At 51.0% G+C, this 135065-nt stretch overlaps 10 protein-coding genes across 21 annotated transcripts; 5 read left to right on the top strand and 5 right to left on the bottom strand.

The window, feature by feature from the left end:
* Positions 1-15592: 15592 nt before the first annotated feature.
* Oscar (osteoclast associated Ig-like receptor) lies at positions 15593-18490 on the bottom strand. 2 transcript variants are annotated; one of them, XM_048330210.1, is made up of 5 exons: positions 18320-18490; positions 17693-17725; positions 16823-17122; positions 16434-16715; positions 15593-16055 (listed from the first exon to the last, which is right to left on the bottom strand). In XM_048330210.1, the coding sequence occupies exons 1-5, from the start codon at positions 18354-18356 to the stop codon at positions 15823-15825; spliced, it is 885 nt and encodes a 294-aa protein (XP_048186167.1). In that variant the 5' UTR covers positions 18357-18490; the 3' UTR covers positions 15593-15822. The 2 variants fall into 2 exon arrangements, with proteins under 2 accessions (XP_048186167.1, XP_048186166.1); XM_048330209.1 differs by having other exon boundaries at positions 15593-16058.
* A 549-nt stretch (positions 18491-19039) lies between these two features.
* Ndufa3 (NADH:ubiquinone oxidoreductase subunit A3) lies at positions 19040-21363 on the top strand. The gene is made up of 4 exons (XM_048330225.1): positions 19040-19148; positions 19280-19354; positions 20654-20731; positions 21206-21363. The coding sequence occupies exons 1-4, from the start codon at positions 19046-19048 to the stop codon at positions 21295-21297; spliced, it is 348 nt and encodes a 115-aa protein (XP_048186182.1). The 5' UTR covers positions 19040-19045; the 3' UTR covers positions 21298-21363.
* A 52-nt stretch (positions 21364-21415) lies between these two features.
* On the bottom strand, positions 21416-25031 carry Tfpt (TCF3 fusion partner). Its single transcript, XM_048330217.1, has 6 exons — positions 24710-25031; positions 24119-24377; positions 22948-23018; positions 22115-22184; positions 21823-22041; positions 21416-21573 (listed from the first exon to the last, which is right to left on the bottom strand). The coding sequence occupies exons 1-6, from the start codon at positions 24730-24732 to the stop codon at positions 21454-21456; spliced, it is 762 nt and encodes a 253-aa protein (XP_048186174.1). The 5' UTR covers positions 24733-25031; the 3' UTR covers positions 21416-21453.
* A 62-nt stretch (positions 25032-25093) lies between these two features.
* On the top strand, positions 25094-34820 carry Prpf31 (pre-mRNA processing factor 31). 2 transcript variants are annotated; one of them, XM_048330193.1, is made up of 14 exons: positions 25094-25217; positions 25743-26084; positions 26197-26257; positions 27541-27624; positions 28197-28294; positions 29096-29202; positions 29395-29564; positions 30318-30475; positions 31136-31225; positions 32201-32328; positions 32413-32485; positions 33058-33186; positions 33264-33362; positions 34453-34820. In XM_048330193.1, exons 2-14 carry the CDS (start codon positions 25908-25910, stop codon positions 34576-34578), a joined length of 1500 nt encoding a protein of 499 aa, XP_048186150.1. In that variant the 5' UTR covers positions 25094-25217; positions 25743-25907; the 3' UTR covers positions 34579-34820. The 2 variants fall into 2 exon arrangements, with proteins under 2 accessions (XP_048186150.1, XP_048186151.1); XM_048330194.1 differs by having other exon boundaries at positions 25142-25217; positions 25900-26084.
* A 3866-nt stretch (positions 34821-38686) lies between these two features.
* Cnot3 (CCR4-NOT transcription complex subunit 3) lies at positions 38687-53100 on the top strand. Of its 5 annotated transcripts, none has more exons than XM_048330183.1 (18): positions 38687-39000; positions 42820-42897; positions 43010-43077; positions 43333-43407; positions 43553-43642; positions 43841-43969; positions 44059-44154; positions 45718-45940; positions 46040-46173; positions 46599-46655; positions 47424-47805; positions 47940-48063; positions 48624-48822; positions 50549-50648; positions 50748-50946; positions 51065-51197; positions 51811-51936; positions 52733-53100. In XM_048330183.1, the coding sequence occupies exons 2-18, from the start codon at positions 42873-42875 to the stop codon at positions 52829-52831; spliced, it is 2259 nt and encodes a 752-aa protein (XP_048186140.1). In that variant the 5' UTR covers positions 38687-39000; positions 42820-42872; the 3' UTR covers positions 52832-53100. The 5 variants fall into 5 exon arrangements, with proteins under 5 accessions (XP_048186140.1, XP_048186141.1, XP_048186142.1 ...); XM_048330184.1 differs by having other exon boundaries at positions 42823-42897; XM_048330185.1 differs by having other exon boundaries at positions 38732-38751; positions 42823-42897.
* Positions 53101-53114: 14 nt separating this feature from the next.
* On the bottom strand, positions 53115-57516 carry Leng1 (leukocyte receptor cluster member 1). Its single transcript, XM_048330216.1, has 4 exons — positions 57143-57516; positions 55180-55359; positions 53847-54106; positions 53115-53359 (listed from the first exon to the last, which is right to left on the bottom strand). Exons 1-4 carry the CDS (start codon positions 57272-57274, stop codon positions 53143-53145), a joined length of 789 nt encoding a protein of 262 aa, XP_048186173.1. The 5' UTR covers positions 57275-57516; the 3' UTR covers positions 53115-53142.
* Positions 57517-57602: 86 nt separating this feature from the next.
* Tmc4 (transmembrane channel like 4) lies at positions 57603-65404 on the bottom strand. 2 transcript variants are annotated; one of them, XM_048330191.1, is made up of 15 exons: positions 65125-65404; positions 64265-64475; positions 62793-62938; positions 62310-62539; positions 62040-62161; positions 61635-61782; positions 60844-61011; positions 60490-60653; positions 59855-59981; positions 59522-59619; positions 58999-59182; positions 58604-58734; positions 58335-58490; positions 58064-58142; positions 57603-57901 (listed from the first exon to the last, which is right to left on the bottom strand). In XM_048330191.1, the coding sequence occupies exons 1-15, from the start codon at positions 65201-65203 to the stop codon at positions 57833-57835; spliced, it is 2112 nt and encodes a 703-aa protein (XP_048186148.1). In that variant the 5' UTR covers positions 65204-65404; the 3' UTR covers positions 57603-57832. The 2 variants fall into 2 exon arrangements, with proteins under 2 accessions (XP_048186148.1, XP_048186149.1); XM_048330192.1 differs by lacking the exon at positions 60844-61011 and having other exon boundaries at positions 65125-65254.
* Positions 65405-65531: 127 nt separating this feature from the next.
* On the bottom strand, positions 65532-75309 carry Mboat7 (membrane bound O-acyltransferase domain containing 7). 2 transcript variants are annotated; one of them, XM_048330196.1, is made up of 8 exons: positions 75083-75309; positions 74328-74406; positions 74090-74219; positions 73253-73379; positions 70907-71066; positions 69357-69717; positions 67228-67404; positions 65540-66458 (listed from the first exon to the last, which is right to left on the bottom strand). In XM_048330196.1, exons 2-8 carry the CDS (start codon positions 74401-74403, stop codon positions 66065-66067), a joined length of 1425 nt encoding a protein of 474 aa, XP_048186153.1. In that variant the 5' UTR covers positions 74404-74406; positions 75083-75309; the 3' UTR covers positions 65540-66064. The 2 variants fall into 2 exon arrangements, with proteins under 2 accessions (XP_048186154.1, XP_048186153.1); XM_048330197.1 differs by lacking the exons at positions 73253-73379; positions 74328-74406; positions 75083-75309 and having other exon boundaries at positions 65532-66458; positions 74090-74203.
* A 220-nt stretch (positions 75310-75529) lies between these two features.
* Positions 75530-79411, top strand: Tsen34 (tRNA splicing endonuclease subunit 34). 4 transcript variants are annotated; one of them, XM_048330206.1, is made up of 6 exons: positions 75530-75548; positions 76043-76096; positions 76775-77021; positions 77170-77416; positions 77551-77808; positions 78964-79409. In XM_048330206.1, the coding sequence occupies exons 3-6, from the start codon at positions 76779-76781 to the stop codon at positions 79149-79151; spliced, it is 936 nt and encodes a 311-aa protein (XP_048186163.1). In that variant the 5' UTR covers positions 75530-75548; positions 76043-76096; positions 76775-76778; the 3' UTR covers positions 79152-79409. The 4 variants fall into 4 exon arrangements, with proteins under 4 accessions (XP_048186163.1, XP_048186164.1, XP_048186162.1 ...); XM_048330207.1 differs by lacking the exon at positions 75530-75548 and having other exon boundaries at positions 75947-76096; positions 77572-77808; positions 78964-79411; XM_048330205.1 differs by lacking the exon at positions 75530-75548 and having other exon boundaries at positions 75948-76117.
* Positions 79412-82535: 3124 nt separating this feature from the next.
* Positions 82536-84679, top strand: Rps9 (ribosomal protein S9). The gene is made up of 4 exons (XM_048330220.1): positions 82536-82690; positions 82842-82964; positions 83489-83675; positions 84441-84679. Exons 1-4 carry the CDS (start codon positions 82594-82596, stop codon positions 84616-84618), a joined length of 585 nt encoding a protein of 194 aa, XP_048186177.1. The 5' UTR covers positions 82536-82593; the 3' UTR covers positions 84619-84679.
* Positions 84680-135065: the final 50386 nt, after the last annotated feature.

The following is a 135065-nucleotide window of genomic DNA, read 5'->3' on the forward strand; positions in this document are numbered from 1 at the left end:
GGTCATAACAGGGAGGGGCTGACAGAAGGAGCCAGAAACCCTCCTTCAGACCCTCCACAACCACAGCCCCTGGTATTAGCCAGTTCTCTATCTTGGTGACAAACTGGTAATCGTCAATTATAAGCCAGGCATGGAGGGACACACCTGGAATCCCAGTGCTCAAGGAGACTGAAACAGGAGGATCGTGAGTTAGAGGCTCATAGCAAAACTGTGTCTCAATTTCTCCCCCACCCCCAGAAATGTTCCATCACCAACCAGTAACAGCAAGGGGGTAAAAACCATACCTTCAAGAGTAAGCCAGATCCACCCAGGCCTTTGGTGCTTCGTTTGTTTGGTTATTTATTTTGTGTTGGGACTGGGACTTGAACTGGGGTCTGAGCGCTGTCCTTTAGCCTTTTCTGCTCAAAGGTGCTCTGTCACTTGTTCACCTGCCTGGCAAGCTAGAGTTCACACTACCACCAAAAACAGAGCAGAAGAAAGAAAGAAAGAAAGAAAGAAAGAAAGAAAGAAAGAAAGAAAGAAAGAAAGAAAGAAAGAAAGAAAGAAGGAAAGAAAGAAAGAAAGAAAGAGAGGGCTGGGGTTATGGCCTAGTGGCAAGAGTGCTTGGCTTGTATACATGAGGCCCTGGGTTCAATTCCCCAGCACCACATATACAGAAAATGGCCAGAAGTGGCGCTGTGGCTCAAGTGGCAGAGTGCTAGCCTTGAGCAAAACTAAGCCAGGGACAGTGCTCAGGCCGAGTCCAAGTCCCAGGACTGGCCAAAAGAGAGAGAGAGAGAGAGAGAGAGAGAGAGAGAGAGAGAGAGAGAGAGAGAGAGAGAGAGAGAGAGAGAGAGAGAGAGAGAGAGAGAGACCTCCACCCCAGAACCTGGAATGAAATGGCTTCTTTCACATTGGGTCTGAACATACTACGTGGGGTAGGATGGGCATGAAGGAAAGTCTAGTAGTTTCTATACTGTCTCCCTAAGGCTAGATGTTTCTGTACAGTCTCAAAGTTGGCCTGCATTGCTGTGGACCTCGTTCACGTTCAGCCTCAAACCCCCTGCACCCCAGGAGGGTGAGGTGAGGAGGGTGCTTTTCCCTTTGGGGTCTTTTCTGGACAAGGAGGAAAACTGCTGGCTGGGTCATTCAGGGTATGGTGGATGGGTGCAGGGAGAGGAAGAGGAAGAGGAAGGAAGAAGGAGGAGCTTAGATGCCCATCAAGGCTGTGAGACTCAAGTACACAGCCATCTGGAGTTCCATGGGATCCCAGCAAATCCCGTTCTCCTCTTTCTACACTTCTGCCACTGCACAGTAACAAGGTCTGGGGGTGGGGTGGGGGTGTCAGACTGCCTACGTGCTTAGCTTGGCAGAACTTTCCAGATTGCATAAATCTGTAGAGGAGATAGACAGAGAGGGCCAAGTCTTTGATTACAGATTTATCTGTCCCATGATTTTCTCCTTCCTTCTTTCCATCCTTCCATCCTTCTTTCCTTCCATCCTTCCTTCCTTCTCTCCTTCCTTTTTTCCTTCCTTTTCTCCTTCATTCCTTTGTCTCTCCCTTCCTCCCTCACTTCCTTCTTTCCTTCAAGAGTCTCACAGGCTTTCCTGATCAGGCTGGCTTTGAACCTCGATCCTCAGATCTCAGTCTCCTGAGTAGTTGGGATTGCAGGGGTGTGCCACCAGCCCCTCCTCTGCAGTCTTATCTTTTCTTCTTTTCACTGACATACCTATGGCACCCTGCTGGGGAAATTCAGACTGGCTGGTTCTGAGGGAAAGAGAGGAAGAAGGTGTCAGAAGATTGGACGGCAGTGCAGGGGGGAGGAGAAGGTCACAACGTGGGCTAGGAGGGGGTTGAGGCCAGGTAGAGCAAACCAATCATTGCCATGCAAGTGAGGTGCCTGAAGAGCAGAGTACTTGCCAAGGACTCTGCCCCATCTACTTCTTGAAGTCTTCATGGGATGATCCTACAAAAAGATGGCGCAATGTGCACCCAGAACCCATCCTCCCTCTCCTCTCTCTCCCCCTCTCTCTCCCCTCTCCTGCATGTCTCTTCCCCTCCTCTGAGGCAGCTGGTGGTGAGGAAGACAGCCTGGCTGCTTATTTTTCATCTGGCAGGGTTTAGCAGAACGGGTTCGAGGAGCCTGAGAGCCTGGCTCTGAGTTAGGCTCTGCGACACCATGCGAGGCTGGGACTCCCGGTGCTCTGTGCTCTCTGGTATGTGTGTGTGTGGCGGGGGCGGGAGGGTCCCAGTCCATCAGGGCCATCTGAGAAGCAGAGGTCACAGGGAGGTTGCGATGATCTGGGGGGCAGGGCAGGAAGGGGTGAATCCTCTGGTCTCTTGTGACATCCGGAGACCACAGGGCTCGCCATCCTTCTTCTCCCTCCTGGAGCTTGGTACCATCATAATGCCAAGACCCACTTAGGGCCCCTGGAGCGCCTTGTCCCACTTTCCCAGTTCCACGGTCTTGTCTCCTGGATTTCCTCTTCCTCATCCAGGCCCACATCCTGGAAGCAGAAACCCAGGCCTCAGGAAGTGCCTGTACACCTGTGACCACCAGCTCTATATTCTGGCTCCGTTCTGACCATTCTGGAGAGGCCACTGTGTCCCACAGGCACAGAAACAGTGGCCGGAGTCCCCAGGCTACAGGTCCCACAGGGGAATCGGGCCTCGTCCCCCTCGGAGCACTGTTGGTGCTGGTACTCCGAGTTCTGCCATTTCCCCAGCATGAAGGTGCGATTGTGGAAAGGAGCACGGCAAAGCAGAGTCACATCGCTTTCCTGGTGGGCCACGGGGCTGGCCCAGGCGCTCAGGGAAGGTCTGGGAAGGTTCTCTGCAAGGAATTCAGAGAGTGAATGGACTGCTGCTGGTCCTGATGGCCAGGGAAGCCCCTTCTAGAGTATTCCAGGATTAAGCCAACGGTCACAGAGGGCACAGTCCAGGCGCACTCAGAGGTTCTGTGGAAAGAAACCCACCATGGAATTTCTCATCTCCGTAGCTCAGCCCTAGAAGAGAAACCTGGGTAAGAGGTGTGGGGTGAGCCGTCCCCGAGAAGAAATCGGGCAGAGGCAGCTTGAGTAGCTGGTTGAGCTACACCACTGCCAGGTTTTGCAGGTTTATCTCCATCCATTGCTCTAGTTTCTTGACAGGTACTTAGGAGGCTGGGCTGTGACACTGTCTCTCTGTGACACAGGGCTCTCAGTTTCCTCTTGCAGTCAGCATCCGTGACCACATCTTCCCCTAGCTCCTGTGTGTATGAGATCTGCCCTGTGGTCTCTGAAGGCTTGTGCAAGACTCTTTTTGGGGGGGGAGGGGCGGGGGGATGGTGGTGTTGGGGGCAAACAAGAGGCCTTGCCCATGTTAGGCAATTGCTCTACCACTGAACTACAACCACAGCCCTGTGTTTTGCTTTTTTTAAAAAATAGGATCTCCCTGGGTGGCTCTTGTCTTCCTGCCTCTACCTCCTAAGTGCTGGGCTTACAGGTATATGCTACCATAGTTAGGATGTGTGTTGGTATTGAGGCCTGAACTCAAGGCATGGACACTGTCCCTTAACTTTTTCCACTCAAGGCTGGTACTCTACTACTTGAACCACAGCTTCACTTCTGACTTTTTGCTGGCTAGTTGGAGAGAAGAATCTTATGGATTTTCCTGCCTGGGCTGTTTTCAGACCATGACCCTCCAATCTCGGCCCCCTCAGTCATGCTAGGATAACAGGCATGAGCCATGGATCCCTGCTTTACTTTCAGTATTTTAAATTACAAACTATCCTGTAAGGAACAACTTCAAATATATGTATTTTTATGCCCTCGGGGGTATCTTCAATAAGATGAAAGAGGAACAATCAAGTCATAAGGCAGATGAATATGAATATATACCTTTGTTAAATGTTGTCAAATTTCTCTTCCAAAAGGTGAGTTGGGGAATATGGCCTAGTGGCAAGAGTGCTTGCCTCGTATACATGAAGCCCTGGGTTCAGTTCCCCAGCACCACGTATATAGAAAACAGCCAGAAGTGGCGCTGTGGCTCAAGTGGCAGAGTGCTAGCCTTGAACAAAAAAGCCAGGGACAGTGCTCAGGCCCTGAGTCCAAGGCCCAGGACTGGCAAAAAAAAAAAAAAAAAAAAAAAAAAAGGAGATTTATACCTGGGCTGGGAATATGGCCTAGTGGTAGAGTGCTTGCCTCGTATACATGAAGCCCTGGGTTCAGTTCCTCAGCACCACATATATAGGAAAAGCCAGAAGTGGTGCTGTGGCTCAAGGAGTAGAGTGCTAGCCTTGAGCAAAAAGAAGCCAGGGATAGTGCTCAGGCCCAGAGTCCCAAGCCCCAGCACTGGCAACAAAACAAAACAAAACAAAAGATGAGTTGGGGGGAAAAAAGTGAGTTGGGAAGAGGGGACAGACAAAATCAGGGCACAAATTTATCACCAGAGGGGTGGTATAAGTAAAGGGAGGTGTTTGCCTCAGAACAAAGTGATTGTAAGCTAATATGTCTATGTCCAAACAGCTGAAGGCAAGAATTAGAATGGTGGATGATTTCTCCATAAAAATGGAGGAGGGCTGGGAATATAGCCTAGTGGTAGAGTACTTGCCTTGTATACATGAAGCCCTGGGTTCAATTCCTCAGCACCTCATACATAGGAAAAGCCAGAAGTAGTGCTGTGGCTCAAGAGGTAGAGTGCTAGCCTTTAGCAAAAAGAAGCCAGGGACAGTGCTCAAGCCCTGAGTTCAAGCTCTAGGACTGGAAAGAAACAAAACAAACAAAAATTTGACAAAATACAACATCCATACTTATTAAAATCTCTGGAGAAAACAGGAATAGATGGGGGGAAAAAAAGAAAAAAAAAAACAACTACGAAAAACTGGGTGAAAGAGTTTTGAGAGAACTTGTCTGGAACAATGGACCCCACAAGGAAAGATTTTTTATCTCTCTCTCTCTCTCTCTCTCTCTCTCTCTCTCTCTCTCTCTCTCTCTCTCTCTCTCTCTTGCTCATAGGTGCTTGAACTCAGGGCCTGGGCACTGTCCCTGAGCTCTTTGGTTCAAGATTAGCATTCTACCACTTTAAGCCACAGCTCTACTTCTGGTTTCCTGGTGGTTCATTGGAGGCAAGAGTCTCATGCACCTTCCTGCCTGGGCTGTCTTTGAACCATGATCCTCAGATCACCTTCTGAGTAGCTAGGATTGCAAGCATGAGCCACTGGTGCCTGGGTAGACTTCTCATTCTTATTGGAGAAGATCAGAGAGCCACCATGCTGGTGACTTGGACTTGGTAGTGTGACACTTGATGTGAGGTGTGTGCTTTGGGAGAGACCAGGTGGAGGGGTGGGGGTGAAGGGGGGGGGTGCAGGAACTTTTTTCCTACTGTTTTCACAGTTTGCAGGGAGCCTGACATCATTTTGAAATAACACGCATTGGGTGGCTTTCCAAGAAAGGGGAGCCTCCGACCGCCCCCAAAATGACTCACACAAATCCAGCTTGACAGGTAAATGAGTTTAATGGGGTTCAGTTTCAGAGTGGGGGTTGGCTTTGCTGGGGGGGGGGGGCGTTTGGCATCCCCTGAGGGCGGATTCCCTCCCCTCTGCAAGGGACCTACCAAGCTCCTGGTTTAGTAGATGGCGGCAGGCCTAGAGTGCCACCTAGTGGCAGGATACCAGAATTAACTACAAGCTCAACAAACCTTGGGGAAGTTTGGTGTTGCCGTGGGCTCCATCCTTGGGGGGGCTTTGTTGGCCAGACTATGGGAAGGGTAGTTTGGTTTGCTGCAGTCTGGTTACATGGTGGCTTGCCATAAGATGCCACGGTTCTGGTTGGGGTTCAGCTGACTAGTGTCATGATATGTTTAAAAGTTAAAATGGAAGCCAGGCACCCATGGCTCCCACCTGCAATCCCAGCTATTCAGGAGGCTGAGATCTCAGCCAACCTGGGCAAAAAAAAGTCTGTGAGACGCTTGTCTCCAATTAACCAGCAAAATGCCAGAAAGGGGGAGGTGGCTCAAGGGGTAGACTACCGGCCTTAAGTGAAAAAAGACAAATGAGAGTGCAAGGCCCGGAGTTCACATCCCGTACTGGTATACGGGCATGCACGTGCACACACACACATACACACACACATATATATACACACACGAGTGGGAGAAATGTCTTGAGGATGTACTGACACAAGATGACTGAGGATTCACAGAGGTCCTGAGATATAGGAAAGATCTGTGGGGAGAGAAGAAAGGTCCTGAATTCAGAGGAGGAATTCAAATTTCTCTTGGCCTCCAAGCAAGATCTAAGCTAGTGAGCATCACCCTGCTTTAGGACGTGTGAAAGCTGCTTTAGACAGCACTTTTTCTTTCTCCCTGTCCTGAAATGACTGGGACTTGAGCTGGTGTTTAACAAGAAAGGAAATTTTTAGCAATATAGAAGTTTTGTGTATGTGTGTCTCAGGACCTGGGCACGGTCCCTGAGCTCTTTTGCTCAAGGTTAGTGCTCTACTACTTTGAGCCACAGCACCATTTCCAGTTTCTGAGTGGTTCATTGGAGATAAGAGTCTCACTGGGACTTTACTGCTCTGGCTGGTTTCAACCTGCAACCCTCAGATCTCAGCCTCCTGAGTAGCTGGGATGATGGGTGTGAGCCAGTTGTTTGATGTATCCAGGGGCTGGGAATATGGCCTAGTGGTAAAGTGTTTGCCTCGTGTTTGATGTAGCCAAAATGAATGAGCATGGGGAGGGGGAGGAAGAGGGAAAGTGGGAGAAAAGTGAGAGGGGGTAACAAGTTTGACAAGAAATGTACTTACACCTAACGTGTGTAACTTTCACCCCTCTGTACATCACTTTGACAATAAAATTAAATTTACAAAATGGATGAGCAAAACCTCATGAAAATATCCCACCTAAGGTGCTATTTGTGCCTCAGTGGAAAAAAAAAACATGAGCAGTTTCCACACTGGAGTCCCCTGTCATCCAGTGTCAGCCACTGGGTCTCTACGGCACAGGGCTGAATTGGATTGTTGAAATTTGCTGAAACAAAATAACAATCCCCCACACACAAACAACAACAACAGTAGTTCCTAACCTGCTGCCAAAGGCTGGCTCATACCTGTCATCCTAGCTACACAGGATGCTGACATCTGAAGATGTCAGTTCAAAGCCAGCCTGGACAAAAACATCTGTGAGATTTATCTCCAATGAATCAGCCAATAAATACATTTACCTTCCATTCATAGTTAGACCTCAATGACAATGAGATCTAACTGGCAGGCCAACAGCCCTTGTAACTGTACATGGAAAAGAGAAAACAACTATGTTTACCTGGCTTCCTTTGGAGACACCCTCTGGCTATGCCAAGCATCTGCCAAGAAGACACCCAGTAGCACCATGACCATAGCAGCCATTTCTAGGCGGATGAGGAGACATTTGTGGGGGCCCCTTTTAATGGTGGATGGGGACTGGGGAGCTGAAGAGAGGAAGAGGTCGACATTGATTGTCAAGACACCTCTCTCAACCCCAGTCAATGGACTCCTTCACTTCCCTCAACCACTCAGGTCCTGGCCAGTGGCCGGCTGTGCTATCAGTAAGTTAGCTTGCTTGCTTACTTGCTTTGGTGGCCTTCTTGGGGCTTGAACTTAGGGCCTAGGTGATGTCCCTGAGCTTTTTTTTCCCACAAAGCTAGCTCTCTACCACTTGAGACATAGCTCTACTTCTGTTTGTTGTTTTTTTTCCTGAATAGTTTATTGGTGATAAGAGTCTCACAAGACTTTTATGCCTGAACTGGTTTTGAACCCAGATCCTTAGATCTCTGCTTCCTGAGTAGCTAGGATGATAGGCATGAGTCACCAGCACCTGACCAGCCCTTCATTGCTGACTACACACTGGCCAGGCTCCTTGGAAAGTCTCAGCAACCTGAAAGAGAATTTTCAAGGCAGAGAGTGTGTGTCTCATGAGGCAGCGCTATGGCAGGAAGCAAGGTCATTTTAGGAGAATTCTAGGACGGTGAGACGTGAGTAGATATGGCGACATTACACCAACACCACAGGAGCAGGAGACAGGGAAGCCCTCATTAAGTCACTGAACACAAGAAAAATGAAGACATGAAGACCTGCGAAGAGGGCCGGGCACTGGAGACTCATGTGACCTCAGTGACTCAGGAGGCTGAGATGTGAGAATCACAGTGTGAATCTGGGTTGTGTAGAAAAGAGCATGAGACTCATTTCCAATGAGCCACCAAAGGCCAGAAGTACAGCTGTGGCTCAAGTAGTAGAGCACTAGCCCTGAGCACAAAAGTTCAGGGACAGTACCCAGTCCCTGAGTTCAAGTCCCAGTATTGGCACAGACCAAAAAGAAAAAAAAAGCGGATAAAAGAGAAGAAAAAGAAAGAAAGCAGCATGATCACAGACTCATACAAGCCGTCATCACCTGTCACCAGGACCTTCTGGGGCTCGCTGAGATTCGAGGCCCAGAAGGGGGCTTGGGGGCCTGGAAGTACACACAGCGGTAGCGCTCTGCATCACCTGCATCACGGCCCATCACCCGGGGAAGGGTGAATGCCACACTGCCCTCCAGTGGCCACTGAAGCTGGGTGGGCGACGGAGCTCCCTCCTTCAGCAGGGCGAAGGTGGTAGTGTTCGGCCTGTGGTGCGGCCTCCGGCTTCAGAGGGAAGGGCTAGGTAAAGCGCCTGTGGGAGAAGGAAATGTTTTGATCCCCCTGGCACCCCCTCGCACCCCCTCCCCTGGCAGGGGCCCCTCAGCATAACTGCCATTTCCCACTGTTCCATCCATTTCTGTCCTGTCGCCCCTCTCTCTCCAGCTGCTCAGGAGCCCTGTTCTCTGACTGTCACCTGTGACCTCTGTCTGCGGGGTCACCTGTCCTTCCTCACCTGTAACCAATGGCAGAAGGGCTCCACTACAGGGTCAGGGCGCCCCCCGCTGTGGGATTCACAGGTGTAGGGGCCAGTGTGGCTCTGCTGTAGTTCCACGAGCTGGAACTCAGCTCCTCTCCAACTCAACTGCATGGAAAGCGGGGGCTGCCTGGCCTTCAGGATCGAGGCTCCTTTGCTGAGAGCAACTCTTTTTTATTTTATTTTATTTTTTTTGGCCAGTCCTGGGGCTTGGACTCTGGGCCTGAGCACTGTCCCTGGCTTCCTTTTGCTCAAGGCTAGCACTCTGCCACTTGAGCCACAGCACCACTTCTGGCCATTTTCCATATATGTGGTGCTGGGGAATCGAACCCAGGCCTCATGTACATGAGGCAGGCATTCTTGCCACTAGGCCATATCCCCAGCCCCATGAGAGCAACTCTTATGCCTGGGGTGGGGCTGGTACACTGTAGGGTTACGTTGCTTTTGGCTGGAACCACGGAGCCAGACAAGGCTCTAAGGGTGGGTTTGTGGAAGGGACCTGGAAGGCAGGAGGGAGCAGGGCCCCAAGAAGCCTGGTTAAGATGGGGGGGGTGGCATTTGAGATGACCATCAAGAACAACTGAGCTGAAGTCGTCACTCACCATCTCCACTCATGTCTGCGACACTCGGCCCTGCAAAAGTATCAGTGTGAGATTCAAATACCTGCCTGGGGCCACACTGCAGCCCTCCCTGTCCAGACTTGACCCCCCAAGGCTCCTCTCAGTTCACCCCTTTTTCCTCTTTCTCATCAGAAGCCCAAGTCTGTCTCCCTCCTCCTCCCTGCCTCTCAGGACCCATTGTGTGCTACTGTCTCTTTGTAACTCACACACATTTGGTAGCAATACTGTAACATGGCCACAAGCCTGAGGGTTTTCAACCATCCAGGTTTACTATCTTGCTGCTCTGGAAGTCAGAGAAAGCCAGCAACTTGGGCCTTACTGGCTGAAAATCAGGGCTGGATTCTTTCCTGGTAGCTCCAGACAGGGACCAATTGCTTTCCCTCCTTCTCTATACCCAATTGCTCATGCCCCAAAGCAAATTGCAGATGATATAAGCTGAGGTGTGTGTGTGTGTGTGTGTGTGTGTGTGTGTGTGTGTGTGTATACACCAGTCCTGGGGCTTGAACTCAGAGCCTGGCACTGTCCCTGAGCTTTTTTTTTTTTTTTTTTTAAGCTCAAGGATGATGCTCTATCACTTGAGCCACAGCTCCACTTCTGGATTTAAAAAAATAGTAGTTTGCTGGAGATAAGTCTCACAGACTTTCCTGCCCAGGTTGGCTTTGAACCAACATCTTCAGATCTCAGCCTCCTGAATACCTAGTATTACAGATGGTTCCTGGCATGAGCTGAGTTGTTTTTTTTAATCACTTCAGATTCCCATGTTGAGTTCCTAATCCCCAGTGCCTCAGAATGTCACTGTGTTTGCAGAGAGGGGCTTTAAAGATAGATCAATTAGAGCCATCAATCGCATTTTAAAATCTTGTGTGGGGGGGGGGCTGGGAATATGGCCTAGTGACAAGAGTGCTTGCCTTGTAAACATAAAGCCCTAGGTTCGATTCCTCAGCACCATGTATATAGAAAAGGCCAGAAGAGGCACTGTGGCTCAAGTGGTAGAGTGCTAGCCTTGAGCAAAAAGAAGCCAGGGACAGTGCTCAGGCCCTGAGTCCAAGCCCCAGGACTGGCAAAAAAAAATAAGTAAAAATAAAATCTTTTGGGGGAGCTGGGAATGTGGCTTAGTGTAGACTGCTTGCCTAGCATGCATGAAGCCCTGGGTTCGATTCCTCAGCACCACATAAGCAGGAAAAAACAGAAGTAGAGCTGTGGCTCAAGTGGTAGAGTGCTAGCCTTGAGCAAGAAGAAGCTCAGGGACAGTGCACCGGCCCTGAGTTCAAGCCCCAGGACAGGCCAAAAAAAATCTTTTGGGTACAGTGTACATGGGACATGAATCACAGTGGCCAAATGGCCCTGCTCCAGCCCCCACTACACTTACTGACACAGACCAGGAGCAGGAATCCGGTGTCATGGCGGCCCCTCTGAGGCCTTGAGGGGCTGCTGAGGCGCCTAGTCAATGTGGCCCCGACTCCCACTTTGCACTGCACTGCACTCGCGGCTCCTGAATGGTGGTGACTGTCAGGTAGCAACAGGGCTTTATCTCTACACCCCCTGGCCCTCCCCATGGGCTGGGCCCGCAGGAAGGGTCCACACGCCCACATGAGCAGGCGTGATCACGGATCCCCATCGAGGCAGCGAGGAATGTCCCACCAGACACCGGCAGGCATGTCCCCCGCCGCTGGTCGAGTCTTGGCATCCAGGGTCACAGCTAGGCTTCCTCTCCCACCCGCCCGCAGCTCTGCTGACCAGCATGGTGGAGGTGGAAGGGACAAATTTCAAATTGCCGGTCACCTGAGATGAATCTGACCACAGTGATGAAAACGTTCAGTTCTCTCTCTCTCCAGTGAAGTTAGCCCATCACAGGCAGACAAAGACTGCCCGGTACCCTCCCGTGAGCACCTAGGGGACCTCAAGTCATGCACAGAATTGCTGAATACAGACTTTTAGTTTGGGATGATGAAGAAGATTCTGTGTGTGTCTGTGTCTGTGTGTTATGTTTTGTTTTGTTTTTGTGCCAGGCCTGGGTCTTGAACTCAGGGCCTGGGTGCTATCCATGAGCTTCTTTTTGCTTAAGGCTAGCACTCTACCACTTTGAGCCACAGGGCCACTTCTGGCTGTGTGTGTGTGTGTGTGTGTGTGTGTGTGTGTGTGTGTGTGTGTGTGTGTGTGCACGCTGTTAACTGGGGATAAGAGTTTCGTGGACTTTCTTGCCTGGGTTGGCTTTGACTGTGATCCTTAGCTTTCAGCCTTCCAGAGTAGCTAGGGTAACAGACATGAGCCACCAGTGCTCGGCTGATGAAGACGTTTTCTGGGGATGGATGGGTGGTGATGGTTGAGCTATGATGCAAGTATACTTTAGTGGCCTTGAATATTACATTTAAAATTGCTGAGATGGCTGGGCACTGGTGGCTTATGCCTGTCATTCTAGCTACTCAGGAGGCTGAGATCTGAGAATGGCAGTTCGAAGCCAGCCCCGGCAGAAAAGACCCAGTGAGACTCTTATCTCCAATTAACCATCAAAAATCAGAAGTGGCTCAAGTGGTAGAGTGCTATCAAGCCCCAGGACTGACAAAAAAAACTAAAAAACAAAAACAATCCAGTCATGAGAAAATAGAGAAGCCGCATTTAGAGAGGTTGAATTTTGGAGTCTTTATTGACCAGCCAGTGACTGCCCAGTTCTGGGAGGACTGAGAGCATCTACAACCTCCACTGGGCAGGGTTTCTATAGGTCAGAACCACACACAGGTGAGGGTTTACAGAAGCTCAAAGATCATTGGGTGAGGATATTCTTCAGCTGTGGTGAGAACCAAGTGGGCAGCATTCTGTAGCTGGAGGCTAGAGATGGGACTGGAAGTGGGGCTCCGCAAAAAATGTGAAGCTGGGTTACCACCCTATGTCAGGCTGAGGAGCTTCAGGGGTGAATCTAGACTGATGTGATTGACGGCACAAAGTTATCCTGAGTGGAGACAGGTGTGAGCTGCTGGTGACCAGCTTACCTGATTTTCTTTACAATTGTTTTTATCATTATTTAAGAAATAGGGGGGCTGGGGATATGGCCTAGTGGCAAGAGCGCTTGCCTCGTATACTTGAAGCCCTGGGTTCGATTCCCCAGCACCACATATACAGAAAATGGCCAGAAGTGGCGCTGTGACTCAAGTGGCAGAGTGCTAGCCTTGAGCAAAAAGAAGCCAGGGACAGTGCTCAGGCCCTGAGTCCAAGCCCCAGGACTGGCAAAAAAAGAAAAAAAAGAAATAGGGATCAAAACCCATGAAAATGTACCCCCCCTAAAAAAGGTATGAGAAGAAAAATGAATCATCGAAAAAAGAACCTCAGTAAACTTTGCAAGCTGCTAATTTAAGATGATTCTCAATCTCTTTGTTTATTTGTTAACATAAGAAATCAAGTGAGTCACAGGATTTGATTACACTTTTCTGTCCTGAGTCATGGGTTTGGGAGGAGAGCACAGTGCCGCCTTTGTCCTGAGAGAATTTACTGGTCTAGAGAACAGGCACCCATGGCTCATGCCTGTTATCCTAGCTACTCAGGAGGCTGAGATCTGAGGATTGTGGTTCAAAGCCAGCCCAGGCAGGAAAGTTTGAGACTCTTATCTCCATTTAACCACTTAAAAGCTGGAAGTCAACCGATGGTCTAAGTGGTAGAGAACCAGCTTTTTTTTTTTTTTTTTTTTTTTGCTTGTACTGGGGCTTCCACTCTGAGCCTGAGTGCTGACTCAGCTCCTCAGCTCAAGGCTAGCGCTCTACCACTTGAGCCACAGCATCACTTCCAGTTTTCTGTGGTTAATTGGAGATGAGTCTCCCAGACTTTCCTGCTCAAGCTGGTTTTGACCATGATCTTCAAATCTCAGCCTCCTGAGTAGCTGGGATGACAGGCATGAGCCACTGGTGCCCAGTGAGCACAAGCTTTGAAGAAAAAAACTAGAGGAGCCAGGTGCTGGTGGCTCACGTCTGTCATCCTAGCTACTCGGGCTAAGATCTAAGGATCAAGGTTCAAAGCCAACCTGGCCAAGAAAGTCCATGAGGGGCTGGGAATGTGGCCTGGTGGTAGAGTGCTTGCCTATCATGCATGAAGCCCTGGGTCAGATTCTCAGCACCACATATACAACAAAAGCTGGAAGTAGCGCTGTGGCTCAAGTGGTAGAGTGTTCGGCCTTGAGCAGAAAGAAGCCAGGGACAGTGCTCAGGCTCTGAGTACAAGCCCTAGGACAAGAAAGAAAGGGGGTGGGAGGGAAGGGAAGGGAAGGGAAAGGAAAGGAAAGGAAGATCCAACAATGATATACCCATTGTCAAGATGTAAAACCAATTGTCACCATAGGTATCTTTGAAAAGTTATTTTCACAAGAGTTGGTAATCATTTTGATAACATCTGCTGACTCTTACTGTTAGCCTAAGCTCCACTTTAGGAACCACTCTGCCATCTCAGGCACTGATGTAAAGCATGACCTTCCATGAAATCTGATCATCTGGCCCTCTGGTGCAATTAGCTGACTCAGGCCTTATCTTATCAGTTGACACAGACAGCTGCAACCACAAACCTTAGCCCCTCCACAACAAAATTCCCTGCTCTCACAAACTACTCCCCACTCCTAAGGAAATCCTCCACCCCCAGCCCCCTAGCCATATAAATGCCCTTGCTGAAGAACAAGTGCTGTTCCTGCCCGAGAGGGTCAGCTTGTCGCTTGCTGACAATAAACATGGCTGTGTGTGACTTGGTGTCCATATGGTGTTCTGGGCTGAGGCTTTCACTTACAAGACCCTTTTATTCAAAGAACACTTCAGTATATGGATTTATTCCAGAGAGAGAGAATAATTTAGTTCCGGTCATGAATATTCATACAGCTTTCAATGAAAATTCATGTGGGTCTATGAATATTCATGTGGTTCTCCCCACCCTACCAAAAGACAAGATTGATGTTCTTGAGAATGTTCTCAACTCAAGTCTTATCAAACCCATTCCTTAAATTAGTTTGGTGACAAAATCTTATGAAGAATCAGGAAAAGATAGACAACTATAGTGCTTCTGAAATCTTTTATCTTTATTTTTGTCAGTGGTAGGGTTTGAAGTCAGGGTCTGGGCCCTGTCCCTGAGCTCTTTTGCTCAAGGCTCTACCACTTTGAGCCACAGTTCCACTACTGGTTTTTGAGTGGTTAATTGGAGATGAGATTTTTCTGCCTGGGCTGGCTTCAAACATACAATCCTCAGGTTTCAGCCTCCTGAATAGCTAGGATTTCAGGCATGAGCCACCGGCACTCCATCGCGAAATCTCTCTTGATAGCTACAAAGAAGACCATTTTAGCAGTGCCTGGTGGCTCATGACTGTAATCCCAGCTACTCAGGAGGCTGAGATCTGAGGATCTCAGTTCAAAGTCAGCCCAGATAGGAAAGTCTATGAGACTCTTGTCTAAAAAGCCAGAAGTGACACTACGGTTCAAGAGGTAGAGCACTAGCCTTGAGCGATCAAGCTAAGAGTCAGCACCCAGGCTATGAGTTCAAGCCCCAGGACTGACACAAAATGGGTTCCCTGTGAACTTTGCCCCACAGAGCGATGGTCCTCTAGACAGATCCCTGTGGCAGCTGTGGCAGCTGGGTGCTGAAGGGCAGAGGTGCCAGGGCCCTGTGGTTGGTCAGCTGCCATCTGAGGCACGGAGTGGAAAATCAATACAGCTCATCCAAAGCAGGAAGCCATGAGAAACGGTCTCATGACAGTGACCAGGGAAAACAGAGCCCTTGCCCATAGAGCTTGGAAACCATGTGTACGCAATCCCCAAGCGAGGCCTCTGCAGACAAGAGCCAGGTACTCAAAGATGCTACTGGAAGCCAGCCCAGGCAGCCACAGCCAAGAGACCCTCCTCTCCACCTACGCAGCAAAAAGCCATAAGTGGCACTGTGGCTCAAGTGGTAGAGCATCAGCATAGAGTGAAAAAAGCTCAGGGACAGCACCCAGTCCCTGGGTTCAAGCCCCAGCAAACACACACACATACACACACACACACACACACACACACACACACACACACTCTGCTGGAGCATGGAGAATGAAAATAAAAGTGAAAACACTCAGGTCCTGGGAGCCTGGCAGAAATCGCTGAGGCATAGTCGCTAACATTTACTGAGCATTTATTACAGCCCAGTCATCAATTGGTTCACTTCACAGAGAAGGAAATTGAGACTTGGCTATGAGCATTCAGGATGTCCCAATGAATGTTATCACTGGGATTTGAACCCAGACCTCTGGTATGGAAGCATCAACCTCTGATGGCTCCATCCACCCAATGCCGAGGTCTAGGAACAAAGGGTTAGAGGAAGGCCAACCTGGGCCGGGCCTGGGGGCTCAGAGTCTCCAAGGGGGCCAGGCACCCCAGGGACCCCAGCTCCTCACTTCTCTCTGGAATACCTGCTTAAATCCCAAATCAACACAGGCTCCCCCAGTGGGGGGGACGCCCCCCAGGGTGCTGCTCCGGCCCCGCCAGTCCAAGGCCAGCAGCACACCCAGGGCGAGGAGGACAAGGCCGGCCAGCACCAGACGGATCATGTTCTCCTGGGTGTAGTCGGAGGAGCCAGAACCTGCTGGCCACGGAGGAAAAGAGCTGTCAGACCCAGGGCCCAATGTCCAGCCCTGTCCTTCAGATCCCTAAGAGGCAGGGACTTGAGTCTCTAAGAGAAGTGGGATAAGGGGGCCTGGACCCCAGGGTTTGAGGGAAGAGGTTGGGGCCTGAAGGGTCTGAGGGAGTAGGCTGGGGTGTGGACCCCAGAGTCTGAGGGAGGAGGCTGGGCCTGGACTCTCGGTCTGAGGAAGGAGGCTAGGATCTGGACCCCCCAGGTCTGAGGGAGAAGGCTGAGGTCTGGACCCTGGGTCTGAGGGAGGGGGCTGGGGCCTGAACCCTGGGTCTGAGGGAGAAGGGGCCTGACGGTGTGGTTCCTGGGGAGGGCCTGGCCCCTTACCCTCAGAGGTAATGACCAGTGGCTCGCTGCGCTGGGACAGCACATAGGGCTTGGACGGAGTGTGGTAGTAGCAGCTGTAGGTGCCTGGGGCGTGGGCACTGGGCAGGGGGAAGTCGGCCCAGGACTGCACGGAGTCCTGGTACTGCAGCGGGGCCGCCATATCCACACGGTACAGCGCAAAGCTCATGCCAGGCATGTGGCCTGCGCACCGCAAGCTCACGTTGGCACCAGGAGCCACCACTGGCCCAGGCAGTGCCACCAGCGATGGCTGGGGCAGCTGGTCTGCAGGGACAGGCAGGGCCTGAGTCCTAGGGGTCTGTCTCCCCATGTCCCCTCTCTTTCATACCCCCTCTTTCTCCATGTCCCCTCTCCCCGCCCCTGCACCTTACCTGTCACCAACAGCTCCAGGTCCTTGCTGGGATGGGACCAGACACCTGGCCCCCAGTCTGGGTTGCGGTAGCAACATTGGTAATGGCCACTCTGGGTGGGGATCACCTCCTCCAGGAAGAACTCTGCCAGATTGCTGGACACGTCCCGGAGGAATGGGGGGGTCTTCTCTCCAAGCTTGAAGAGTTCAAACCTCCAGGCGGGTTGGGGTGCAAGGCACCTCAAGGTCACATTGACTCCAGGCGTCACAATTGCAGCTGGCTGAGCCTCTAGCCATGGCCTGGGGTGTGTGGCTGGGGGGACTTACCGAGGGAGCCCCAGAGTGTGGAGAAAGGGGAGGGTGGGGAGAGGGGAGAGTCACATTGTACAAACAAGACCATTTCTCAAACTTGGCTTTCCATTGGTAAAGGAGGGGAGGTATAGTCTGCAATCAAACCTTGTTAAAACAAGCTCTGAACCCCTGGTCACTCATGCCTGGAATCCCAGCTTCTAAGGAGGCTGAGATCTGAGGATCTTGGTTCAAAGCCAGATGGGGCAGGAAAGTCTCCAACTAACCAGCCAAAAGACAGAAGTGGAGCAATGTCTCAACTGATAGAGTGCTAGCTCTGAGTGAAAAAGTTAAGGGGGGGAGGGAGGAAAGCCCAGGCTCTGAGTTCAAGTCCCAGGACACACACACATGTGTGTGCATGCACATGCACACACACACACACACACACACACCAGTTGCAAGTCAGAGGAGGGGGACACACAACTTCTGAACTTTCTTCTACAGATTTGATGCTTTGGGGATAGGGTCTCCCTCTGTGGCCTTAAGCTGGCCCAGAATTCTTGATCCTTCGTCCTCAACCTCTCTGGAACAAGGTGTTACTTACCAGATGGAGTGAAGCTGGTGTGACTCAGAGGCCCTGCAGAAGGTTGAAGGTTTTGTTCTTTTTAAAGCCTGTTATGATGACCTTGCTGGGGTCCCGGGAATCTGATGCCTCTGGTCCCCCACTCCCCTCTGGAAAACAAGAGCCCTGGCCCTCTTTCCTCCTCTCTGCTCAGCCAGAAACCCAGACTTCCATCCTCCATCTCTTGAGCCAGATGTCTGGACCACCACCACTTAGCTGCACCTTTCCACAGGGTCAACACCTGCCCCTGTTGTTCCTCCTCAGGGTTGGAGTGTCCCTGCCTCCAGGCCCCTTCTTCCTCCTTGGGGAGCCAGGAGTCCTTTCCATGAGACTCGAGTGTCCTGGTTTTCACAGCCCGTCTATATTTGAACCTGGGAGTGAGTCCACTGTCCCAGTGCTGGAGAGTTCAGTACTCTCCGGCCTCGAGAGCCAGAGAAACCTGAGCTCATCCCCAAGTCTCTGAGCCCCAGCCCTTTTCTGAACTGAGCATCGAATTCCCACTGCCCCGCTGGTGCTGCCTGGTCACCCTGCAGAGTAGGGTGCCTGGGTCCCCAGATCCCAACTTTCTCAGCTCCCAGCCCCGCTCACGCAGAGGGGAAGGCGGCTTACAGAGGGTCAGGAGCTGGAGAAGGACCACTAGGGCCATCAGGGCAGCTCTCGGTAGAGTTGTGGACAGAACTGGTTGTGTCCTTTCCCCTCCCAGGAAGTGAGGCACTGACCTGAAGCCAGAGCCTTGTTTAGAGAAGTGAGGTGGAGATTTGGGTGACTGTGTTCCACCCCACTGTCCAAGAGAGAGATGGGGAAGGAAGCTGTGGTGTGGTCGCTGACTGTGTTCATGAATTCCACCAAAGGGTGGTGGGGGGAGGAGGGAAACACCTACTCCGTCTAGACTCTGACCAGGACTTGAGTGCTGGGAGGCCTCAGATGCCAACCTGGACCTGAGTGATGAGGAGGCCTCAAACACCGCCCAGAGCCCTAGGCACTGGGGGCACTTCTAGCACTAGGTAGAAGGGCACTACCTAGCAGCAAGCACTAGGGCAGTACCTAGTACTAGGCACTGTGAGAGACCACTGGCATGAACGCTAGTTTCCAGCTGCCACCTCAAATAATAAATAAATGATCCCCTTGCAATAAGAACGATTTTACTCCGCCTTGGGTAGACTGCTGCAGGAGAAGTTACTTTTCCAGTCTGGGACGCGAGCACTGCAAGCGAACCAAATCCTGAAATCTTTCCGTGCGCAGCCTTGAACTTGCTAGTATGCACACAAAGTCTGAGCTGGGTAGAGCCTCGCTCTGGAACCACAACTCCCAGAGTACTCCGCGTCCCGGTACCATATGGTCACTTCCTCTCCAGTGTGCGCGCTAGAGCGCCCTAGCACAGGGACTACAACTCCCAGAGTCCTCCGCGCCGCCGCCGCCGAGAGCAAGATGGCTGCACGTGAGTGTGGGCGCCCAGGGGGCTGCGGTCGTTCTGGGCATTCGTGGCGGCCCCGGGGATGGAGGTGGCATGGACGGCTGGAGGTCACTAGGGCCTGTGTAATACACACATACACCCCGCTACCTTCCCAGGAGTCACCGCCTTCCTCAAGGACGCCTGGGCCAAGGAGCCGGTGCTCGTCGTGTCCTTCGCCCTCGGGGGCCTCGGTGCGTGAGTGCCCCAGCAGTAGCGCGCACCTCCCGTCCCCTGCCCGCTCCCGTCCCCACCACCCCTTACCCAGCTCTGTGCAGTCGCGGCGCCCCTTGCCCTTGAGTCGTTTGGGGCAGCGTAGGCTGGGAGCAGGCCCAGGGTCAGTGCCTCCCGTGGAGACCCTGAGGCGCTCGCCCCCCCACCCCGTCCCCTGCGGGGCTCTGCACACCCAAGGTGCCTGGGGCCCTGGGGAGCAGTCTTTGCATGGACTCCCGGGCTCTGCGAGGGGGTGGGGGCTTACAATTCCTCATTTCTAACTGGTTCCTGGGACAGTCCAGTCTTGCCAACCTAAGGTCACACGGGACAGCTCTCAAGAGGGTGCGAGACACACCTAATTTCACAGAGCATCATGCTGTCCACTTTTTTATGTTGACATAGGGTATTACCAGGTTAAATTTAAGTCCAAATATTAATCTCATCTGTGCCTTCTCCTCTAATGTGAATACCAGAAGGTATAAAGTTACACCTGGCTGTCGCTGTAGGCCTTCCAGCAGGCAGCACATTTTTTTGTTTTGTTTCGTTTTTGCTAGTCGTGCGGCTTGATCTCAGGGCCTGAGCACTGTCCCTGGCTTCTTTTTGCTCAAGGCTAGCACTCTGCTACTTGAGCAGAGTTTTCTTGGCCGTTTTCTGTATATGTGGTGCTGGGGAATTGAACCCAGGGCCTCATGTATACGAGGCAAGCACTCTTGCCACTAGGCCATATCCCCAGCCCTGGCACATTGCTTTTACTCCTCACCTCAGGACTCCACATTCTGGCCCAGGAGGATTAGTAACCTATCAGTGACTGCTCTCTGCACTCTACTGCCACAGTCTGCAGCAGTCCTGTTTCTCTAGAATAGCCCTCAGAATGTTGCTCTGCTGTGACCATCCCTACTTCCTCCCGTCTGCTCCTTGCTAGGTGCCTGTCCTAACTTGTACCTACTTTTTTTTTTGGTTTGTTTTTGTTTTTTGCCATTCCAGGGCCTTGGACTCAGGGTCTGAGCACTGTCCCTGACTTCTTTTTGCTCAAGGCTAACACTCTACCTCTTGAGCCACTTCTGGTTTTTTCTATATATGTAGTGCTGAGGAATCGAACCCGGGGCTTCATGAATATGAGGCGAGCACTTTACCACTAGGCCATATTCCCAGCCCTTGTACCCACTTTTATACAAATGTGGACCCAGTGTGCCACAGGACCCCCAAAGCAAAGGCCTTCCTGGAGGTGTTGGTCCTTTCTGCTCCCCTTGTGCCCTGGCCTCATCTGTGTCTCTCCACAGCGATAATTATGCCTGTACTCAGCCCCTACACCAAGTACTCGAGCATGGTCAACGCGGCCACACCCTACAACTACCCAGGTGAGCCAGAGCTGGGGGGACAAAGCCTGGGTGGGTGACGGTTCTCACCCATTCCCACCCATCCCCCCACCCATTCCCACTCATCCCCTTCTTTTCTTTGAGCGTCTCCTACATTTCCGTAACTACTGCTTCCCAGGGCTGTCCCCCCATCTCTACTGGAGATCCACTATCCTACCTGTCTCACGTTTCCTACTTCTCTGCTTATTCTCTGAACCCTTGGTCTCTTTCTCTCTCCTGGGGGCTCATTTTGCTCTCTGAACATAAACTGACAAACCAGCTGACATCTGCAGAGCCCTGGAGATCTGCTGGTCTCAGCGCCCCGGTCCTGTCTCACAATGCTCCTTCTTAGTGCTCCCCCCCCAATCTCACAGTGCTCCTTCTCATTGCCTCCCCCTTGTCTCACAGTGTTCTTAGTGCTCCCCCCGACCCCAGTCTCACAGTGTTCCTTCTCATTGCCCCCCCCTTGTCTCACAGTGCCCCTTCGAGACGATGGGAATCTGCCAGATGTGCCCAGCCACCCCCAGGACCCCAAAGGTCCCAATTTGGAGTGGCTGAAGAATCTGTGAACACTTCTGCTGACAGCTGACAGGGAGGTGAACCTCTCCCCTTTGGCCTCAATAAAAATGTGAAAACAAACTGAGAATCTGAATGTGATTAGAGACAGGAGCAGCAGACAGTGGCCAAGGCAGCTGGGGGGGATGATGTCATTTATTGGAGTGGGATTAGTCAAAGGGTGGGCTGGCCAGGGTAGGGTAGGGCAGCAGTTTGTCTGGACCCCGAGAAACCCAACTTGAATCCAGGGCCTCATCTGCTTCAAAGCCAAAGTCTTCCTCAACCTTAATCTGGGGAGATAAGAAACAAGGCAGGAGTGGGCCTGGGCACCTGGAAGACCCCTCTGGGTGAGTGCAGCTCTCCAAGGCCAGACGGTGCGGTCAGGCAATGCCGGGACTCCCTCCCATCCCCTGCTTTCCCCTCCTCCACCTATAGGTTCCTCTCCTGAGGCTCTTGCCAACCTTCCCCACTCCTTCCCTGGCTTGTCCCTGGCCTCTTCCTTCCTGCTTCACCCTTCCGCTGGCCCCTGCTCCTCCCACCTGCACAGGTGCCAGATCCGGAGTCAGCGCTGCTCCTGCTCGGCCTCCTTCCCGAGGTGGCTTCCGCCTCTTCCTCCCACTAGACCCCTCACCAGGGGCTGGGCTGCTGGATTCTGGGGGTACAGGAGTCCTTCTGGGTGGGGACAGCCCCTCTCTCTCTGGAGGCTCATTCTCAGCATTGCCTGGGGTGGGGGCATCTGTGCCCTGGCTGCCCTCGTCCTGTGGGGGGAGGGGAAGGCAGGTGAAGACAGCTGTCTTGGGCTCCTCTCACCACCTAGAGATCAGCACTCACCTCTAACACGATGGTAAACTGGCTGGCCCGGTAGTCATCGCCATAGGAGTCCAGGACCCTCATGAGGAACCTGTGTGAACAGAGAGACCACTGATGGGTCAGCTTAACTTTACTAAGAAGGTCACACAGAGCTGGGCACCAGTGGCTCACATCTAATCCCACCTACTCAGGAGACACAGCTGAGGATTGTGGTGCAAAGCCACCCTAGGCAGGCAAGTTTGTAAGAGTATCTCCAGTTAAACACCCCAAAGCTGGAAGTGGAGCCATGGTTCAAGTGGAAGAACACCAGCCTTGAACAAAAAGGCTAGAGGACAATGCTTTGGTTCTGAGTTCAAGCTCTAATATCAGCACATACACACAAAAAAGGATAAAGGCCAAGGTACCTGCAACTAACAAAAAACAGAGGAGGGCTGAGCTTAGGGGAAGTGACTGCAAGGGAGTCTGGGAAAGTGAGCCAGCACAGAAACAGCCTGGTAAGCAGGACATACTCAGGATGCTCAGAGAGGACTCCAAGGAAGAGGGCAAGTCCACTGGGCCAAGCAAGCCAGAATGGGAGCTGCTGTGTGGACCAGACCTTGTTGGAGTTCTGTGTCCCAGGCTGCCCTGTCTCAATGGGACACAGCAAGTGGCAGGCAGAGCACAGCACAGCCCTCACCTCCACAGTGGGCTCCAGGCAAGCAAGTGCACGGCACTACTGTTGCCCTTGTGTGGGACAAGGTGGCTCAGCCACACAGTACATGGTGTCTGCCATCCCCAGCCTCGTCCTGTGGCTGGTGAGAGCCAGGTAGATGGGAGACAGTGGGAGGTAATGGACACGTGGGGGCACAGGCTACCTGCGCTCCTGCTGGAGCCTCCGAGTTATCCTCTGCACCTGATGGAGCCTGTTCAAGACGCGCTCGTTTACCTGAAGGGAGGCAGGAGAAACCAGGTCACATTAGACCCCAGACACTCAGTCCCTTTCCTGCCTCCCTGGGACCTGTCTCAGGCTAGCTGCTCGCCTCCAGTCCCCATCCACAAACACACTGGCCTCCTAGGGATGCTTGGCTCCCCAGAACACACTCCTGGCTTGGGGGGCTTTCCACATGCTGTACGGGCTAAAGAACACCAAAGACTGCAGGAAACCCCAAAGCTAAGAGGGAGTCTGAACCAGGACCCCAACACTCATGATATCTTGTTCTCACTTCTCAAATGTGAAATTGTCAGCAGGGAACATGTGTTGTTGAACCACCAGCTGGTGGTCTTTTTTCACAACAACCTGAGCAAACTCAATATATCCATTCCATCTTCAAGGAGCCTGGCCACCCCCCCCCCCCCGCCTTCCTTAAAGCCTTTCAACAGCTCCCTTGCTCCTCATCATTTTCTTTCTTTCTTTCTTTCTTTTTTTTTTTTTTTTTTTTTTGCCAGTCCTGGGGCTTGGACTCAGGGCCTGAGCACTGTCCCTGGCTTCTTTTTGCTCAAGGCTAGCACTCTGCCACTTGAGCCACAGCGCCACTTCTGGCCATTTTCTGTATATGTGGTGCTGGGGAATCGAACCCAGGGCCTCATGTATATGAGGCAGGCACTCTTGCCACTAGGCCATATCCTCAGCCCCTCATCATTCTCAAGAAAGAAAAATACTTCTTGCTCTGGTATCATGGCCTGTTAAAGCCATGGGCTCTACCTTCTGAGGCTCCTCTTCATCAAGGAGGTGGATTCAGTGGACTTCCCCCAACACAGGAAATTCATTTGGGACAGAAACCAAAGAAATGGAGAGGAGAATGGGTCCAAGGGACATTTCAGAGGCAGAGTGGGTGGCCGGGAGGCACCTGTCCCGGGTGTGCAGAGCTCACAGTGTGACAGCGAGGCCGCGAAGGGGCCCCTGGGAGACACCAGGAGGCTGAGCTGGTGCTGGAGAAGGTGGGCTCCAGGTACCACATAAATGAACTGAGGAGACGGGAGAGCACAGGGCAGGCTGGGTCTGGGAAGGTTCGGAGGACCACAACGTGGGAACCAGAACTCACCTACCTGCTCGATCTCCCGGCAGCGCCGGCCCAGGGCTTGGTACTTCCGGCGGTTCAGTTCCCGCTGGCGGCGCCGCCGACCCCGGGCTGCCTCCTCTTCCTCGTCCCGCTCTCGGAGCCCCGAGCCGCCCAGACCGCCCGACACGAACTCCACTTCGGTCTCCAGCTCGCTCTCCAAGATGTGGCCGCCGAAGAGCGGGGGCAGCGCCAGCTCCGAGCCCGGTGGTGCTGAGAACTCTTCGAAGCCCACGGCTGCCATGGTCCTGGGGGTCCGGGAAGGGGGGCTTCAGGGTCCCCGATCCAAGCTCCGCAGCCCCTCCCGCCTGGAGCCCCGACCCCAGTCCTCTTCCCTAGACCCAGGGGTCCAGGCCCCCAGGCCTCCTCGTTTCTCAGACTTGGGGCGGGGGGGGGGGTGTCACTAGCCTCTTGCCCCAGAATGTTCCAGCACAGACCCAGGTACCCCGAAAAGGTGTGTGAGAGAGCAATCTCCCGAACTACAACCCCCCATCAGCCCTCAGAGGACAGGGGCGGGCGGCTGCAAACTGCGGGCGCGTTTCCAGACTCGGGGTTCCTTCTCGGGAGGTCGGCCACTTACCCCTCCCTCTGCTCCAGCTCCATCTCCCCCACTCCCGGCGACCCAAATCTCAGGACTTCAGCCGCCGGCCTCCAGGTAGGGCCGTGCGCAAAACTACCCGTCCCGTCGGGCTTTTCGGCCCCGCAAGCCCGGCGCCTTCTGGGAGTTGTAGTTCTGTGTCCCCGGCTTCTTCCTCCCGTTTTCCCCCCTCCCCCCAGTCCGGTTGTCAAGTCCTTGCTTCTTTGTCTAAGGCAGCGTCGTCTGCGTCGCCACCGCCTTTACTCTCGTCGCGACACCTCACGCGCGTAGCAGCCCCCCGTCTCCCGCGGACTGGAATCCCAGCTCACGGAGCCACGGTAGCGGATGCGAATAAGGTTGTTTAAAACCCGACCGGGAAGAGCCTGGGCAGTGGCCTATCAGAGTGTGCTTCTGACCTCATCAGCTCGCTGCAATCGTATACGTCATCAGCGCGCGCCGTCCTCTCTGGGGAAGTTAATTTCGTAGAAACCGTCGTGTGCGGAGGCTAGGCGTGAGTGTGAGGGCGCCGTGGAGGGTGGGGGGCGTGGGGCCGGGCTGCGGGGTCTGGGGAGGGCCGGGCTGCGGCGTCTGAAGGACAATGTGAGTGAGGACAAAGGCGGGCTTTTGCAGGCTGATTGCCCAGAGGCTTTTTGTGTGACTTACATGTCAGGAGCAAAAATTATCTCTTGCCCTGTTATATTGGCTGGTGCCCGGGAAGCAGGCTTAACGAAGCATCGATTTAGCCGATCACAAGTGTGTGTGTGTGTGTGTGTGTGTGTGTGTGTGTGAGTGTGTGTGAGTGTGTGAGGTGCCTTTGGGCAGCACATGGTGGGGGGGTCCCAGCATCACCCAGCAGCCCACTCCTGGCTGGGTCAGATCAGTGAAGTATGAGGACCTGATGGAGTTAGGGAAGAAAGAGGGGGAGGAGCCTCTAACTTTAGGCAGTGGGAATGAATATGGGCAGATGCAGCCGTTGGGGAAGGAGTCTCCAACCGGTGGCAATTGGAAGGGGTGTGCTTGTGTCCTTCATGGGTAGGAACCGGTGACTCCCCAGTGAATAGAGCAAGCAGAGCATCAGCTGCCGGGCTTCCTGAAGAAGAACCAGAATCTTCCACAGGAGGCGCTCCTTCTGGTAATAAGAGAGATTGAGACAGGGTACAGTTTTAGGGAACTCTAATCTCGCTCCCCCATAGGCCTTGGGATGTCTCTGGCAGATGAGCTCTTGGCTGACCTTGAGGAGGCAGCAGAAGAGGAGGAAGGAGGAAGCTATGGAGAGGAAGAAGAGGAGCCAGCCATCGAGGATGTACAGGAGGAGACACAGCTGGACCTTTCCGGGGATTCGGTGAAGAGCATTGCCAAGCTATGGGACAGCAAGATGGTAAGAGGGCATGAGGTCATGAACAAAACTCGCAGGAGAGCGCTGTGATGCGGAAGCAGCTCTTCTCTCTCAAGGGTCCCAGGTTCTGACTCTGCTCTCCTTCCCTAATAAGTTTGCAGAAATCATGGTGAAGATTGAGGAGTACATCAGCAAGCAAGCCAAAGCTTCAGAAGGTACCTCCCCTACCCCCCACCCCCAATTCTCCTGCTATCTTTTTGGTTCCTCGTGGCTTAGAAATTGAATGTGTTTCTCTTAGCCAGAGCCTTTTGTCTTTTTCTCCATCCCATCTTGTCCCAGTTCACTTCCTCAGTAAAAAAAAAAATTTTGCACTAGTTGGGTATGGTGGCATACACCTGTAGTCCTAGCACATAGCAGGATGAGTTAGGGGAATTGAATGTCTGAGTCTAGTCTGGACTATAGTAAGAGTCCTCATGTGTGTGTCTATATACATACTTATATCCATATATATGGGGCTGGGAATATGGCCTAGTGGTAGAGTGCTCACCTTGTATACATGAAGCTCTGGGTTCGATTCCTCAGCACCACATGTATAGATAAAAGCCAGAAGTGGCACTGTGGCTCAAGTGGTAGAGTGCTAGCCTTGAGCACAAAGAAGCCAGGGACAGTGCTCAGGCCCTGAGTCTATGCCCCAGGACTGGCAACAAAAACAAAACAAATAAATATCCACATATATACATGCACTCCACTGCAAAGTTCTTAAGTCCTTATTCTGTCCTGAGCACTTACTAATAACTATGCTTCAGTTTATCTTAAGATTTCCCAAACTGCACTGACCGATTATATGTGCTTTTCTTTCTCTCATATCTGCAAACTCTCAGCCTGTTGCTTAATATTTTCTTAATATTTCTTAATGTTTTCTTTAAATCAGTAGGCTTTTTAAAATATTAAGTTTATGGATTAGACAAATCAAATTAAACATATCACTACCATGAATGGAAAACTGGGACATGTTAGAAGAAAAAAACAAAAAACCTGAGCCACACGTGTGAGAATCCCGAGGTGTGAAGCAGCCTCTGGTCCCGAGACGCTGTAGTCAGGCCCTGTGGGAAGGTGGAGAAGCCTTGGAGAGATCTACAGGTGTTCCCTGAGTGACTGCTGGTCACTGAGGATGCTGGACTTGCCCTTCAGGCCCTTCAGATGTATGAAAGCCGTAGCTGTCGTCTGTGGAGGTCAGGGTGATGGAGAGCTATGGGACAACTGAGCTCTGGAGTGAGATGGATCAAGTCCAGACTGGCCCACAAGACAGACTGGAGGGGTAGTAAAGGAACAACACAGGTCGAGGGGATGTTTGCAAACATGTAAACCCATTGCTGCTAGTGTACACTTCAGCTCCTCCTTCCTGTCCCCAGTCTCAACTGGTCTCCCTACAGCTGATCTGGGAGGGGGTGGGCATTTAGGCACAACCCCCCCATCCAGATGCTTCTTGTATTCACAGTGATGGGACCAGTGGAGGCAGCCCCCGAGTACCGTGTCATTGTGGACGCCAACAACCTGACAGTGGAGATTGAGAATGAGCTGAGTGAGTACTGTGAATGGCAGCTCTGGCTGGTGCCCCTTCTCCTTCCCCTTCCCCTGCTCTCCAGGGAGGATCAGGTAGGAGCCGACCCCCCCTCATCCCGCCCTCCCATCTCTCAGGTGGGTCTCCATACCTCTGTATTAGCTGGAATCCAGGTTCTGCTTCTGTCACAGTGTCTTCATAGAAAGAAATACAGTCTCTTCTCACCCAAAAGTTTGAGCAGATCTAGCCTGGTTTGATTTCCTATAAGGCATAGGCTCTTCCTGCCATCTGTTTTCAGGCTATAGTGTGACTGTTTGTTCCACTGCCTCCTCCAGCCGTCGCCACCGCATCCCCAGCAGTGAAGGGGGGCAGAGGAGGGCAGAATGCTTTTCCTTAGGACACAAGGTGGCAGTTACATCCAAGCTCCCACTCGCAGCTTGTAGAGCTGACAGATGGCGGCCATGTGGCTATTACGGGCAGCATGAATGGACATTTATGCTGGTATCCATGTGCCAAGATGATTTTTAGGGGTTGTTGAAGATGGACCCACTGCCATCTCCTCACTGGACACCTGTCCTTCCTGTCCATCTTAGATATCATCCATAAGTTCATCCGGGATAAATACTCAAAGAGATTCCCTGAACTGGAGTCCCTGGTCCCCAACGCCCTGGATTACATCCGCACAGTCAAGGTAAGAGGAGCTGGGCAGTACAGAGGCAAGACCTTGGCCCAGGAAGCCTGGAGGTCTGGAAAGGCCGGAGAGGCACAAATGGAGGCTCAGCAAAGGAGGACAGGACCTGGAAAGGATGTGTTTCCCCACTCCCTGACATGGTCTCTCCTCCCTCTGGTCTCGTGAGACCAGCCTGACCTGGGCTTCCCAGCTGGGCAGGAGCAGGTAGTATTGAGTTGAGCTCTGGAGTTGGCACAGGCAACCTTGTAAAGATGCAGTCAGTGCAGTTGTATAAGTACAAAGACCCTGAATGGGAAAAAAAAAAACAGGAAGAAGCGAGTAGGGGCAGGAGGAGTATTGAAAAGGCCAAGAGGGTCAGAGCACATGGACTTTAAGGGTTTGGGATCCTGTGAAGAGGAACAGGAACCACGAAGACAGAGAAAGCAGGACCCCCACCCCCATACCTGTGTCTACTTGGAGATTGGGATGGTGGCAGAGGAAATTGCTGTCACCAGATCTGTGGTCCTGAGCACTTGTCTAGGACATCAGGTCTGTCCTGCTTGGATTCCAGTTCTGGGTGGACAGGCAGAGCAGACAGTCCTGAGGCCTTAGGCAGGGGTGCCGGTGGGTGGGCAGGGGGAATATGGAGCAGATTTTTCCGAGGCCTCAGGCAGGGGCATTCTGGGAACTGCTAGGAGGCAGGAGAGGACCCTGGTGCAGGGGTCCCAGCTTTCCCAGTGTCCTCCAGCATGTGCTGGAGGAAGAGAACTTCTAGCAACTTCCAGGTTCTCATGACTCTCTTCCACTCCCCTCTTCCTCCAGGAGCTGGGGAACAGCCTAGACAAGTGCAAGAACAACGAGAACCTGCAGCAGATCCTGACCAACGCCACCATCATGGTGGTCAGTGTCACCGCATCCACCACCCAGGGGTATGTGTACCGAAGGCTGGCGCTGCCAGCCCAGCCCAGTGAGGGTCCAATGCTGGCTGAGAATTAGGATTCCCAGCAGCCCTTGCTCCCAGGCCTCAGGGCTGACAGGGCTGGAGGTGGCCTGAGAGCTGCCCTCACACAAAAGTGCCTGCAGCGGGGTACCCAGCAGGGCCGGGGTCTGTCCCGCTGCAGGCAGCAGCTGTCAGAGGAGGAGCTGGAGCGGCTGGAGGAGGCCTGCGACATGGCCCTGGAGCTGAATGCCTCCAAGCACCGCATCTACGAGTACGTGGAATCCCGCATGTCCTTCATCGCACCCAACCTCTCCATCATCATTGGCGCATCCACAGCTGCCAAGATTATGGGTAAGGCCTGGATGCCCCCCATGGGGTGCTGGTAGGGGTGTGACAGGGACATGGAGCCTTGCAGTCGCATTGAGCCCAACTGGATATATGCAGAACATTTTTCCCCATCTTGGAAGTCCTCAACCAAGTCTCATCTGCAGCACCTTTGGGCTATACGCAGTCCTACATTCACAGATTCTGGGGCTCAGATGTGAGCCCCTGTAGGCATTTTTTTTTTTTTACCAGTCCTGGGCCTTGGACTCAGGGCCTAAGCACTCGAGCACTGTCCCTGGCTTCTTTTTGCTCAAGGCTAGAACTCTGCTACTTGAGCCACGACGCCACTTCTGGTCATTTTCTATATATGTGGTGCTGGGGAATAGAACCCCAGGGCTTCATGTATACGAGGCAAGTACTCTTGCTACTAGGCCATGTTCCCAGCCCCCCTGTAGGCATTTTCTCTCCCTGATTCCTGTGAACCCACCAGAGCTGGGATGGAGCAGACCCTCTATCCAGTTGCCTAGAGTTGGTGTGGTGAAAATAATTCCATTCAAACAGAGGTGGCCCAGAATGCCAGCGTGGCTTAGCCGGGGCTTTGGGGGCAGCTTCCTTTTGGGCCACTGTTGTGCTGTGCCTCCTCAGGCAGGTTGCTCCCTGATCTCTGCTCAGTGAAATGAGAGGCACTGGCCCTCCCCATCAGGGTTGCCTTGGGGATCCGGCCACAAGGACAGAGCCCCCAAATCTATGCCCTGTGTTTCCTTTGACCTTGCACTGCAGGTGTGGCTGGCGGCCTGACCAACCTCTCTAAGATGCCTGCCTGCAACATCATGCTGCTTGGGGCCCAGCGCAAGACACTGTCTGGCTTCTCCTCTACCTCTGTGCTGCCCCACACCGGCTACATCTACCATAGCGACATCGTGCAGTCCCTGCCCCCGGTGAGCCCATGGCCCATAGTTCTGGAAAGAGCCATAGGTGATGCCGCACCTTAGCCTCTGAAATGGGGGGCAGCATCTGCTTCTCTGGACACACAGGAAGTGTTACAAAGCAGGCCTTGCACATAGCAAGCAATGCAAGGCCTGCTTGTGAGTTCAGGGGGACCCCTAAACCTAAGGAGATGGAGAATATTCCCACCAAGCTGGGGAGCACAGGCAGGGCTCCAGGAAGGGAGTAGCAGGACTTCCTGAGTCCTCTCCCATGGAGTCAGGGCTCACTGCTCTCCTGGGACCATGTGACCATTGAGAAACTTCTCCAAGCCTCACTGTCAGGATCTCCTGGGGCTCGTGACCCCTACGTCCCAAGGCTGGGCTTCCCTGCAGGGCCAGCCCTACAGACAGGAAGCCATCTTATAACCATCTGGCTGGCCCAAGGCCTCCAGGCCAAAGAGCACACTTCCTATGCAGGGGTCTTCATTGGCCATTGCTGCTGTTGGTTTTACTGCTTTATGACTATTAATTGAGTCCTATGGCTGTAGGTTTTACCAAAACAAAGGCGGCCTGGCTTTAGAACATGAATCCAGTTAAGCACAGATGGATCTTTTCATAGCAGTGGCTGTATGTTTTCTTCTTTTCTGATTTTTCCCACTTCCATTGCTTTAGGATCTCCGGCGGAAAGCAGCCCGGCTGGTGGCTGCCAAGTGTACGCTGGCAGCTCGCGTGGACAGTTTCCATGAGAGCACAGAAGGGAAGGTGAGGGTGGCAGGGTGCCCGTCCCCAGGGCCTGGAGGCATCAGGGAGAGGGCAGGCTGTCAGAGGGACCCACTGAGGCCAAGGACTCTCACTGTGGTGTATTAGTTTCCTCGGGATGCTGGGACAAATAGATACAAACTTGTGGCTTAAAACTCAGACTTAGAGTCCTGGAGGTGAAAACTTAGGGAGTCCCCTGGGCTGTACCTCTCTGGAGGCCCCCTGAGAGAATCTGTTCCCCCATCCATTCAGCTTCCAGGGGCCGCCTGCCACCCTGGCTAGAGGCGCCCTCCTCTGGTGGAGCCAGCCTTGCAGCGCCTTCCCTCTCCTCTGACTCCGCTTGTGTCTGCGGAACTGCAGCACAGTTCCTCTGATTGTGTAGTCAGGTCCCTGGGGTGATGCCGAGCCCACACCAAGAATGCAGAGCACTCGCATCTCCCATCCTTAGTCCAGTGGCATAGAGGTCCTACAGACCTGGAGATTCGGGTGCCAGACACCAGAGCTCATCTTGGGGAGGGAACTAGAGGGGTGGTGAATGCAAAGGCCCTGAGGCTGGCACAGAGCCCAGGAGCAAGTAATACCCACAAGCCTTGGGTACCTGGAAGAATCCTGGCTGTGACGGAGGCTCTGAAAATGGGGGCAGTTGGGGTCCTTTCTGAAGGGAGAGCCCTCAGGGGAGATTTGTGGTGAGGAGAGAGATGGTGTAGGTGCCAGGCTGTCAGCTGACCCGGAGGATGGAGCAGGAGGTGTACAGGGACTGGGCTCGACATGGTTATATTTGAAGTGCCAGGGAGGGTGAGCTCAGGGTTCAGGTATGAGGCATGAGGTCCTAAGCACGACAGAAGACCTGGAGAACCACAGGCCCCAGGGAGGGCACCGAGCTCAGTGGACGGTGCTTGGGCAGTGGCTTTGGTGAGTGCCCACAGCCCCTCACCCCCTAACTCCCCTCACAGCCCCTAACCCTAGGTCCCTTCCCAGGTGGGCTATGAGCTGAAGGATGAGATCGAGCGCAAGTTCGACAAGTGGCAGGAGCCACCCCCTGTGAAGCAGGTGAAGCCCCTGCCTGCGCCCCTAGACGGGCAGCGGAAGAAGCGGGGTGGTCGCAGGTGAGCAGCTCAGGGGTTGGGAGGGAAGGGAAAGGGCTAGTACCCTCCTTGCTGACCCCCTGCTCCCCCTACCATTTTTCCTAGGTACCGCAAGATGAAGGAGAGGCTGGGGCTCACTGAGATCCGGAAGCAGGCCAACCGCATGAGCTTCGGGGAGGTCAGAGTTCCCCCCACCACTCCTCTTCCTCACACTCTCATCCTGTGTACCTGCTCAGACCTGGCTGTGCCCCAGCCTCCCTTCCTTCACCCCTCCTCAGCCCTGTGATATCACTTAGTACCGGCTGCCTTTCTGACTTCCCTGCTTTCTGCTCCACCCCACTGCCCAGCTCCCAAGCTTCTTGTTCAGGGCTCCACTCCAGGCCCTCCAGAACCCCCTAGGCTGGTCTCTCCTTGATCCAAGGTGGCCTGGGGCTTAGCTGACTTCTTGAGGTGCCCTACTGTACCCCCACACTGTGCCCCTCCTGCTCAAGTGCCCTCAGCACAAACCCATCCCTTGTCACAGTTCTCCTCATGCTAGCTAATATGCTCATAGAGAGATGGCCTCCACGCTGCTCAGGGAGGAGTGTCAGGACCCGAAGGGTGCCCAGACAGTGCCCCACGGAGTCCCCAGGGCCACCCACTGAGGGCAGCCAGCCCAGGCCCCATAGGGTCCTCAGGGCCACCATTGCTCAGTGGGCTTGTGTCAGGTTGAGGCACCGGCTGAGCATGGGCACCTTTCCCTCCCGCCAGATCGAAGAAGATGCCTACCAGGAGGACCTGGGCTTCAGCTTAGGCCACCTGGGTAAGTCGGGTAGTGGCCGTGTGCGGCAGACACAGGTGAACGAGGCAACCAAAGCCAGGATCTCCAAGACTCTGCAGGTATGGGGAAGCCGGTGGGGCTGGGACTGGAGGGATCGTGGCGCTGAGCCCGGGTCCCAGCCTCTCCTCCCCCACAGCGGACCCTGCAGAAGCAGAGCGTGGTGTACGGTGGGAAGTCCACCATCCGAGACCGCTCCTCGGGGACTGCCTCCAGTGTGGCCTTCACCCCACTCCAGGTACACCCCATGCTGCAGGAGCTGGACCAGCTCTGAGCGCACCGCCCTCCCCGGCCCTGCCAGCGACCCCCTGGCCCAGTTTAGAGGCAGGCCCACAGGGAGTCCTGCATGATGCCGACAGGGCACAAGCCAGTCACGCAGAGGCGCTCTGGAACAGGGCAGAGCTGTGCCGAGCACAGCCAGCTTTGGAGTCATGCCTAGGGTTGTGTCCAAATGGCCAGCTACCGCCTGAGCAGAGACAGCTCTCAGAGCCTCTGGGTCCCTGCCTTCAAAATAGCCAGGGCAGTCAGGTAAGCACCTGCCCCATGAGAGTTCCCCAAGCAAGTGACTTGAGTTCAAGTCCCTTCCTGGCACCGAGGAGCAGTGTGGAGCCGGCTGTCTCTCTCCTGATGCCTCAGTTGGCTCACTGTAAGGGTCACACAGGTCAGTTCTGCCGTGTCACATGATGAGTGAGCTCGCTTGCTCGCCAGCAAGTGGCTCCTGAGAGGCAGCTGAGTTCCCAGCTCTGCCTCGGGCTCCCGGGGCAAAGCCACAGACAGCAGCCAGGCCTGGCTCTGTGAACGACATGGGTGGCAGGGGACCAGAGGTGTGTGATGCGAGAGAAGGCCGTGTGTCAGAGAGATCAGGAGTGCAGGGAAGTGGGTAGACAGGTTTCTGGGTTAGAACCACCATGGTGAAAAGAGTTACTGCCTTGAAAACATTGCCGAGTGCTGGCAACCGGCTGTCCATGGCAATGCTGGGTCTTGTGCTGCGACTCTGGGCCAGCCACGCTTTCCTCTGTGACTCAGTTTCTTCCTTCAAAAACGGAGAGACTAGCTTTTCTCAAACACTGGCATTTTCAGCATCACCTGGAAACTCGGTTAGAAATCTGGATGCCCAGTCTCCCCTCTTCCCTGCCCCCAAACCCACTGGATCCAAATCCAGCAGGACTGGGACACAGTGCTTATATCCAGCAGACCCTAAGACCCTCTGGAAGGAAGGGAAGGGCCTGGGCCTCCAGTGTTGCATGGTTCTCTTGCCGGGAGGAGGAGAAGCTGTTGTTGGGAGCCTAGCCCCCCTCACCTGTCATGTTCCCCCTCTCCCCACCTAGGGTCTGGAAATCGTGAACCCTCAAGCAGCCGAGAAGAAAGTGGCCGAGGCCAACCAGAAGTATTTCTCTAGCATGGCCGAGTTCCTCAAGGTCAAGGGAGAGAAGAGTGGTATTATGTCCACCTGAGGCGGAGCGCACCAGGGTGGGTGCCCACTGAAGCAACATGGACACCACTGGTCTGGAGGAACAGAGACAGCCCGCGCCATTCTGCCCCGAGCCCAGGCCAGGATGCTCAAGGAATGTGCAGAAGCGCCTCCTCCTGTCTCCCCATTGGAATGCAGCAGGTCTTCACTATGCCTGTCTATTTTGTTATGCTGGGAAAAGAAATCCCTTTTTTTAGGAGTACAATTAAAAACTCACTATCTGTATTTGTCCTCATGAGTGACCATTTGTGAAGCACCCAAAGGTGTCAGAGCTATGAGCCTCTTGGCCCAGCTGGTTACCCCTGCCCCCCGCCCCCGCTCAGCTCCCAGGAACTGCTGGTCTCCACTCCCTGCCTGGGTCCCAGGAACAGATCTGATCTTGCCATCTCTAAGCCCTGGAGAACATCAGTTATCTTGATGGAGGGGCAGTGTGGCCAGAGAAAGCTCCAGATCTGGTCCCTGAGGCCAGACTGGGCCTTCCTGGTCCAAGCATCCACACCCACCCTGTGAGGCACCCAGGAGGCCTGGAAAGAATGCAGGGAAAGCACCTGGCACTGGGCTCAGGCAAGCCCAAGAGCTGAGGCCTGATATTTCTAACCTGTGTTGGTTGAGAGCACCTGCCAAGCCCAACATGGGTGAGGCAGGCAGGCTCCATGCCCTGGTAGGAGCTGATAGCTAAAAGTTCCTGCATCCCACTTTGTCTTGGGAACTGGGGCTCAGACTTGGGCTGAGGAGAAAAGCACTGCTGATGAGGGGGTATAGGCCAGCCCCCAGGTATGTCAGGATGCTAGCAGCTCCATGTCTCTGCTGGATGGAGCAGACTTCATGTGGTCCTGGAAGAGAGCTCTGGTCACCTGGCCTACAAGGTCTAGGCTCCTCCAAGATCTTTGATTTATCTCTGTTTTGTCTTTGCAGTCTGACACTTTGTTCCTCACTCTGGACCATTCCCTATCACTGCTTTATGTTACGGTCCTTCATGGGTCTCTCAGAGTAGGCCTTGTGTCTATAAGTCTGTTCAGAATCCCCAGGTCCCTTCCTGGTCTCACTTTATTACATCTGTGTGTGGCAAGTGTGTGTGTGTGATGAAAATTGAATATGCTTCAGAATTAATCTGGAGGCTTGTTAAAACATGATTACTGGGGCTGGGAATATGGCCTAGCGGTAGAGTGCTTGCCTAGCATGCACAAAGCCCTGAGTTCGATTCCTCAGCACCACAAAAACAGAAAAAGCCAGAAGTGGCACTGTGACTCAAGTGGTAAAGTACTAGCCTTGAGCAAAAAGAAGCCAGGGGCAGTGCTTCAGCCCTGAGTTCAAGCTCCAGGACTGGCAAAAAAAAAAAAAAAAAAATTACTAGTAGCACTGGTGGCTCACACGTACAATCCTAGCTACTCACGAATCGGAGATCTGAGGGTCACAATTTGAAGCCAGAAGGAAGAAGGAAAGTCTGTGAGACTCTATCTCCAGTTAACCTCCAAAAAGCCAGAAGTGGAGCTGTGGCTTAAGTAGTAGAGTGCTATCCTTGAGCAAAAAGAAAGCTGGGGGACAGTGCCCAGGGCCCAAAAGCCCCAGTACCAGCACCAAAAATAAAAACATATGATTACTGAGTCCAGAGTTTTGTTTTCTTGCTAAGATGGTGCTCAGAAATGCTTGTTACAAACAAGTTCACAGATATATTTATGCCTCACATTCAACCTTTTTGAGAACCAGAGTTCCAAAAAGGCCCCGTTGTGGGCTGGGAATATGGCCTAGTGGCAAGAGTGCTTGACTCATATACATGAGGCCCTGGGTTCAATTCCTCAGCACCACATATACAGAAAATGGCCAGAAGTGGCGCTGTGGCTCAAGTGACAGAGTGCTAGCCTTGAGCAAAAAAGAAGCCAGGGACAGTGCTCAGGCCCTGAGTTCAAGGCCTAGGACTGGCCAAAAAAAAAAAAAAATATATATATATATATATATATATATACATACATACACACACACACACACACACACAAAAAGGCCACGTTGTGTGTGATGCTTGGAATCAGCTCAAGGAGAAAAAGTTACTGAGCTAGGCACTGGTGGCTCACACCTGTAATCCTAGCTACTCAGAAGGCTGAGATCTAAGGATCAGGGTTCAAAAGCCAACCTGGGCAACAAAGTCCATGAGATTCTTATCTCCAACTAACCACCAGAAAGCCAGAAGTGTTGCTGTGGCTCAAGTGGTAGAACACAAGCCTTGAACTGACGAGCCCAGGGACAGTGCCCAGGCTCAGCTTTCAAGCCCAAAGACAAAAAAAAAGTTACTGATACCTGGTTCCTACAGCTAGAGATTCAGTTGGTTTAGTGTTAAGCCTAGGTGTCTTTAAAAACAAAAACAAAAACTTCCCAGGTGATTCTAATGTGCTGTCAAGCCTGAGATCGGTGCTCCTTTCTGTGGGCTCCAAGTGTGAGGTATGGGCAATCAGCATGATATTGTTAGAAAAGGCATAATTTGGGACATCCTGAATCAGAATCTATGGTTCAGCAAATCCCTGGAGGATTCCTCAGAAGCCTAATACACATTGTTGCATCCAGGCTCCACATTTTGAATAGCAAAGTTCTAGATTACTAAAAAAAAAAAAAAAAAAAAAGAAAGAAAAGAAAGCATGGGAGCCACCAGGGAGGTTCAGAAAAATACAAACCCCAGGCCTCTCAAGTCTCTAGTTCTGGGAATATGTGTATTTATAAGCATTCCTTCCTCCTGTCTCATGATTCTGATGAGGCACTGAATGGCTCAGTTCAAGTTCAGATTCTCAGCTTCACATCAACCTTGAGTTCATCTTTCTTTCCTCCACCTAGAGGAGGAGCAGATCCTGCTCCAGGCCAATGCCTCCCAGTTTGCCCTGCAAGTTGTCAAACTTGTCAACCACAAGTCTTTTTTTTTTTTTCTTGCCAGTCCTGGGGTTCGAACTCAGGGCCTGAACACTATCCTGGCTTCTTTTTGCTCAAGGCTAGCGCTCTACCACTTGGGCCACCGCACCACTTCCGCCTTTTTCTGTTTATGTGGTGCTGAGGAATCAAACTCGGCTTCATTCATGCAAGGCACTCTACCGCTAAGCCATATTCCTAGCCCCCACAAGTCATTGTTTGTACACCATCTATTCATTAAACAAAAAGGGTACGGAATGCTTCCTGCATCCTAAAAGACCCAGAGAGATGCAAACGTTCAGTATTAAAGTGACAGCAGACATTGCAAAAGCAAATCTGAGCCAACGGGGCTTGTCTCAGCAAGGTAAGTCAGGAAAGTTTTCTCCCTCCGAAAGACAGGAGGGGGCATTACAGAAACACCTGTTGGGTGGAAAAACAGTCTGGCCTGAGCTCAGCGGGTTGCAGAGGGGCCCGACCGCGAAGAATGCGGAAGGATGCACCTTCCCGCGACGCACACCTGTGCCCCGTCCCACATTTCACGAACAGGTGCTGCTCCCTCGCCACGCCATTGGCCTGACGTGCGAGAAAGGGGTGGGGCCTTCCTGTACAGCTCCGCCCTATCATCCCGGCGCCCGTCCTGATTGGCCGACGACTTCAGTTCGAGCCCTCGCTTTGAAGGCACCTGTCTGTCTCCCATTAGGTACGCGGCTTTCAACGTCCGCTCCCCAAGCCTTTCTCCGTTTATCTCACCCTCTTTCAGTCCAATCAATGGATTCAGGGCTGAATATACCCTCATAGCCAATTAAAAACGATTCCAAACTTGACGGAGGACTTCCCGCCCCTGGTCAGCCTGGCTCCTCCCCCTAACCAATTGGTTTTAGAGAAGGGGGCGGGTACGTCCAATCAGCACGACCCAGGCCTCCTGATTGACACATGGGCCCTCGCGCTGGCGTGTTGTGCCCTGAGGCGGGAGGAGGCGGAGGAGCGAAGAAGAAAACCTAAGCCAATCCTAGAAGGCTGAGCGGGAGGCCAATCGAACGCCGCGCCTTGCCGCAGTTATCCAATCATGACGAGGGGGCCGGCCTCCTCCTTGCGAAGAACCAATAGCACACGTGCGGCTGAGAGGAGCGACGTGCGGCGGGAGCAATGACGGGCCTATATTTGGCGCTTGGGGGCGGGTCGGCGCCAGAGACGAGAAGAGAGGAGGGAGGCCTCCTCCGCCGCCGCCATCTTGGACCGGGCCCGGTCAGCTTCCGCGGAGCCATCGGTAGACCCCGCGGCCTCCCTTGAGCCCCGACCCCCGTCGTCAGAACAACCCCGGGCCTGCTCCCCCCCCACCCCACTTCCGCTTCGCGCCGCTATCGCGATAGCGCCAGGGCCCGGGGCGCGAGAAGAAGGCGGCGGGCGCTCGCCTCCCCCGCCTGTCGCGATACGCTCCTCGGCGGCGGCAGCGGCGGCGGCGGCAGCGGCGGCAACAGCGGCAGCGGCAGCGGCGGCGGCGGCGCCAGTTCCTGTGGTGAGAGCGTCAGGCTCAACCGGGCCGAACCCCTCCCTCCCCCGGCGCCGCCGGCCGCCCCCGTCCGGTCCCTGCCCAGGCCCCGCCGCCTGCCGCGACCCGGCCTCCGGCCTGGCCCGACCCGGCCCGATCAGGCCGCGCGCCCAGGCAGGGCCGCTGCCTCGGAGCCCGGCGGCGCGGGACCCCAGCGGCCGCCGCTTCCCGCGTGGCCGCGCGCGGGGCCCGGGTGCCAGGTGCCCGCCCCCTCGGCGGCAGCCGGCGGGCTGAAGGAGCGGGGGGCCGGGGGCCAGGCCCGGCCCTGCCCCAGGGTTCCAGGACCCCGCTAGGTGGCTACGGATCCCTCCGCACCCGAGGGTCGGCCCGGCGCCGAGCGGGGGCGGATGAACTCCCCGAGACCCGCAGCTCCTCTGTTGAGTTGGAGCCTGAGCTAAAGTTTGCAGCGCTTCCTGGCGTACGGCTCCCACCCCGCAGTCTGGGGCTGCCCGGGCCTTAGCTCTCGCCCCACTTTGGAGTGAGTGGGTATCGAGGGGGTCATGGTGGAAGCCAGCCCCCCGCTCCCCCGCGTACCAAGTCTGTGCTGTCAGCTCCATGAGTAATTGGTGTCTTGGAGCCATTTAACATCCCAAGGTCCTAAGGATCCAGGCTGTCTACTGTCTAGGTGGCACCATCCAGGCGTCACACTCCTCGGTGAGCTGGTCTCACCGGCAGTACAACCACCCGTTTTTCTAAGCGGTAGCTGCCTTTCCATTAAGGGACTGTCACCTCTTCCAGGTGACCCCTGCCCTTTTGGTAAGGGGTCCCTCTTTCCCCTCACTCCATGGGTTGTGGCTTGAGTCCGATCCCCTTTTTGGGGTGTTGTCTTTCCAGGGGCAGAGAATCCTCCCCATTTCCAGCTGTATTTTGTCAGGGACTTCCCTTGGGCGAGATGGGATGGTCCCATCCCTGAAGCCCAGTTGTAATACTAGCAGATGAAGGATGAGAGTTTGCACCTGTCCATCCTGCTGGCACCACATAGAGACTTAAGGCTTCCAGACCCCGGGTTCCTATCGCAAGGGATGATGTTCTCCCTGAAGTGGTGCTTTCTTCCTAGAAAGGCTTCCTTTCTTAGTGTTGCTACTCCCAGGGATAGAGTTCTAGCTTTCTCTGCAGTTGGCATGCCCCTCCTTGGTTTTCAATGTTCTCTTTATGTCCCCATTGGGATATTGTGAGCGATCCCTTGATCATTGGTGCCCCCAACCAGTGCTTCTCACCTAGTTCCTTGTGATTTCTCACTGCATTGAAGGTTCTTTGTGGTCGGGTGAGCTCCTTGGCTTCACTGAAGTCATCTTCTCTGGGACTAAGGAATCCTGAGGAAATGCGAGTTCTGAGCCCCCCTCCCCACTTTTGGTGATGAGTCTCTTCCAGGGCAGTGACCAGGATCTAACGCATCTGCCTCCCAGTGCCCAGTGGTGCCAACCCTGCTAGGCAAGCTCCTCACATAGAGTTGAAGCTCTCCTGGGAGAAAGGTGCCTTATACCATGCCCAAGACCCTTGTATGGTCACTCAGCCCCGAGATGAATAAGTCTGTGCCCCTCCTCAGGCCTCTGTATGATGTTGTCTTGTCCCCTGAGGTGAAGTGGTGGGGGCTTTTGGTTGGTTGATCCTCTGGGTCTGCTGTGCTGCTTCCACCTGAGATGCTAACTTGAAGGTGCTGGCCTACCTCAGATGGGCAGTATGCTAGTGGCCTGGAGAAGGGAGGGTCTAGATGGGGCCTCCATCTGAAGGCTCCAGTACTAGCCTCCCTACTCTCAGCCTTTGATGGGAGATCTACCGGTGCCAGCAACCCCTTGATGAGGGACTTTTCTCTGGAGAGGGAAGATAATTGCCTTCACACAGGTGTGCCCCCCCTTGGTATTTAAAGCATAGCCCATGGTACCTTCCTGTTCTTTGGCACCTTATTCTGCCTCCTCTTAGACTTCTCTTTCCTACTGCATTGTGTGGCCTCCTGGGATGTTAACTCCTCCCTACCCCTTCATTGTCCCCTTGTTTGGGGTGTGAATCTCAGCGGTAACTTCTTGCAGGCTGGAGCACCCATTTGTGCCCCCTCTGTGGGGTTCTTGTCTAACATACCAGCCCCAGTGCAAAAAAGAGGCTTTTCAGTGGTAGAGCCAAGACTCACTCTTGGTGACGATGCTTGCACAACTGATGCTGGTATCCAGGCCCTTCAGTGAGCTCCCTAGATCAAAGGTACTTGCCCCACCCATCTGAGTCTCCTCTGGGGGACTGACTCCCTCCTGGTTCCTTTTCCCAGGGTTGTCTTGCCTTCCTGGAAATGTTTGTTGATGTTGGGCTGAGGGTTCTGCCCCTTTTTCTGACAGGCCTTTTACTGAGTAGAGTTCCCATCTTACCCACCTCCAACCAGGGTGGGGAGGGGGCATGGAGTCAGTTAGCAATTCCTGTCCTCAGCCTCACATTCTAAAGCCCATGCCCCATGCTGGAGCTGCTAGCCACATAGGATGAAACAAAATTGTGCTGGGCATGGTGGTGCACACCTAAAAGCCTGGAATTCTAGCACTTAGGGACCGAGGCTAGCCTGTATGTAGGAAGACCTTGTCCCAAAGAAAAAGAGCTCTATAGTGCATCAGCAGGTGCTCAGAGGCCATCCGGGCACTGTGGGAAAGCCCACAGTGTTGTGTTGACAGGGCCGTTCTCATTGGTGAGGACCCCTCTTACCTTGAGGCTCTTACTCCTGCGGGTGGGACTGTTCCTGCCTGTACTGTTGAGGCTGCTCTGTGACACCTCTGCCCTGTGCCCAAAGAGTGGGAACATTTTGGATCTCAAAGAACCTCTGCTGGCAGCTTAGAATTGGGGTAACCCTCCCTAGACTGCGATGTGGTTTTCCTGGTGGCTCCTTTTTGCCCTGAGGCCCCACTAGGTAAAGAAGCCCCTCTTTTAAATTTTGGGTGCCTGTCTTGCTGGTTCAGGTTTCTCTGGGTCTAAATTACCAGTCCAGTTGAGATAGAATTCCTGGGTGTGCAGACTGGCTCCCTCCTCACTGCTTGTCTTCATTAAGACTTCTTTCTTTTCTCAACCCCTTCAGGGACGACTGATTGTGTCCTTTCTTGGTGTTTGGATTGTAGAAATGTCATGTCCTGGGTTGGGAATTTGGCTTAGTGGTAGAGTGCTTGGGTTGGATTCCTCAACACCACATAGATGGAAAGAAACAGCTGGAAGTAGCACTGTGGCTCAAGAGGTAGAGTGCTAGCCTTGAGCAAAAAGCCACGGGCTGTGCTCAGGCCCCGAGTTCAAGCCCCAGGACTGGCAAAAAAAAAAGAAAAGAAAAGAAAAGAAAAATGTCACGTCTTTCTGGTTCAAGAGTTCTCTGGGGAATAAGTTTCTTAGAGGTATAGGGCACCCTGCCTCTCTATAAAAGTGTGTTCAGCTCAGCGTGTGTATATAGTATCGGGCCTGGAGTGTTTGCTGGTAACCTTCCTGGACCCCTCTGGATAGGAGGGGAGATTTCTGGGCTGATGCATTGTCCCAGAAGTCACCTGTGTGCTTCATTAGTTTATCCTACACTGAAATAGCTTTAAGTGAAAAGATACTACAAGTTCTAGGAATTGTTTACTTCTGAGGCCACAGAAAGTTTGTATCTTGATGTTTCAACCACCTCTCTGAGTCCTGTTGGCTAGACTGTGTGTTGGGCAGTTAAGTAAAAGGATTGGGCCCGGGCCCGGTCAGCAGATGGTAAATGTGTTTTCCCTTCCCTCCCAGCCCTATGACTTTCCCCAATGTCTGTGTCTCTGGGTTTATTTATAATTGCCTTCTAATCTCTCCCAGCAGCGTCCGTCTCCAAGAGAGTATGAAGACAGTGCGTCTGTAGTGCAGGGAAGATGGCGGACAAGCGCAAACTCCAAGGTACTGGACTAACTGGTCTCTGCACACAGCCACAGCCTTCTCTCATGGGCACTTCTCTTGGGTTCTTGCCGCCTTGGCAGGATGCTAACAGTCTTCCTTCCTCCCTGGCCAGGTGAGATTGATCGCTGCCTCAAGAAGGTGTCCGAGGGCGTGGAGCAGTTTGAAGATATTTGGCAGAAGGTACAGGATAGGGGCTGGTATGGGCTCTGCAAACCTGGGTGTGCAGGGGAAAGAACACCAGAAGAGCTTCAGGGTCTCTGGACATTGACCAGGGAGAGGACAGGCCACTTGTCCTGATACTGAGGACCTTAGGGAGGCAGCTCTAAGACCGCTTGGGAGGAGGGGGTCCCAGACTCCTTGGCCCCAGAGAGGCAAAGACTGGACCTTGGCCATGGCAGCTATCCCTACCCTAACTGCAAAATCTCCATCCCTCAGCTCCACAATGCAGCCAACGCAAACCAGAAAGAAAAGTATGAGGCTGACCTAAAGAAGGAGATTAAGAAGCTACAAGTGAGGGGGCTGGGGCTGGACTAATAAGTCCAGTGGGCAGAGGGACGGGGAGAGTGGACTGCTGGGTCCCAGGGAGAAGAGCTTGCTGGCGGGGGGAGGGGCCACCCTCAGATCTGTGGCTTGACTTTGCTGCACACACCTGCAGCGGCTGAGGGACCAGATCAAGACATGGGTGGCATCCAATGAGATCAAGGACAAGAGGCAGCTCATCGATAACCGCAAGCTCATCGAGACGGTAGGTCCCCAGAGCCGGGGCTAAGGGGTAGAAAGGTGGCAAGATTCTTGGGACCTTAGAGGCAGGTAAAGTCCTGGGAATAGGGAAGGACAGAGCCTAAGAACTAGGGTCCGCAGGCTCCAGTGTAAATGTCCCTGGCCCTTCTCAGCTCCTCCAGCCTTTGATAACCCAACCCTCTGCCAATTTCACTCTCCCCAGCAAATGGAACGGTTCAAAGTTGTGGAACGAGAGACCAAGACCAAAGCTTATAGCAAGGAGGGCCTGGGCCTGGCGCAGAAGGTGGACCCTGCCCAGAAGGAGAAGGAAGAAGTTGGCCAGTGGCTCACGGTGAGTTATCACAGAGAAGGTGGTGAGCTTAGGGGCTCTGACCCATGTCCATGAGAATCCTGGTTAATCACTTCCTCTCTGCCCCCCAGAACACCATAGACACCCTAAACATGCAGGTGGACCAGTTTGAGAGTGAGGTGGAATCACTGTCGGTACAGACACGCAAGAAGAAGGGCGACAAGGATGTGAGTGGGGGGAGCCCGTGTCTGCGGGGCAGGGATGGGGTGTAGTGGAGGCGCTTGGTGAGCAGGAGACACTGGATGCCATGGGTATTGGGGTCCTGAGCATAAGGAGACTGGGGTAGAGTTGGAAAGGCAGGGTCTGGGACTTGGGTGATTGGCAGTGCAAAAAGGCAGTGCAAAAGGCAGTGCAAAAAGGAGGTAAGATAGGATCTTAGGGCACCTACATGACTGGGGCCACCACAAAGAAGAGCTGTGCCAGGCGCCAGTGGCTCATGCCTCCCTCCCTGGGAGGCTGAGATCTGAGGATCAAAGCCATCCCAGACAGGAAAGTCTGTGAGACTCTTTATCTCCAATTAACTACTCAGAAAAAGCAGGAAGTGGCATTGTGGCTCAAGTGGTTGAGCAAATAACCTTAAGCAAAAGTAGTTTGGGGACAGCATCCAGGCCCAAGTTCAAGCCCCAAAACCAGCAAAAAACAAACAAAAAAAACAAGGAATCATTTAGGGGAAGATAAACTTAGGGTACGCTTGGATGCAGAGTAAGTGTGGGGTGTGAAAGACAGCACAGGGAAAGCTGTGTAGCACCCCAGGAGCCTCAGGTCTTCAGAGAGGGTAATGCCTGCAAGGCAGGACACGGAACTAGTAGAAGTGGTGGCCCGAAAAGAACATTCATCTGGGCCAGAACCAGATGCTGGAGTCCTGGCTACTGGCTTCTGCAGCTCTTGGAGTGTAGGTGTGAGGCCTAAGGGATGGAGATGAACTCTGCTTGGAAGAAAGCTAGGGGTGAGGATGAAGTGGAAGGTGTGCCGGGGTTCTAGGGGTTTAGGAGCCAAGGAGAGATGACAGTTCTTAGTAATTAAGGTGTGAAATCCTAGAGAGAATTGGGGCCTCATAGGCTTCTGAATTTGAGCCAAGTGGTGACCAAGATTTTCATGATTACAATACAGAAAGTTCCCTGCCAATGGGGACTGCTATTTTTTGCTTCCCCCCCCCCCTTTTTTTTGCCTGTCCTGGGGCTTGAACTCAGGGCCTGAGCACTGTCCCTGGCTTCTTTTTGCTCAAGGCTGGCATTCTACCACTTGAGCCACAGTGCCCCTTCTGGCTCTTTTTCTGTTTATGTGGTACTGAAGAATTGAACCCAGGGCTTCATGCATATTAGGCAAGCACTCCACCACTAAGCCACATTCCCAGCCTGGGTACTGCTGTTTTTATCTTAAAGGAAGACGGTGTGGGGCATGTTGCAGAGGGAGGGTTGAGTGCGGGGTGTCTCAGTGAAGAGAGGTAGCTGGCATGTAGTGAGATGCAGATGGAGGGCGAGTCATAAGCTGGGTCTTTTCCCCATTCCCAAGCTGTCCAGAGGCAAAACCAATGTGGGGGTGGGGAGCAGCCTCATATTGGTCCCCACTGGGACAGAGGGTGGGCACACTCCACACTGCCCCGCCTCAGGAGGGGCCAGAGTGGAGCCTGTGGGTCATGTTGGGGACCGGGGACTGAGGACAGGTTCTGTGGGGGCAGGAGGGCCAGGCAGGTGCTGTGCAGCCCCTGAGCCTGGCCCTGGGCTCGCCAGCAGAAGCAGGACCGGATTGAGGGCTTAAAGCGGCACATCGAGAAGCACCGCTACCATGTGCGCATGCTGGAGACCATCCTGCGCATGCTGGACAATGACTCCATCCTTGTCGACGCCATCCGCAAGATCAAGGACGACGTCGAATACTACGTTGACTCGTCCCAGGACCCCGACTTCGAAGAGAACGAGTTCCTCTATGACGACCTGGACCTCGAGGACATTCGTGAGGCCCGGGGCGGCATCCATGCTGTGGGGGAGTGGGCGGGGCTAGCGGCTGCCCCTGCCCCTTCCCCAGCTCAGCACACCCGCCCTGCCTCCACAGCACAGGCGCTGGTCGCCACCTCTCCCCCCAGCCACAGCCACATGGAGGATGAGATCTTCAACCAGTCCAGTAGCACGCCCACCTCCACCACCTCCAGCTCCCCCATCCCGCCCAGCCCAGCCAACTGCACCACGGTGAGGGCCTCCTGCCATGTTTAGGGGTGCATAAACAGGACCTGCTGAGGCTTTCTGGGGTGTCAGGGCTGATAGGTGTCACATGTAGGCTTAGACCCCATATAGGTCTTGAATGTGGAAGGTGGGAAGTGTCTGAGGTGCCAGGAAAGCTGGGCTTTCAAGCAGGGATCTAAATGCTGGATCCCTTGGGAGGGGTCCTAGATTTTTTTAGAGGTTTAGAGAGTGCTGGTTCACAGAAGACACGGGAGCCAGAGTCAAGTGGTTGCTCAGATAAATTAAGGCTGGGTGTTTGAATAGCTTGGTTGGTTAGCTGGGTCCAGGTCCTTAAGAGGTTCAGACTAATGGGGGTTTCTGGGCCCCCCAGGAATTGGCATTTCTGGGGAAGCCTTTCAAGGCTCCATTTCTAAACCCCCCCCCCCCCCCAGGAGAACTCTGAAGACGACAAGAAGAGGGGACGGTCCACGGATAGTGAAGTCAGCCAGGTGAGTCCAAGCCTGGGATCCATGGCCTGTCACTTGTTTATTCTGTGGTCCTTAAAGGTTCTGTGCTAGGCTCAGTGCCGCCCTGAGGGCAAGCAGATGACAGTCACTCTGTGGGGTGGCCTGTGTCCTGTGCTCCAGAGGTGGTGGCAGGCCACAGGCACTGTGTGACAGGAAGCTCAGAAGTGTGACTGAGGCATGCTTGGGACTTGGGGACTTCAGGGCTTAGACTTTGTGGACCAGCTCTGAAGGGGTGTTAAGTCAGAGGGCACCTGAGCTGCACCAATGTTGCAAGGCAAGTTCCTGGGGCAACAGTCCTTGGCACTTGTCAGAATTCTTCTCCCCCCTTGTGAATGCTGCTGGCCCAGGCCAGGGGCAGAGTGGGCCTCCATGCGGCTGCTGTGGGGAAGGAGAAACTGAGGCAGGGACTCCTAGATGTGGCATGGCTCTGCCACCCCTGGTTTCTGGAGTGCTGTCACTTGTGGCCCATCTGTGACTTGGATGACATTTCATGGCCCTTTCATTAGGCTGCTCCCACCAGGCCCACATAGAAAATCTTAGGGGCCTCTCAATAATCCTTCATTGCCTGGCCTGGGTTATATGTTAGGCCCATGTTTGGGGCGGGGGTGGGGGGGTCATGAGGCAGGCACAAGAGCAGGCTGAGAAGGTGAGAGAGACCTCCAGAAGATGGGGGCCAAGGCTGATGGTGCCTGAGGCCAGGACAGGGGCTGGTGGCCTAGAGTCCTAACCTTCTGTCTCTCCGCTTCGCAGTCTCCAGCCAAAAATGGCTCCAAGTCTGTCCACAGCAACCAGCACCCCCAGTCCCCAGCTGTGCCACCTACCTACCCCTCTGGCCCCCCGCCTGCCACTGCTGCCTTGAGTACCACCCCCGGCAACAATGGGGCCTCCAGCCCTGCAGCGCCCCCCAGTGCTCTGGGCCCCAAGGCCAGTCCGGCTCCCAGCCACAGCTCGGGGACCCCTGCCCCCTATGCCCAGGCTGTGGCTCCGCCCACTGCCAGTGGCCCCAACACTGCCCAGCCCCGGCCCCCCAGCGCCCAGCCAAGTGGGGCAGGTGGTGGAGGTGGTGCCGGGAGTGGAGGCAGCAGCAACAGTGGCACAGGTGGAGGCTCTGGCAAGCAGAATGGCGCCACCAGTAAGTAGAGGTGGGGGTGGTGCAGGGGGCAGGGCAGGGCAGAAGGCCCAGGACAAGGGGACAAGGAGGGACATGGGCCAGGGGCACACAACAGGATCCACAGGCTGTCCTTCTCACGTGCTCCTTTTCCCCAGGTTACAGCTCAGTCGTGGCCGACAGCCCTGCGGAGGTAGCCCTCAGCAGCAGCGGGGGCAACAGTGCTAGCAGCCAGGCCCTGGGGCCCCCTGCAGGCCCCCACAATCCACCTCCCAGCACCTCGTGAGTGTCTCATCTTGCCAGGCAGGGCTGTTGGCGGCTGTCTTCCACCTTGGACACACCTCCATTAGCTTCCCACTCTGGCCATCTCTTCTAAGTGGACCCCAGGAGAAAGCCCACCGGCCCTCATTGTTTCTGTTCCTTGCCCAGAGGCCTCCCCACTCCCACAGAAAGGGCCATCCACTTTTTAAAGTGAAGTGACCCTAAGTCCTTCTCGTCACTTCACACTTCAAAACTCCCCTTAGCATGCCCATCCATTTCCAAAAGAAAGCTGGGTGGAGAATCTGCTGCCCTGGCCCAGCTGCCCTGAGGTGCCTACTCAAGGCTGCTTGTTTTGTGACTACACTGTTGCACCCTCCACCATCTTGCCTCACCCTCTGGCTGGCGGATTCCCACCTCCACATGCAGCGTTATTGAGGACAAAACCCCAGAGATTCGTGGTCCTTTTTCCTGGAAAAGCCACTGCCCCAGCTGTGAGCCTCAGCTTCCCCTTGGTCCTATGGTCCTGTCTTCTGTGGCATCTCCTGCCCACCCGCCCTCAGGGACCTCCATTCTTTCCCCAGCAAGGAGCCCAGTGCATCAGCCCCTACCGGGGCTGGGAGCGTGGCCCCAGGCTCAGGGAACAACTCTGGAGGACCCAGCCTCCTGGTGCCGCTGCCCGTGAATGCCCCCAGCTCGCCAACGCCCAGCTTCAGTGAGGCCAAGACAGCGGGTGCTCTGCTCAATGGTCCTCCACAGTTCAGCACCGCCCCGGAGGTCAAGGTGAGCTCTGATGCCTCAGGAGACCCCAGGCCCTGCTTTGGCTCTTCAGTCTTTGCTCAAGGCTTTGAACCCTTCCTCCCACACCTCTTATTGCCTCTACCTCCTCCTCCCCTTCCTCCCTTGAGTCAAGTTTCTCTGGCTTTCTGCCTCTTCTCTCCTTTCTCTCGCTCTTCCTCAGCCACCCATACATTCACCTTCCTCCAGAGGCTGCACTGCCTTTGCTCTCTGGTCTCTGCTGTCTGGAACCATCTTGTTTTATGACCTGGCTTGCTTATTTTCCCTGAATGTGTCTTCATCTCTTCTGAGGCACAAAGTCTCTAGCCTTACTTGGTCCTACCAGGAGATACCCATGTTTTCTCCTCTTTCCTCCTTTGCCACTGTCCTTGTCCTAAGAAGCCATTTCCATTGAGAACACGGCCCAGCTTTGCTGTGTAGCTGAGTGTTTCTGCCTTCAGAAGCTAGCTGGCTGGCCTCCAAGGGCCATTCCCTCCTGACTTGGAAGACAGGCCTTCAGGAAGGGTCTTAGGGTAATTGTTAGGGTGAAGCTGAAGTTGGGGAGGACAGGAGTTGTGGGAGGGTGCTAATCTGTATGGATAGTCAGAAGGCAGGTGGGACTCAGCAAGGAGAGAGCAGTGTCTGTTATGCAGTGCCAAGCTATTGGGTAGTGTGCTGAGTCTGCCTGGGCTGTCCATATACTTGTGCTGGTGTTTGCTGTGCCTGCCTGCCTTCATCTGGAGAGCAGGGGTCATCGTAACACCCCTGCTGTACTGGATCCTTTGCCAGACCAGCCCTCAAGTCCCCAAGCGAGTCCTCACAGAACTGGTTTTGGCCTAGACAAAGCATTCCGATTGTAGAGGCACCATGGGCTGGAAATGGAATCTATGCACCTTGCTAGAAAAGGAAATCGCAGCTGAGAGGCTCAAAAAGAATCTGTAGCTGGGCACCAGTGGCTCACACCCCTAATCCTAGCTACTCAGAAGATCTGAGGATCACGATTCAAAGCCAGCCTGGGAAAAATCTGTGAGACTTAACCACCAGAAAACTGGAGTGGCACTGTAGCTCAAGTGATAGAGCTTTAGCCTTGAGCTCAGCTCAGGCACATTGCCCAGGTCCAGTGTTCAAGCCCCACGACCAACAAACTAGAGAATATGCAGTGCTAAGAGTGGCCTGGTAGTGGTGGGAGCCTCTCCCAGATGGGAACGGGACAAGATCAGTCCTTGGAAAAGGCTGTGGCAGGTGGAGTGGGATGGGACATGACCGCTCCAGCTTATGGCCACCTCCTTAGCGAGGCTGGGCCCAGCCTGCGGGGCCCCAGGGACCCCAAGGAGTGTGTGACAATGGCTGTGCTGGGGTAGCCCAGCATTCCGTCTTCTTCCCAGCCTGGCTTTTACGGGTGTGCCAGTCCTGGAGCTTGGACTCAGAACCTGGATGCTGTCCCTGAGCTTTTGTGCTCGAGTCTAGAGCGACAGCCCACTTGGAGTGCTGGGTTTTCTTGTCCCACAGCGGTGCAGTGCCCATGCTGGCTTGTTGGGATCCTGCCGTCTCTGCCATCTTTTCCCCATGAACTCGGGCTTGCGGAGCTGCACGCGGGGTCACTGCAGTGCTTTGATGTTAGTGGACATCTTGCCTGAAACATGGCCCTCACAGCAGGGCAGACAAGTGTCCAGGGCCTGGCAGAGGAGCCTGTTGTAAGCCTGAGGCCAGGCCCGTCCTTACCTCCCCACAGGCCCCCGAACCTCTGAGTTCCCTCAAGTCCATGGCAGAAAGGGCGGCCATCAGTTCCGGTATCGAGGACCCAGTGCCCACATTACACCTGACGGAGCGAGGTAAGGGTCCAGGGTTGGTGGGGGGTGCAATCTGGACAGGCGGGGCTGGTCCCTATCCCACCCTCATCCTCGAGGGGCCCTGCCCCGCTCCCCCTGCAGACATCATCCTGAGCAGCACGTCAGCGCCGCCCACCTCAGCCCAGCCACCCCTGCAGCTGTCAGAAGTGAACATCCCACTGTCGCTGGGTGTGTGCCCGCTGGGGCCCGTGCCCCTCACCAAGGAGCAGCTATACCAGCAGGCCATGGAGGAGGCTGCCTGGCACCACATGCCCCACCCCTCTGACTCCGAGCGCATCCGGTGAGCCAGCCCAACACAGGGCTAGGGCTCCCTGCAGGGGGTGCCCTCTGGCGATCTCCCAAGCTCAGTCAGGGCAGGAACCAGGGGGCACCTGGCACCAACCCTCCACTGTTCACAGGCAGTACCTCCCCCGGAACCCCTGCCCGACGCCCCCCTACCACCACCAGATGCCACCCCCCCACTCGGACACAGTGGAGTTCTACCAGCGCCTGTCAACCGAGACGCTCTTCTTCATCTTCTACTATCTGGAGGTACAGCAGGGCCCCCGGGGCAGCCTCAGGCCCCCCGGCTCCGCCGCCACTGCTGCCGTTCCCCCTCGGGCTGAAGGGGTGAGGTGGGTGTCCCACTGCGGCCCCTGGGACTGTACCCCTCCCTCTCCCAGCCCTGGGTCCCTGCTCCATCTAGCCCAGGAGTGTTCACTGCCTAGGCTGAGGCTGGCCTCTGCCACAGGCCCCCATCCACATGGGGACTCACTGGCATAGTCCTGGGCCCCAGCTCACCCCAGGAAGGCCCTTTGGTCCAGGATGTCCCCCTGCTCTGAAGCAGGCACTCAGGCCTTTCTAAATACCTGGGGAACCCGGCCCCCTTTTATAAGTATCCTCAACCATTTCCTCTCAGCTCCCTGAACTCTCATCATGCATTAGTTTCTCTTCCTTCTCTGAAAGCAATTTGCCACCTCCTGTCTCATTTTCTTCTGGCCAACAGTGGTATGTTCCGCCCCAACACGATCTCCACGTGGATCGTCCTGCCCAACTGTGGTCTGTGGCTGGAGCCTGGGTCCAGCCCTGTTCTGCCCATCCCTGTCCCCTGGCCCCATTTCAGCTGGGCCTCCCCTCCCCCCTGACCCTGTCCTCCCTCCCACAGGGAACCAAGGCACAGTACCTGGCAGCCAAGGCCCTAAAGAAGCAGTCATGGCGGTTCCACACTAAGTACATGATGTGGTTCCAGAGGCACGAGGAGCCCAAGACCATCACTGATGAGTTTGAGCAGGTGAGAGCCCTGCCAGGTGTGGCTGGCTTCCCCCTGCCATTCACCCTTCCTCTAACTGCCTGCAGCCCTCACTCTCGTCTAGCTCCGGCTCCTGAGTCCAAACCAAGACATCACTCCCCCCCAGAGCTGCACTGGGCTCCACTGTATAACTCCTTCCTGCCTCCCAGAGCAGGGCTCACTGGTGTCCACAGGGCAGGCTGTATTTGAGTGGCCTGTGTCCCAGCAGTTAGCCTACTAGAACTGCCCTCAGCCCAAGACCACTGCCCTGGGCTCAGCCAAGCTCAGCCTGGGGGCCGAGGGTATCACTGGAGCCTCTGTGTTTTCTTGTTTGTGAAGTGGGTCATGAATTGTTCTATGGATTAAATTAGTTTATAACGTGTGAGGACCAGTGCCACGCACGATGAGCATCAGAGAAATGGTGTGCCCTCTCCTCCTGGAATGCGGGTTCCTTGGACCCTGCACCCGCCCTGGTGCAGGCTTTCTGCATGGGCCTGGGCCCCTTGTTAGTGCATCACCACACGATACCCTGTTGTCTAGAAATCCATGCTCTGTGGCTCATACTGACATAAGCGAGGCCCTACAAATGCAGCCAGCCCCGGCCAGGAAGCCCAGAGCTGCAGCCCCCACTCTACTCGCTAACATGGGCAGAAGACATGGGCAGGGCAAGTGAGGCCCACACATGGACAGTTGGCCTGGCACCGCCACCCCTACGCCTTCCAAACTGTCCTGTGTCTGCCAGTCTGGCCCAGGCCCAGCCCACCATGGCCTCCTTACCGAGCGCCTTCTCCCTGGCCAGGGCACCTACATCTACTTTGACTACGAGAAGTGGGGCCAGCGGAAGAAGGAAGGCTTCACTTTCGAGTACCGCTACCTGGAGGACAGGGACCTCCAGTGACACTGGCCCTGCCCCACCCCTCCCCGCATGCTGATCCCCTGCCCAGGTGAGGGCCCTGCCCTGAAGACTGGGGGGGGCCCAAGCCACAGGGCACCCCCTCCCCCAGGAAGCAGGGAGGAGGCCGGGAGGTTTTCTCTTCCTCTCAGCCCCACCCTGGGGGCCTGGGGGTGAGGGCCGCCCCCTCCTCTCCCCAGTGAGGGACATTTTTTGGTAAACCTATTTTCATTTTGGAAAATATTTATGAATAAATAGTTTTATATGAAGGCTGGTGGTAGCAACTTCTGTACCCCCGCCCCCCCCCCCCGCCAAAGTCAGCGAGCAAGAGGGGGGTCCTGCCGTCGGGGGCGCCTGGCCAGCTGGGGGTTGAACTGGGAGTTGTACCGCCGGCGTCGGTCATCTGTCTCTTCCTCCTCTGGCTCACCCTGGGGTGCCCGGCCTTGGAGCCGGGCCAGCAAGGCCTCTGCCCGTGCTCTTTCCGTTGCTTCCCTCCGAAGACGCTCAGCCCGAAGCTGGTCCAGGGTTGGGGGCCTGGGGGGAGGAAGGGAGCAAGGTCAGAGCCCTGCACAGCCCTGGGGCACTACCCTGTGCCTCCCTGCTCTTGTTAGCACTGACCCCTGGATCTCTTCCCCTTCCCCCCCCTCAGCTCCTTAAGCCTGCTGAAGGAAGCCATAGTACGGGACCCCCTGAGCAAGTCTCCACACCACCTTCCCACTTGGGAAAGTGCATGGCACACACAGTGAAACAAATCCTCTGTATTTGGGCCTGGCAACCTAGGAACCTAAACCTTGGTTATTATCTGAGTGGTCTTCACTCTTAAAACATGAGGGCTTCTTAGCATCGTAAATTAGAAATGAAAAGTCCTAAAGCTGCAGGCATCTGTGCCATTGCTGGGCTCCACTGAATCCCTGCAGGTTCTCTGGAAACTGGGGCCACAATGCCAAGCTTGCGATGCCCCCACTACGGCTGACCCTGGAGTCTAAGCCTGCCCTGCTCTGGACTGGGCCTCCATTCTTACTCTCTGGGGCGTTGTTTCCCAGACTCTTCCTTCTCTCTGGCAGGATGGTGTTCTTCTGTGCTGCGCTTCCTCTTCTTTCCCAGATGCTTCTCCATCTCCCGTAAGGGGTCTAGATGGCTCTTGGTCTTCTCATCTGGGGCTGGGCCAGGCGGGGGGTCCTTTTGCCTTGGGGGGAGCTGGTACCAAGGGGGTTGAGTCTGGGCCTCTGCTGCACTCTGGCCCAGGTACGTCAGGATGCCCAGTGCTTTCTCTTGCCTCTCCTGAGAGGGGTCAGAAAACAAGAGATGGGGTGATGGGACACAGCCTTCATCCCTCGTGAGCTGTGGCTGTGGCAACAGGAAAGCGCCCAGCAACCAGGTCAGTTACTCAACAGTTGAGAATCACAGGCCAGTCCTGAGCCAGCTGTTCCAAGCTGTTGGAGGTGCAGCACACCGGCTGAGCTCCGGCCCTGGGGAGAGCGGACTGGAGTAAAGGAAGGATGGGCTAGAGCCACCCTAGAGGTCAAAGGCAGGAAGCGCTGGAGAGAAATGTGAAGAAAAACAAGAAGTAAGCGAAGCAGAGGAGTGGCAGCAAAGTGATGAGGGAGGGAAGAGACTAGGAGAATGGAGAAGGTCTAAAGGCATTTTAAAAAGAAACACCAAAGCCAGGGGCCGTGGGTGGCTCACACCTGTTATCCTAACTACTCGGGAGGATGAGATCTCAGGGTCACAGTTCAAAGCCAGCCTAAGCAGGAAAGTCCATGAGACTCTTAACTCCAATAAACCAATCAGAAAAAGCCAGAAGCAGTGTGGCTCAAGTGGTAGAGCGTTAGCCTTGAGCACAAAGAGGCTCAGGGACAGCATCCAGGCTCTGAGTTCAAGCCAAAACTGGCCAAAAAAAGAAAAAAACAGCAAGAATTATGGCGGTGCACCTATACCACTTGGGAGGCTGAGGCAAGCACACTGCAAAGCTGCTGGCCAGCCTGAGCTACATCTCAATCAAATCCTCTCACATACCTGTAGGGTTCACCTCAGCGATTCCTTGGATGCTTTGCATCCTCTGTGTAGACCTGTGGGTGCCTGCAGCAATAACCCAACTTGAATGCTTCATCCAGTTGTGCATTTTCTGTGTTAGCCCATACACCCCTCACAGCAGCCTTACACTCCTCTGTCCCAGCCTAAACAAAGCATCTCCCTCCCAGCTCTGTCCAGGACTCCTGGATAAGAGGAATAGATATGTGACTAGGATTCCTGGATAGCTGGTATAGGTGTGTGACTAGGATTCTTGGCTAGGAAGAACAGGTGTGTGACTAGGATTCCTAGACAGGAGGAATAGGTGTATGAAGCTAGCTTACTTTCTCTTGTCGCTTTTCTTCCTCATACTCCTTATTGCCTCTGGTCACCCCTTTCCCTTCTTCCAGCAGCTCCCGGAACAGGTCCACAGGGCCAGAACTTCGAACTCCTGCCTCTGCAGCTTCAAGTTCAGGCAGTGTGCTGTGACTCCTGGCTTTCTTCCGTAGGAATTCAGTGCGGGCCTGGGGAGAGGAAGTTACAGGCAGGACACTTAGAACCTGGAAGTGATGTGTAGACCTGTGACTCTGCTGCTGTGCTAGGAGGCTACAAGAAAGGGACCATGGTCTGGGAATGTGGCCTAGTGGCAAGAGTACTTGCCTCGTATACATGAAGCCCTGGGTTCGATTCCTCAGCACCACATATATAGAAAATGGCCAGAAGTGGCGCTGCAGCTCAAGTGGCAGAGTGCTAGACTTGAGCAAAAAGAAGCCAGGGACACTGCTCAGGCTCTGAGTTCAAGGCCTAGTAGAGGCCAAAAAAAGAGGGTCTGGGAATGTGACCTAGTGGCAAGAGTGCTTGCCTCAAATACATGAAGCCCTGGGTTCAATTCTTCAGCACCACATACATAGAAAAGGCCAGAAGTGGTGCTGTGGCTCAAGTGGCAGACTAGCCTTGAGCAAACAGAAGCCAGGGAAGTGCTCTGGTGCCAAGTCCAAGGCGCAGGACTGGCAAAAAGAAAGGAACCATGGAGTGCAGGGACCCAGAAAAGACACCTGTCTCCACCTAGGGTGGAAATGGGGCTTTCATTATGGTCTGAACCACAACATCCCTGGGCTAGACTTGAGAGTGTGTGGCTTACTGGTAAGAGTCCCTGCTTAGCATGTGTAAGATGCAGGGTTCATTCCCCAGCAACACTTCCACCACTACCACTTCCTCCCTCTCTCCCCCCCTCCCCCGCCCTCAGTCCCCCTGAAAAGAAAAAAAAAAGGCCCCATGAGTTTCAGGACAACCACCTGAGTTCCAGGATTGGATCCAAGTCACTATCCCAAATCAATTAGGAATTCTCTCTTGTGTGTGCTGGTACCAATCAGGGCTTTGTGCTTTGACTTTTTTCACTCTACTGTGAGCCACAACTGCAGTCCAGCTGTTTTGCTGATTAATTGGAGATTAATCATTGCCTGGTTTCAAGGTGCAACTTCTACTGATGTGATTTTAAAAGCTGGTGCTCACACCTGTAATCTTAGCTACTCAGGAGGCTGAGATCTGGATGATAGAAATTCAAAGCCAGCCCAGGGGGCTGGGGATATGGCCCAGTGGCAAAGAGTGCTTGCCTCGTATACATGAAGCCCTGGGTTCAATTCCTCAGCACCAATGTACAGAAAATGGCCAGAAGTGGTGCTGTGGCTCAAGTGGCAGAGTGCTAGCCTTGAGCAAAAAGAAGCCAGGGACAGTGCTCAGGCCCGAGTCCAAAGCCCCAGGACTGGCAAAAAAAAAAAAAAAAAAAATCAAAGCCAGTCCAGGCAAGAGTCCACAAGACTCTCATCTCCAACCATCAGAAATGCCTGATTGGCATGGCTCACTGGTAGATTACCATCTGTGAGTTGCTGAGTAAGAGCGCTAAAAAGCCCAGGCTACCTTTTAGCTACTGTTGAAAATCAGATAGGTTATATGAAGAACTGAAAGTTGGGCGTAAACTTAACATATTAAGGGGCTACAAAGGCTGCCGGGTGGTAGTGGTGTGTGTCTGGGACCCTGGGGAAAGGGGTCTCCCAGTGGACAGAACTAGCTCATCCACTCTCTTCTCAACTTCCCCATGTAAGGAGATAATTCCCAACGCACGGTGCGTCCTACACAACACACGGGAGGCGCACAACAAATGGGGTCCTTGCCCCGGAAAACTAAAAACCCCAACTTCCCTGAAATAAGCCGGTTTGCGCTCCGCACACCGCGCCTGCGCAGCACCCACTTCCGGCTCCCGCAGCGCAATGGGCGGCCCGAGCTCCGCCCGCCGCCCTCCCCGCTTGCCTCTTGTTGAGCGAGTAGCACTCTCCGCTCACGCTCCTTTTCCTCCTCTCTGGCCTGGGCCTCGTCACGCCGCACGCGAGCGACATTGTCCTTATTCCGGACGTGCCAGCTCTTCTTGGGTAAGATATTCATGGCGCCGCAGCAGTCGACTGACTGTCAGACCCGCCTTCTTGCACTTCTTATTGGCAAAGACGACACCCCGCCCTCTTCCTGTGGTCCCTACACGGATTGGCTGTAGATCAATTAGCACCGCCCCTCCGACTATGTAGCCGTATATGACTGGCCCTCCATCGCAGCCAATCCCAGATGCTCGACGCGTGTTGTTGCCTAGCGACCGTTCTTGTCAGCGTTCAGAGTCAATCACGAGCAGCCCCAGACGCTGTCAAAGTGGCCGCCAATTGGCTGGCACGCTTGTCTGGAGTTCTTGGACTAGAGCCCTAGACCTAGACAGGGCTAGAACGTCAAGGTGGCATCAGGACGCGGGTTGGAAAGCACTCAGCCGTTCTGGCCGTGTTTATTAATATAATTAAGAGGTTCCAAAGAGAGCCGGGACTTGGCGGCGGAGGCTCTGGAGAATCTTCGGATTCAGGGCTCAGGAGAGCTCCATCATTTTACACTTGACGGAGCCCAGACTTATTACAAAGGTGATCTGGACCTGAAGGTGGGACGTGGTTACCACAGGCTGGCTGGTCAAAGGGCCCCATTGGCCGAGCTCAGAGCCACAGCTCGCTGTGCCAGAAAGACTTTGTTCTGTGCTTCCTAGGGTAATAAGGTATGGGGGTGAGACACACATTCTCTTCCTTGATCCCTTTGCATCTTGGAGGAGGAGGAGCCCTTCCCTTTCCTTTTTATTCCCCTTCCTTCCCCTCCCTTTTCCTCCTCTTCCCTCCCCTTCCCTTCCCTTGGACAGGCATGGCTCACTCTCTCTATCTGACGTTTAAATTCGGAGATGAGGCGCCCATAGGAGTTAGCCAGAGCCACAGTACACGTCATCAGTATGCTAGAAAAGACAGAGATGCCCAGAAGACAGGTTATCTTCAACATTAAGGCTCTCTAGAAACCAGAGGCTGAGCCTCAAAACCCCTCCAGCCCCTCTTTTCTCAGGGCCCCAGCCCCCTCCCTCACACAGGTGATTAACCCCAGATGACATACACATTGAATAGTCTGGGCTCCCCTCCCGCACTTCCCTCACCTGGAGAGTAGCAGAAAGGGCACAGCAAAAGCCTGGGAACCCAAAAAGAAAAGGAAGTTCTGGGCTGTCTGAGGGAGGTTTTCAATGGACTCGGGAATGTGGACCCAGATGGATGACTTCCCCCGGAACGGGCCACACAGTTTAGAAGGTGGGATCCTGGAGGCAGAGATCAGATGGGCTTAGGAAGGCCAGAATCAGAATCCTTAAAGCAGAGCGAAGGATGGAGAGTGTGTTGAGGGAGGAAGGGAGGTTGGGGCTCTCACACTTACAGAAAGATGCTGTAAAGCACAGTAACTGCAGAGATGGCCAGGCCCAGGAGCAGGACCAGGGGGAAAAACAGATTTGCTGTAGAGGCCCGGAAGGTGCGGGAAGCCGGGGAGCAGGTGGAGAAGAGGGTGAGCTGGGGGGTTGGAGGGAGATGACAGAAAAAGGAGATCTTTGACCCTACAGTCTTCTGCCTCACCTTTTTGCTTGTCAGGGAATCTGAATTCCCAGGAATCGGAGCCTTCATCGCTCAGACATAGAAGTGGGGGGGGGGTCCCCTCCTCCTGACCCACAACTCTGCCATGCAGTGCAGTGTTCTCCTTCCTCAGGACCTACATGAGTTGTCAAGAACCCAGCACTTACCCCAGCACCTGCGGGCCCAGACCCTGGGCCCCCTTACCTTCTTCAGACAGAAAAGCAGCAGAAACTTGGCTGTGTTGAGCAGAGGCAGTAAAGGGCAGAAGAAGCTCCCCACCCAGACCACGGTCTGTGCATATAGGAGGCCCAGCACCTCGTCAGGAACCTGGAACTCCTGAGTCCCCGCCAGTCGCCCCAGGGCCCCAGGACAGAGGCCACAGAGTATTCTGAGGGCCAAATGGGGTGGGGCAGTCTGAGAAGTGCTGGCCAGGTTTCTCCCACCAGCACAGTCCCACCCATCAACCCCAAAGGGAAGATATAAAGAGTGAAGCTTTTAATATCAGGTGGTCTGAGTGTGTCAAGGGACAGAGCCTGAGGCCTGGCCTGAGGACTGGCGGGACCCATAGGTACCAAGGAGGTAGGGGTTACAAAATGACTTGGGAGAGGGTTGGGAGCCTGGGACCTAAGGCTAAGACAGAGGCCCCTGAGTAAAAAAAAGGAAGAGCTGTGTTTCAGGGCGGAGCCTTAATAATTGGGGTGGGGTCACAGAGGGGCAGGGCTCTCACTTCCGAGGAAACTGGATGAGCAGCATGACAGCCAGGCCAGTCAACAAATCAAAGAGCAGGAGTTTGTACATCTCCTGGCCCAGCTTAGTCTCCCAGCACTGACAAAGGAAAAATTCCAGTCAACGTGACCCCTAGATCCCTGCACTCACAAGCCTAAACATCCAACGCTTCAAAGCTGAAGCCTATGAGACCCGCCCCCCTCCCATCCATGCATTCTGGCATGTCTTTTCAAGCATCCACCCTACCCCCTGGCACCCTTAAGCTTCATTTCAGGCCTCACAAAGTCCCACTGCCAAGCCCAGGAAGGCACAAGCTGGTCCCCAGCCTGCTTACTGGAAGTTCCTTGTAATTGTAGCCACAGGTCTGGCATGCCTCTGCCTCGGAGTTACCCCCACAAGTGATCTGATTCCAGAGAGAGATGAGCAGGAACAGCAGGGAGGCGAAGCGCAGAGTCACAGTCCTGCGTGGGGAAAGCAAGGAAAGGAAAGCAGTGACCCCAAGGCCCACTATAGATCAGGTCCCTCCTGTGTGGCCCATCTGTGATTTCCATAGATTGAAGAAACCGAGGCTCAGTGTCACAGTCAGGTTTGAATCTAGAACTCTCTAGATATTCCCATATTCAAGGGACTTCTGTGTGTGTGTGTGTGTGTGTGTGTGTGTGTGTGTGTGTGTGTGTGTGTGTACTGGGGCTTGAATTCAGGGTCTGGGTGTTATCCCTTAGCTTTTTTGCTCAAAGCTGATGCACTACCACTTGAGCCACAGCACCACTTCTGACTTTTTGGTAGTTAATTTCAGATAAGAATCCCAGGCTGGCTTTGAAGAGTTATCCTCAGATCCCAGTTTCTTGAGTGTCTAGGATTACAGACATGAGCTATGGGTGCTCTGTCTTATCTGGCAACAACAAAGGATCTTCTGATACACCCCATCCTCATCTCCCAGCACCCATGTCGGCCCCGCGAGGCTGTAACCTGAGCAGGATGAGTATGATCTGATGGCTCTGGGTGTAGCCCTCCAGCGGGGCCATGAGCTTGAACACGGGCGGTAGAATGAAGTTGACCCCAGAAATGAAGATGGATGGGAGGTAATCCACCACAAGCTTTAACAGTGGCGTCTGTTGAACAAGGGATGTCTCCTGGGAGAGAGAGTGGATCAAAGAAAGTACCATGCTGAAGGCTCTCCCCAAACCTCTTCCTCCCTAAGGGTCTCCCCAAACCCGAGTGATACAGCCCATCTCTCTTTGCCTCCTATGATCCGATCCCAAGAACCCTAGAGCTCACCCCCCATAGCCCTCCAGACCACTCCTCCCACCGGGCCCTGTGCACCTTCAGCTCCGCAGCGGCGCCCGTGGCCCAGTAGACGCCGTAGAAGGCCGCCCCCAGGAGCGCCAACACTAGCAGGTTGAGCAGCAACCGCACCGACCACACCTTGACCCACTGGCCCAGCGTCCGCCCCGCAGCCTGGCACCGGACCGCTGCTTCCTCCAGCTCCACCTGAGGCCGGGAGAGATGTCCCCTTGCCCTCCATTCCTCCAGCTGTGTGTGGGGGTCCTGAGCGCTCTTCACGTGGAACGGATACAGCCCTCAACCACTCTGAGGACTTCGGTAGCCCTTTCTCCAGCCCTCTTGACTGCAGGGGTGGGGGGTATTTGGTTCTCTTGGCAAAGCCCCTCTCTCTAGCCAGCCCTGCGTCCAAGCCCCGCCCCAACTAGGCTCTGCCCAGAATCCAAAGGCCTCGCCCCTCTCAGGACCCGCTCGTCCTCCTTGGTTAGACCTGAGGTCCTGCCTCCTTAGGTCTCACCTTTTCCTCATTGGCTTAGACCGGGCCTGAGTCCCCGCCCTCTTAGGGCCCTCCCCTCCGGTCTCAGGCTGGAACCGAGGCCCCACCCCTCTGAGGCCCCTCCCCATACTTCTTGCCTGCACTTCCAAAGCAGCTCTGTTCCTGCATCCTTTGTCCTCTGGCATTTCCTAGCTGTGGCCTTCTCGTGGCCCTATCATACTCCAAGAGTGGCCTCTTTTGAAGGAAGCTCCACCTGGTTTTTCCCGGGGCCCTAGGGGTGGGTGAGCCCCTGCGCCCCATCTGTAGGGTCCTGCGGTTTCCTGATCCCCAAGCACACCTGCAGTTCATAGCGGATGTTGCGCTGGCGCAGCCGCACGTTCTCGTCCCCACAGAGGCCGAAGTCCCAGGCTGAGAACACCCGGTGGCTGTAGCTGGTCAGAGCCTCAGACTCGGCCAACAACGTCTGCCTCAGCCCGGACACGGAGCTGAGAGGAGAGAGACCAGGACAGTGTTGGGGAGCGGGATTGGGGCCCATCTTAGGGGACAAAGGCAACGTGAGGCCTATTTGACGAGCTGAGAACAAGACACAGGGTCCCATGAGATCATTGACACCCAAGGCCAAGAGAAACTCAGAGGTGGGCTCAGAACCCAGACATCCAGAAGAGACACAGAGACGAGGGAGACAGGAGGCCAAGACAAAAGAGGGGGCTTCAATGATCACCATGGCATGGGAGTCACTGACCGGCGCAGGATGAGCAGCAGGCAGATGAGGCCAGAGGCAAAGACGGAGCACAGGTAGGTGAGCGCCAGGGTAGGACGAGGAGGATAGAACCCGTAAAAGAGAGGGGACCATTCCAGATAGCCCTGCGGACACAAAGGCAGCTGGCATCACTGTGGGGCCCGGAGTAGGCAGCGGTCAAGGAGCTGGGCCACCCGGTGTGCAGGCAGGGATATCGTGTGGGTCACTGAGGCCCAGCGGAGGGGCCAGTGTCTCTGAGACCCCTGGTCCTACCTCTCCAGAGAGCAAGTTGAAGATCTGGGTGGGAAAAGTGACCAGACCCTGGGTGTGGGGGCTGTAAGAGCCACAGGATGAGGCCGTATGGCCAGGGGGTCCTGGGGGAGCCCCTTCCAACCAGGTGGGCAGCAACTTCATGCAGACTTCGAACACAGATGCCACCACGTTAAGTAGCACCAGGAAACGCAGAAGGGAGAAGTAGGAGGCGGTGCCACCACCAAACTGTCCTGCAGGGGGCAGCAGAGAGGACTCAGGATCGTTTTCCGTAGACCCTGGTCCTCCTCCCTCAGACCCAGGGGTACAGAACCCCAGTCCTCCTCCCTCAGACCCAGGAGTCCAGAATCCCAGTCCTCCTCCCTCAGACCCAGGGGTCCAGAACCCCAGCCTCCTCCCTCAGACCCAGGGGTCCAGAACCCCAGCCTCCTCCCTCAGATCCAGGGGTTTGGGCCCCAGCCTCCTCCCCTTCGGACCCCACCACACCCCCAATCTTCTTCAGTGTCCATGCCCAGGGCTGCAAGTTTTGCATTCCTTCCTTCATCTTTTCCTTAGACCTGGAAAGCAGCCGGGCCCAGTGGGCAGCCCTAGACCCAGAGGTGTATGCTGCTTGGTCTTTGGCCTGGCCCTTCCTGGAAAGTAAACAAGTCAAAAAGGAAAATGAGGAGCTTCTAATGGGAACCAGCCAAAGGTAGAAACAAACAGATTCAATGAGGAATTAAACTTTGGTATACTCCACTACTCAGAAATAGAATACTCTGTAGCACAAAGGTAGAGTGCTATGTAGCAGCAAAAAGGAAACCAACCAAATTAATGCTTGAGAGGCAAAGTAGAAAAGAAAAAAAGTAGATTCCAGAGTTGGAGGAAGCAAGATCCTGTGTTCAAGGCAAGCATGGACTACATGGAGAAACCCCACTTCAAAAAAAAAAAAAAAAAAAAAGCCAGGCGCTGGTCATTCACACCTGTAATCCTAATCCTAGCTGCTCAGGAGGCTGAGATCAGAGGATCACAGTTCAAGGCCAGCCTGGACAGAAAAGTCCCTATGAAACTCTTTGGTTTTTTTTTTTGGCCAGTCCTGGGGCTTGGACTCAGGGCCTGAGCACTGTCCCTGGCTTCTTCTTGCTCAAGGCTATCACTCTGCCACTTGAGCCACAGCGCCACTTCTGGCCATTTTCTGTATATGTGGTGCTGGGGAATCAAACCCAGGGCCTCATGTATAGGAGGCAAGCACTCTTGCCACTAGGCCACATCCCCAGCCCCCTATGAAACTCTTATCTCCAATTAACTACTAGAAAATCAGAAGTGGCCCTGTGGCTCAAAGTGGTACAGCACTAGCCTTGAGCAAAAGAGCTCAGGGACAGTGCCCAGGCCCTGATTTCAAGCCCCACAACCAACAATTTTTTTATTAAAAAGAAAAAGAAAAGAAGGCTGGGAATGTGGCTTAATGGTACAGTGCTTGCTTAGCATGCATAAAGCACTGGGTTTAACTCCTCAACATCACATAAGCAGAAAAGGCCAGAAGTGGCGCTGTGGCTCAAATGGTAGAGTGCTAGCCTTGAGCAAAAAGAAGCTCAGGGACAGTGCTCAGGCCCTGAGTTCAAGCCCTGGGACTGGCAAAAAAAAAAAAAAAAAGAAATGTAGAGCCACTCATGGTGGTTCATAACTATAATTCCCAAAGACACTCTTAAAAAAAACAAAAACAAGCCTGGCACTGGTGGCTCATGTTTGTAATCTTAGCTACTTAACAGGCTGAGATCTAGAGGATTATGGCTCAAAGCTCTTATATCCAGTTAGCTACCAAAAAGCCAGAAGTAGAGCTGTGGTTTGAGTGATAGAAAGTTGGCTCCCAGGCCCTGAGTTCAAATCCCAGTACTAACACTAAAACAAAACCCCCAAACAGGTAATGTGTCAAAGCTCCCCTGGAGGGAGAAATGGTTTGGGGAGGGGTGAGCAGTCACCTGTGAGTCCTTCTTGCCTGCATGGGCCAGGGCAGTTCCCGGGAGGGGTGAGGATCCTGAGGCTGCAATGGGGTGACTTCTGGAAAGGGCTGGGGGTTCCTTCCTCCATCATTCTCCTCTTCCAGTGCTCCCCAAGGTAGCACACCGGGACCACGGTACCGGAGGGTGGCAGCACTGGGGAGCTCATTCAGCACAGAGGACAGGGCCCGGCCTGGCCGGAGAGTAAAGGGCTGGGGAGGCTCAGACATCCCTGCCCTAAACCTATTTCCTCAGACCCAGAGTCTAGGCCGCAACCTCTCCCCTCAGACCTGGGGGTCCAGGCCCCAACGTCCTCCCTCAGACCCAGAGTCCAGACTTCTGCCTCCTCCCTCAGACCCAGAGTCCAGACTCCAGCCTCCTCCCTCAGACCTGGGGGTCCAGGCCCCAACCTCCTCCCTCAGACCCAGAGTCCAGACCCCAGCCTCCTCCCTCAGACCCAGGGGTCCAGGCCCCAGCTCTCCACCATCAGACCAGCGATCCAGACTGCTAAACTCCCCCTACACAGGCAGAAGTGTTCCCCACCCTGCACTCCGTTTATGTTAAGTCTGAGGAGTCCAGTGGCCATTTCCTTCTCCCTGCTCAGGAGCCTGGGATTAAGGTCCTGCCCATGTCTGAGTCCCGGGCCTGGCTGGGCTCCTCTCCTTCGGCATAGCTGGGTCTCAATCTCCTCCTCTTTAATCCAGCCCCCCTCCCACAAGTCCCTTCTCAATAAAGGGCTTTAGTGGAGAACCTTGCTTCAGCCCTCAGGGCCCAAGGGCTCCGCCTGGCCCCCCCTTTCACTATTGAGAGGGGGCCAGGATCAGGACTCCTCTGGCTCTCACCTCCTCTGGCCCCCAGGGGGGCTGTCCACCCTGCAGGGGGGACCCAGGCTTCTGAATACCAGGCAGGGTTCTCCTCCATGGCCTTGGGCACCGTCGTTTCCGTGTAACTCTAGTGGCCCCCAAGGTGGAGCCAAGAAAGGGAGGGGCCCAGGGCAGGGCTGTACCCAGCCACCAGGTGGCCAGTAGGGAACACAATGCACTTCCTAGAAGTCAGGCCTACTGGGAAACAGGAAGTCCACCCCGTCTGTGGCACATCCCATCTGAGTTTGCTGGCCCCCATATTCCCACTGGCTGAAAGTCTCACACCCAGATGCCTGTGCAACACTTTATTGGGAAAGGTTTACAGTTCAGACCCGTGTGAAGCCCAGGACCACAGGAGGGACCTGGAGGTGACTCCTGCAAGAGCATCCCCCTGCCCTTCCCCCCCACCCACAGCGGTTTCCCCTTTAAGAAATGGAAGGTCATGTTCCCTTCCACGTCTGAAAGACTGGTTTGATGGAAGTAACATTGGAACAAGACACAAGAAGAGGTTCTCTGTCCCAGAACCTGGCCTTGGCACTCCTGTCCCTATCGGATGGGGGTGGGGGGGGCATTGAGAAGGATTTACTCAAGCCACATCTCCATGGGGCCCTTCTCGGCATTCAGGGAGGAAGTTTAACTCTCTATTCTTCCCCAACTGGAGCAGGATCAGAGCAGAGCAGGTGTGGATGACACCCTCACTTTAGCAACCTGCTGGGCACAGGGCAGGGCAGAGAACTGGGGAGCTCTGTCAAGGGGGGAACACCAGCCTTGCTTCAGGCAGAGTAGTCAGCTGAGGGAGAAGGGGCTCCTCCAGGCTCCCAGCTGTTTGGGAGCCTCTTGCCGGGAGAAGAGACAGCAGCCTGCTTTGCAGAATTTCCACACCAAAGTTTGGAGACTGACGGATGTGGGTGCCTGCAGCTCACTCTTCACGAAGCTTCTCCTGGGAGAGGCCGGAGGCCTGGGCCTGCAGGGCTGCCTTCCGCCGGCTAGGACTGCCCCCACCCAGAGCCAGCCCCAGCCCGAGACAGGCCAGGGCCAGGATGTGGATGCAGAAGTAGATAGAGGCCCAGTACCGGAGTGTATCGCCCATGGAGAGCAGCACGAAGCCCATGCACATGTAGTCGTAGGCACGCATCTTCAGGAACCAGTGCACCCAGTCCCAGACCTGCTGGCCCCTGGCACCCAGCCGTGTGCGCACGGCTGACTCCAGAGAGCCCTCGGCCGCCAGGCACAGCGGGATGGTCAGGAAGCTCAGGTAGTAGCCAGGGTGCAGGCCATGCCAGTAGGCGCTCAGGAGCATGGTCCAGGCACTCCTGGGGGAGGGGGGGCAGTCAAAACCTGGGAATCCAAGATCCAGCCCTCCACCCACAAGTCTTCCTCCCTAGCTCCCAAGGGTGGAGGAAGCTAAGGGTTCTGTCTCATGTTCAAAGCTCCTCCTCCCTCAGGACCAAAAGTCCTAACTCTTTAGCCCTGCAACTCAACATAGGTCCCAGGTGATCTGGGCTCAGTATCATCTTAGAACTTGTCAGAATTTGAAATTCTTTATCTCCAATCAACAATCAAAATGCTGGAAATGGAGGTGTAGCTCAAGTGGTAGGGTGGCAGCCTTCAGTAAGAGATGCTAATCAAGAGAGCAAGAGGCCCTGAGTTCAAGCCCTCTTACTGGCACACACGCACACACTCACTGCAAAGCCCCAAGTCTAAAACCCCAGTGCCGCCTGAAATTTAAAACCTCAACCCAGTGGAGCCAGTACTTTCTCAGCCATACATTAAATACCTCAACCATTTTATGTCACTTCATCTGCCCATCAAATAAGTTATCAGCATTGAACAGCTATGGAAGCCAAGTGGCCAGCCAACCCCCTCAAGGTTGCTCAGTGGCCCACAGGTGAGCAGTACACTGCTTGCTTCTATGGAAGGTGTCATGACCTTAGGCCCAGGGTTTACCCCAGCACAAGAAGTCAAGGAAACTACAACTCCCATGAGCCTCAAGAACAAGGGCTCAGCAGCAACTGCAGGCATGCCAAGGCAGCTGGGAAATGTAGTCCCGTGCTGTCCTGGGGGAGGGGGGGGTCCCCTCACCTCAGGACGTAAGAGCGAGCAGGTGAACTCTTGTAGATGTACTGAGCCAGCCACCACTGCACCGTCATGTTCCAGTACCGCATGCCGTCCCGCACCCGCACGCAGAAGTCAGTGCTGTAGCAGTCGATGTTGCGGATGGTCTCATAGTCATACTCCAAGGAAGCGGCTTTCTCCGGACTGGGGGTGGGGGTGAGGGTGGGGACAGACATGCAGCTCAGCCAGGCCCCACCAATCCCGCTCCTGTCCCAGCCCCGGTGCTAAGGAGGGGGTTCTGACCAGGGAACAGCACTTGCTCCGGCTGCTACACTTGCTAGGGCCACAGTGGGGGAGGTCCTATGGGGGGCATGGGGCACAGCTCACTTGGGGACTCTCCTTCCCTTGGTCATGGTCAACTGAGGTCTGCCACAGCCACAAAACACCTGGGGGGCTTCAGCTGCTAAGCTGGGAAGTCCTCTAGCGAGCAGACTGTTATTCAAAGTAGCTTCCAACACAGACACAGCAGCTGCTGAACAAGTTCCTAAGGAGGTGGTTCCTGGTTGCTAAGGAGATGGTATAGAACGTGACTCTCAGGGATTTGTTGCTAGGGAAAGGGCATTCCTTAGCAACAAGCCCCCCCCACCCTAGTGGGGGAAGCTTCCAGCACAGGCCTTTATCCTGGTCCCTATGGGTGCTCAAGAAGTGTCACCTCCATGAACCCAGGGGTTTCCTGGTCACTGCTGCAAACAGCCTCAGCACTGCGAACCTGGCTCGGCCTATGCAAATGCCCGTGACTTCTGATGACAGGATGCAGCCATCCTTTAGAAGTGAGTGGGCTTGGTGCATTTAGAGAACTTTAGCAGCTGGAGGTCTACCCATGACTACAAGGGCAGTGGTAAATTCACAGGGAGGCAGGGGGTGGCGTCACTACCCCCAAACACCATGGCAGTTTGTGACTGCTAGGGGGTGGCACACCCCTAGCAAGGACTGGTTTTTTTTTCTGGTCTGTCATGGGACTTGATCAGGGCCTGGGCACTGTCCTGAGCTCTTTTGCTCAAGGCCAGCGCTCAACTACTTTGAGCCCCAACTCCACTTCCAGTTTTTCTGGTGGTTAGTTAGTTCAAAATAGAGTCGCATGGACATTTCTGTCCAGGCCAGCTTTGAACCATGATCCTCAGATCTCAGCCTCCAGAGCAACTAGGATTATGGGCATCCACCTGCACCTGGCTAGGAGTGGCTCTTAATTCCCCAGCCCAGGAGGAAGGCAGACAGGAAGTTCCAGGAGGCTCTGCCATTGTGAGGGATGACATTTCCCTAGCAACACAGAAGCCAAATGTCCTCAACAAGACAGCTGAATACTTTGTAGCTCTGCGACTAATGACTTATGAGTGTCAGGCTGGAGCTCAGGCTCAGATTCCTTGGCCACAGGAAGATGACCTGTGGTCACTAGGAAGGGAGCTCCCTCCACTGGAGGCAAGCAGAAAGTGATACTATTCCCTTCAAAAGTACTCAGAAGGGTGAGCTCTGAGGATCACAGTTCAAAGTCAGCCTGGGCAGGAAAGTCCGTGAGACCCTTACCTCTAATGAACTAGAAAAAAAGCCAGAAGTGGAGCTGTGGCTCAAATGGTAGAGTGCCAGCCTTGAGCTTTAGAAAGACCTAAGGCACAATACTCAGGCCCTGAGTTCAAGCCCCTGTATTGGCACTAAGTATATAAATAAATAAATAAATAAATAAAATAAAATAAAATAACTTTTGGAAAGGAGTGATCCCAGTCTGTCAGGATCCCATTTGCCTATTGATCCATCACTACCAATAGACTGTATTTCTAGCCAGGGAGCGCAGTGTGATTCTGGGGGTGACACTTCCACGACACAAGGCAAAGATGTGGTTGCTAAGAGACCACGTTCCTCTCCCTAGCAACAGAGGACAACTCACCACAGAGGGGTGACAAGCGCTAGCAACAGACAAGGGGCACAGGCGCCACTTCCCCAAAGCCCAGGGGAGGTGGGCGGTGAAGGCCAGGGGATGACACACCAGCCAGCCACGGGCGGTGGCCCTGCCCCTGATCCCTGCTCTCCTCCCTGCTCAGGGGCAGGCCCAGCCCTTGGTGATGGGGCCTGCCGAGTCTTGGGGGGTGTCCCTCCCGCCTGACCTGCTGGGGGGTGGGCATTGGAGGGTGGGGCCGGCCCCGGCCCGGGCTTTGGCGGCCACGGGGTAGGCCCCGAAGCCAGCGGCAATGCAGCCACACTCGGCTGCAATCCAGGCCACGTAGAAGCGCATGCGGAAGGCGAAGAAGACGGGGATCATGTAGAAGAGGCGGGCGGGTAGTGGGCGGGCGTAGAAGGCGTCCTCGCGCACGGCCTCCAGCGGGAAGAGGTGCGAGGAGAGCAGGAAGAGCAGGCCGAAGAGCGGGGCTGGCCAGGCGCGGCGCAGCAGGGGCCGCAGGCTGGGCACCGACTCAGGGAAGGGCTGTTCCAGCCAGTCCAGGTACGTGCGGTAGCGGAAGAAGGGGCCTGCGGAGGCAGGGAGGGGCAGGTGGTCAGATGTGTTGGGACTGGGGCAGGAGATGGAGGAGAGGTGCAGAGACCCAAAAGATGAGGACAGGGGCTAGAGTCAGGGAGGATAAAGGACTCCGAAAGAGGGGCAGAAATTAGAGCTGGGTGCTGGTAGTACATGCCTGTAATCTCTACTACTGGGGAGGCTGCAACATGAGGCTCAAGGTTGAAATACAGCCTACCGCAGAAAGGTCTGGAGACACTTATCTGCAATTAACCAGTAAAAAACTGGAAGTAGAACTGTGGAAGCACCTTGAGCAAAAAGCTAAGGGATGATGCCGACTATTGTGAGTTCACACATATATACATACACACATGTAGAGAAGGATAAAGACCCTGGGAACGAAGGGGACTGGGACTTTGAGACAGATCAGACCTGGAGGTGGGGTGATTTCACTGTGAATGAGTCATGGAAGAGAAAGTAGATGGGAGATGGAAGTCAATTAGGGATGGATGGAGCTCACTTAAATGTTTCTTGTGGGGAACATGAAACTGTTATACAGAGAGATGTTTTTGTAATTTTGTAGCCATCCTAAAAGCCAGTGACTTGCTTCAGGATAAATACTTGAATAACAGCTCCCTAAGTCTGAGGTAGGAGAATCATGAGTTCAAAGCCACCCTGGACTACACAGTGCAGATTCTGTATCAAAAAACAAAGGCTTCCCCGGGTGCTGGTGGCTCACACCTGTAATCCTAGCTACTCGGGAGGCTGAGATCTGAGGATCACCAGGAAGCCAGTCTGGGCAAGAAAGTCTGTGAGACACTTACTTCAACAAACTACTCAGAAACAGCTGGAAGTGGTGCCTTGGCTCAAGTGGTAGAGTGGTAGCAGCCTTGAGCCAAAGAAGCTCAGAGACAGCACCCAGGCCCCGAGTTCAAGCCCTACCACTGACAAAACAAAAACCAAGTCTGGATGGGTATGGCTCTGATGGTAGAGGAATCGGCTCTGATGGTAGAGGAATCGGTCCTCCGGGATGACAGCAGTATCTACCAGGGCAATGGAGTTGAGCAGAAGAGCGGGACAAGGCTGGGCACAGGCAGGAGGTGCTGGGGTGAAAGCAGCCCTGAGGAAAGGCAGGGCAGAAAGAGAGAACAGGCATGGAATTCTGGTGGAGGGGGAGCGGGATGCAGGGGCAGGTCCACTTACCTGTCATGATCCCCACATAGCAGTAGCTGTAGCTGAGCGTCTCCATCAAGGAGGGGACTTCAGGCAGCAGCCCCAGAGGGGGCTCTTTGCTGAAGCCAGAGGCCATTTCCTTCCTCTGGGCCAGGTGTAGGTCCTGGACTTCACTAGCCAGGCTCACCAGCTGGGAAAAGGGGGACAGGGGCTGAGATCTTAAACTGGTGCAGAATGTCTGCAGGTGGTACCTTCCCTAAGCTCAGCCTTGGGCCGTGCATGCTGTCACCTAATTGTATATGTAGCTTTACATACCATCCACAAACACTGGCACACCATACACACACACCCCTTCCCAGGAGCACAAGAACCTATCCAGCAAATTGCCTTGCCATTTATGCCCCTCCAAATGGAACACAACATCCCTCGTTTGCTAAAGCAAGTCTTCTAGTGGCTTTCCTAAGAGAGAGTGCTACAGAGCATCCCTCACTCCCCCCCCCGCCCCCGACCCAACAAGTCTACTATTTTCCCTCCTTTCTGCTTCCACTGGAGACCTGGGGCTGTCTTCCTGCCTTTCCAGATCCACTTTCAACCCAGAGGCAACAGGGGTGTGTGTGGCTTCCTGCTGGGTTCAGTAGTCAAGATCCCAATAGATGGAGGAAGGCAGGAGGGTGAGCCGATGACCCAAGAAAGATGGTGCTACACAACACTTATTCCTATGGAACTTTACAACCTACCCCACCCCAAACTCCAGGCCCAGGATCGCTAATAGCTCCCAACTTCTGCACTTCTCCTTCTCCTCCTCTCTATCCTGGCTCTCACCAATGTGAATGAGCACCCCTGGAATGACTCCCAAAGCAGCATTTCCTGTGGGAACTCAGCCACCTTCCAATAGACAGAATACATGCAGCTGCCACCTCTGGCCACTGGCCGTTTCATAAAGGAATCCTGTCTCATCCGGTCTTGCTCTTCCCATTTTAATTCTCCTTGTGGCATTCAGGATGAATTATCATTAGTTTTCTTTTGTGCCGGTCCTGGGGCATGAGCTCAGGGCCTGGGTGCTGTCTCTGAATTGTTTTGCTCAAGGGTAGAAGCTCTACTGCTTGAGCCACGGTTCTACTTCTGGCTTTCTGGTGCTTAACTGGAGATAAGAGTCTCATAAGACTTTCTTACCTGGACTGGCTTCGAACTGTGATCCTCAGATCTCAGCCTCCTGAGTAGTTAGGTGAAGGGTGTGAGCCAGCAGCGCCCAGCTAAGGGCGAATTATGTTTAAATATGTAACACTGGGGGCTGGGGATATAGCCTAGTGGCAAGAGTGCCTGCCTCGGATACACGAGGCCCTAGGTTCGATTCCCCAGCACCACATATACAGAAAATGGCCAGAAGCGGCGCTGTGGCTCAAGTGGCAGAGTGCTAGCCTTGAGTGGGAAGAAGCCAGGGACAGTGCTTAGGCCCTGAGTCCAAGGCCCAGGACTGGCCAAAAAAAAAAAAAAAAAAAAATATGTAACACTGAATGCACTCTGTCTCTAAGAAACGAACCCGGTAAGACACTGGTGCCTCATGCCTATAATCCTAGCTACTCAGGAGACTGAGATCTGAGGATTGCGGTTTGAAGCCAGCTTGGGCAGAAAGCCCATGAGACTATCTCCAATAAACCTCTCAAACTCTGTAAGTGGCACTGTGGCTCAAGCGGTAGAGTGCTAATCTTGAGCACAAAAGCTCACGGACAGCACTTAGGCCCTGAGTTCAAGCCCCAGAAGAGCTGCCCAAACCTCACTGTGCTCTGCAAAAAGTAGATGCAGCTGGCAGTGTGTGGTATGCAGCCCACTGGTCTGCAAACATCTCGACAGGTTCTTCCCCAGCTCTTCTCTTAGCTGGCCAACCCGCCTATCCTTGAACTCCTGATAAGAACATGGAAGTCTGGAGAAACCAGTTCTCAAGCTCAAGAGTCCCTGTTCACTGATATCCATCACTGGCTCCTGACATAGTAGGAGGCCATTTCTGTGTTGGTTGAGGGCAGAGGCCATGTCTGTTTTTAACCCACCTTCTTAGGTGACTAACAGGCAGAGCTAGACTCAAGAATATGCCGGCAAAGCAAACCGGACAGGTATACTCCAAGTGCCAAATCACGCCTCCTGTTGGGAGCACTGGGGCCATTTCTTTACTCCAGAACAAGTGAAGAGGTGAAAACTTGCTTAAGAGTATGCAACAGATGAACCTTGTTCCTAGCAACTGGCAAAGGCCCATGCTTAAGGTCGTAAAAGACAAAAATCCCTCCCACCCCCTCCCCCATAGGGATGAGGAGGTGGAGGGTGGGGGTGTGGAAGAAATGGCTCCCAGGGAGGATGGAGGGAGTAGTGCACCCCAAGTCTGACCTTCAGTGTCAACAGCAGCTGGACGGCATTGGTGAAGGGCGTGGGAGTGGGCAGGCCCAGCAGGCTGAGGGCTCGGAAGAACAGGAGATAGGAGAAGGTCCAGGCCAGAGCCAGGGCATGGCAGGAGCTGGGGCAGAGGTGGGAGGTGGCTGTGCTGGACACAGGGACCTCAGTCTCTGCTTCCCCCTCCCAAGGTCTAGCCAGAAATCCCCCCCACCCATCTCTTCCCACTCAAATAGAAAACAGCAGGGCAGAGAGGGGACAGAGGATGGCAGGCAGGGGCAGAAGCGATGCAGCCACATGGAGGAAAACAATGAAGAGGGGTAAAGAACAGCTTCAGATCTGAGAATGAAGGCTCAAAGCCAGCCTGGGCAGGAGAGCTTGTGAGACTTATCTCCAATTAACCAGCAAAAAATCAGGAAGCAGAGCAGTGACTCAAGTGGCAGAGCACTGGTCTTGAGCAAAGAAAGTAGGGGAGTTGTCCAGGCCCTGAGTTCAAGCCTCAGTACCAGAATACAGAGAAAGACAAATAAAAAAGGGAAGTTTCAAGGTGAAGACCTTTTAGTCCTCCAGTTTTTTTTTTCCTTCACCACCAACATCAGGATAGGGGGTAGAGATGAGTAATGCATAAGTGAATGGTGACAGGTCCAACTTTGACATGTATATACAAGACTGAGGTGCAGGAGATAGGAGAAAACAAGACCGACTAAACACAGGACAGAGAAATAAGAGAAAAACAGGAGGGATCAAGAAAATAAAGCAGAAGCAGCAGAAGACCCACAGAGGAAATAGGCCGCTTCCTCCTCTCCCTCCTCCCCTCCTGCCCCTCCATCTCACCAGGGCTGAGCCTGAATGAGGGCCCAGGTCCCCAGAATGGTGACCAGAGAGTGCAAAGTGTGGGGGCCACAAGTGAACAAGGTGAGCCCCAGGCCCACTGCTGCTGCCCCCCATTTCTTCAGCCCAGGTCCTGCAGGAAAAAGGGGACAGCGTAAGCCTAGCATTTTCTAGTGGGGGACCCCACCTGCCTCTCTCTCTGCCCTCCCCTTTTATTTTCCACTGAGGGAACCTGACTCACCAGCTTTTTTAAAGAGGAAGCCGATGGGGATGGAGATAAGTAGAACCATTAGGTATGTCCATTCTTCGGGTGACATGGTCTGGAGAAGAAGCGAGAGGAGGGCAGGGGGCCTCACAATAAGAACCCAGGTGTGGCTTCCAGTTCCTCCAGCTTCTGGCAGTCCTTCTCCGAGGAGGAAGGGGCCTATCCAGGCTCCACCCTCTCCTTTTGAGAACCCAGGAGACCAGGCCAGGGTCCTCTTCTCCCAGGACCCAGAAGTTCCATTTCTTTCTGAGTAAAAATAAAAAGCTACTCCCCTTACCCCTAATCTAGGACATCTTTCCCATTGGGACCCCAAGACAACCCCTTTACCAGACTCTTTCGCTCTCAGAGCCCAGGAATCCAGCCTTCCCACTCCCTCTTCCTTTGAGAACTCAAGGACCCCTCGATGTGCCTCCCCAGGTCCCTCAACCTCTTCAAGAATCCAGAGCCCCTCCCACCCCGCCAACCAATCCCTTTTCCTTCCCAAACACCCTAAGGAGACTAGGCCTCCAGCCTCTATCTCTTCGGAGCTACAGGGCCTCCCCTCCCTAGACCCGACAGCCGATTTCCTCAGCCCTGATCCTCAGGTCCCCCACACGAGTAAACCTGGAGCGGAGTCTGACCCGATCGGGCAGAGCCACAGGCGGCGTTGGTCCCCGCACCCGGTCCACTGCCGATCGGCCCTGCCCGCACCCGGCCCACCTGCCGGCCCACACTCCCCGCACCCGGCCCACCTGAGCCGCCCACCGGGCGAGAGGAGGCCCGGCAGCCCGAACCTCAGCCCACCGCGGCCCGCGCCACGCCTCCCCGTCTCGGCACAACCCCGAGGCGCGGAAAGGTCCGGGGTCGAAGCCGCCGTAAGGACTCGGGAGAGGCACACCGGGAACGCGCCCGAGAGTGGACTCCGGGGTGCGTTCGAACTGCGGAGCTCCGGGCGCGGAGCCGCGAGTACGTGAGGGGGCGTGGCCTCGTGCTCGGGGCGGGGCGAGGCCGGAGCTCCGCGCCCAGAGGACGCGGGATTGGGCGAGGGAGGAGGCGTGGCCACAGCTAGGCGCCCGGGAGGGGGCGGGGCCTGCGCAGGGCTTCTTCCGGCACAGTTCGGAGATCGCACACCCAGCCCGGGGGCGGGACCATAAACTTCGGCTGTCTCCGAGGATAGATGCATACTTCAATCGCGGCGCTCGGCCGGATGTGGGCGAGGTACGGGCTTCGGCTTTCTTCGCAGATACCCACCCGAGTACTGGAGGTCGCGGATCGGGTGGGGGAGAAGCCACAGGCTCTGGTTTACTGAGCATGAGAGACCTTGGTTTAGTGAAGAGCGAAGCACGAGTCTTTTGGAGGAAAGAGGGACACTCGCTAAAGGGGCAGGACCCTGGAGGACTCCGCGGCCCGCGGGGGCGTGGCCACGAGCCATTTTTCCAACGTGCGTGGGCGGGTCAGCGTGGGCGGGACCAGGACCCTGGCGTGGGCGGGATCAGCAAGGTCCGCGGGGCGGGGCCGTGGCCCTGACGTGGGCGGGGTTTGCGTGGGCGGGGTCGACTTTGCGCTGGGCTGCGTGGTGGGGGTGACGAAAGTGACGCCGGGGGTCGGCATGATGGGTGGGGGGGAGGAATAGGAAGCGGTGCCTGGAGCGCTACGTAGGGGCTGGCTCCGCCTTGATGAGTTGTTTACAAGGTGACTTCCTCGGATGACAGGGCGGCCTTCTGAATAGGAGAAGCGAGGACGCACACTGAACGCTTCCGAGTGGGGTGAGCCTGCCAGCAGACAGCGTGTGACCTAGAGTCCGGGGTGTGGGATTCACTCGTGGGAGCACAAGTGGCTGGGAGGGGCGGGGCCACAGGCTGCGGGGCTGCTGGGAGCCGCTGAGGCCCGGACGCCAAAACCTTGCGTTTCGGGAGGGCTGCCGAGTGGGGCAAAGAGAGGAAACTCAACCTGGGAATCGCTTACATTCGGAACGGGGGCGGGGCCCGGGGTCGGCCTCCGCGGGCTGCGCTGGGAGGGGCGGGGTCTCCGGGGGTGGGGCCCCGAGCTGGAGTAGGGCTGCCGACGGCCGGACGGGGCGGGGCCTGGTGCGGAGGCGGTGGAAGAGCCGAGTCGCGGTGGCTCAGAGGGGCGAGGGCGGAGATCGAGGGTCGGGTGGAGCGCGTGCCGTTGCTAAGCTCCCAACACCTCCCGAGGGAAGACGCCCACTTGGCCAAAAGGCGTCCTCCACATGGCCATTCCGGGGTGGGGGCGTGGCCTGCGGCTGGTGGCCGCTCGGTGGTGGCCCACTGCGGGCCCGGCAAAGCGCCCCCGCGCCCTTCAGGGGCCGGGCGGAGCAAGGCCACGCCCACTGCCTCCGGGTGAGCGGGGCCGCGGGGCCCGGGGGGCGTGGGGGAGCCCTGGGCGGCCGGCCTCGCGGTGACTTCGGCGTCTCCACCCGGCAGGAGGATGTTGGTGGTAGAGGTGGCGAATGGCCGCTCGTTGGTGTGGGGGGCCGAGGCGGTGCAGGCGCTGCGGGAGCGCTTGGGTGTCGGGGGCCGCACGGTGGGCTCCCTGCCTCGCGGGCCCCGCCAAAACTCCCGCCTGGGCCTCCCGCTGCTGCTCATGCCGGAAGAGGCGCGGCTCCTGGCTGAGATCGGCGCCGTGACCCTGGTCAGCGCCCCGCGTCCCGATCCCCGCCAGCACGACCTGGTAAGAGTTAGGGCGCCCTGAGGTGGTGGGATCTGGGAGATCTCATTCTGGAAAGAATAGCTGTGAGGGCGTAGGGGGCCGGGATTCCTGACTTCCTAAGGGGCCCGCGGAGTGGGTCTCGGGGCTCCCCCTACGTTTATTTCTTAAGTCTCTGGCAGCGTTCAAGCTCCAGCAAGACCAGAGCTTCCGGGAGCAAAGCACGTTGGCTGCCGAGGCCCGAGAGACTCGGCGGCAGGAGCTGCAGGATAAGATCGCAGAAGGCCAAGCCGCCAAGAAGCAGAGGTTGGACCAGGATTCAGGGGCGGCTGGCGGCAGTCAGGAGGCCAGCGGGAGCCAAGCAGCGGAAGGGAGTGACGCCAATGATGGCCAGGCTTCTGGGGAGCCGGAGGGAACAGGTGAGAGCTGGATCTGGACGGAGGCCTGGTGGGGAAGGCGGGTTATGGAGGAATTCTGGCTCGCTTTCCCTGGGAGTGGGAAGACTTTGTCCTTGAAGTTACAAGATTTTTCTCTGCTCTCCCCCACCCCCCAGTTCTCTCCTCTTCAAAACCAGGACCTTCAAATGAGGTGGCCCCGCTGTCTAGATCGGCCCTGCTTGTCCAGCTGGCCACTGCCAGGCCTCGACCCGTTAAAGCTAGGCCTCTAGATTGGCGGGTCCAGTCCAAAGACTGGCCCCATGCTGGTCGTCCCGCCCATGAGCTTCGCTACAGCATCTACAAAGACCTGTGGGAGCACGGCTTCTTCCTCAGTGGTGCTGGCAAGTTTGGCGGTGACTTTCTGGTATATCCTGGTGAGTGTGCGTCTGGGCTCCACTGGCTGCCTTTTCTCTATTAGTGTCATTTTTTTCTTAAGTGTCTGAAACATAAGACAAGCAGCACTCTTCTGGTGCTCATCTGCAGTGCAGCTAAGTAAGTAAATACAGACTCAGGATCCATGTGCCAGAAACTTCACAGCCAAATTGGAAATTTGGAAAGGAGCCACTGTGATAGGCTAGTTGCCAAATGTGATAGTTGTCAAGGCAACAGCATTAGTTACCAAAAATCATGGAATTCCGTGTGTGCTTATAAAATGTAATCCATGGGAGAAAAGGTGGAGGAAATGTCTATGGAAAACTTATTTTCATAGATATGCAGATACCTGTTATTTAAATTACCACCGAGCCTTCAGATTTACATTATTTTAGGTCCAGCCTTTTACTAGTCATATAATTTTTTTTTTTTGCCAGTCCTGGGGCTTGAACTCAGGGCCTGAGCACCATCCCTGGCTTCTTTTTTGCTCAAGGCTAGCACTCTACCACTTGAGCCACAGCGCCACTTCGGGCTTTTGCTATATATGTGGTGCTAAGGATTCGAACCCAGGGCTTCATGTATGCAAGGCAAGCACTCTACCACTAGGCCATATTCCCAGCCCCCATATAATTTTTTGTCTTACAAGTATTGTAAGTTTTTTAACCTGTGTGATTTAATCATTTCCATGTGATTAAGTGGCTTTGTAGCTATGTGAGTGCTACTATATATATATATTTTTTCCAGTACTAGAGTTGGAACTCAGCCTCATACATGTTCCTTGGGCTCCTTTGTTTTCCTATTGGTTATTTTGAGAGTGGGTCTTGCTTTTTCCCTGGGCCCACACCTGGACTGTGATCCTCCAGTTTTACTTTTCCATCACATTTAGGGTGACAGGTATGCCACAATCCCCAACTTCTTCCACTGAGATGGGGGCTCTCAATATTTGTTTTTGTCCATAATTTTGTCTCACAATTTTCTGTCTCACTGTACCTGAGATGACAGTGCCTGCCCTTGCTACTATAGTAAGAAAAGAAACGTCCCTAGAAGTAGATTTTTTAGGTCACATTCATGGTGCTGAAATGATCCTGTATCCGTGTACCAGTATCTTCCTATTCTCTGCCTTTGGGAACCCCTACATACCTGTCTCCCTCCCGCAGGTGACCCGCTCCGTTTCCACGCCCACTACATTGCTCAGTGTTGGGCTCCTGACGACCCCATCCCACTCCAAGATCTAGTTTCTGCTGGCCGCCTTGGGACCAGCGTCAGAAAGACATTGCTGCTGTGCTCTCCTCAGCCTGATGGTAAGGTGGTCTACACCTCCCTGCAGTGGGCCAGCCTGCAGTGAGCACCAGACGCCCAGGGCACGTGGCTGAGCCTCAGTGAGAGCCTTCCTGGATGGTCCCAGGCTCATCTCTGGTGGAGGCCAGCACTCCTGCTTCCCTAGGGTTTGGAACACTACAGCTTTTCATCACTTACTGGTTGAGCTGTTTTTGTAGTTTATTTCTAAACTGTGAGCTTCTTCTTCACAGAGGGTCTAAGGTTTGACCCCTCTTTGTTTTCTACAGGGCCTAGATCTCAATAAATTTTGTTGAATAAATGTCGTTTGTGATTTCTGAGTCCCTGCCACAAGCATGCAGGGGTGGGTTCTTATATGAGAAAAATGAGGGCAGATAACTTGCCCAGAATCACTGTAAGTGGTAGCGCTGGGCTTTTACCTGGCCTTTTTTTGTGTGTGTGTGTGTGGTGGGGGGCAATCTGAGGTTTGAAACTCAGGGCTATGTGCTTTTGAAAAGGGTGCTCTGACACTTGAGCAACACTACCAACCAGTGAGTGAGATTGGGAGTTGAGCTCAGGGTTTTATGCTTGCAAGGGAGAGCTCTTACCACTTGAGACTGGTAATTAGCTTGTAATACATTCTCTATCCTCTCCGTTCTTTGATTTTTCTTTTTTGTCTTCTTGTTTTTTGATGCCAGTATTAGGGCTTCATGGTTCATTCAGGGTCTCATGGGCTTGCTCATAGTTGCAGTCTACTGCTTAAACTGAGTCCCCAGTTCTAGCTTTTTGCTGGTTAATTGGAGAGAAGAGCCTTTCATACTTGTCTGCCTAGTTTAGCTTTGATCCTCAATCTCAGATCTCAGCCTCCTGAGTAGCTAGGATGACAAGCCTGAGACACTACTGTCCAGCTTCTTTTTTGTCAATCCTGGGACTTGAACTTTGGGCCTGGTCTCTGTCCTTGAGTCTCTCTTTGCTCAAGGCTAGTGTTCTAGCACTTAAGCCACAGCACCATTTCTTGCTTTTTTCTGTTTATGTGGTACTGAGGAACTGAACCCAGGGCTTCATGCATGCTAGGCAAGCACTATACTACTAAGCCACATTCCCAGGCAGAAAAATTCTTGAGACTTATCTTCTCACTTGAGTGCCCAGCTCTGAGTTCAATCTCCAATACTGGGGGGAAAACAGTAACAACAAAAAGCCTCTACTAGGGGGCTGGGAATATGGCCTAATGGCAAGAGTGCTTGCCTCGTATACATGAAGCCCTGGGTTCGATTCCTCAGCACCCCATATATAGAAAATGGCCAGAAGTGGCACTGTGGCTCAAGTGGCAGAGTGCTAACCTTGAGCAAAAAGAAGCCAGGGACAGTGCTCAGGCCCTGAGTTCAAGCCCCAGGACTGGCAAAAAACAACAAAAAGCCTCTACTAGCAGGGTGCGGCTTGTAGCTCAAGCCTGTAATCCTAGCTACCCAGGAGGCTGAGATCTGAGGATCCCAGTTTAAAGCCAGCCCAGGAAGGAAAATCTGTGAGTCTTATCTCCAATTAACCACCAGAAAACGGGAATTCGTGTTGTGGCTCATGTGGTAGGTGCTAGCCTTCAGGTGAAGAGCTCAGGGACAGCACCCAGGCCCAGAGTTCAAGTCCCACGACCAACCAAAAAAAAGCCTTGACTTTGTTGCATACATGAACTAGTAAGGTCTCCTTTTTTGCCAGTCCTTGAACTCAGCGTCTGGGCACTGTCCCTAAGCTTCTGCTCAAAGCTAGCACACTACCACTTGAGCCACAGCACCACTTCTGGCCTTTTTTGTTTATGTGGCACTGAGGAATCAAACCCAGGGCTTCATGAATGCTAGGCAAACACTCTACACTAATCCACATTCCCAGCCCATAGTGAGGTCCATTTTGAGGCAGGGCAACTTCACCCTCAAATAACCAAAGACACTATAAACTACTTCAGGTTTTTACCAAGATGTCTTTTTCCTTGTCTACCAAAAGCAAGGCAAAATTGGAATAAAGTCAGGATGAACCAAACTTCATGTCCAGTGTATCTTCAACTGGCTTTCTACATAACTCTTACAATGCCGGTGTAGCCAGGCAAGCTTTCTGTAATGTTTCAGGTTTCAGTGACTGAACAGGAGTAGATTTCATCACTCACCAAATCACCTTGTGGACTGGAAGGAACTTTGGTTCAAGACCCTCCAATGGGGGTCCCCTTTGCAGGGGAAGGAGGTGGTGGCCCACAGAGGTCGGAGTAGTTGATGTAGGCCTTAGGCTGGCTCCGGCAATAAGACACAGCCTAGAGCAGACTTAGTGAGACCCACCACACCCAGCAATTGAGCTGTAACCAAATACTGGCCTCACATCTTGGTTAAGGCAAAGCCAAAAACCACTATCAGGTGATAAAGCAGAATTGAAAGATACTTTAGTAGTTACCTACAGCAGGTAAAAGGACCACAATGGAAGTACTTCCAAAAGAATGCTTTTCTCCAAAGAACGAAGAGTGGAAGTTTATGCGTATCCACGAAGGGGGTGAGAAGAGTTTAGGGAGTCACTTTTTGGGCACCCACCGCGTTAAGATCCTGTGCCAGAAGTAAAGATGGCCAAAGCGCCTTCGGGCATGCTCGGCGTAAGGTCTCTGCACGGTGCCACAAGTAAAGATGGCCGACGCACTTCGGGGCATGCCCAGTTCGAGGTCCCAGCACACGCATAAGAATTTAAAATGGCGGAAAGAAACGCCCCTGGGCATGCTTGGTTCCATGTGGTAATGAGGCGTATTTACTATATATAGGTTTGCCCAGAGGAATGGGCAATCGCTGCTTGGAGACGTTTCCTCAGAATCTTACCCGGAACAGAGATAATTCTGTGGTGCGTTTGTATTGGAAGGAGCCTGGGTGACGGGCAAGGTCGTATCCCGCCTGGAAGGAGCCTGGGTGACGGGGCCAGGTCGTGTCCCGCATCGTTTGGAAGCCCAGAGACTGGCTAGGACGTGGGAAGCCCGACTCGGGGCACGCTCACTCCAGGCTCCACGTGGATACACCAGGTCCTCCCAGCCCGGCGCCGCTCTAGCCCTGCTTCTCTCTACTGCCTTCCCATCTGTCAACAACGCTTCCTGCGATTGGTGCAGACGGCAGTCTTGCGCGGTGACGCCACGAGCCGGTGGCGTTGGTATAAAAGCGCGGCTCGGCGACTGCGCGCTTCTTTCTGTTACCCCCGCCGGCGTGTAGGTGAGCTTTGCTTGCTGGCCTTCTAGCCTGGGTCGGGGCCGGTGCTAGGGGCAGGGCGTGCATGGTCGCGTGGGGATTCCGAGCTTTTAGGAATAATCTTTAGAAAAGCAAGAGAGGCGAAGCGCTAATTGGAAAGACGATTCTGAAATTAGAAAAGTTTCCCGGCCGTTCTCGTGAGATTTCCTCTTGAGGTTCTGGCGCCAAGTGCGCCCTTCGGCGCAGGCGCTTTGCGGGTTCTCAAGCCCGCATCTTCCCCTTTCGCGCAGGCACTGACGGCCTAGCAGAGCCAACATGCCGGTGGCCAGGAGCTGGGTTTGTCGCAAGACCTATGTCACCCCGCGGAGACCCTTCGAGAAATCCCGTCTCGACCAGGAATTGAAGTTGATCGGTGAGTAACAGACAAAGTTTGGGTGTTCTTACGGGAAAAAGGCCGCTGGTTGAGGCCACCACATAAGGTCGGGGGACGGTTTGGGTGGGTTTATTGTCCAGTGTATACCTTACCCTGAGCCTGCCGCTGCCCCCTTACCATCCACCTGCAGGCGAGTACGGGCTTCGGAATAAACGTGAAGTCTGGAGGGTCAAGTTTACCCTGGCTAAGATCCGCAAGGCTGCTCGGGAGCTGCTGACGCTGGATGAAAAGGACCCACGACGTCTGTTCGAAGGTGGGTAATGGGGGCCCCCAGCAGAGGAATGGAATGGAGTACAGGGGTGCTGAGGTTCCAAGCTGGAACCTGACACTAAAAGATGAAGGCTGACGCTTTTGTGTGCGTTTTTTGGGGGGGCGAAGGTTAAAACTTACATTCGAGTGTTGAAAAGCTCATGATTCTAGAACACCCTCTCCCTGAACTGCATCTACCTGGGCAACAAACCTTAGGTAGGTTTGGCTTTAGGGGATGACTTTTCTAGACACAAAACTGGATAAGTATCAGCACTGGCCAAAGGGAGCCTGTGGAGCCAGTGTTATTTTTGCCTAGCAGTATAAGAAGTTAGAAGTTGGGACGGTATTTGATTGTGTTAGGGAATGTACATGACAGGTATCTCCCTGCTTAAAATACTCCGCGGAGTCTTCCATGCTAGTGTGTCTGACTTGGCTGGCCATTGGGCCTCTACCCACATCTAGAGTTGCCAGGGTGTGAGCCTGGCTGTCCTGGGGTCAGGACCCTGAATGCTCACTGCTGTTTTTCAGGCAATGCCTTACTGCGTCGGCTTGTTCGCATTGGGGTGCTGGATGAGGGCAAGATGAAGCTTGATTACATCCTGGGTTTGAAGATTGAGGATTTTTTGGAGAGGCGCCTACAGACTCAGGTCTTTAAGCTGGGATTGGCCAAGTCCATCCACCATGCCCGTGTGCTCATCCGCCAGCGCCACATCAGGTACTGCCCTTGGAGTCTTCCCCAGCCCATCCCCTCCCGTGGTCTCCTGTGTTAAGCCTGTCCCTATCTCTTGTGCAGCCCTTGGAGCTGACAGGTGTGAGCTCACCTTGAGGGTACAGATTGACACCCTTCAAAAAGGTGGAGGGTGACCTGGGGTCAGCCTCATTCCCCCATAGCCCAGCGCAAGGGTCACTGCGGCCTGAGCCGTACACCTTGCGAAGGCCTCTCCCAGGCTGTGAGCTGCTGGACAGGTAACACCTTTTAGTGCCCTTTTGGGTGGGTGAGGATGGGGCCTGTCCCGTTTGGACAGCGTTAGCTTTGTATGGGGCGCTTGTAGCAAGTCCTGTCCAACCCTGTCATCACTGCATTCTACTTCTTTGTCATCACTATTGTCATGAGTTAATTCACAGTCTTAAGTTTGATACTCACATGCAGTAATGTAGGGGGACTTGGTTGGTTGAGGTGGTCAACCAAGAGGCAAGTGGGAATTTATCTGAGTACTACTTGCCTCTTTCCTTCATTACCCCTTCTGGTCCAGAGTATCACATAGTGTTTACTGTCTGAAGTGAAGAGAGCCTCAGGATTCTGAGTTTGGGAACCCTTAGAGCTTTTATTTGGGTTACTCCATGCTCTGGATCGAGGCCTGACACGTGGTATGCTTCAGGAATGCTCATCAGCCACAGTGCCAGGCAAATGGGCTCAAAGCAAGTGAGGGCAGGGCCTCAGTGGTCCTGTCATCCCACTTACCTGCTTTCCTCCCTCCAGGGTTCGCAAACAGGTGGTGAACATCCCGTCCTTCATAGTGCGCCTGGACTCCCAGAAGCACATTGACTTCTCCCTCCGCTCTCCCTATGGGGGAGGCCGCCCAGGCCGTGTGAAGAGGAAAAATGCCAAGAAGGGCCAGGGTGGGGCTGGAGCCGGGGATGACGAGGAGGAGGACTGAGCCCACCCTGGCTGGGCTGGATGATTGTCTAGTTTTCCAGTCAATAAAACAATCAACACTTGGAAGTTGGTATTTATTGAGGTGCTGCTCCTTCCCACTGATCTCCCTCCCCCCTTTTCTGTGAGAACTTTAGGTAGGTCTGAGGCAGCTCCCTCTGGTGACCACCCTGTGTGTCCCAAGCAGGTAGACCTGTAGGGGCTAGAGCAGTAAAGGAGATAATACTCAGTAGCTGCCCTCTTGTTTGGGCTGGGTCAGGCCAAGCATTGTGTAGCATGGGAAGGGTTTATTTGGGCAGCAGATGCAAGTGACCTAGTGATGGTGAGTCATTTGCAGAAGTCTGGATCTGGTGAGCAGGGTCATGGCCTTGAGAGTGCCATTGCTTAATTTCTGTAATTCTAACTACTTAGCAAGGAAACATCTGAGAGTTCTGATCCCAAGGCAGTCGGGGAAGTCTCAAGACATCTCTGGTTCACCACCAAAGTGTGAGAAGTAGAGCTGTAATTAAAGAGCCTCCAGCACAAAAGCTCAAAGTGCCCCATCAGCAAAAAAAAAAAAAAAAATTGTATGCACACTGGGGCTTGAGCCTTACAAGTACTAAACAAGCCTCAGCACCCTGACCCCACACAGGCAGGAAAGTAATCCCCAATGTTTTGTGAATGATGGCACAGGTCAACTGCGATAAAGAATGCTGGGTAAGGGGCTGGGGATGTGGCCTAGTGGCAAGAGTGCTTGCCTCGTATACATGAGGCCCTAGGTTCGATTCCCCAGCACCACATATACAGAAAACGGCCAGAAGTGGCGCTGTGGCTCAAGTGGTAGAGTGCTAGCCTTGAGCAAGAAGAAGCCAGGGACAGTGCTCACGCCCTGAGTCCAAGCCCCAGGACTGGCCGAAAAAAAGAATGCTGGGTAAATGCTGGCTGGGATGAGGGTAATTAAGAATGAGCGGGCAAGAGCCCTGGGATGTTGGGAGGTGACATCCAGCTTTGCTTAGAAAGTAGGTATTAGAGGAAGCTTAGTGAAGTCTGTCCCATCATGACCAGAGGCATTTGGTGAGAAAATTAGGGAACTGGAAAGTTAAACTCAGGAAATTAGAATGTAGTAAAAGTCCTGCTAACATGCTACAAGGCAGCAGAATACCAGTCCTCAAACACAAGTCTCATGAGTTGAGAGGAGGCAGGCTGCAGGAGCATGGTAAAAGTCCTGCTAACATGCTACAAGGGATAGAACATTAGGCAGCAGAATACCAGTCCTCAAACACAAGTCTCATGAGTTGAGAGGAGGCACATGGTGGGTTGCCTGAGGTTTTACTGGGAAAGAAAAATGGCACAGGTTTTTCAGTCAGATTCAGAGCTTGTAATAACTGAAACCATAATGCTCATGCGGATGTGTGCCGAGGGAACCAGGTAAATTAAGGGATAACACGTGTTTTGTGTTCAGCATAGCTTTTTATTATCCTTTCTCTTTTGTTTGGTGTCATCTCCAAAACAGTGGGGTGTTCAGTACCTGGCAGAAAAATGCCAGTCTCCCGTGGGTCTTGTGAAGGTGACCTGCTGGCCAGCTGGGGGTCATGGCTAGTCACTCCTTAGCACCCTTGGGGCTCCTGGCTGCCAGTGTGGCGTACAGGCTGGGCTCTGCTGGGGAGGGAGGGGAGGCTGCTATCCCCCGAGTGAAGGTCGTAAGGCACAGTTGAGCATAGGTCACATCCTGGGGGTCCTCCGGTGCAGCCTGGAGTGGAGACGGGTGTCCTTGGTGTTAAGGGGCCTTGAGAGGACAGGACTTGCTTGGCCAACAAGTGGACAGGGTTAGCTGTGGCCGAAGAGAGCTGAGTAACAGAGAGGGCGGCCTGGGGCTAAACTGGAAGACAAGAACCTCCCTGTGGGGCAGTATCTTACCTTCCTGTCCAGCTCCACCCCGTTCTTGGGCTCTGTGTCCATGGCAGCATCTGCAGGGACAGGACAAAGTCATGTACTGTCCAGAGTCCCCTAAGCCCTGCCCTGTCCTAGATGGAAGAGGTGGGGTTCAGACACCACCCCCCACATCCCGCATCCCCGGGTGATGCAGAGCCCCCAGCCTCTCCAGGGCCTGTCCCACTTGTTCTCACACAGGATTTCTTCCTGGACAGCAGCAGCTGGGCTGGAGCTGGGGAGACAAGGGGGTGGGGGTGTGTGTCAGGAGGCAGTGAGAGGGGGCGTGCCAGCAGGAGGGAGGCTGGGCAGTAGGGCAGGAGTTACCTCCCTAGCAGGCCTCTGTCCCCAGGTGCTGACTCTGCAGTCCCTGTGGGACACCAGAGAGAAAGGGTCTCAGAGGGGTAGAGACCCCTCGCCGGGGTAGAGCAGGGGAAAACAGGTGGTTGCACACGTCTGAAGGCTTCCAGGGCCACAGAACACCTGAGGCTAGCACAGGTGCCAACCTCCAGTGTTTTTTGTTTAGGTTTTCAGATTTGAGACCCTGCAACAGCTGGTGTGGTCCACTGGTTCATCATGGCAAGGTCCCCTTTCGCTAACTCACCTGACTTCCTGCCTTTGCTCCGACTCCGGTGCCAAAGGAGGAGGAGGAGAAGGAAGAAGAGCAGAAGGAAGAAGCCCACTGAGGCCCCGGTGAGAATCTGCCAGTAGCTTTCCAGTCCTTGGGGACAAGTGACATTGTGCTGTGTGCCAGGTGCCTGCTGGGCATTTGTACTGTTCCTCCTACCTTCAGTCTTACAGTGAAATGCCAGCCCCCATGCAGCCAGTTTACAGGTGGGGAACTGAGGCTCAGAGACCCTCACCTGCCCTAAGTCACCCAGCGGGAAGCTGCAGAGCTGGGATGTGGACTTGGGGAATCTGACTTCCAGACTTGTTGTCTCACCAAAGCTGAGCCCCGGAGCTGCAGGGCAAGGCCTTGAGCACCCTTGTCACGGTCCTGCACCCCCATCCCAAATAATGTCACTGTCACTGTGCAGAGGGGACAGCCCACTGCGGACCTGTGTCCTCTGGGCATCCTCTCCCAGGAGGTCACCACTGCCAAAGGCAGCACAGAAAGGAACGTGAGACCTGGCCTTTGGACACACAGAGGCTTGGGTACCCCAGTGTGTTGTCCAAGTTGGCACCCCTAGAGGAGGCTGGACAGATCCCATAAGCTGAGCCCTGGCCTCTTGGGCACAACCTCAACCTCCCCAGGGAGCCCCCACTATCTCTCTTCAGGCCCACCTCGGGGGGGTGAGGGGCTGCTCCATAGTGCCTGGTGTCAGGGGATGGGAGGTGAGTGTCTGGCTCCCTGCTTTCCACCTCCGTTCATCTTGCACTTGTCCCTGGCTGGGGCTAGCATCTCACTCTGCCTTGGCTCCACCCTCCTGTGGTCCCCTTTCTGTTTCTGGGATTCTGGGATCTCCACTTGCATCTCTTCCTGACCTTGACCTGCCTAGACCAGGGTGGGGCCCAGACAGGAGCTGGACCTGGATGGGCAGAAATGTCTGGGCAGAGGCTTCCGGGCTCACCTGCTGTTGGCATGTTCCTCAGGGGTGGGGAGCTGGAACCCTCAGAGGATTCTGTGAGTGGGCACAGGAAGAACGTGAGTTACAAGGGTATTCCTAAGGACCCCTCTGTAGTACATCTGCCTTGTGGCCTCCAGCACCTTCCCTGCCCACCCATCCCTTATGGATGTTGGTAATGGTGGCCCCCTTTCTCCTCTGTGAAGGGTGCATCCCCTTCCTGGTGACCTTCCCTGGGACACTCCCTGAGTGTAGACTCCCTACCACCCCAGACGAGGCTGTAAGAGGGGGCCACCCCTGAGCATAGACCCTTCTCCTGAAGGCACAGCCCAGGGTCCATCGGGTCCCCTGAGTGCCCCCTCACCTGTCATTACTAGCTCCAAGGAGTCACTGGGCTTTGACCAGGTACCCTGTCCGTAGTAGACACAGTGGTAGCAGCCTGCATACTCCTCTGACATGGACAGGATGGAGAAGGAGGCCATGCTCCTCCTATGGTTGTCCAGGAGCATTTGGTTCCACCAATTTCCACGCTCTTCTTTGTGCAGACGGTACTCCTGGGCCTCCAGGATCCCCTCACACCACAAGATCAAAGCACTTCCCCGGCTGACCACAGAGCCTGGCACAGCCCGGAGGATGGGCCTAGGGAGGGTCCCTGAAAGAACATCAGAGAATGCACCCCAGAACATCCCCTTATTCCTCAGGCATCCCCAGCCTCAACCCCACTTGCTGACCTCCATCCCCACCACCCAGGGGTGGCCCTGTCCCCAGAGAGGAGGGACGCACTCACCCATCTTCCCTTGGGTCCTGGAGTGCAGACTCAGGCCTGGAAAGGAGTTAGTTTCCCATCAGAGATGTGCTCTTCCAAGAGCCACCTAAGTCTGGGGCCCTTGGTGGGGGGCTGGGGTACCCACACTTCACCCCTTCCCTATCCCCCTTCCCATCTCACTGAAGTACAGCAGGGCTTTGAGTGTGAGGGCGACGTTGTCCACACAGCCCCTGTTGTGCTGATGGCAGAGACACAAGATGTGGCTTTCGTTTCTCTGTCTCAGGGTTGCCACACCCCCAGTCGCACCAAAAGGGGAAGTGCCTGTCCCCATGAACCTGGATTTTGTTTCTGAGGCTGGGGCTCTCTTCATTGGGATCCCCCAAATCAAATCCGCATCTTCCCCATCTGACTTCATCTCTGTGAGGGCTGGAGTGTCGTGGCAGACACTCCTGGTTCCGTCCTGCACCTCTCTCGCTCCACGTGAAGCAGGGCTGGAGGCTGCTCCTCCCACCCCCCCCACCCCCCAGCGCCCTTGCAGGGTCTGTCCTCCTTCAGCCCACCCACCCTCAGCCTTCCAGGTGTTTTGGGAGAACCCAGAGCAGCAGGGGCGCGGCATCCACTCCTAGAGCTTGGTTGTGGGGACCAGCAGAGAGGAGGGACACAAGGAGACAATAAAATGTTGCCCCCTCTGTGGACTTCCCCTTTTACTCACCGCCCCCCCCCCAAACAAATCCTGTGATGGGTTACAAAATGGAAAAATTAAGTGTGACAAGCCATCCACGGAAAGGACAAATACTTCATGATTTCATTACATGAGAAACATATATAGCCAAGCTCCTAAGGAGAGGGAGAGAGAGAGAGAGGGAGGGGATTTCCGTTGTTGGGACTGTGGGTGGGTGTAAGGAAGGAGGACCTGCTGTTTCACACGTGTAATGTTTGTGCATGTAAAGTGTGTGCAGGGGAGATTTTATCTTAACGTTGTGTTAAAAAAGAAAAAGAAGGGCTAGGTATGAGGCTTAGTGGTAGAGCGCTTGCCGCGAATGCAGGAAGCCCTGGGTTTGATTCCTCAGTAACACATACACAGAAAAAATGAGAAGTGGCACTGTGGCTCAAGCAGTAGAGTGTTAGCCTTGAGCAAAAGCAGCTCAAGGACAGTGCACAGGTCCTGAGTTCAAGCCCCAAGACTGGCAAAAAAGAAAGAGAGAGAAATAGGAGAGAAAGAGAGAAAAAAGGAGAGGAAGATAGGGGAGAGATATTTGTGGGAGAATGGGGGAGAAAGGGTGAAAGGTGGAATGAAGGGAGGGCAGGGGAGAAAGAGACACAGAGAAAGTACCTTGATCCCAGTATCTGTCAAGGCCACACCCCCATGGTGAAAACTACCTCCAATTAAGCCTGGTCCATAATGACCTAACTTCCTTCAATTAAAGCCCTTGCCCAGTAAGCCAAGTTCTTTCTATTAAGCCTCACCCCCCAAGGATCTAACTTCCTTGCATTTAGCCCACCTCCAAACTGGCACAATCCTTTATCATATGGCCTTTGGGGAATTCGATATCCAAACTACAGCAACATGAATCCTAAATTTACACTTAAAAAAGAAGCACATCCTAGGACTTGAACTCAGGGCCTGGGTTCTGTCTCTGAGCTTCTTTTGCTCAAGGCTAGTGCTCCACCACTTGAGCCACTGCACTACTTCCAGTTTTTTCTGAGTAGGAAATTGGAGATAAGAGTCTCCTGGAGGGGCTAGGAATGTGGCTTAGTGGTAGGTACTTTCTCTTAGTGGTAGGTCTCTTTCTCCCCTGCCCTCCCTTCATTCCACCTTTCACCCTTTCTCCCACAAATATCTCTTCCCCCATCTTCCTCTCTCCTTTACTCTCTCTTTCTCTCCTATTTCTCTCTCTTTTCAGCCTAGGCCTGTCTCATTCTCCATATCTCTCAGGTGTTTTGTTGCCGTGACAGAAAGCTTACTGAGAGGGGCTGGGGATATGGCCTAGTGGCAAGAGTGCTTGCCTCATATACACGAGGCCCTGGGTTCAATTCCCCAGCACCACATATACAGAAAATGGCCGGAAGTGGCGCTGTGGCTCAAGTGGCAGAGTGCTAGCCTTGAGCAAAAAGAAGCCAGGGACAGTGCTCAGGCCCTGAGTCCAAGCAGGACTGGCCAAAAAAAAAAAGAAAGAAAGCTTACTGAGAAATGAGGTGATTGTTTTGATGTCCAGGCACCTTTGCAGCTGGTCTGCAGGGATTGGGAAGAGGGCAGTGAAGCCCCACCAGGGGCCTCGCGGGATGCGCTGAGCAGAGCTCAGTGCTGAGGGATGCTGGTCTCCAAGTTGATTCTCATGGAAATGCTCCCAGAAAAGAAATGGCTTGATATATGTTCATGTAAGTGTAAAATTGTTTTTTCAGAAATTATCAAAAATGTGGGTAATTACTTACACAATGTTTATTTTTGGCAGTTTAATCAGCAGGATGGAACCATGATCTACTCAGTATACCATCTCAAAGGTATTGCACATGATCTTCCAAATCAGATAAGTCCACAACTGTCAGGGGCACAGACTGGAGAATGCTGACAGTCCAGACACCAGACCCTGGCATCAACCTCGTGCCTAGCAAGCAGAGCAGATCTGGGAGATGTGGGCATCACTAAAGATGTACACCAAGGGGCTGAGAGTAGAGAAGCTGGAGGACACCAAGTAGGACAAGTTCACCAGTCAAGAGCTCCGGGTCCCCACATACATGCTGTACAGTGACAGGACACAAGCCAGGGAGTAGAAGAAGAGGAACAGGCTCACCAAGACCAGGATGCTACAAGCGGCTCACATCTCACAGGAGGCCCTGGGGCCAAGCGTGTGGCTGCGGATGAACTGCACTCGCTGCCTGTGTCTGTGCAGGACCAGGAGCATGGAGCCACTGGCCCAGGCCATGAGGCCCAGGCACATGGTGTCAGTAACAGAGTATACCATTGCTCTGATCACGAGTGCCTGTTTCATCTCAGGAGTGTAGAAACAGTACCTGTACATGGTCTCTGTGCTCAGGTTTTTGCTGCTCCTTGGCCAATTACATTCGTCAGAACAGGCAGATTGAACAGGAGATGCAGAAGCCAGCAGAGGGCACAGCAGAGAGCGACGCCCTTGGCAGACCTCAGCCTGGGCTGCACACAGCCAGACACACCGGGCTGGAGTTTCAGGGCCTGGAAGCCGCTGAGCAGGCAGGTGGTGCTGAGTGTGACCCCTCTGGACACTCCGTGCACATAGAAGACCCCTTTGCACCCAGTGTCACCCAGGAAAGGTTTCAACTCGAATGCTGCCATTGCGTGAGGAACGCCTTTGGAGAGAAGAGCCAGGGTGTTGGCGAAGACCAGCTGGTTGAGAATCAGGTCTCTGGGTCTCCATGTCCGTGCAGTGAGAAACGTACAGGTGCACAGGCAAAAGAGGCAAGAATTTCCCAGGACTCCTCTACCTGTCTGAAAGAGGAAGGTGACCCCCCAACTCAGGCTCACAGAAACCAACCCATCCATTCGCAGATGTTGGACTTTGGTATTGTTCTAATAAGTGGTGTCATCGTGAAAATAAGTGAAATGGAAACAACAACATAAAACAGTCTAGCTACTCAGGAGGCTGAGATCTGAGGATCACAGTTCAAAGCCAGCCTGGGCAGGAAAGTCCATGAGACTCTTATCTCCAATTAACCACCAGTAAACTGGAAGTCGCACTGTGGCTCAAAGTGGTAGAGCACTAACCTTGAGCTAAACAGTTCAGGGACAGCATCCAGGCCCAGAGTTCATGCCCTACAACTGACCGCCCCCCCCCCAAAAAAAAAAGTCTCATCGTAGCAGCAAGTGGAGTGGTCCGGAGCAGAGAGTGATGAAGGGAGCTGAGAAGATGCAGGCCATGGTACTCAGTGAGTGGCATTTTCCCAGGTGAGGAATTTTCCGAGATCCACTGCACTCCAGGAGGATGGCAGGTAAGGGTGTGGAGATCTGTGCCTGGTGCCTGCCGTTGTCCTCATCAGTGGTGGCTGTGTGTGGGGATGGGTGGGTGGTGATGGCTCTGGTGAGTATTTCCCAGTGTGTCCCCATCCCGCTGTGCATGGAGGACACAGGCACTGGAAATATTCCCAAAGCAGAGGAGCCTCTGGGGGCCCCTGAGCTTGGCAATGGAAGGAACTGTGGTATATTCAGAAGGCAGTATCTCCTCCGCTATTTTATTAGGTTTCCATATTAAAGATCACCTTTCTCACTGTTATGGTCTTTATAAGTGAAACATGATCATAATCCTTGAATCCAACTTTTTTTTTCTTTTTGTCAGTCATGGAGCTTGCACTCAGGTTGGAGACAGGGTCCCTGAGCTCTTTTGCTCAAGAATCACGCCATTGGGCTGGGAATATGGCCTAGTGGCAAGAGTGCTTGCCTCGTATACGGGAAGCCCTGGGTTCGATTCTTCAGCAACACATATATAGAAAATGGCCAGAAGTGGTGCTGTGGCTCAAGTGGTAGAGTGCTAACCTTGAGCAAAAAAAGAAGCCAGGGACAGTGCTCAGGCCCTGAGTTCAAGGCACAGGATTGGCAAAAAAAAAAAAAAAAAATCGTGCCCTACCACTTTGACCCACAGCTCCACTTGTCTGATGATTAACTGGGGGAAAGAGTCTTAAAGACTTTCCTGCCTGCGCTGGCTTTTAATCATGATCCTCAGATTTCCGTCTCCTGGGTAGCTAGGATTATGGGCATGAGCCACACACTGAATCTAGCATATAGGCCGGGGGCTGGGGGAGGGAGGGGAGTAATATTTTCCTAGTAAAAAAATTCAAGAAAAAAAGAATAATAAGTTTTATATTTTACCAATCCCAAAATCAACAATCTTAACCTTTGGAAATAATCCAGATATGTAATTGTTACATATTACAATTTGCTAATAGAACCAAGTGGATTTTATTAACACTTAATATTTTTATATTTATTAATACAAAATATATTTCTGAGGTAGATACACACAATCTGTTCTCTGAAACTATCAAGCCTGGTGGAAATTACGAGGAAGACAGTAAGTTGAAGATTTTTCCTGGTAGATATATTTTTCCAACTGCAAATGTGCAAATCAACTCTAACAATAAATAAACATAGAAGAAATGCTGCACTGAATGAAAGGTTGCAAAATACAACCCAAAGAAAGGCATAGAAAAAAATATTCTGTAGAGGGCACCACAACATACTAATGAATTCGTCTGACATAATATATGTGCACGAACAATGTATTTTATGAAATAGTTAGCATTCCTACATGTCCTGTACTGGGAGAGAGAATGAGAGCGAGTGAGAGAGAGAAAGAGAGACACACAGAGAGACTAAGAGGCAGAGGGATTCCTTGTTTTACACTACATATAATCAATTGGAAAAAAATAGTGCAAAATTTTAGTAGATGCCTGTCCCGACCCGCAGGACATCAACAGGGGAGACCACCTACGAGAGAGAATGAAGGGAGAGGGAGACGCAAATAGGACAGCAAGACAAATGGGAGTCTGTTCAAGCTGCCAATTTATTTTGATTTTTCACACTCTTATATACTGTTAAAGCAGGAGGGGGCAATCTTGAAGCAGGAGGGGGCAGTTCTTCAGCACCTGTAGGAAGTTGGCTTGGGGTAGCAGGACGTTGGCAGGGTGAAAAGGTTACTGGTCATGCTATAGGGGAGAGTTGCTAAGTGACCTGACCACAAAATGTTCCTATACACTGGGTCCTACCTGGGTTGCTAAGAGACTTGACTGTAGGACGTTCTGGTAGGTTTATTCTCAAGAATTATCTATTATTATTGCTCTTTGAACTGGGCCATCTAGTGCAACCAAGGTGGTGCTGACTCAATGGTTGGTTTCTTAGCATGTTTTCTATGGTGGCTTCTAGCCAGAGGCTCAAGTCAGGGTCTCGGTCCCTGACAGATGCCCTTTAGACAAATGTATTTACATAGAAGGAAATAAATACATAAATTAGTTTCTAGAAATTAAGCACATAAGAACAATAAATGTTATTTATTTATTTATTTTGCCAGTCCTGGGCCTGAGCACTGCCCCTGGCTTCTTTTTGCTCAAGGCTAGCACTCTACCACTCTAGCCACAGCACCACTTCTGGCCGTTTTCTATATATGTGGTGCTGGGGAATCAAACCCAGGGCTTCATGTATGCGAGGCAAGCACTCTTGCCACTAGGCCATATCCCCAGCCCCCAATAAATGTTATTTTTAAGATATTATGCAAGAGCTGGGATTGTGGCTCAGTAGTAGAGTGCTTGCCTAGCATGCATGAAGCCCCCGGGTTTGATTCCACAGTACCACATAAACAGAAAAAGCTGGAAGTGGCACTGTGGCTCAAGTGGTAGAACTCAGAAACACTGCACAGGTCAAGAGTTCAAGCCCCAGGTCTGGTAAAAAAAAAAAATAACCACAAGAAATTATGCAGCAAGCTGGGTGCCAGTGTCTCATGCCTGTAATCCTAGCTACTGAGGAGGCTGAGATTGGAGGATCACGGTTCAACGCCAGCCCAGGCAGGAAAGTCTGTGATACTCTTAGCTCCAATAAACCACATAAAAAGCCAGAAGTAGGGCTGGGAATATGACTTAGTGGTAGAGCACTTGGCTAGCATGCAGGAAGCCTTGGGTTTGGTTCCTCAGCACCACATATAAATAGAAAAAGCCAGAAGTGGTGTTGTGGCTCAAGAGGTAGAGTGCTATCCTTGAGTAAAAAGAAGCCAGGGACAGTGCTCAGGCCCTGAGTTCAAGCCCCAGGACTGGCAAAAAAAAATTATGCAGCAAAATTTCATTATGCAATTAAAAGCAGGGCCATGCAATTACTTAAGAACATTAGAGTATTTAAAATAACTAAAATTAGTTAAGATTTAAAAAAACAAAAGAAAACATGAAACAATATTTGCAAGTGTATCACATAGCAAAGAAAGTACTGGCACTACATGCCAGTTCTCAATTGTTAAGTTAAAGATATGTTGTCTCAAATTAAAAAAAAAATCATCTAATCAATGTTTCTCACGAGAAAATATTTGCATCAATATAACATGAGTTAGAAACAGGATTTACCCTGCAAATACAGTATACAATTTAAAAGAGATATTTTAAAGAAGCTCAGGTGATCTTGTGTCAGAAAGCCTGAGAAAGTCTCTCTGCTGTGTTCTGTGTTCAGTCTTGACCCTAGAGGGGAAAAAGAATTGGATGTCCCCAGTCTGTTTTCCAGACCACCCTTCTCTCCTCCAGGTTCCTGATGTCTGCATAGAAAGGAGGTGCACTTACCCAACGGGGCAGGTGCTGTCCTGGCCTCAGTGCAAGCAGCTGTACCAAGGCAGGAGTCTCAGGCTGAGATAAAGGTTGGGGTGCCATGAGGTCATTGCCTGTCTGGGAGATGATTATCATTTCAGCTCTAGGAGAGGTGACAGCACTTGTGTGGGGACTTGAGGTGATCTTATTATTATTATTATTTTTTTTTGCCAGTCCTGGGCCTTGGACTCAGGGCCTGAGCATCGTCCCTGGCTTCTTCCTGCTCAAGGCTAGCACTCTGCCACCTGAGCCACAGCGCCCCTTATGGCCATTTTCCATATATGTGGTGCTGGGGAATCGAACTGAGAGCTTCATGTGTAGGAGGCAAGCACTCTTGCCACTAGGCCATATTCCCAGCCCTTCAGGTGATCTTAGACAAACATCTCTGAAGTGTGAAAGTTACTGGAAGTCATTCCTAGCTATTAGACTTAGAAGAAATGAAAAATGACTTCCCAACTATTTAATTGTGTACAGGGACAGCCTTCAGTGGAAATCATAGCACGGCGATCACTAAGTGAGGCCCCTTTGGTGTAGCATTTGCTTACAATATTTTCAGCTTTTTTGGCTTTTTTTGGCTTTTTTGGGGGGAATAACTGAAGTCCTTTTCAGAAAATGCTTGCTTCTAACATAATCTTCAGGTGTTTATCACTATGTCTCCCTGTAGTAGATTTGAGGCTACTAATAAGATTTCTGATCCAAATTTTGAATTGATTTTGGTATGGGGTGAGAATTAGGGATCTAATTTCTGTTTCCTCCCTGTTTAGACTCAGTTTCCTGAAATCAAGTTGTTGATGATGGCGCCTTTTCTCCAATGTACATTTTCACTTCTTTTTTTTTTTTTTTTCAAGTAAAAAGATGGATTTATTGGGGAAGTAAAAAGTATACTGGCCAGCCAGGGCCGCAGCTCAGACTCGGGAGCTGGGACCTCCTGCTCCGGGCCATGCTTGGGGTGGGGTTATAAAGGCAAATACCACATGGTCAAGCTTGCCATACGCAGGTGGCCAATGAGGTTACAACACTTACAGAGCATGCCAGGTCACACGCAGGTGGCCAATGGGGTTCACAATCTGCCTCAGAGCAACTGTTTGAACGAACCCATTTTTACTTTGTGAAAAGTCAGATAGCTATAGATGTGTGAACCCCAAATTTCTTTTTTTTTGACAGTGTGTTTGAATATTCTCTGATGTTTCCTTGGTGGAAAAACTAACATAAATTGGTGGTCATGCTCTCTCAATGTGAGGGTCAGTGCCCTTCCTGCCTTGAGAGTTTGTGTTAGGAAATCGGTTATTCTGATGGGCTTGTGTTTATATAGGAGTTTCAAGGCATATATATCAGTCCTGGAGCTTGCATTCAAAGACAGGGCACTGTCCCTAAGCTCTTTTACTCAATGCTAGTCTACTACTTTGAGCCACATCTCTGCTTCTGGTTTTCTGGTGGTTAACTGGAGTGTGTGGGCTGGTTTTCAAACCAAATCCTCAGATATCAGGCTCCACAGTAGGTAGGATTCCAGGAGTGAGCCAGCAGTGCCCAGCCATTTTAAAAATAATGTGTCAGAGGATGTTTCTTTTCTGATCTTGCCAGTTTGGTCTTGGATTTCTAACAGTACTCTCCCTCCCTCCTGCTGAGAGCAGCTCCCATCTCACAGGAGGCCCTGGGGCTGAGCTTGTGGCTGCAGATGTACTGTACTCGCTGCCTGTGTCTGTGCAGGACCAGGAGCATACAGCCGCTGGCCCAGGCCATTAGGCCCAGACATGTGGTGTCAGTGGTGAAAAATACCACCCCTATAGTGAGGAATAACTCCTAACAGCAGGGAAGAAACAGAACCGGTACATGGTCTCCATGCTCAGGTTCTTGCTAACTTTTGGGCCAGTCACCTACATCAGAACAGGCAGATTGAACAGGAAATGCAGAAGCCAGTAGGGGGCACAGCAGAGAGAAAGTATGCAAATTACTGGACCCAAGTCTGAGCTATTAGCTGTGTTTGTAGACTTTCACAAGGAACCCACAAATGAGTTCCCAACTGTAGGGAACTCTAGAGCAGAGCTGTAAGATGTGGAAAGGCCCGCGATATTGGAAAGCTATTCAAACAGCACTCAGAAGGCTAAGAGCCGTGGCCCGGGAAGATCGCAGTCTAGGCAAAACCCAGGTTAACTTTGAGGAGCTTGGGCACTAACATTTTAAGACCTTGGAGACAAGATGGAAGTCTATGTTAATGTTGGAGTGTTTATTGCTTCCCTCCCTTTCCTAAGATAAGGGAGTCAATTACCACTTTTATATAAACTATGTCTCATGTTGTTGATTGTAACTTCAAAGATAGATCGATACCTTAGTCTCTGCAGGTACCTGAAGTCACCTCCCCTGTGATGGACTAAATAAAAAGGCTTGTTAACAGGATCTAGGGATTCAGAAGGTGGCTATGAGCTCTGGGTTCTCTGGCGTCCCCTTTACCATTTTCTCTCCTTTCTCAGTTCTTAGGCCTGGTATTGTGCTATTCCCAGTCCAGGTTAGCAACACATACTATTTAATTGTGTACAGGGAAAGCCTTCAGCGGAAACCATAGCATGAGGCCCATTCTGTGCAGTATTTGCTTACAGTATTTTCACCTTACACAGGGTTTATTGGGAATAAGGGAGGTCCTTTTCATAAAATACTTGCCTCTGCCCATAGTCTTCAGATGCTTTCATTGTGTCTTCCTGTAGTAAATTTGCAGCTTCTAATAAGGTCTTTGATCCATTTTGAATTGATTTTGGTGTGGGGTGAGAGTTAGGGCTCTCATTTCTGATTTCTCCCTGTGCAGATCCAGTTTCCCCAAATTGATTTGTTGATGTCGCTGCATTTCCGCCAATGGACATTTCCCTTCTTTATTTGTGATCTTTATTTGTGAATGGTCAGATAGCTCTAGTTGTGTGTGAACCCCTAAATTCTGAGGAGTCTTTAAAAAAAATTTTACCATTGTGTTCTCTGCTATTTCCTTGGTAGAAAAACTGATCATAATTGATGATCATCTTCTGTCAATATGAAGATCAATGGCCTTCCTGCATTGAGAGGTTGATAGGAAATTGGCTGTTATTCTGATGGGAGGGCCTTTATACCTAAATTTCAAGGCAGATATGTGTATGTGTAAGTGTGTGTCTGTGTGTATGCACATGTGTATATGTATAACACACACATATATGTATACACATATGTGAGTGTATATAAAGAAAGAGAGAAAGAGAAAGAGAGTGTTGGTTCTGGGTTTTGAACTCAGGGACTGGGCACTGTCTGAACCTCTTTTCACTCAAGTCTACTGCTGTCACTTTGAGACACATCTCTGATTCTGATTCTGGTTTTCAGGTGGTTACTTGTAGTATGTGCATGGACTTTGTTGTTGTTGTTTTTTTTATGTGCATGGACTTTGAACCCCAATACCAAGATCTCAGACTCCAGAGTAGCCAGGGTTACATGTGTGAGCCACCTGCACCTAGCTATTTTGTGGTTTTATGCTAATATGTCAGAGGATGTTTCATACCTGGTCTAGCTTGTTTGCTCTTGCATCTCTCACAACAATCTCTCTATCTCTCCCTCTCTCTCTTTTATGTCTCATTCTCTCTACTTTTTCTATCTCTCCCCACTAGGCCTGCACTCTCCCTACCTCTCAAGTGTTTGGTCACAGTAACAGAGAGCTTGCTGAGAAATGAGGTGTCTGTTATACTGTTCAGAGGACTTTGCAGCTGATCTGCAGGGATTGGAAGAGGCCTGCGAAGCCACACCAGAGGCCTCATAGGACGTGCTGAGCAGAGCACAGTGCTGAGGGATGCTGGTCTCTAAGTTGGTTCCCAGAGGGGATATTGTTTTGAATATATGGTCATCTATCACAACTATGGATTCTTACTTACACAGTATTTACTTCTGGCAGACTCATCAGCAAGCTGAAGCGTTGATCTACTCAGTACACCATCTCTATGCACATGAGCTGCCCAGCAGACAAGCCCACAAGTGTGAGGAGCAGTGTCCTGGAGGACGCTGACAGCACAGACATCAGCGCCAGCGTCACTCTCCTGTGTAGCAGGGAGAGCAGAGCTGGGAGATGCGGGCATCACTAAAGATGAACACCAAGGGGCTGAGAGTGGAGAAGCTGCAGGACACCAAGTAGGACATGCTTGATAGCCAGGCATTAGGGGTCCTCACACAGAAGATGAACATGGATATGACAAGAGACAGAGAGTAGAAGGAGAGAAACAGGCTCACCAGGACCAGGATGCTGCGAGCGGCTCGCATCTCACAGGAGGCCCTGGGGCTGAGCGTGTGGCTGCGAATGTACTGCACTCGCTGCCTGTGTCTGTGCAGGACCAGGAGCATGGAGCCGCTGGCCCAGGCCATGAGGCCCAGGAACATAGCGTCAATGAAGAAAAATGTCACCCCTGCAGTCAAAAATATCTGTCCCTTCTCTGGAGAGAAGAAACAGATCCTGTACATGGACCCCATGCTTATGTTTTTGCTGCTTTTTGGGTCAGTTACCTCCATCACAATATGCAGGTTTAACAGAAGATGCAGAAGCCAGCAGAGGGCACAGCAGAGAGCAACGCCCTTGGCAGACCTCAGCCTGGCCTGCATATAGCCAAACACAATGGGCTGGAGTTTCAGGGCCTGGAAGCCGCTGAGCAGGCAGGTGGTGCTGAGTGTGACCCCTCTGGACACTCTGTGCACACAGACGACCACCTTGCACCCATTCTCATCCAAGAAAGATTTCATCCCAAATGCTGCCATTGTGTAAGGAATGCCTTTGGAGAGAAGAGCCAGGGTGTTGGCGAAGACCAGCTGGTTGAGAATCAGGTCTATGGGTCTCCATGTCCATGCAGTGAGAAACGTACAGGTGCACAGGCAAAAGAGGCAAGAATTTCCCAGGACTCCTCCACCTGTCTGAAGGAGGAAGGTGATTCCCCAATTCATGCTCACAGAAACCAATTCATTCATTTTGAGATGTTGGGACTTGGCTTTTATTTTAATCAGCAGACTCTGGAAACTAAAAGATAAAACTGAGTATCACTGCACCCACAAAACATATATAAATGTACTATATATTGTTCCCAGTGGAATTGAGATTGAGCCTTCAAGAACTTCATCTTGATACTAATGAGCCACAAGTAGAACTAGGAATAAAGTCAAAGTGAAAATAAATGAAATGAAAACAAACAAATACAAAATATCAAAGAATTCATGCTGAGGATCTGAGAGTAAAGAAACTTTGACAGACCCTTGATATTACCTCTGAGTAAATCAGTTTAGATATATATATATATATTTTTAAATAGCAGGGCACTGTTGGCTCATGCAGGTAAACCTAGCTAATCAGGAGACTGAGATTTCAAAACCAGGGTTGGAAGCCAGCCTGCCCATGCCTTCTGTGAGATACTTTGCCCCGCTTTTTTCCCCACCCAGTCCTGTGGCTTGGACTGGGGTGTGGCTACTGTCCCTGAGCTTCTTCTGCTGAAGGTTAGCACTCTACTACTTGAGCCACAGTGCCACTTCTGATTTTTTCTGTATGTGTACTATTGAGGAATTGAATTCAGGGCTTCATGTATGCTAGGCAAGCACTCTACCACTAAAACACATTCCCAGCCCTTCTATGATACTCTTATCTCCAAGTAACCACCAAAAATGTGGCAGTGCAGATGTGACTCACAGAGCTAGTGCCCTAGACTTGAGCAAAAAGAGCTCAGGAACAGTGCTCAGGACACAAAGTCAAGCTTCTTCACCACCACCACCACCACCAACAACAAATAGACCTTATAACCTGATGTGTCTCTACAAAGAAATAAGCAAGACACATATACTTAGTCCCATGTTTCTTACTTGAGTCCATAAATCAAAATGCAGTGACTTAAATGGCAGGAACACTAATGGATCTAGACAGAATTGTGTAGAGGGGAGATGAGCCAGGCTCCAAAGGCCAAATGCAGGGCTGGGAATGTGGCTTAGCAATATGGTGCTTGCCTAGCATGTATGAAGCCTTAGATTCGGTTCCTCAGCACCACATACACAGAAAATGCTGGAAGTGGCGCTGTGGCTCAAGTGGTAGAGTGCTAGCATTGAGCAAATGAAGCCAAGGACAAGGCTCAGGCTCTGAGTTCAAGCCCCAGGACTGGCAAAAAATAAATATATTAAAAAAACAATGGCCAAATGTGGTGTTCTTTCACAAAATGATGGTGCTGGTGCTGCTAATGGTTCTGACGTTGAGGGTGGTACTGATAGTATAGTGGGGCATGCCTTGACATTTATGTAAACATAATATATCACCCAAACTTGAAATAGAAGGAATAGAAGATTTTCCAATTGTACGATGGACTATACAAGACATTGTGATAATTAAAATGAGGTAAACCAAGAGAAAATAAATTCCACATCACCTCACAGAAATGGTCTTCCACTTAAAACTGGTCATCTCTCAGCAGGGAGTGGAGTGGTCCAGAGCAGAGAGTGATGAAGGGAGCTGAGGAGATGCAGGCCAAGGTACTCAGTGAGTGGCATTTTCCCAGATGAGGAAGTTCTCGAGATCTACTGCACACCAGGAGGATGGCAGGTAAGGGTGCGGGCCTCTGTGCCTGCTGCCTGCCGTTGTCCCCGTCAATGGTGGCTGTGTATGGGGAGGGGTGGGTGGTGATGGCTCTGGTGAGTATTTCCCAGGGTGTCCCCATCCCGCTGTGCATAGAGGACACAGGCACTGGAAATATTCCCAAAGCAGAGGAGCCTCTGGGGGCCCCTGAGCTTGGCTCTGGAAGGAACCCTGGTATATGGAGAGGACATTATCTCATCGGCTATCTTACTATTTTCCCATATTGAAGACTACCTTTCTCACTATTACACTACTTACAAATGAAACATGATTACAATTCTTCAATCTAACAGTTTGAAAATTAAAGTAATATTTCCTAGTATTAAAACCTTCCAGCTGGGAATATGACCTAGTGGTAGAGTGCCTGCCTAGTATGCATGAAGCCCTCGGTTTGATTCCACAGCACCACATATATAGAAAAGGCCAGAAATGGCACTATGGCTCAAGTGGCAGAGTGCTAGCCTTGAACAAAAAGGAGCTCAGGGTCAGTGCTCAGGTCCTGAGTTCAGGCCCCAAGACTGGCAAAAAATAAAACAAAACAAAACAAAAAAAGAACAAAGGAAACAACCTTCCAGTAGGCGAAAAAAACATGTATTTTATGTTTTTCCAATGCCAAAATCATCAGTCTTAGCCTTTGGAAATAGTCCAAATAGGTACTTTTTTTGTGCCTGTCCTGGGCTTTGAGTTAGGGCCTGAGCACTGTCCCTAGCCTCTTTTTGCTCAAGGCTAGCACTCTAACACTAGAACCACTGCACCACTTCTGGCTTTATCTGTGTATGTGGTACTGAGCAAACAAGGGCTCCATGCATGCTAGTCAAGCACTCTACTGCTAAGTCATATTCACAGCCTGAGATAGGTAATTTTTAAATATTGCAACTTGCTAATTACTGAATAGATACAAATGACTTTCATAAATAATACTTATATTTATTTGGAAAGAGTGCATTTCTCAGGTAGATACACTTGATATATTACCTGAAACAGTCATGATGTGGTATAATAACAGAAGTACCTGTGTAGAAATTCCAAAGAAGATAGCAATTTGAATATTTTTCCTGGGAGATACACAATTACAACTGAAATTGTTCATGATATCTCCACCAGTAAATAGACAGAAGAAATTCTGCACTGAACTGAAGGTGGTAAATTATGACCCAAAGCAATGCAGAGACAGAAGGGCATCTCCTAAGGGCACCTCCACATCACTGGAGTGCTTAAACTAATTAAAATTAGGGCTGGGAAGATGGCCTAGTGGTAAAGTGCTCATCTCATATGCATGAAGCCCTGGGTTCGATTCCTCAGCACCACATATATAGAAAAAGCCAGGAGTGGCGCTATGGCTCAAGCGGCAGAATGCTAGCCTTGAGCAAAAAGAAGCCAAGGACAGTGCTCAGGCCCTGAGTTCAAGCCCCAGGACTGGCAAAAAAACAAAACAAAACAAAACAAAATTAATTAAAATTACTTAAGATTGAAAAGGCTATAGGGGAGGGATAGCAGGAGAAAACTAGGGAGGGGTAATACTTGACAAGAATCTTACTCATTTCCTCACTTATATAACTATACATCACCTCTGTACATCACCTTTACAATGAAAAAAGATAGAGAAAACCAAAAGTATGAAACAATGTCAGAAAGTTCTTTACCTATTAAGTTACAGTTGATTTGTGGTCTAAAAAAAATCATCTAAGCAAGTTTTCTCATGAGAAAATATTTTCATAAATAGCAGTACAAATAATTCCCCGTCAATACAACATGACATCAGAACAGGAATTACCCTGCAAATACAACATTCAATTAAAAAGGCATTGTAAGAAGCCCAGGTGATCCTGTCTCAGGAACCCCGAGAAAGTCTCTGCTGTGTTCTGTGTTCAGTCTTGACCCTAGAGGGGAAAAAGAATTTGATGTCCGCCATCTGTTTTCCAGACTGCACTTCTCCTCTAGGATCCAGTCTCTGTCTGCTTAGAAAGGAGGTGTACTTACCCAATGGGGCAGGGGCTGTCCTGGCCTCAGTGCAACCAGCTGTGCCAAGGCAGAAGTCTCAGGCTGAGATAAAGGTTGGGGCGCCATGAGGTCATCGCCTGTCTGGGAGGTGATTATCATTTCAGCTCTAGGAGAGGTGACAGCGCTTGCATGGGGACTTGAGGTGATCTTAGACAAACATCTCTGAAGTGTGCAAGTTACTGGAAGCCATTCCTAGCTAACAGCTGTGTTTGTAGACTTACAAGGAAGCAACAAATGAGTTCCCAACTGCAGGGAACTCTGGAGCAGCGCTGTGACACCTGGAAAGGCCCGAGAGACTGGAAAACCATTCAAACAGCACTCAGAAGGCTGAGAGCTGTGTCCTGGAAAGCTCACACATCTAGGCAAAAAGAGTGGTTCCCTTTTCTTCCCTAAGTATGAGCTGCTGGGCACCAAATGTTTAAGACTGAAGATGGGGTGGAAGTCTATGCTAATGTTGGAGTGTATATTGCCTCTCTCCCTTTCCTAAGATAAGGCAGTCAATTACCACTTTTATGTAAACTATGTCTCATGTTGGTGATTGTAACTTCAAAGACAGATTGATACCTTAGTCTCTGCAGGTACCTGTAGATCATCTCCCCTTTGCTGAACTAAATAAAAAGGCTTCTAACTGGGTCTGGGGATTCAGAAGGTGGCCATGAGCCACCAGGGTCCCCTGGTGCCCTTTATCCTAAATTCTGTCCTTTTTCCATTCTTTAAAGGATATCCCATTCTCATGCCCTTCTGGATTTCAGTTAGTGACACACAACTATTTAATTGTGTACAGGGATGGCCTTCAGTGGAAACCATAGCATGGTGATCAGTAAGTGAGGCCCCTTCAGTGCAGCATTTGCTTACAATATTTTGAGCTTGCACTGGGTTTATTGGTAATAACTGAGGTCCTTTTCAGAAAATATTTGCATCTGCCCATAATCTTCAGGTGTTTATCACTGTGTCTCCCTATAGTAGATTTGAGGCCACTAATAACACCTCTGACATGGAGTTTTGATTTGGAGTGAGCGTTAGGGGTCTCTTTTCTGTTTTCTTCACCTGTAGGTCCAGTTTCCTCCAAACAGTTCTTGGAAGTTGCTTTCTTTTCTCCAATGAACATCTTCTCTTCTTTATTTGTGAATAGTCAAATAGCTGTAGCTTGTGTGAACCCCTAAATTCTAAGGAGTTGTTCTTTTTCTAATCAGTGTTTCAATGTTCTCTGCGGTTTCTTTGGTGGATAAACTGATCTAAATTGATGATCATGTTCTCTCAAGGGGAGATTCAATGTCCTTCTTGCACTAAGAGTTTGTCTCATGAGTTTTCCTTTGTGTTTGAGTTTCAAGGCAATATATATTTGGTCCTGGGCCTTGAACTCCAGGACTGGGCGCTGTCCCTAAGCACTTTTACTCAAGGCTAGTTCTCTATCACGTGGAACCACATCTCTGCTTCTGGTTTTGTGGTGGTTAATTGGATGCTTGTGCTGGCTTTGAACCAGAATCCTCAGATCTCAGGCTCCTGAGTAAGTAGGATTAGAGGAGTGAGCAATTGGCGCCTGGATATTTTGTGTTTTAATGATAATATGTCAGAGGATGTTTCTTTTCTGATCTTCCCTGTTTGTTCTTGCATCTCTAACAAAAATCTGTCCCTCCCTACACAGTCCCTTCCTCCCTCTTTCCCTCCTTCTCTAACTTTCCCTCTCTTTTCTCTCCCTCTCTCTCTCTCCTTGTCTATCTCGCTCTCTCAGATGTTTCTGTCTCTCTCTGCTATACCTGCCTCTTTCCCCCATCTCTCAGGTGTTTTATTTCAGTGACAGAGAGCTTGCTGAGAAATGGGGTGTCTGTTCTGAGGTTCAGACGCCTTTCCTGCTGATCTGCAGGAAGAGGGCAAAGAAGCCCCACCAGGGGCCGTGCAGGATGGGCTGACCACAGCTCAGTTTTGAGGGATGCTGGTCTCTAAGTTGATTAACTTAGAAATTCACCTAGAAGAGAAATGTCTCGAATATATGCTCATATACCACAAATATGAGTTGTTTTGGAAGTCTAATAATCAGGATGAAGCCTTGATCTACCTCAGTACACCATCCCCAAATGACTGCACATGCCCTCCCCCATCCCCACCCCCTGCAGACAAGCCCATCAGTATGAGGTGCAGAGTCCTAGAGGACTCTTGACAGCACCAACACCAGAGATAGCGTCATCCTCCTGTGTAGCAGGCAGAGCCGAGCCGGGAGACGCGGGCATTGCTAAAGATGAACACCAAGGGGCTGAGGGGGGAGAAGCTGGAGGAGGCCAGGTAGGACATGCTCACCAGCCTGGGGCTGTGGGTCCCCACCTGGGTGATGCACAGGGATAAGAGAGAAGACAGAGAGTAGAAGGAGAGGAACAGGTTCACTAGGACCAGGATACTGAGAGCAGCTCGCATCTCACAGGAGGCCCTGTGGTTGAGCGTGTGGCTGGGGATGTACTGCACTCGCTGCCTGTGTCTGTGCAGGACCAGGAGCATGGAGCCGCTGCCCCAGGCCATGAGGCCCAGTCATGTGGTGTCAGTGATGAAAAATATCACAGCTCCTGTCAGGAATGCCTTTCCTCCTGAGGCAGGGATGGAACAGAAACTGCACATGTTCTCCATGCTCAGGTTTTTTCTATCCTTGGGGCCAACTGTCCATATTCCAAAAGCCAAAGTTAACAGGAGATGCAGAAGCCAGCAGAGGGCACAGTAGAGAGGGACGCCCTTGGCAGACCTCAGCCTGGCCTGCACACAGCCAGACACACCTGGCTGGAGTTTCAGGGCCTGGAAGCCGCTGAGCAGGCAGGTGGTGCTGAGTGCGACCCCTCTGGACACTCTGTATACACAGATGACCACCTTGCACCCAGCCTCACCAGGAAAGATTTCATCCCAAATGCTGGCAAAGACCAGCTGGTTGAGAATCAGGTCTATGGGTCTCCATGTCCATGCAGTGAGAAACATACAGGTGCACAGGCAAAAGAGGCAAGAATTTCCCAGGACTCCTCCACCTGTCTGAAGGAGGAAGGTGACCCCCCAAATAAGGCTCACAGAAACCAATTCATTCCTTTTGAGATGTTGGACCTTGATTTTATTTTGTTTTTAATTTAAAAAATGTTTTTTGCCAGTCCTGGGGCTTGGATTCAGGGCTTGAACACTGTCCCTGGCTTCTTTTTGCTCAAGGCTAACACTCTAGCTCTTAAGCCACAGTGCCACTTCTGGCTTTTTCTATGTATGTAGTGCTAGGGAATCAAACTGAGGGCTTCATGTATGTGAGGCAAGTGCTCTACCACTAGGCTATATTCCCAGCCCTTTGATTTTATTTATTTATTTATTTATTTATTTATTTTGGCCATTCCTGGGCCTTGGACTCAGGGCCTGAGCACTGTCCCTGGCTTCTTCCCGCTCAAGGCTAGCACTCTGCCACTTGAGCCACAGCGCCGCTTCTGGCCGTTTTTTTTTTCTGTATATGTGGTGCTGGGGAATCGAACCTAGGGCCTCGTGTATCCGAGGCAGGCACTCTTGCCACTAGGCTATATCCCCAGCCCTTTGATTTTATTTTAATGGACAGACTCTGGAGACTAAAAGATAAAACTAAGTATCACTACACCCGCAACATATGCATAAATATACTATCTATTGTTTTCAATGTAACTAGGATTGAGCCTTCAAGATATGCTTTTTTTTTTTTTTTTTTTTTTGGCCAGTCCTGGGGCTTTGGACTCAGGGCCTGAGCACTGTCCCTGGCTTCTTCTTGCTCAAGGCTAGCACTCTGCCCCTTGAGCCACAGCACCCCTTCTGGCCATTTTCTGTATATGTGGTGCTGGGGAATCGAACCCAGGCCTCATGTATACAAGGCAAGCACTCTTGCCACTAGGCCATATCCCCAGCCCCAAGACCTGCTTCTTGATACAAAAGAGCTTCATGTGCAACTAGAAGCCATACCAGAGTGAAAATGAATGAAATAAAAACAAACAACAATCCCAAACCAAAGAATTCAGGGTTGGGATTTGAAGGAGAGGAACCAATGCCAGACCCTTTATATTACCTCTGGGTGTTGGGGATTCATCTTGGCCTTAAGCGGGGAAGGGCGAGGAGAGCGCTCCCAAGACACTGCCCTTCCCCCAGCCCTGGGGCAGGGTGGAAGTGAGCCACACCTATCTCCTTCTGGGTCTGGAACCAGAAGGGGTAGCTTTGAGACCATCCCCCACCTTGTGCCAGAGAGCACGTGTGCTCTCCTTTCGAGGGCTTTGCCCAGAGGGCGGTACTATGGGAAGTGACGTTAGCCCATGAGGGAGGTCCTTGGGAGCTGCTGCTCTTGGATGGACAAGCTCGCCAGCCTATTGCCGGCTCATGCTCGTCATCACTACTATATTACTGTGAGCCCCTCCCGATTAAATTGGATTGCTCTCTGAAGCATCTCCGAGATCCATCTGCACCTGGCTTCCTTGGTGGGTAAGGAGGGAGGAAAAGGGGATCTCATTTGGCCACGTGCACCTTAGGCTAGCTCGTGTCCCTTTGCTCCACCTTGGCTGCCCACTGGTCGGGTGCCCAGGGGAGAGGGTGAAAAGGGGAGCACTGATAAGGGAGTAAGCTTAGCATCCCCGCACCAGGGGAGGTAAATCTACCCCGGCATTTGGGCAAATCAGTTTGGAGGTTCCTTAAAAAAAAAATAGCATGGCACTGGTGGCTCTCCCAGGTAAAACTAGGTACTCAGGAGACTGAGATCAGAGGATCATGGCTGGAAGCCAGCCCTGGCAGAACTTCCATGAGACTTTCCCCTGAGTCTTGCAGCTTAAAATCAGGGCCCAAACACTATCTATGAGCTTCTTTTGCTCAAGGTCAGCAGTCTTCAACTTTGAGTCACTGCACCACTTCTGGCTTTTCCTGTATAATTTGTACTGAGGAATCCAACTGAGGGCTTTGTGTATGCTAGGCAAGCACTCTATCACTAAGACATATTCCTAGCATCTCTGTAAAACTCATGTCCAAGTAACCACCAAAAAAGCAGAAGTGCCTCTGTGCTTTAGCCTTGAGCAAAAAGAGCTCAGAAACAGTGCTTAGGCCCCATGGTTAAACCCCATGAACACCACCACCACCAACAGATAGACTTTATAACTTGCCATATCACTATTGGGCATCTAGCAAAGGAGTGCAAAGAAATAGACATGACCCATACTGGCATTCTCATGTTTCTTAGATGAATTCATTAAAAAAAGTGCAAGGATATAAATTGCAGGAACACTCATCTGGAGAGAATTTGGTGGAAGGAAGCTAAGCCAGGCTCAAAAGATCAAATGTGGTGTTCTTACTCATGTGAGATATCTAACCTAAAATGATGGTACTGGTGCTGGTAATGGTTGTTATATTGAGGGTGGTACTGATAGTCATAGTGGAGCATAGTTTGCCATATATATATAAACATAATATATCACCCAGGCTTTAAATATAAAAAAAAAATATGAGTGCTTGGAATGTGGCTTAGTGGTAGAGTGCTTGCCTAGCATGCAAGAAGCCCTGGCTTCGATTCCTCAGCACCACATAAACAGAAAAAGCTGGAAATGGCCTTGTGGCTCAAATGGTGAGGTGCTATCCGTGAGCAAAAGAAGCTCAGGGACAGTGCCCAGGCCCTGAGTTCAAGCCCCAGGACTGGCAAAAAAAAAAAAATATATATATATATATATATATATATATATGTATATATAAGGGATTTCTAAATATAGGATGGACCTACGATGACCTTGTGCTAATCAAAATGAGTTAAACGCAGAGAGAAACCAAATGACATATCATTTCACAGAAATGTGCCACCACTCAAAAACTTATCAGCTCTCAGCAGGAAGTGGAGTGTTCCGGAGCAGAAAGTGATGAAGGGAGCTGAGGAGATGCAGGCCAAGGTACTCAGTGAGTGGCATTTTCCCAGGTGAGGAATTTCCCGAGATCCACTGCACTCCAGGAGGATGGCAGGTAAGGGTGCAGGGCTCTGTGCCTGCTGCCTGCCGTAGTACCCGTCAGTGGTGGCTGTGTGTGGGGAGGGGTGGGTGGTGATGGCGCTGGTGAGTATTTCCCAGTGCGTCCCCATCCCGCTGTGCATGGAGGACACAGGCACTGGAAATATTCCCAAAGCAGAGAAGCCTGAGAGGCCTCTCAGCTTAAGACAGAAGGAACTGTGGTGTACAGAGAGGTTATTATCTTCTCCGCTATCTTATTATTTTCCCATATTGAAAAGCATTCTCGCTGCTATGCTGCCTACATATGTACTACTTATATGAAAGATGATCACAATTTTTTTTTCCAGTCCTGGGCCTTGTACTCAGGGCCTGGGCACTGTCCCTGGCTTCTTTTTGCTCAAGGCTAGCACTCTACCACTTGAGCCACAGTGCCACTTCTGGCCTTTTCTGTATATGTGGTGCTGGGGAATTGAACTCAGGGCTTCATGTATACAAGGCAAGCACTCTACCACGAGGCCATATTCCCAGCCCATAATTCTTTTTTTTTTTTATTAATTGAACATAAAGTTTTTACAAGGTGTTGTGCAAAGAGGGTGCAGTTACATAGTATGGCAGTATGTACATTTCTTGTGATATCTTACGACCTGTTTTTCTATCCCTTGTCTAGGTCAGGTAGACATATATGCAATATACAATGTATCAAGCACATATACAGTATTCACAGACTTGGTCTCTACTGTCTCTCCGTCTCCCTTTGTTAACAGTCATATATCAGGGAGATCATGCTCCTTTGTTTTCTGTGTTCTAGGCTTGTCTCACTCAACATTATTTGTTCGAGTTCTGACCATTTCCCTGCGAATAACAATATTTCACCATTCCTAATCGCTATGTAGTATTCCATTGTGTATAAGTACCATTTTTTTTGGATCCATTCGTCTGTGGAGGGGCATCTGGGTTGTTTCCATATTTTGGCTATTGTGAATTGTGCCGCAATAAACATGGAAGTACAAATGTCTTTTTGATATCTTGTGTTTTGCTGTTCAGGATAGATGCCTAGGAGTGGTATGGCTGGGTCATAGGGTAGGTCTATATTGAGCTTTTTGAGAAACCTCCATACTGTTCTCCAAAGTGGTTGTACTAATTTGCACTCCCACCAACAGTGGAGAAGGGTTCCTCTTTCCCCACAGCCCCTCCAGCATTTGTTGTTTCCTGAGTTCAGAGTATAGGCCATTCTAACTGGGGTGAGATGGTATCTCAGGGTTGTTTTTATTTGCATTTCCTTTACCACCAGGGATGTTGAGCATTTCCTCATGTGTTTCTTTGCCATTTTTATCTCTTCTCTTGTGAAGTCTCTCTTTAGCTCTTTTGCCCATTTCCTAATAGGTTTATTGGGCTTGGAGGGACTTAGTTTTTTGAGTTCTCTGTAGATGACCGATATCAGGCCTTTGTCTGTTGCTGTGCTGGTAAATATCCTTTCCCATATCATTGGCTGTCTTTCTATTTTGGTGGCTATGACCTTAGCTGTGCAGAAACTTTTTAATTTGTAGTAGTCCCATTTGTTGAGTCTTTCCCCTATTTGTTGTGCCCCTGGGACTCTATTCAGGAAGTTCCTTCCTGTGCCTATAAGTTCTAGTGTCTTTCCTACTCTGTCCTTCAGTAGTTTCAAGGATTCAGGTCTGATGTTGAGGTCCTTGATCCATTTTGAGTTGATCTTGGTGCATGGTGATAGGCTTGGGTCTACTTTGAGTTTTCTGCATATGGCTGCCTAGTTCTCCCAGCACCAGTAGTTGAAGAGGCTATGTTTATTCCATTGTATGTCTTTAGCTCCTTTGTCGAATATCAGTTGGCTGTAAGAGTGCGGTTTTATTTCTGGGTCTTCAATTCTAATCCACTGATCTTCCGATCTGTTTTTGTAACAATACCATGCTGTTTTTGTTATGATGGCCTTGTAGTAGAGCTTGAAGTCTGGTATTGTGATACCTCCTGCACTATTTTTTTTGCCTAGAATTGCTTTGGCTATTCTAGGTTTTTTGCTGTTCCATATGAATTTATGGATTGGTTTCTCTATTTCAGTGAAAAATGTGGCTGGGATTTTGATAGGTATTGCATTGAATTTGTATAACAATTTGGGCAATATGGCCATTTTCACTATATTGATTCTGCCTACCCATGAGCATGGGAGGTCTTTCCATCTCCTTGTGTCTTCTTTGATTTCCCTTATTAGATTTTTGTAGTTTTCCTTGAATAGGTCCGTCACGTCCTTGGTTAAGTTGATCCCTAGGTGCTTGATTCTTTTTTTGGCTACTGTAAATGGAATTGTTTCCATAATTTCCTTTTCTGTTTGTCTATTGCTGGTGTACAGAAAAGCTGCTGATTTTTGTGGATTGATTTTGTATCCTGCTACTTTGCCAAATTGGTTTATTAGGTGTAGGAGTTTGGGTACTGAGGTTTTTGGGTCCTTCAGATATAAGATCATGTCGTCTGCGAATAGGGATAACTTGATTTCTTCCTTGCCGATGTGGATCCCTTTGATGTCCTCCTCTTGCCTTATTGCTATGGCTAGGGATTCCAGCACTATGTTGAAAAGAAGTGGGGAGAGTGGGCATCCTTGTCTTGTTCCTGAGTTTAGGGGGAATGATTTAAGTTTCTCTCCATTTAATATGATATTAGCAGTTGGTCTGTTGTATATGGCTTTTATTGTTTTGAGGAATGTTCCATCTATTCCTGTTCTCTCCAAAGCTTTTAATAGGTATGGATGTTGTATTTTGTCAAAGGCTTTTTGGGCATCTACTGAGATAACAATGTAATTCTTAATTTTAGATCTGTTTATGTGGTGAATTACGTTGATTGATTTACGGATGTTGAACCATCCTTGTGACTGAGGGATGAAGCCTACTTGGTCATGATGTATGATTTTCTTGATTAGTTTCTGGATCCTGTTAGCTAATATTTTATTGAGGAGCTTTGCGTCTGTGTTCATTAGTGATATTGGTTTGTAGTTCTCTTTTTTTTGTTGGATCTTTGCCTGGTTTGGGAATGAGTATGATATTAGCTTCATAGAATGAGTTTGGGATTTCTCCCTCTGTTTCTATTTCGCGGAAGAGTTTGAGGAGTATTGGTATTAGCTCCTCACTAAAGGTTTTGTAGACTTCGTTGGTGAATCCATCTGGGCCTGGGCTTTTCTTAGTAGGGAGGTTCTTGATTACCTCCTGTATCTCACCATAAGTTATTGGTTTATTTAGTTGATTTATTTCTTCTTGGTTCAGTTTGGGCAGTTTGTACTTCTCTAAGAATTGATCCATTTCTGTAAAATTATTGTTTTTTGCTGAGTAGAGGTTTTGGAAATGGCTCCTTATGATTATTTGAATATCGTGTGTACTTGTTGTAATTTTTCCGGTGGAGTCCCTGATTTTACGTATATGAGTCTCTTCTCTTCTTTTTTTTTTGTAAGTCTTTCAAGGGGTCTGTCAATTTTGTTTATTTTCTCAAAGAACCAGCTTTTAGTCTTATTTATTTGTTGAATGGTCTTTCTATTTTCTTTTTTTTTTTTTTGTGGCCAGTCCTGGGGCTTGGACTCAGGCCTGAGCACTGCCGCTGGCTTCTTTTTGCTCAAGGCTAGCACTCTGCCACTTGAGCCACAGCGCCACTTCTGGCCATTTTCTGTATATGTGGTGCTGGGGAATTGAACCCAGGGCCTCATGAATACGAGGTAGGCACTCTAGCCACTAGGCCATATCCCCAGCCCCGGTCTTTCTATTTTCAATCAGATTTATCTCTTCTTTAATCTTTGTGATCTCTCCCCTCCTAGTCGTTTTAGATTCTGTCATTTCTTGTTTCTCCAGTTGTTTTAGTTTCATCGTGAGGGTATTCACCTGCTCTGCTTCCATTCTTTTAATGTGGGTGCTGAGTGCAATGATCTTGCCCCTCAGTACTGCCTTAGCTGTGTCCCATAGGTTTCTTTGTGATGTGTTTTCTTTTTCTTTGTCATTGTGGCTTATGAATTCATTGATTTCATCTTTAATTTGGTCTGTGGCCCAAGTGTTGGATAGCAGCGTGGCGTTTAGCCTCCAAGAGTGTGTATAGCCTTTTTTTTTTTTTTTTTTTTTTTTTTTTTTTTTTTTTTTAAGCTGGTCCTTGGGCTTGAGCTCAGAGCCTGGGTACTGTCCCTGAGCTTCTTTTGCTCAAGGCTAGCACTATCACTTGAGCCACAGGGCCACTTCCAGCTTTTTCTGTTTGTGTGGTACTGAGGAATTGAAACAAGGGCTTCTTGCATGTTAGGCAAGCATTCTACTGCTAAGCCACATTCCCAGCCCCAAGGTGATTATAATTCTTGAATCTAACATTTTGAGGGGAAAATGTAATATTTTCCAGAAGTAACCTTTCACTAGGAAAAAAAATCTTGAGTTTTATATTTTACCAGTTCCAAAATGAACAATCTTTGGAAATAGTCCAGACAGGTAATTGTTAGGTATTTCAATTTGCTAATTACTAAGTAGAACAAAATACATTTTATGAATACTTAATTATTTTTACATTTACTTAGGAAAGTCCATTTGTGAGTAGGTATATGCAATGTGTTGTCTGTAATTACCAACCATATGGCATAATAACACAAATACAGATGATAGAAATTCCAAGGAAGATAGTAATTTGAAGATGTTTCTGGTAGATATACTTTTGTAGCTGAAATTGTTCAAGTCATCCCCACCATTAAGTAAACAGAAGAAATTCTGCACTGATCTGAAGGCGGTCAAGAACAACACAAAGAAATGCAAAGAAGGAAATATCTTGTAGAGGGCACCTCCACATTTTAATTTTGGCTGACAAAATCATGTGACTAAGCATGTGTTTCATAACAATGCCAGCATTCCTATGGGGCCTATCAGAGAAGAGAGAGACCTGTGATATTAACACTCAAATGGGAAAAGTTCCTAACACCCAAATGGAATAAATCCATCTCTAGTGGATGCCATTTAGACAAATAATGGTATTTACAAACACACATATATAAATATATAAATTAATACCTTGGGATTAAGCACATAGGAAACAATAAATACTTTATTTCTAAGAAATGTTGCAGCAAGGGTGTGGGAATGTGGCTTAGTGGTAGAGTGCTTGCTTATTATGCATAAAGCCCTGGGTTCGATTCTCAGTACCACATAAGCAGAAAAAGCCAGAAGTGGTGCTGTGGCTCAAGAGGTTGAGTGCTAGCCTTGAGGAAAAAGAAGCCAGGGATAATCCTCAGACCCTGTATCCCCAGGACTGGCAAAAAAAAAAAAAAAGAAAAAGAAGAAGAAAGAAAGAAAAAGAAATGTTGCATCAAATGCTTACTATGTAATTAAACACAGGGAACCACAATTACTTAAGAACATTAGAGTATTGAAATCAATTCAAATTACTTAAATTGGAAAAACCAGTGGGGGAGGATTACAGGGGGAAAATGAGGGAGGGGGGAACAGTGTTTGATAAGAAATGTACTCATTTCTTCACTTACATAACTGTAACCCCTTTGTACCTTTACAATAAAAGAAGATAGAGAAAAATACATGATGCAGGATGTTAGAAAAATGCTTCACATAGCAAGATGACTTGGTACTGTCGATAAGTGCCCATGTGTCTCAAAAAAATCATCTAAACAAGTGTTTGTTTTTTTTTTTTTGCCAGTCCTGGGGCTTGAACTCAGGATCTGAGCACTGTCCCTGGCTTCCTTTTGTTCAAGGCTAACACTCTACCACTAGAGCCACAGCACTACGTCTGGCTTTTCCTATATATGTGGTGCTGAGGAATCAAACCCAGGGCTTCATGTATACAAGGCAGGCACTTTACTACTAGGCCATATTACCAGCCCTAAACAAGTTTTCTCATGGGAAAATATCTTCCTTCCTTCCTTTCTTTCTTTCCTTTTTTTTTTTTTTGACTGGTTTTGTTTTTTACCAGTCCTGGGGCTTGAACTCAGGGTCTGAGCACTGTCCTTGGCTTCTTTTTGCTCAAAGCTAGCACTCTACCACTTGAGCCACAGTGCCACTAACAGCTTTTTCAATATATGTGGTGCTGAGGAATCGAACCCAGGGCTTCATATACACGAGGCAAGGACTCTACCACTAGGCAACATTCCCAGCCAGAAAATATTTTCATAATTATCAGAACAAAAATTCCTATAAATATAACATGATTTTGAAACAGGAATTATCTTGCAAATACAACATAAAACTTCACAGAGGCATCATAAAGAAGCTCAGGTGATCCTGTCTCAGGAAGCCTGAGAAAGTCTCTCTGCTGTGTTCCTTGTTCAGTCTTGATGCTACAGGGGAAAACAGTTTGATGCCTGCAGCCTGTTTTCCAGACCTCCCTTCTCTCCTGCAGGACCCTGGCTGTCTGCTTAGAAAGGAGGTGCACTTACCCAATGGGGCAGGGGCTGTCCCAGCCACAGTGTTAGCAGCTGTGCCAAGGCAGGGGTCTCAGGCTTTGATAAATGTTGGGGCACCAAGAGTTCATCGCCTGATGGGAGGTGATTATCATTTCAGCTCTAGGACCTGGACTTGTATGGGGACTTGAGGTGATCTTAGACAAACATCTCTGATGTGTGCAAGTTACTGGAACCAATTGCTAGCTATTAGCTCTGATGGTAGACTTACAAGGAACCAACAAATGAGTTCCCAACTGCAAGAAACTCTGGAGCAGAGCTGTGCGATGTGGAAAGGGCTGAGAGATTAGAAAGCCATTCAAACAGTACTCAGAAGGCTAAGAGCTGTGGCCTGGGAAGATCACAGTCTAGAAACCCAGGTTCACTTTGAGGAGCTTGGGCACTAACATTTTAAGAACTTGGAGACAAGATGAAAGTCTATGTTACTGTTGGAGTGTTTATTGCTTCCCTCCCTTTCCTAAGATAAGGGAGTCAACTATAATTTTTTTTTACAAACTATGTCTCATGTTGTTGATTGTAACTTCAAAGATAGATGATACCTTAGTCTCTGCAGGTACCTGAAGTCACCTCCCCTGTGATGGACTAAATAAAAAGGCTTGTTTTCTTCCTTCCTCCATGCTTCTTTCAGCATAGCACTGGGACTGCCTGGGAGTGAAAGCCTAGAGGAGCACTGTCTTGGGATGATGGCGTCCCCGTGCTGGGGCTTGAACTTTGGGCCAAGGCACTGTCACTGAGGTTATGTGGCTCAAGGCTAAGGCTCTACTGCTTGAGCCCCAGTGCCACTCTGGCATCTTCTGTGCAGCTTACTGGAGATGTGAGTCTCTGAGACTCTCCTTCCCTGGCCTGGTTTGGAACAATGATCCTCAGATATCTGTCTCCTTGCACCAGATGCAGGAACCTCTGAACATTGAAGATGTAACTGTGAACTTCACTCCCAAAGAGTGGGACCTGATGAACTCAGCACAGAGGAAGCTGTGGAGAGATGTGATGTCAGAGGTTGCCTGTCTGCTGGAGTCCATTGGCATTTCCATTCCACATGGCAAAGATGGCAGTCTTGACATATAACAAGTCAGCGGTAAGGTCCATGTAACCCTGTCAGTGTCGCATTCTACTGTTTATACTTTGCTCAAATTTCCCCTGATCACAATTTCTATTTGTCCTCCTCCTCCTCCTCCTCCTCCTCCTCCTCCTCCTCCTCCTCCTCCTCCTCCTCCTCCTCCTCCTCCTCCTCCTCCTCCTCCTCCTCCTCCTTCTTTTTTTGCCAGTCCTGGGGCTTGGGCTCAGGGCCTGAGCACTATCCCTGGCTTCTTTCTGCTCAAGGCTAGTACTCTGGCATTTGAGCCACAGCGTCTCTTCTGGCCTTTTCTATATGTGTGGTGCCGGGGATTGGAACCCAGGGCTTCGTGTATATGATGCAAGCACTCTTGCCCTCTATTTATCTTTTATAACTCGGTGCCCTGCTTTCCTGTTCTCTTCGCAGACGTCTTCCACACATATTGCTCATGTCCCACGAGGATCCGCTCTGTATTTCCATTCATTAACCATAGTTAACAGCTCCTAGGTGGCTCTTTTCGGGGCAGTGGGGTGCTGGTGGCAGGTGTTACTTTGTATTTTGGGCCTCGAGCCTCCTGTGAAGGCTTCTACCCATCCTTTTTTCTACTAGGCCCCTTTTTCCTACTCATGGAGTTCTTGTACCCCTTTTATGTGGCAGACTCCCTGCCCCGCCTCTTACTCTTGGCTTCCTGGGTTCTAAAGGAGATGGGAGGTACCTGTGTACCGGGGTGCGCAGGGACCCCCAAGGTACAATGGTCAGAGTTGAATCCTGCACCCAGGGAAGGCTCCTCACAACCACCTTCTAGAAGAGCTCATGTCACCCACTTACCTTTTGGTATTAAGGTCACAAAGAAGAGAAGAACAGAAAGCATTGGGTGGAGCCTCATGGTTGAGGGCCCAGAGGCAGTGGCCAGTGACCCTCCAGGGGCTCCTGGGCTTTTATTCCCTGTGGGGGGTGGGGGTTGCACCTCCTCTGGAGCAGTGAAGCTTAACTCACAGAAGGGCAAAGCCGCCTCTGCTGGAATGCTTCTGAGCTCTGGAGTCCCCTGAAACTCGGTGAGCAATTAGCCTAATTACAGGCATGCAGGAACCTCTGAACATTGAAGATGTAACTGTGAACTTCACCCCCAAAGAGTGGGACCTGATGAACTCAGCACAGAGGAAGCTGTGGAGAGATGTGATGTCAGAGGTTGCCTGTCTGCTGGAGTCCATTGGCATTTCCATTCTACATGGCAAAGATGGCCGTCTTTATGTGCAACAAGTCAGCAGTAAGGTCCATGTAACCCCGTCAGTGCAGAAATCTCTTTATCTGCAAGACTCACTTGACAGAAATGACTCGACAAAAACAAAGACTCAGAGGTCTTCTTTGACACAGAGTTTGCTAAAAGATGCAGAAGACATCTGCTGTGTTAGCCTACACCAGGGAGAGAACCACCATGAATATTCATGTACTCCAGTGCACCTGGAATACAAAGAAATTGATCACCTAAATGGCAATGGCATTATGAAGAAGTCATTAGACATTAGACATTGCAGTGCGTCTCTTGAGGAAAACAGACCGTGTGACTGTGGTCTATGTGCTAAAGTCTTTGTTGAGAGCAATGAACGCTGTAAACACAATGTAACTCACACTGGAGGGAAATCACATGGTTGTAGTTTGTGTAGGACAGCCTTTGTTCCTTCAAAGTTCAGTCACCATAGGACTGCACACGATGGAGACAAAGCGTGTGAGGATCGTGACCTGGGGCATGTACTGGGCCAACTCAGGGAGCTCAGTTGGCAGGATGGAGGAGACACTAGCCAGGAAGTTGATGACAGCCACCTGTGTACTGCTCCCTCCATTCAGCCAAGTCACATGAGCAGGAGGACATGCCCACTGGAGGAGGGGCAGATGAAGGTCCCCTCTGTGTGTGGGAAACGGTCACTTGGCCGTCTCATTCTGGAAAACAGGAAGGAGCACATGCTGGAGAGAAAGCACAGGCATGTCCTCCTGGTGGGGAAGCCACCCAAAGGCCAAGTGACCTTAAGACACATAAAAGTACACACACTGAAGATAAACGGCATGAATGTCACATCTGTCGGAAAGCCTTAAAATGGCCAAGTAACCTTAAGACACATAGCATAGTGCACAGTGGAGAGAAACCCTATGAATGCCACACCTGTGGGAAAGCCTTCACTAAGCCATCTTTTCGTGCCACACATGAGAGAACACACACTGGAGAGAAGCCCTATGAATGTCACTTCTGTGAGAAAGCATTCACTCTGCAATCTTCTCGTGCCGCACATGAGAGAATACACACTGGAGAGAAACCCTATGAATGTCGCACTTGTGGGAAAGGCTTCACTACGTCATCTAACTGTGTCATACATGAGAGGATACACACTGGACAGAAGCCCTATGAGTGTCACTTCTGTGGGAAAGTTTTCTGTTTGGCCTCCACCCTTTGTCACCATATGAAAGTACACACTAGAGAAAAAAATGATGCGTGTCATCAGTGAGTGAAATCATTCAGTATCTCATTTAAACCTTGCCTGGATGAGAAATGAGAGCAATCACACAAATGCAACCTGTGTGTGGAAGGGTTTGGTACACCCTGTAACCTTACAAAGTAAGAGCAATCCTCCCGGAGGGAGAACTCAGAAGTCTCATCTATGTGGGCAAGTCTTCAGTCAATCAACTCATCTAAGACAACATGAGAGGACATATACTAGACAGAAACCACAGACAGAAACCATCTTTGTGAGAGGCTTTAGGCCTGACTATCCATGGGCGAGAAAGCCTATGAGCATCACAGCTCTGGGAAAGCCTTCAGTCATCATGGAGGGTTGGCTCCCTCAAAGAACAAAAACAAGAACATTTTTCATGTGAGGAATCCTTCTGTCTATAGCCAGCCATTTAATGTCATGTGGGAATACAAAAAGGAAATAATATACCTGTGTGGGGTATGATATCTGGCTTGTATATTATGCACATAAGAACTGTGAGTATGACTGAACCTTTAGTGTAAATATAAATATGATGAACTAGAACAAGAAAAGCCACCTAGAGACGCAAACTCAGTTTGGCTAGTCAGTCCCTATGCACAAACACATTTAAAGATGTATGTGTGTAATCTGCTTGGATTCTAGCGAATGTGGGAGTCTGTAGTTACAATGTTTAGTTTCAAATACCCTAAGGGCCTTAGTGGGAAGGAAACTTCTAATCCGTCCTTTCCATCTATGTTGTTTTTGTGTGTGTTTTAGTTCTTTGTTGGTTGGTCTTCTGGCTTTAACTTGGTATGAGGGCTGTCAACTATCCTTTAGCTCTTTTTTCTCTAGGCTAGCAGTCTATCATTTGAGCCACACCCCAATTCTGGCTTTCTAGGTTAATTGGAGAACTTACCTGGCCCAGTTGGCTTTCAATTTTGATCCTTAATCAGCCTCCTGAGTTGCTAGGATTACAGGCATGAGTCACCAGCACTGGGATACAATGTAGTTGTAAGTAATAGGACAGCACTGTGACTTGACATACCTCATTGTCTTTAATTTTGTGAACAAATATTCATCTAAGCACCAGGTATGGCATGCAAGAAACCCTGAAGTAACAAGTTCTAAAAACACTAAATATTCCATCTAAATGAATGATGAACTTTTATAATTGATAGCTTTTTTATTTAACAGCCAAGTTTGTGGTATATGTAATGTTCCATATTGTATATGATGTTTAGTGTCGTGAGTGATGAAAATCTCTGTGTGGATAACGATGTATTTTTCAACCGTAAGATTCAGTGAGGAAGCTTGATCTTAAAAAGTAAGTGGAGTCATTTCTCATTTATTGGATGTCAACATATCTTTAAACAATATATATGTGTATGAGTATATATGTACAATAGTGAGATTGCATAAAATTAATAAGGGGAATCATCACATGTAGATTTGGATGACATGCAATCCAAGCTAACGGTCAACCAGACAGAACCTAATTTGCAGATAGAATTAGGAATACAGATTTCAAATAATTGAGAGACTAGTTTGAGAAGATCTGACATTTGTTTTGGTCTACTTTTTATCATGAAGTTTAAACCAGAACATTGGATCTGAACTCCTTGATAGGTGGGAAAATATTCAGCCCATACTTTGGGGATCCCTTCCTTCAATATCCTTTCCACTGAGATAATTTCCAACTTCCTCACATTAGCAGAAATCCCCAATGTGCTGAGAAACACAGCACAGGGTTTTCTCTCCTTCCCAAGGGTCTAGGAGGGCTGGGATATGGCCTAGTGGCAAGAGTGCTTGCCTTGTATACATGAGGCCCTGGGTTCAATTCCCCAGCACTACATATACAGAAAATGGCCAAAAGTGGCACTGTGGCTCAAGTTGCAGAGTGCTAGCCTTGAGAAAAAAGAAGCCAGGGACAGTGCTCAGGCCCTGAGTCCAAGGCCCAGGACTGGCCAAAAAAAAACCACACACACACACACAAAAAAAACAAAAAACAAAAACAACAACAAAAACAAGTATCTAGGAATGCCACGACTATGTCAAAGGTGAGTGGCTGGGTATGCAGCCTAAGGCATTTGGGGCTCCTCGGTCTTCCTCAGTACATGGGTGTTACCATGTCTATCGGTCAGGCCCTCAGAATACTCCTGATGTTTGTCCTTAAATAACTCCTTTGGGCAGAGTAATGGTGGGAGCTCTTCTACGTCAAATCATCATGATAGCCCTGAGATAACTTACATACAAAAATGGAAACATATCATTCACATCAAAAGTGCCTGGCCTTAGTGTCTCAGATATATAATGCCAGCTTGTCAGGAGGCTGAGAACAGAAGATTATTTTTTGAAGCCAGCCCAGGCAGGAAGTCTATGAGACTCTTACTGACTGCCCCAAAGTCAGCTGTGGAAACGATGGCTCAAGGGGTAGAGTGCTAGCCTTGAGCAAAGAAGCTCATGCCCAACACACAGACCCTGAGCTCAAGCCCAAGGAAGCAACAGAAGAACAAAATGAGAAGCTCCTCAATGAAAGAGTTTACCGATTTTATGTAAGTAGTCAATGGTGTAACATTTGCAATAATGTGGAAAAAGTGTGTTTTTCAATAGACCTTCTCAAATTACCTATATTCAGTTTACTGATGAGCATATCTTTACAAGTAACAGAAGGTACTTAGAAAGTATATATATATTTTTGTAATTTATTTATTAATTAAACACAATTTTTTTCCCAGTCCTGGGGCTTGGACTCAGGGCCTGAGCACTGTCCCTGGCTTCTTTTTGCTCAAGGCTAGCACTCTGCCACTTGAGCCACAGCACCACTTCTGGCCATTTTCTATATATGTGGTGCTGAGGAATCGAACCCAGGGCTTCAAGTATATTAGTCAAGCACTCTTGCCACTAGGCCATATTCCCAGCCCTTAAACACAAATTTTTTGACAAGGTGTTGTGCAAAAAGGGTACAGTTTAGAAAGTATATTAAATAGCATTATAGTTTGCTACAAGATGCATGTATATTTTTAAAGTTAGAAAGAAATGACCAAATGTCAAGATACCGAGCATTTTCAAAAACGTTTCACATGTGCCTGCGTATCTAGTGTGTTTTTAATTTGCTTAATAGAATATATTCATGTTTTTAATTTTGATAATGTAATATTCCCAGTAGACTCCTGCTTTTAAAACTTTGTCCCCAGTGGACTGGTCCGTTGTGGAACACTTGTAGACTTCTGGGTGGAGGAAACAGGTCATTTTGGGTATGTCCTTGAAGGCTCTACCAGGAATCTCTTCTGAATCCTTTGTAGTAATGAATCAAAATAAAAACTTAGTCCCTTAGGGAAAAAAAAAGGCTTGTTAACAGGATCTGGGGATTCAGAAGGTGGTCATGAGCTCTGGGTTCTCTGGCGTTCCCTTTACCATTTTCTCTCCTTTCTCAGTTCTTAGGCCTGGTATTGTGCTATTCCCAGTGCAGGTTAGCAACACACACTATTTAATTGTGTACAGGGACAGCCTTCAGCGGAAACCATAGCGTGAGGCCCATTCTGTGCAGTATTTGCTTACAGTATTTTCACCTTACACAGGGTTTATTGGGAATAAGGGAGGTCCTTTTCATAAAATACTTGCCTCTGCCCATAGTCTTCAGATGCTTTCATTGTGTCTTCCTCTAGTAAATTTGCAGCTTCTAATAAGGTCTTTGATCCATTTTGAATTGATTTTGGTGTGGGGTGAGAGTTAGGGCTCTCATTTCTGATTTCTCCCTGTGCAGATCCAGTTTCCCCAAATTGATTTGTTGATGTTGCTGCATTTCCTCAAATGTACATTTTCTCTTCTTTATTTGTGAATGGTCAGATAGCTCTAGTTGTGTGTGAACCCCTAAATTCTGAGGAGTCTTTAAAAAAATTTCTACCAGTGTGTTCTCTGCTATTTCCTTGGTGGAAAAACTGATCATATTGATGATCATCTGTCAATATGAAGATCAATGGCCTTCCTGCATTGAGAGGTTGATAGGAAATCAGCTGTTATTCTGATGGGAGGGCCTTTATACCTGAATTTCAAGGCAGATATGTGTCTATGTATACACATATATGTATATAAATATTTAAATATGTTTATGTACCTATATAGAGAGACAGAGAGAGAGAGAGAGTTGGTCTGGGTTTTGAACTCAGGGACTGGGCACTGTCTGAACCTCTTTTTAATCAAGTCTACTGCTCTATCACTTTGAAACACATCTCTGATTCTGAGTCTGGCTTTCCGTTGGTTAATTGGAGTGTGTGCACTGGCTTGGAACCCCAATACCAACATCTCAGACTCCAGAGTACTTAGAAAAACATGTGTAAACCACTGGCACCTAGCTACTTTGTGTTTTTATGCTAATATGTCAGAGGATGTTTCATACCTGGTCTAGCTTGTTTGCTCTTGCATCTCTCACAACAATCTCTCTATCTCTCCCTCTTTCTCTCTTATGTCTCCTTCTCTCTACTTTTTCTATCTCTCCCCACTAGGCCTGCACTCTCCCTACCTCTCAAGTGTTTGGTTACAGTAACAGAGAGCTTGCTGAGAAATGAGGTGTCTGTTATACCGTTCAGAGGACTTTGCAGCTGATGTGCAGGGATTGGAAGAGGCCTGCGAAGCCACACCAGGGGCCTCATAGGACGTGCTGAGCAGAGCACAGTGCTGAGGGATGCTGGTCTCTAAGTTGGTTCCCAGGGGGGAAATTGTTTTGAATATATGGTCATCTATCACAACTATGGATTCTTTTTTTTTTTTTTTTTTGCCAGTCCTGGGCCTTGAACTCAGGGCCTGAGCACTGTCTCTGGCTTCCTTTTGCTCAAGGCTAGCACTCTGCCACTTGAGCCACAGCGCCACTTCTGGCCATTTTCTATATATGTGGTGCTGGGGAATCGAACCCAGGGCTTCATGTACACAAGGCAAACTCTCTTGCCACTAGGCCATATTCCAAGACCACAACTGTGGATTCTTACTTACACAGTGTTTACTTCTGGCAGACGCATCAGCAAGCTGAAGCGTTGATCTACTCAGTACACCATCTCTATGCACATGACTTGCCCAGCAGACAAGCCCACAAGTGTGAGGAGCAGTGTCCTGGAGGACGCTGACAGCACAGACACCAGTGCCGGCATCACTTTCCTGTGTAGCAGGCAAAGCAGAGCCGGGAGATGCGGGCATCACTAAAGATGAACACCAAGGGGCTGAGGGTGGAGAAGCTGGAAGATACCAAAAAGGTCATGTTTGATAGCCAGGCATTAGGGGTCCTCACACAGAAGATGAACATGGATAAGACAAGAGACAGAGAGTAGAAGGAGAGGAACAGGCTCACCAAGACCAGGACACTGAGAGCGGCTCGCATCTCACAGGAGGCCCTGGGGCTGAGCGTGTGGCTGCGAATGTGCTGCACTCGCTGCCTGTGTCTGTGCAGGACCAGGAGCATGGAGCCGCTGCCCCAGGCCATGAGGCCCAGGAACATAGCGTCAATGAAGAAAAATGTCACCCCTGCAGTCAAAAATATCTCTCCCTTGTCTGGAGAGAAGAAACAGATCCTGTACATGGACCCCATGCTTATGTTTTTGCTGCTTCTTGAGTCAGTTACCTCCATCACAATAGGCAGGTTTAAGAGGAGATGCAGAAGCCAGCAGAGGGCACAGCAGAGAGCGACGCCCTTGGCAGACCTCAGCCTGGCCTGCACACAGCCAGACACACTGGGCTGGAGTTTCAGGGCCTGGAAGCCGCTGAGCAGGCAGGTGGTGCTGAGTGTGACCCCTCTGGACACTCTGTGCACACAGATGACCCCTTTGCACCCAGCGTCACCCAGGAAAGGTTTCATCCCAAATGCTGCCACTGTCTGAGGAACGCCCTTGGAGAGAAGAGCCAGGGTGTTGGCAAAGACCAGCTGGTTGAGAATCAGGACTATGGGTCTCCATGTCCATGCAGTGAGAAACGTACAGGTGCACAGGCAAAAGAGGCAAGAATTTCCCAGGACTCCTCCACCTGTCTGAAGGAGGAAGGTGATTCCCCAACTCAGGCTCACAGAAACCAATTCATTCATTTTGAGATGTTGGGATTTTGCTTTTATTTTAATCAGCAGACCCTGGAAACTAAAAGATAAAACTGAGTATCACTGCACTCACAAGATATACATAAGTGGGGCTGAGGATATGGCCTAGTGGCAAGAGTGCTTGCCTCATATACATGAGGCCCTGGGTTCTATTCCCCAGCACTACATATACAGAAAATGGCCAGAAGTGGCGCTGTGGATTGAGTGGCAGAGTGCTAGCCTTGAGAAAAAAAAAAAAAAGAAGCCAGGGACAGTGCTCAGGCCCTGAGTCCAAGCCCCAGGACTGGCAGAAAAACAAAACAAAAAAAAACCAAAACAGATATACATAAGTGTACTATATATTGTTCTTGCTAGAATTGAAATTGAGCCTTCAAGACCTGCATCTTGATACAAATGAGCCTCAAGTAGAACTAGAAGTAACGTCAGAGTGAAAATGAATGAAATGAAAACAAACAAATAGGGGGTTGGGAATATGGCTTACTGGTAGAGTGCTCATCTCATATAGATGAAGCCCTGGGTTCGAAATCTCAGCATCACATACACAGAAAATGCTGGAAGTGGTGCTGTGGCTCAAGTGGTAGAGTGCTAGCCTTGAGCAAAAGAAACTAAGGACAGGGCTCAGGCTCTTGAGTTCAAGTCCCTTGACTGGCAATAAAAAAAAATGAATAAGGGGCTGGGGATATGGCCTAGTGGCAAGAGAGCTTGCCTCGTATACATGAGGCCCTGGGTTCGATTCCCCAGCACCACATATACAGAAAAAACGGCCAGAAGTGGCGCTGTGGCTCAAGTGGCAGAGTGCTAGTCTTGAGCAAAAGGAAGCCAGGGACAGTGCTCAGGCCCTGAGTCCAAGGCCCAGGACTGGCCAAAAAAAAAAAAAAAAAAAAAAAAAAAGAATAAGTGGGCTGGGGATATTGCCTAGTGGCAAGAGAGCTTGCCTCGTATACATGAGGCCCTGGGTTTGATTCCCCAGCACCACATATACAGAAAACGGCCAGAAGTGATGCTGTGGCTCAAGTGGCAGAGTGCTAGCCTTGAGCAAAAAAAAGGAAGCCAGGGACAGTGCTCAAGCCCTGAGTTCAAGGCCCAGGACTGGCCAAAAAAAAAAAAAAAAGTACATAAATAACCGGCCAAATGTTGTGTTCTTTCTCAAGTGTGGTATCTATACCTAAAATGATGGTGCTGGTGCTGCTAATGATTCTGACGTTGAGGGTGGTACTGATAGTATAGTGGGGCATGCCTTGACATTTATGTAAACATAACATATCACCCAAACTTGAAATAGAAGGAATAGAAGATTTTCCAATTGTACGATGGACCATACAAGACATTGTGATAATTAAAATGAGGTAAACCGAGAGAAAATAAATTCCACATCACCTTACAGAAATGGTCTTCCACTTAAAACTGGTCATCTCTCAGCAGGGAGTGGAGTGTTCCGGAGCAGAGAGTGATGAAGGGAGCTGAGGAGATGCAGGCCAAGGTACTCAGTGAGTGGCATTTTCCCAGATGAGGAAGTTCTCGAGATCTACTGCACACCAGGAGGATGGCAGGTAAGGGTGCGGGCCTCTGTGCCTGCTGCCTGCCGTTGTCCCCGTCAATGGTGGCTGTGTATGGGGAGGGGTGGGTGGTGATGGCTCTGGTGAGTATTTCCCAGGGTGTCCCCATCCCACTGTGCATGGAGGACACAGCCACTGGAAATATTCCCAAAGCAGAGGAGCCTCTGGGGGCCCCTGAGCTTGGCTCTGGAAGGAACCCTGGTATATGGAGAGGACATTATCTCATCGGCTATCTTACTATTTTCCCATATTGAAGACTACCTTTCTCACTATTACACTACTTACAAATGAAACATTATTTTAATTTTGTTTTTTTTTTGCCATTCCTGAAGTTTGAAATCAAAGCCTGCACACCGTCCCTGAATTTTTTTTTGCTCAAGGCTAGCGCTCTACCACTTGAACCCCAGTGCCACTTCTGCCTTTTTCTATATATGTGGTGCTGAGGTATTGAACCCAAGGCTTCATGTATAGGAGGCAAGCACTCTATCATAAGCATATTCCCAGCCCCAATCGTAATTCTTGGATCTAACATTTTGGGGAAAAATAAGTAATATTTCTTAGTAAATCCTTACCATAGGAAAATTGTGAGTTTTACATTTTACCAATCCCCACATCTGCAAACTTAACCATTGGAAATAGTCCAGATAGGTAATTGTTAAATATTGGAACTTGATAATTCCTGAGTAGAAGTAAGTGAATTTTGTTAAGACTTAATACTTATTATATCTGTTTTTAAAGTATATCTAGGAGGTAGATACATGAAATGTATTGTCTTAAACTATCAAGCACATGGCAAAATAAACAGATAGGTATGATAAAAATTCCAAGGAAGCCAGGTGCCAGTAACTCCTGTCTGTAATCCTAACTACTCAGGAAGCTGAGATCTGAGGATCTCGTTCCAAAGTCAGCCCTGTCAGGAAAGTCTGAGACTCATCTTCAATTAACCACCAGTTAACTGGAAGTGGAACTGTGGCTCAAAGTGGTAGAACACTAGCCTTGAGCTGAAGAGCTCAGGGACAGTGCACAGGCCCAGAATTCAATTCCCGCGACCAACAAAACAACAAAAAATAAAGCTGAATAAAAAGAAAAAAGAGGGCTTGGAATATGGCCTAGTGGCAAGAGTGCTTGCCTTGTATACATGAAAACCTGGGTTCGATTCCCCAGCACCACATATATAGAAATCAGCCAGAAGTGGCGTTGTGACTCAAGTGGCAGAGTGCTAGCCTTGAGCAAAAAGAAGCCAGGGGCAGTGCTCAGGCCCTGAGTCCAAGGCCCATGACTGGCAAAAACAAACAAACAAACAAAAAAATTCCAACCAAGGTAGTAATTTGAAGATTTTCCCCGGTAGATATAGTTTTACAACTGAAATTGTCTTAGTAAACTGCAGCATTAAATAAACAGAAGAAATTATGCATTGAACTGAAGGTGGTAAAATACAGCCCAAACAAATGCAAAGAAAGAAATACCTTGTAGTGCGTATCTCCACATTTTGATTTTGTCTAACAAAAACATGTGAATAAGCATGTATTTTATGACAAGGTCACAATTCCTATGTGTCCAATACTGGGGGGGGGGGTATGGGGAGGAGACAGAGAGAAGAGAGACCCATGATATGAAAGTACTTAATATTCAAATGGAAAAAACAGTGCATATTTCTAATGGATGTTATTTAGACATGTAAAGGTATTTACATACAAGCATATTATATATATAAATATCTGGAGGGTTGGGAATGTGGCTTAGTGGTAGAGTGCTTGCCTAACATGCATGAAGCCCTGGGTTTGATTATTCAGCACCACATAAATAGAAAAAGCCGGAAGTGGGCGATATAGCTCAAGTGGTAGAGTGCTAGTCTTGAGCAAAAGGGAACAGGGACAGTGCTCAGGCCCTCAGTTCAAGCCCCAGGACTGGCAAAAAAAAATTTAATACCTTGAGATTCAGCACATAGGGACTATATATATATATATATATATATATATATATATATATATATATATAGCCAGTCCTGGGGCTTGAACTCAGGGCTTGGGCTCTGTCCCTGAGCTTCTTTTGCTCAAGGCCAGCACTCTTCCACTTGAACCACTGTGACACTTAGAGCTTTCTCTGTTTATGTGGTACTAAGGAGTGGAACCCAGGGTTCATTCATGGTAAGCAAGCACTGTACCGTTAAGTCACATTCCCAGCACTGAATATCTTATTTCTTTTTTTTTTTTTTTTTTTTTTTTTGGCCAGTCCTGGGCCTTGGACTCAGGGCCTGAGCACTGTCCCTGGCTTCTTCCCGCTCAAGGCTAGCACTCTGCCACGTGAGCTACAGCGCCGCTTCTGGCCGTTTTTTCTGTATATGTGGTGCTGGGGAATTGAACCTAGGGCCTCGTGTTTCCAAGGCAGGCACTCTTGCCACTAGGCTATATCCCCAGCCCCTGAATATCTTATTTCTAAGAAATGTTGCAGCAAATTCTTACTGCATAATTAAAAACTTAGGCCCTACAATTACTTAAGAACATTGGAGTGATTAAAGTAATTAAAATTAATAAAGAAAAAAAACAGCAGGGAGGGATAGAGGGAGAAATTGAGGGAAGGGGAAACAATGTTTGACAAGAACCGTAGTCATTTCTTCACTTAGGTAACTGTAACCTATCTGTACATCACCTCTACAATTAAAAAAAAAAAAAAAGACTGAGCCAGGTTCTTGTGGCTTACGCCTATAATCCTAGCTATTCAGGAGGCTGAGTTCAAAGCCAGCCTAGGCAGGAAAGTAAGTGGCTCTGTGGCTCAAGTGGTATTGAACTAGCCTTGAGCTGAAGAGCTTAAGGGACAGCCCCCAGGCCCAGAGTTCAAGCCCAACCAGCAACAACAACAACAACAAAAAAGTTGAGAAAACCAAAACCATGAAACAGAATGTTAGAAAGTTCTTCACCTAGCAAGATGAGAGTTGGTGTTGGTACTAAGTACTGATTCTCAACTGTTAAGTTGAAAATGGTTTGTTGTCTTAAAAAAAAAAAAACTAAACAAGTTTTTTCAGGAGGAAGTATTTTCGTAACTATCACCACAAAAAGTCCCTATAAATATAACATGATTTTGAAATAGGAATTATCTTGCAAATGCAACATTAATTGTAAAAGAGGCACTTTAAAGAAGCTTGGGTGATTTTGTCTCTTGAATCCTGAGAAAGTGTCTCTGCTGTATTCCATGTTCAGTCTTTTTTTTTTTATGGTTTTTGTTTTTTTTGCCTGTCCTGGGGCTTGGACTCAGGGCCTGAGCACTGTCCCTGGCTTCTTTTTGCTCAAGGCTAGCACTCTGCCACTTGAGCCACAGCGCCACTTCTGGCTTTATCAGGTTAGGTTTGACCCTACAGGGGAAAACAACTTGATCCCTACAGTCTGTTTTCCCAACCACCCTTCTCTCCTGCAGGACCCCAGCTGTCTGCTTAGAAAGGAGGTGCACTTACCCAACGGGCAGTGGCTGCCCAGGCCAAAGTTGGAGCTGCTGTGCCAAGGCAGGTATCTCAGGCTGAGATAAAGGTTGGGGTGCCATGAGGTCATCACCTGTCTGGGAGGTGATTATCATTTCAGCTCTAGGAGAGGTGACAGCGCTTGCATGGGGACTTGAGGTGATCTTAGACAAACATCTCTGAAGTGTACAAATTACTGGAAGCCATTCCTAGCTAATAGTTGTGTTTGTAGATTTGCAAAGAAGCAACAAATGAGTTCCCAACTGCAGGGAACTCTGGAGCAGCGCTGTGACACCTGGAAAGGCCTGAGAGACTGGAAAACCATTCAAACAGCACTCAGAAGGCTGAGAGCTGTGTCCTGGAAAGCTCACACATCTAGGCAAAAGAGTGGTTTCCTTTTCTTCCCTAAGTGTGAGCTGCTGGGCACCAAATGTTTAAGACTTTGAAGATATGGTGGAAGTCCATGCTAATGTTGGAGTGTTTATTGCCTCCCTCCCCTTCCTAAGATAAGGCAGTCAATTACCACTTTTATGTAAACTATGTCTCATGTTGGTGATTATAACTTCAAAAATAGATTGATACCCTGGTCTTTGCATGTATCCCTTGTCACCTCCCCTGTACTGAATTAAATATAAAAGGTTATTAACAAGATCTGGGGATTCAGAATCTGGTCCCTTTTTGCACCCTTTCCTATTTTCTCTCTTCTCAGTCTTCAACATGATATCTGGTCTTTGGGCCCTTCCTGGTGAAACACAACTATTTAACTGTGTACAGGGACAGCCTTCAGTGGAAACCACAGCATGGTGGTCAGTGAGGCCCCTTCAGTGCAGCATTTGCTTAAAATATATTCAATTTACCCTGGGCTTATTGGGAATCGGGCAGGTCCTTTTCAGAAAATAATTTCCTCTGCCCATAAACTTCAGGTTTTTTCCACCATGTCTCCCAGTAATAGATTTGAGTCTTCTAATAAAATATCTTATCCTTGGGGATGAGGAGATGTGGCTTAGGGGTAGAGTGCTTGGCTAGTGAGCAGGAAGCCCCATGTTCCATTCCTTAGTACCACATCAGCAGAAAAAAGTTGGAAGTGCTGCTTTGGCTCAAGTGATAGAGCACTAGCCTTGAGCAAAATGAGGACAAGGGGCTGGGAATGTGGCTTAGTGGTAGAGTGCTTGCCTAGTATGCATGCAGCTCTGGGTTCAAGTCCTCACACCACATAAACAGAAAAGGCTGCAAGTGGCGCTGTGGCTCAAATGGTAGAGTGCTAGCATTGAGCAAAAAGAAGCTCAAGGAGCTGGACAGGCACTGGTAGCTCATGCCTGTAATCCTACCTACTCAAGAGGCTGAGATCTGAGGATCACGGTTTAAATCCAGCTGGGGCAGGAAAGTCCATGAGATTCCTATCTCCAATTAACCACCAAAAAAACCGGAAGTGACACTGTGGCTCAAAGTGGTAGAGTGCTAGCCTTGAGATGAAGAGCTCAGGGCCAGTGCCTAGTCCCAGAGTTCAAGCCCCATGAACGACCAAAAAATAAATTTAAAAAAAAAAGAAAGAGAAAAAGAAAAAAGTGGGCTGGGGATATGGCCTAGTGGCAAGAGTGCTTGCCTCGTATACTTGAAGCCCTGGCCAGAAGTGGCGCTGTGACTCAAGTGGCAGAGTGCTAGCCTTGAGCAAAAAGAAGCCAGGGACAGTGCTCAGGCCCTGAGTCCAAGCCCCAGGACTGGCAACAAAAAAAAAAAAAAAAAAAAGAAAAAGAAAAAAAAGCTTAAGGACAGTGCCAAGGACTTGAGTTCACACCCTAGGCCTGGCAAAAAAAGAACCTCAAAGACAGTGCCCAGGCCCTGACTTAAAGCCCCAGTCTGGGAAAACTCATCATCATCACCATCATCATCTCTGATACATGTTCAATTGATTTTGGTACAGGGTGAGAGTTAGAGATGTCCTTTCTGTTTTTTTCATGTGTAGATCTTGTTTCTTCAAAACAACTTTTTGAAGTTTCTGGCTTTTTTCCAATGAATATTTTCTCTTCTATATTTGTGACAAGTCAGATAGCAGTAGCTGTGTGAAATTCTGAGTCTTTTCCTTTTTCTTTTGTTTATAGGTGTTTGAATATTGTCTACTATTTCTTTGGTAGAAAATGATCTAAATTGAAGACCATGTTCTCTCAATGTGAGATTCGATGTCTTTCTTGCATTGAGAGTTTGTGTTAGGAAATCTGCTGTTATTTTGATAGGCTTGCATTTATACAGTAATTTCAAAGTACATATATATATACATACATATATACACATATGCATATATATGTATATATATTTGTCAGTTCTGGGGCTTGAGCTCGGGGACGGGCACTGTCTCTAAGCATTCCTATCAAGGCTAGTGGTCTACCACTTTGAGCCACATCTCCGCTTCTGGGTTTCTGGTGGTTCAATGGAACACTTGGTCTGGCTTCAAAAGGCAATCCTCAGATCTCAGGCTCCTGAGCAGGTAGGGTTACAGGAGTAAGCCATCATATCTGGCTATTTTGTGTTTTAATGACAATGTGGCAGAGAACATTTCTTTTCCGAACTTGCTTGTTTGATCTTGCATCTCTGCCAATATCTTTCTTCCTCTCTCTCTCCCTGTCTCCTTCTCTCTTCTCTTTCCTTTTCTGTCTACTTCTCTCACATTTTTCTATTTCTTCTGTCTAGGCCTATCTCTCTCTCTCTCCCTATTTCTCAGGTGTTTTGTCACAGTGATGCAAAGGTTGCTGAGAGATGGGAGTTTGTTATGATGTTCAGACCCCTTGCAGCTGGTCTGCAGGGATTGCGAAGGGGCAACAAAGCCCCATCAGAGGCCGCGCAGGATGCGCTGAGCAGAGCTCAGTGCTGAGGGATGCTGGTCTCTAAGTTGATTCTCTTGGAAATGCTCCCAGAGGGAAATGGCTTGAATCTATGGTCATATATCATAAATGTGGATTATTACTTACACAATATTCACTTCTGACAATCTCATCAGCAGAATGGGGCCGTGGTCTATTCAGCACAGAATCCCCAAATGACTACACATGACATGCCCCCCACCCCCTGGCAAGCCCACAAGTGTGAGGAGCAGAGTCCTGGAGGACTCTGACAGCACGCACCAGAGCTGGCGTCATCCTCCTGTGTAGCATGCAAAGCTGAGCCGGGAGACACGGGCATCGCTAAAGATGAACACCAAGGGGCTCAGGGTGCAGAAGCCGGAGGAGGCCAAGTAGGACATGCTCACCAGCCAGGGGCTTGGGATCCCCACCTGGGTGATGCACAGGGAAAAGGCAGAAGACAGAGAGTAGAAGGAGAGGAACAGGCTCTCCAGGACCAGGACACTGAT

Source organism: Perognathus longimembris, chromosome 20 (genome assembly GCF_023159225.1).
Source record: "Perognathus longimembris pacificus isolate PPM17 chromosome 20, ASM2315922v1, whole genome shotgun sequence".
NCBI lineage: Eukaryota > Metazoa > Chordata > Mammalia > Rodentia > Heteromyidae > Perognathus > Perognathus longimembris.

What these genes read in the sequence shown, in the direction of transcription:
- Tmc4 (XM_048330191.1), bottom strand. Translation starts at nt 65,203, where the DNA reads ATGGAGGAGAACCCTGCCTGGTATTCAGAAGCCTGGGTCCCCCCTGCA. An exon ending in GCGCCGCTGCGGAGCTGAAG is followed by an intron (nt 60,654 to 60,843) that starts GTGCACAGGGCC and finishes TCTCTCTCCCAG; the next exon opens with GAGACATCCCTTGTTCAACA. An exon ending in CTCATCCAGTTTCCTCGGAA is followed by an intron (nt 59,183 to 59,521) that starts GTGAGAGCCCTG and finishes TTTGGCCCTCAG; the next exon opens with AATACTCTGTGGCCTCTGTC.
- Tsen34 (XM_048330206.1), top strand. Translation starts at nt 76,779, where the DNA reads ATGTTGGTGGTAGAGGTGGCGAATGGCCGCTCGTTGGTGTGGGGGGCC. An exon ending in TGGGGAGCCGGAGGGAACAG is followed by an intron (nt 77,417 to 77,550) that starts GTGAGAGCTGGA and finishes CCCACCCCCCAG; the next exon opens with TTCTCTCCTCTTCAAAACCA. An exon ending in TGACTTTCTGGTATATCCTG is followed by an intron (nt 77,809 to 78,963) that starts GTGAGTGTGCGT and finishes TCCCTCCCGCAG; the next exon opens with GTGACCCGCTCCGTTTCCAC.
- Prpf31 (XM_048330193.1), top strand. Translation starts at nt 25,908, where the DNA reads ATGTCTCTGGCAGATGAGCTCTTGGCTGACCTTGAGGAGGCAGCAGAA. An exon ending in AAGAAGCGGGGTGGTCGCAG is followed by an intron (nt 32,329 to 32,412) that starts GTGAGCAGCTCA and finishes CATTTTTCCTAG; the next exon opens with GTACCGCAAGATGAAGGAGA. An exon ending in TGGCCTTCACCCCACTCCAG is followed by an intron (nt 33,363 to 34,452) that starts GTACACCCCATG and finishes CTCCCCACCTAG; the next exon opens with GGTCTGGAAATCGTGAACCC.
- Mboat7 (XM_048330196.1), bottom strand. Translation starts at nt 74,403, where the DNA reads ATGTCACCCGAAGAATGGACATACCTAATGGTTCTACTTATCTCCATC. An exon ending in CTATGTGGGGATCATGACAG is followed by an intron (nt 69,718 to 70,906) that starts GTAAGTGGACCT and finishes CTGCCTCCGCAG; the next exon opens with GCCCCTTCTTCCGCTACCGC. An exon ending in CAATGCCCACCCCCCAGCAG is followed by an intron (nt 67,405 to 69,356) that starts GTCAGGCGGGAG and finishes CCCCACCCCCAG; the next exon opens with TCCGGAGAAAGCCGCTTCCT.
- Tfpt (XM_048330217.1), bottom strand. Translation starts at nt 24,732, where the DNA reads ATGGAGCTGGAGCAGAGGGAGGG. An exon ending in GCTGCCGGGAGATCGAGCAG is followed by an intron (nt 23,019 to 24,118) that starts GTAGGTGAGTTC and finishes GCCTCCCTTCAG; the next exon opens with GTAAACGAGCGCGTCTTGAA. An exon ending in AGTTTACCATCGTGTTAGAG is followed by an intron (nt 22,042 to 22,114) that starts GTGAGTGCTGAT and finishes CTCCCCCCACAG; the next exon opens with GACGAGGGCAGCCAGGGCAC.
- Ndufa3 (XM_048330225.1), top strand. Translation starts at nt 19,046, where the DNA reads ATGGTCACTTCCTCTCCAGTGTGCGCGCTAGAGCGCCCTAGCACAGGG. An exon ending in CGAGAGCAAGATGGCTGCAC is followed by an intron (nt 19,149 to 19,279) that starts GTGAGTGTGGGC and finishes CTACCTTCCCAG; the next exon opens with GAGTCACCGCCTTCCTCAAG. An exon ending in CTTCGCCCTCGGGGGCCTCG is followed by an intron (nt 19,355 to 20,653) that starts GTGCGTGAGTGC and finishes GTCTCTCCACAG; the next exon opens with CGATAATTATGCCTGTACTC.
- Cnot3 (XM_048330183.1), top strand. Translation starts at nt 42,873, where the DNA reads ATGGCGGACAAGCGCAAACTCCAAG. An exon ending in CCTGGACCTCGAGGACATTC is followed by an intron (nt 45,941 to 46,039) that starts GTGAGGCCCGGG and finishes CTGCCTCCACAG; the next exon opens with CACAGGCGCTGGTCGCCACC. An exon ending in ATTACACCTGACGGAGCGAG is followed by an intron (nt 50,649 to 50,747) that starts GTAAGGGTCCAG and finishes CTCCCCCTGCAG; the next exon opens with ACATCATCCTGAGCAGCACG.
- Oscar (XM_048330209.1), bottom strand. Translation starts at nt 18,356, where the DNA reads ATGGCCCTAGTGGTCCTTCTCCAGCTCCTGACCCTCT. An exon ending in CCTGGAGCTGTTGGTGACAG is followed by an intron (nt 16,716 to 16,822) that starts GTAAGGTGCAGG and finishes CTGTCCCTGCAG; the next exon opens with ACCAGCTGCCCCAGCCATCG. An exon ending in ACTGGTCATTACCTCTGAGG is followed by an intron (nt 16,059 to 16,433) that starts GTAAGGGGCCAG and finishes CTCCGTGGCCAG; the next exon opens with CAGGTTCTGGCTCCTCCGAC.
- Leng1 (XM_048330216.1), bottom strand. Translation starts at nt 57,274, where the DNA reads ATGAATATCTTACCCAAGAAGAGCTGGCACGTCCGGAATAAGGACAAT. An exon ending in TGCTACTCGCTCAACAAGAG is followed by an intron (nt 55,360 to 57,142) that starts GCAAGCGGGGAG and finishes TCCTCTCCCCAG; the next exon opens with GCCCGCACTGAATTCCTACG. An exon ending in GGGAAACAACGCCCCAGAGA is followed by an intron (nt 53,360 to 53,846) that starts GTAAGAATGGAG and finishes TCCTCCCCCCAG; the next exon opens with GCCCCCAACCCTGGACCAGC.
- Rps9 (XM_048330220.1), top strand. Translation starts at nt 82,594, where the DNA reads ATGCCGGTGGCCAGGAGCTGGGTTTGTCGCAAGACCTATGTCACCCCG. An exon ending in CCAGGAATTGAAGTTGATCG is followed by an intron (nt 82,691 to 82,841) that starts GTGAGTAACAGA and finishes ATCCACCTGCAG; the next exon opens with GCGAGTACGGGCTTCGGAAT. An exon ending in ATCCGCCAGCGCCACATCAG is followed by an intron (nt 83,676 to 84,440) that starts GTACTGCCCTTG and finishes TCCTCCCTCCAG; the next exon opens with GGTTCGCAAACAGGTGGTGA.